The sequence below is a fragment of the Anopheles bellator genome, chromosome 2, assembly GCF_943735745.2.
Source record: "Anopheles bellator chromosome 2, idAnoBellAS_SP24_06.2, whole genome shotgun sequence".
NCBI lineage: Eukaryota > Metazoa > Arthropoda > Insecta > Diptera > Culicidae > Anopheles > Anopheles bellator.
In genome coordinates, this window is record NC_071286.1 from 38,503,630 (window position 1) to 38,614,993 (window position 111,364).

The window sequence follows — 111,364 nt, forward strand, 5'->3', positions numbered from 1 at the left end:
AGAAACCAAAAAAAAAAAAGATGGCTGGTGGCTATAAAAAGACCACAATGGATCATCGCACCACCGATCGACGACCGCTGGGCGTGCGCATATGGCAGCCGCCAAGTCTCCGAGGACTTCGAATTCGGACCCCCGATTTTCGTCGCTGCCAGGCCCTGCCAATCGTGTGCAGGATAGCGAGTAGCAGGGCGTGCGCCGCTTTTCGGTCGTGAATTGAATCCGATCGAGCTCAAGATCGTAACCGCATTCCTCCCGATCCGGCGCGCAGCGCATAACGACACAATGTCCTCAAGTAGCTCATTGCCATTGCGCGGGCGATGGTACTAGACACACACACCCATTCGCTCGATCATGCTCACCCCACACTCACCATGAACTGTACATTTGCCATCGGATCTCGATCCTCATGCCATGCCATGCTGCCGGTCACATTGTGATAGTACCGGGAACGGAACATGCTAGGGACACATCAACCTCACACCACCCCATCACGCCCGGAATTATCCCATCATTGGTCTCTGCTCCCCTTGAGGCGCGCTCGTTCAATGCGTAAGATGCGTAACTTCAATCTCTGCGGCCACCGTGTAAAGATCGTACCAACTTTCTTCTGTACCGAAAACACAACCATTGCCCACTCGGTTTCATCATCAGATCACCACACCCCATCGAGGGGGTAGCGTAACAGAAGGTGTCGAAAGAATCGAAAACGACCATTTTTAATCCTCAACTGTACAAATTGTATACGACATCCCACATCCACTGTCATTGCTTTCCGAGTACTTCACCGTCGTTCACTATGTACAAGTCTGTCTCTTTAGCCCTCGCCCCGATCGGCCGGCCACGTGTCGCGATCGCTCAGAAATATAGTGCACCTTACGACCTCTACCTCCAAGCTCTCTCATATACTCAACTCTCTCAGCCCCCGGCTCCGGTGGAGCACACCGGAAAGGCAGATTCAAAAAAACAAACGGAATAAAACGCAAAAACTCTACTCTCTTCGCCATTCAATTATCTCCACCTCGCCCCTCGCTCGCCTCACAGCCTGCCCGCCCGCCCGTGAGTCACGATCACATTATGACCCCTATAAACGTTTGTACTCTTCCAGGTAATCCCTACCTGCAATCGGCATACACGCCATTTCTGCAATGCGCATATCCCATGAGCTCGGTCGAAAGCGTAATCGATCATCACTTTTAAGAGACCGCCACCAACTACTACCACTACCACCACTACCACTCCTACTGGCTAGTACTGACCCACACCTGACCACCTGACACCCACTTGTGACTAGCACTTGCGAGAATGGATTGATGAGTCTTGCAAAACATGAACACTAATAAAAACAAAAAAATCATGTCTCGCGCACTTGACAGCTAGAGGATGCGATTAGAGCTTAGAGGAGCAAAAAACAGCATAGAACATTGCTATTAAGCATCGATCGGCCACCAGAATAGGCAGGCAGAGGCAGTACGCAGTGCTCTGCAGAGTTTTCTGTAGGGTTTTCCATTAAAATGAAATCAAGAGTAAATTTAATTTTTAAATTTAGTTTTCAACCGGCCGTTTTGATTGCCATTTCGATTGCCATTACCATTATGTACCACATTAATTGGTTTTATAATGTTTTTGTTGGTATTTTTCTGCGCTAGTTTGTTAATCTTGCTGAATCTTGGTGTTTGCCGTAATCTTGCTAAAATCGCCAGGTTAAAGAATAGCATAGCATAGAGAGACGGCCAAGTGTCGCCGCTGTTAGTACAAAATAGATGTGTAACGAAAAGAAAAGGGGCTGGTGAACTGCTGCTGCAGGGCTCCAAAAACACTCGAGACCGGACGGGGACAACGTACGGACTGCCTAGACGACGACCACCGTGATCCAAGTGATGCATCGATCGGCAGGTTTCCATGTGCCACTGCGCGCTCTGGCCCACGGGTACCGGCAACTTGCTGGAACCACTGGAGCACTAAAACAGTGGCAACGACGAAAGAAGTAGAGCAAATGACAGTGAAAATCCTGAGAAAGAGAGACACAGGGGGACACGGACAGAGAGAAGGTTAAAAATGGAAGAAAGCACAAGAGCGATGAGAAGTGAGAACGGGCGACGATCGAGACCGAATCTGGCCGCATTTTTTGATTCCTACGCCAAGTATATACCACTTTAATTTATTTTCTATTATCCTCGTACTATGTTTATGTAGAAATATTATGTTTCCTTTTACTTTCGTCTAAACAATGCAAAAAAAAACACTTCATCTAACTCAATCGCAACAATACCTACGCTACCTCTGCTTGCTATTAAAAAAAACCAACACCTCTATGTCGCTCACTCTGACTCTGTGTAGTAGTTTCCTTCGCGTCCGGTCGCGGGAAAACCCCATATCCCGGCGGAGCGCCCACAACACCACACCACAGCAGTGAAGCTGACCCATTTCCGAGTGTTTAATGTTTTGTTTTTCCCAACTTTTGTTGAACCAAACGAGCCCCTCTGGCGTAAAGCGCCGGCCGCGGCGAGTGCCCTTTCCCAGTGCCGGCGTGGTTACGTGTGGAAGATGTTGGACTTGTTCCGTTTTGTTTTGCATGTTCTACGGCATGAAATACACAACACCGCACACCAGCAGCACCCATCGGTTCGGTCACCAACTACTCTCACTACTCTGGCGGATCGGATTTTGGCCGCCTTTTTGGGCGGTGTTTGTTCAATAAAATAACTCTTCATCGATTGTGTTGCACATGTGGTGGCGGTAGCGAACGCGTATGAAATGTCCTGCGTTGCGGTTCTGTACAAACTCACCAAACTCTGCACTCTGCTCGGTACCCTTGTCTCCGTCCATGCAATCATTGAAGCGGTGCGCCGCTCTGGGTGGACACTAACCTCCTTCATTTACTCTTCGGTAGGACGCACATAACATTTAGTTGGGTTGGGGAAAAACTCCGTGACACGTTCCGCTTGTTTAGTTGTCCAAACTAAAATCGTTCATAAAAAATGTCCTCTGTGATGTCGTCTCTTGTCAATTACTCAATCGACGCTCCGTGGGTCAACTTCACTGTGGTTGGTGGGTCAAGCTTTTTCTCCTCTGGAACTCGACTATCCTATGCTCCATTAATGGAACTTGCTGTAGAGCGCTCTGTGCAGTACTAACCGGTGATGGGAAATGCTTCTATATAAGTCCGCACTATCCGTTTTGGCTATCCGTGCAACAGCTTGCCCACTGCGAGTGCATGGGGAAAGTGACCATTGGGCGCACGGCAGTCCAGCGCGCCCGCGCGCCTAGCGGCAGACGAATCCACGAACCCGCACACTAATCTCCCTCGTGTGTTTTGTTCTCTCACCCCACGCCAACGCAGGACCGGCCGGCCGTAGTTTGGTCGAAATTCAGCACATATCGGGCGCCAATATTCAGATCTCGAAAAAGGGCATCTTTGCGCCGGGCACGCGCAACCGGATCGTCACCATCACCGGCCAGCCGAATGCGATCAACGTGGCCCAGTATCTGATAGAGGAGCGCATCAGCCAGGAGGAGACGAAGCGGGCCTGCCAAACGGCGGCAGCGGCGAATGCGGCCTCCGCCAACAAAACATCGGCCGCCTCCGTGGCCACCGTAACGCAGTAGGGCTACGGGAAGATGCCGGCCACAGTGGCACAGTCCGACGATGCAGGTCCAGCAGCCGCCACCGTCGCTCTGACGGTGAGGAAAAGCCGCCCGCCGCAGTCAGCCATCGATGATTTGATGAAGGCCAACATTCATCTGTACGTAGCGCATCCGTTAATCTGAGGTGCGGGGTCGACCTCGGAAAGCGCAGTGTGATAACCGGAAAGGAAAAAACATCACATAGTAGGAAGCAGCCACACAGAAAGCTTCTCCCCGTGTTCGTTCGTTCGTTTGTTCGTTTATTAGGTTTTTGTTTGTCCACGTTATTTTTCCCACATTTTTCTGCACATCGGAACGAACTTGACCGAAGGAAGGAGAGGATAAGGTATGGAGGAGCGTATGCGTGTTTACGTCGTCGTAGTTCGTTTGTTGTCACACATCACAGGGTCGTTTCGAAAAGATTGTTATTCATTTTAACCGCGTGCCCCATCGGCGATGCGCGCCATTTTAGTTAGAAAAGCCGGGCACGGTCCCGCGACCGCGTGGTTTGCAGTGCAATTGCTAGGCGGAAGACCCTCTCGGAGAGGAAGATTGTAAAGGTTGAGTTTAAGGCAGTGCCACGGTTTAAAACTGAAGAACGTTGCGAATGAGAAAACACGGGACACAAAACTAGGAAGACACTAACCGAAGGAAATGTGCAATGATTTCGCGTTGTGATAGCGGAAACGGAAAACCCAAAATGGTGAAAAATAATTAAAAAAATTACCTTTCATGCGTGCCGTGCGCATGAATAAAAAAGAGGAGCATAAAACTAGTTATATCTAATGTTTGCATGGTTGACAAACGCAGAGACAAACACACAAACAAAAACAAACATAGTAAAGCAAATAATTGAAATGATCGTTAAGGAAAGGTGCAAAGTGATGAGTTAAGTATAGTGTAATCGTTATTTTACTAGACTAATCGACATCCGTGCAGCGATGGTGGACTGCTACATAAAGAAAAACACAAACGCCCCCCCCAGAGCACACATACACACAAACGCAGACGCAGCCATGCAATACACAACATACATACTTTTAACGATCAGCAAAAGGCCGATGAAAAACGGGGACATAATCAAACCTTTTAGTCGTAGAATTTTTGTACAGGAAGGAAAGATGTTCCCTCACGGAACCAGGGCTTAACGATCCACGAAGCCATGAGTTCAGTTTCGAAACGCAACCTAGGAGCTAGCAAATGTACGATTGGCATACGAGAGGAAGCACTTGGAAAATGGATGAATCCCATGCGTGAAAATCACACCGGCATTCCCATTCAAAGGTGTCAAAGACTCCCATCCTCTCATGCGTGTGAGGCCGAACCGGAGGGGCACTCAACCGGGCACGAAACCAGCACCACATCGAACGATAAGTGTTCCTTAAATTAGCAAACATCATTTCATTAGTACTACAGTGGGCAGAGCGCGTCATGCTTAGCCGAACAGGACACAAGGTCTTGGAAGTGACTGCTCCGAGGACACTCCGCTATGATTCCGTACACTTTCCCGCCATCCCCCAAGCGTGCACGGGTTATATTTTACACCCAGTTGTTCCAGGGGACCATTAGTCCCCATGCCAGTTACGAATACCAAAACTTAGCCAACCATCACATGCACACATACACACTACATTGACATCACTTTTCATATCGCTCTCCGGGTTGGGCAAACGAATTGCAAACATGTTTCGCAATCGGCAGGAGCAGTGATGCGGTGATGCGGTTAACGATTTTCCCGCCACAGATCACGATCGAAACAGATGCTAACCTTCACACAGAGTGTCTTATTTTATCGTAAACGTTATTGTTTCTTCAACCGCTCCAGAGCGTCGGGAATTGTGGAATAAATTGCGTAAAAAAGGTAGGGAAATCCAGAAGTGATGTTGGAACAGAAAGGGAATTTGAAAGCTGACACGCTGACGTTACATTAGTGCCGTAGGTAGCTCTAGTTTGTTTTACATTCTGTTGCCGGAAACGCTTTGTTGTTATTCTTACAGTCTTTCGGAAGCGAATGAAGCGTGCTCACCTCCGATGTTTTACGTTTAGTTTTTTTTTTGTTTTTTAATCCTCGGATGTTGCGTTCGCATGGGCCCGGAAATCCATCCCGGTGCGTTGTTTTATCCCCCCCCCCCCCTTTTTCCGTCTTCCACTTTCTCGAAAGCCCTAAGTGACATCGACGATGAAAGAACGCGAACACGGATTCAGGCCAGGCCTAAAGATTCATTTCTATCATTTAACACATTTACACCTTGTTTTAGTGTTCTAAGTGTAAACCAGCATCGCTGAAGAGTAGAGGCAAAACGAAAGATTTAAAATACTGTTAGCCACGTGCGCGGCACCGGCCGCCACTTCTTGTTAGTTTTCCATTCGGGTGTTTCACTAGGATAATGTACCATTGAGGAAAGTCCGTTAGTAGCTCATCATTAGCCTCTCTGTCGCAAGACTTCGGTTGGCTTCGGTTAATGTTAATGTTCTTGTGTAGGGTCAACTCAAGCAACTGACAAATGTTTTACTTCGTTCGTTTTGCTACCCCAATATATCGCGGTAAGGCTAAGTGAGGGCGATGGTTAACTTAGGTTAGGCATATAACTATGAGTCCGAGGGTGTGTATGTTAGCAGAAAAGTATAGATATCTTAACCAAAACCAAAAAGACGAATGCCCTGTCACGGGTACCACACTAGACAGAGCGCGATGACTACCGCACACATAGCTTACACTCGATGAGCTTCTCGACTCCCGGACGACGGCCAACAGCAATCAGGTGGAGATTCGCACTTCTCGTTTGTCCGGTCTCTGTAAGGAGGTCTCCTCGAAAAGACATGCTGATTTTTACGTGCCACCTACTGGAACACAAGCAGCAGCAGGGTAGGAAAACTGCCGCGGGGTCCTTTCTTCCAAGCGTGTGACCGCACACACCGATTGGTAGTGGCACGCACCAAGCGAAGTGATCGATAAATTGTTTTTCGTTTTTAGTTTTTGTTTTGTTCTTGTCTGCACTATTTAAAATCGCAAAGTACATTACCATTTCCACGCCGGCTCCGTTCGTAGGATGCTCTCGATCGAGCGGAGTGTGGCACCCCCCCAAAGGCAGGCTTCATCTCCATCGCGGCCGTCGCGCGCGTTACACGAGGCACCGGCAAGCGTATTGTCCGGCAACGGAAACGGAAACGGGTACAGCGGGTACAGATGGAGCGATCGAGCGTTGGTTCTTGTAAGCGCGTAAGCACATGGCTTCCCCACGGTGCGCACATCCATGCACCACAGGGCGGCACAGCGGAGCATAGGTTTAGAGGTGTTCTTCGTTCCCAGTTACCAAAACCGAGCGTACCCATCAAAACAACTATTGGTTTCGTTTTGTCTGAAAGATAAAATGATAGTTGGAAAATAGTATGTGGTGGAAGAAGTATAAATAAAGGACGGGTTATTCTTTGCACTTGGTTCGCGCGAGTGATCAACGCCAACGGACGGTGCCGGATGTTCGAAACATCCGATGACACCGTTTGTGTGGCATACAAAAAATACGCTAGTTCCAAATAACGTAGTCAATCAGCAGTCGCCGTCACCACCAGCACGGGATGGATGGCTAAACAAAACTCTTACCATTAAAGCTACACCTTCCCCATGTACGATACACATCACCATACACAAACACATGATACATAGATTACGCATGCATTCACTCGTAACATCTACCGTCAACTGTGTTATGTTTTATTCAAAGTTTATCTATATTTATAGGAAAATAATACAAACCATGCAGCATCGGAGATGGTAAACAAAAGCATCACACACTCCGATAGTTTTGATAGTTGAAAGGGAAAACGAGAAAAGGAGAGCGGGAAATGGTGAAGCGAATAACGTGTGCGAGTTCGAAAAGCAAAAAGAGAATCAAATCCTTCAAAACACAGGACACGCAAGAAAAAATCAATCGTTACCGTTTTATGACTGGAGTGGTACTAAGTTAGGAGAAAGTGGTAAGGCCTGACGGGACAGAGGGGCAAAGCAGATAGACGAAAGGGCTTTATAAGATCGAAATGTAGAGAAAATACAATGAATATAATGAGACAATTTATGGGCAGAGTTACCAACTATAAACTGATTTATCTTTTTACCTCTATTGGTCGTTGATGTGTTTTTTGTTTTCGCTTTTTCTGTTGTTATCATTTCCAAGTACTTTTGTTGCCTTGTTTCTTGTAGGTTTCTTGTTTAATTTCAGCATCGTTGTTTTGTAGTCACCTTTCCATCGTTTCACAGAGCGTCACGTGGGTTCGTGCTGCTTACGGGTCCTTTGTCGTTGGTTTGAATGCTTTTTGTTAACGTTTCCGTTCGTACTTTCATTGAAGTTTTTTTCTGATTCGTTGCTGTATTCTGGTGCGTTCTGGTTGCATATTGTCTTTCACAAAACTTCTCTCTATATTGTTCAGTTCAACAGTTGGCTTGCAGGATAGCTGGAAATGAAATGAATTAATTTAGAAATCGATAGTACAAACGTGTATCTGAGGTGAACCTGTTCGAGAAACACACCAGCACAACTCTTTGTCGGTGGCAAGTCGCTATCAGAAGAAGCGTATGAGAAGGAGCGCGGTATTCAACCTGATCCGAATGCCTACCGCACAAGTAAGTGTATAAATAATAGTATAGAAACAAATGTCTTTAAGCAAACGTCAGATGTAGTAGGAAATCGGGCATGTGTAACGTTGTGATGGTAGATGAATCTATTGTTGTTACTTGTTGCATGTATAAAAGAAAGCAAACACTACTAACAATATCGAGAAAGCGACTTCTTTGCTTCGGTTCTCCCTTCATCGTGCTGTATTTATTCAAATCCTATATTATTTACTAACCCGATAATTTACAGCAACCGATCCCCGTAATCATTCTCTTTATTTTCTAACTGATCAACTAAACGCGTTCCGTGTCCTACCATTAAAACCAATTCAAATGATCCTTCTGAAGGATCCTCTCCGAAGGGCAACGGGTACTAACGAAGACGGAGTTAAAGTATAAAAATTTTATATATTTGATCCATCAATTCTTAAACTAAAACGAGGCTCTACGAACTCGAAAAAATCAAGCTCTTTAACACACATTCTCAAAATCGCAACCATTACATCACGACACCTTCCATCAGTCCCCAGTCCAGTAAAGCAACATCAAAAGCAGTCGAAAGTCGAAAATCGTTCTCCTTGTTAGGTTTTTTTTCACTCTTTCTAGTCCTACCTTTGTTCTACGAAAGGTGTGGGTTTGGCGTACGATCTGGGTACAGTTGCTCTTTAACAGCAACAACAAAAAGCATAAATAAATAAACGAGTCTAGTATGAATGATAAAAATGAACAAAAAATCAAACTACAAAAGCAGACAGGTGAATATTTTCACAAAATAGCCAAACACAAGCGTCCGTTAAACTAAACAAAAAAAGTGAACAATTAAACGTTGCAAAGAATTGTATTTTTCTAACGTAAGAACATTATATAACTTCACGTGGCACTTACAGACACACACACATTTACGCGCAGTACACAATGTTCCGCCGGCGAAGTTGCGGGCATTGGTGTACCGTCGCATTCTTTCTATAACCTTTCTTGCTGTCGACATAAAACCATCTCAACATCTGTAAAATGGTGTTTCCTGTAGTGAAATCTATACTAGTAGACTGAACGGAAGACATTTGGGGATAATAAGCATAATGATAAGTAGAATGATAACCACAATGAAACAATGGGCCGGCAGGTCGTTGAGAGATGACTGCCATCAACGATTAAAAAATCATGTGATGAAATTCGAAAAAGACACTTCATTCATCCGTCACACACGTTGGGCAATGGTAACGCGGGAAGCAAGCAAAAGGTATTCACGTTTTCTCCTTCCTGTGAAAATTGTGCAAAACTGTGGCCAGAATCAGAACCAGAGCCAAAGTGGAAAACGGAATACATTGCTTGTGGTGAAACCATCCGGCAAAAGTAAGATGTCGCACTGTGCAGCAAATGAAAACAGACCGTTTGAATCCTAAAATATGTAAATCAAAACCATTTCTTCAGATAAAAAAAGATTTCTTAAAGTTTCTCTACAAAACCATAAACGTTATAAACTAACTACAAACAAACACACAAAACCACACAGAAACACAGCTTTGCACGTTCCTGTAAGTCCTTGGGAGCAGCATAGTAAACGGACATAAAAAGAGACAGGGCGTGAAATGTAGTGAACTCACTAATGATGGGGTTCATTTTCTCTTGCACAGTCACAGTCAAAGAACTCTTACCGCGTACCAATTAGTCGAAGGGAAGCAACAAAGAAGCCTTTCCAATTGGATACGCTGCGACGGAACGCATATTTGAGGGTGGCGAGTGGAGCTGAGAATCTTTTCATACCTCCTGTTAGTGGCACAAACTCTCTCACCTATTCGCGTTTCAAATACACTCTACATACTCTAACGGTTGAAGGACTAGTAGAATAACTGTCGTTGGTTTTGCGTAAAAGAAGAAATCCCATAACGGTTAAGTCAAATAGTTTGAGTCAGTTGTTCAGTTGTTCATAAAAGACTAGCTCCTCTACGTTCGTATAGTTGTACCGGTGATTTCTGTTATATACCCACACGTAACGTTTTCTTATATGCTTTAAGAATGTAAAAAACTGTTCACCTTACAGAACCGTTAGTTCTGAAATTCCTTTCGCGAACCATTCACGATCACCGTGTACCGTATGATTTGCGGACGTTACACAAGTTACGTGTGCACGACGGTTCAAACACTCATACTGGAAACTGCTTCATAAAAACAAATGATTTAAAAATGAAAAAAATTAAAAGGAAACTATTAAACAAAGAGAAATGTTATTTATCATTAAATTTAAAACACTCATGTAAAACCTAAGAAAATCTATGCTAGTAAAATGTAACAAACCATTACAATGATAGACAATATTTTCCACTAAGGTTTGATTGAAGATCATCCATCAAAAGAATGCAGGCTGGTGGCCAGGGGGTGGAACGGCGTTATAAGTACTTAAATCTTAAACCTTAACCGGAACTGAAAGTTCTACTAATCAGGACACCTGCTAGAGTTGTTAGCCTGTCCTTACCCGTTTTTAAACACCACTAGCATCGCAACAATCTATGGCACACTTAGAAGGGCCCCATTTCGCACTTTCCTACACACAGCAGCGGCTAGTCTTAATGTAACTGTTCTCGTTGTTACCCATCTTTTCATACGAAACCGAAACAAAGGAAAATGACAAACTAACAAACCAATATGCAGCCCATCCAACGGTAATTCAGAGGACGCATGTAAAATCAACAAAACTAAAACATAACTTAAACGCCTTCCATCGTTCGGTTCTGTTCTGGTTCCGTTTATCCTACTGTCCGGAATTGCGGAAGTAACTTTTTCTAGTAAACGTTAAACAAATTAATAGCAAACGGAAAGTACATTAAACTCATCCGTATAATGTTGCATGGTATTTCACTCGTTTTCTGCATTGAAATCACATCGAAAGAGCAGCGAGCATACGGCGGCACAGTGACGGGGCTGCCCAAGTTTAAAAGTGATTGATAAAAACCCATTAATCGACCACTGAGTTGTTGATTTATAAACCATAAACCATTCTTTCCCCTTAGTTGAACTATTTCTAGAAGGATGTTGATAATGTTGAAAAATAAAGAACAAAAAAAGGATGTAGAATAGGTGGCAAACATGTTAGAAAGCAAAAAAAGAAAGCATCAGCAAGGGGGGCAAAAGTGAAATTTAGTACGAAACAAACAAAAAAAAAGTATATTAGCAAATACAAAACATGAAAGTGAATAGATAGTGTCAAGAGAATTGTTTATAGACGAAAGGTGAATAATAAAAAGAATTAAGGAAATTTAAACAACGCGTATGGCCAAAGGATGACAAGAGGCACAAGCTCGTGTAAGCTAACGATCACAAGTGAATGGCACGGTGGCGAGTGAAGTGAATGTATCTGGTCGTTGGACGCGCAACGGACCCGGTGCAAGGTGTTTGAGAGCATTTATCAGTAAAATCGACGCCCCACTATCGGGTCTAGAGGAAGGTAGTACACACTTGCCGATGTGGTTGGATCGATCTCCGGCGAGAGCCCGCAAATGTTCCCTCGAAACGAGACTCTAGTGACTCCCCTTGAAGCGTGTACGATCTGTTTTGTGTTTCCTTTCTTTCGCGCTCGCATAACCTCGGTGTGGCCAACTTGCGTGGCTTCGAGAAACGGCACGGCGCTGGTAGCGGTCAAATTTTCTCAGGCCACCATTTCAAACGCCATCCCCCATTGCATGCAATCTGATCCTGATACCAATTCACTCTCGTATTTGGCTGTCCTTGTTTTAGTCGGACACACAATTCGGAGGGAGAACCCAACGCGTCTCTACGATACAGGGTGGATTGAAAAGGGTCTGACTGTAGAATTCCGAGTAAGAACACGAAAAGCAAACGCACCCGAGCGAGTAGAGAAGTAAACAAAACAAATGTGTTTCAGAGGCCCAAAGAGATTGAGAAAAAGTGCAAAACATGATTATTCTAACTACAGCAACTACATGCAGAAAACCTATCCGTCAACACGAAAAACAAAACAGCAATTCTCACATATTGTAGGTGTGCAGAAGTTATATATACCGCTGCGAACTGCGTTGGATAACACTTAAAGCATATTTGTAAAACATGAACGACAAAAGAGACAAAAGAAATCATAAAAAGCGCACACTTGGAAAACTTCATCTTTATTTATCAAGCTGCAGTTCAAAAAGGCAAAACTCTAGAGTAAACGAAAGTACATTCAAGCGGCAGCGGAGGGCAATGGCGCATCGAAACCAGTTTTTTCAAACGCGCATTCTTTTCAGAAAGAAAACTAAAAATCTAGTTAATAGTTACAAAAGAAAAGTAAATATATGATGAAAAACACAGATCGATGATGAGACAAAAACGGTCTAATGCTGGGTGAAGCTGTGCCGTGCGTGCCCCACGCCCGTGAAGAGCAAGGACGCAAGGATTATTTAGAGAGTGAGTGTTACATGACCGGAAGCTGTCAAATTAGTTCAATTATTATATAGGAAAGAGAAGGGAGTATAGCGCATGTGAAGGCGACAAAGGCGACGGTAACACAATAAAAGAGAATTTAAGACGCAAAATCATTTCAAATAAATTCAATTAGGTTAAAAACTATACTAAGTCACCAGTGTTTGTTGATAAGCTGCCTTATTTTTCACGGGTAAATTATTGTTCGTGTTCCAAAATGGCTCAGTTTTATTCCACAACAGGTGAGTAAGGTGATACTGTTGATATGGAGGAAGTTTGCTAGAAGATCATGGTGTCTTCGCTTTGGTCGCAGTGGTTCGCAAACAGGAATAACCACAATACAAGGGTTGTTCAAAATGTAATGATAATTTTGTTTTTTTTTCAAAAAGTCTTCGGTGCAAAAAAGCAAATCGATTGGACCAGCACCTTTCCAGTGTCCTGAGTGGTTTCCGTAACACCCTGCTATCGGTGGTAATTTTTTTAATTCTGAAAAATCGGCTCCAAAAATTCGTTAAAACTTCACCGTCCCGGCCAGAAGACCCAAAACAATCGGATTTCTGGAGGCGCTTTCGGGTTTCGAATTTGAATGGGGTATCGGATTTTTTCATTTTACATTTAAGGTTGGGGAAAAAGTAATCCTTTATTTTTGGGTGAAACTCAAAACTTTATTTAAGATGTTTCCGATGGTCCGATCAAATATGTTGAAAAATTTATTACCTTTTAAAATAGCTTTACAATGCCTCCCTTACAGCAGTCTTGGTTATCTATTTCACAATCTATTTTCACAAACCAAATTGTGCCCAATTGTCTCTTTGTTGTCTTCCATTGTTATTGCTTATTGTTGACTTCAAAACAAACTAAATAAAGCAAACAAAAAACAGTGAAAGCATTCAAGTGTAAAGTATCAGCTTTAAAACGAGCCTAACCTTCATACTGTACGATCGATACTTCACGAGATTTCTTTTTTTTATGCTGTTCAACTTCTGAGTTCGCGACTTTTGAATTTTTTTTCACAAAATGTTGGTTTATTCATGAATATCTATCGTTTATCTAATACCTATTTTGTGCCGCCCGTGCATTTTTCACACAACATTTGATGCAGATTCTTTGCCATCCAGTTTTTGGGATAGACAAAAGTCGATCGTGATGAGCCAAAACACGTGCAAGGAAAGCAGCTATCAAAAATTAAACGATTATTTACATGGCCGAACTTGTCGGCATACGTGAGAGACATGTGTAGCAACATAACGCCACCCAAAAAATCGAAAATCGAGTATACGTAACCCGCGGAAATACAAAATTTAAACATAGCACCTATACTTTATACCATAACTGCATTGCTTCATCGTTCAAAAACGAGTTGACGATCATTCGTCAAACAGCTCAGCTCTGCCTTTAGACGATAAACAACAAAAGCGCCGATCGGCCCACAATGGTGCCAAACTTGATTGCCAGTGTCCAACGACAATGATTCTTGCTCTTTTAAAACACCGCCACCAGGGTACCATGCTCCGATGGAGTTCGTTTCCAATCAATCGCTACGGTGCTGTGGGGCCGTCGTAGTCGTTATCTGAAGCGAGTTTCATCGTCCGGCAGCTGTCGGTGGCAGCATCCGGGTATCATGTCTTGCAGCAGGTGACCCATCGCGATAGCCGATGAATCAACGGGTGTGTTTGTTCAACTCAAAGTGGATTCAAATGCTTCCTACCAGTAGACATGTTAACCTAGGTTTTGCTTTGCACGGCAATCGGCGGGTTTGCAAATGTCGAATTGCTTTAAGTTTACAGCTGCGACTTTCAAGTGGCCAAATACTTACCCACACTCAAGACCGATTGAAGACAAGGCATCGGCAGCTTGTGTAGAGCCAAGGGTCGGAAATAAGAGTTCGAGAATTGGTTAATCGTCTTCAGTCGGTTTATTGTACCGGATACTTCGCTATAACATGCGTCATAAAATAAGTTTTATTTTTGTTAACATCGTATATCCGCAGTAGTACGTATTTAAAGTAACAACCCTCCAATCCTTCAACATTCGATCAAAAATCACTACATTGACACTGGCACATTCTACTTATGAATCGAGAGCATATCGATTTACACCTTACAGTAGACCGATACAGTGGAAACGTTTGTACAAACGAGGATTGGCCGCGCAGCTGCGAATTGCAACCAGTGCTAGGTTGCCACGTAGATTCATCGTACCACACGTGAGATTTATTTTTACACTTCCGGCGGTAAGCGCAAATGAGCGTTCTTGTTTTGAGAGCCACACACCGTGTCACTCGGGCTCCGGTGTACCGGAAGGTTGTTGTTGTTTGTTCTTTTGTTGAGCGATCTGAACCAACCGCTCCGACTCGGCCGGACCCGTCGCTAGGACCATGTCGCGGAAAATGCCGATCGGAAGTTGTAGCAACTCGTACGGTGTACCAAACTCGACCGCTTGCCCCGCATCCATCACCAGCACCCGGTCCGAGTCCATGATCGTGTTCAGCCGATGAGCGATCGTCAGTACCGTGCAGTCGGCAAACTTGTACCGTATCGTGTCCTGAATCAAACGGTCGGTTCTGGAAGTTCGTAAAGAAACGTTAAAGTTAGTGAACTTCATGCCTGTTAATACTGTTATTAAAAACTTACGTTGGATCAACGTTGGCCGTTGCTTCATCGAGAACCAGGACACGATTGTTGCGCAAGATGGCCCGGGCGAGACAGATCAGTTGCCGCTGACCGACACTAAAGTTGGAACCACCGGCCGCCACTGCCATCTGCAAGCCGGCCGGAGTGTTGGCCAGCTCCTTCAGCTCCACCTGTTCCAATGCACCCCACAGCTCAACGTCCGGGTAGTCCTCGAAGGGATCGAGATTGCGCCGGAGCGTCCCCGAAAACAGAACTGGATCTTGCGGGATGATCGACACCTTCGAGCGCAGCTGTTCGAGCATGATGAAGGCAGTGTCGATACCGTCGATAACAATCTCACCCTCAACCTGCGCCAACCGGAATAGGGCCCCAATGAGCGACGATTTGCCGGCACCCGTTCGTCCAACGATGCCAATCTTTTCCTTGGGTCGTATTGCAAACGAAAGATCCCGCAGAACGGCCGGCGCCCCGTCGAAGTATCGGTAAGTGACCCGCTTGAACTCGATCCGACCGGCCTCCGGCCAACTCGCTCCGGGTGTGACCGGTTTCGGGGGTTGCCGTTCCGACGCGAGATCACGGTACTCAAGAAGCCGCTCGACGGACATCATGAAATTGGCCACCTCAGCGCTCTGCCGGATGCCCCATTGCATCATGCCGGTGAGCGCCATCGCTTGCGTGATCGCCAAACCGACACGATCTCCGAGCATGTTCTGTTCGAGAAGCAGAAAACTAAAAACGACGATAAACACGAATATCAGGCAGAGCAGGTCGAGTGCGAAGCCAAACGCCGAACTGCAGGTAATGAACATGTAGAAGGACGCAGTATGAATGTCCTGGTGGGCGTCAAACTCGCGGATCAGTTCACTCTGGGCCCCGAACGCCCGGATCGTCGGGAGACCGGCCAGCGAGGCGGCCAGATGCGAAAACACGGGCGAGCGCGTGATGCCCTCGAGACGCTTGACATTTTTCGATGTTTTAAGAAAAATGCGTCGCACAAAGACGAAGATGATGCCGAGCACTGCTAGGGGTATGAGGAACATCGGATTCACGATCACAGTGACCACGATCGTACCGCACAGACTGAGTATGATCTGAGACGCATCGAGTGTCGCTTTTGGTAGCAGCTCATCGACAGAGCCCATGTCTTTGGAGAACCGGTTCAGGATGCGACCCGACGGGTTGGTATCGTAGAAACGCATCGGAGCTGATACGCAGCCGTTAAACATACTGTCGTGCAGGTTTTGTGACGCACGCACCGATGTTTGGTAGAAACTGATCGATCTGTAACGGGGTGAAAGGAAAACGGTTAACTTTGAGTAAAAATGAGAACCGAAGAATTATTCGTGCAATTGGCATCTTGCCAACCGATGTGTCACTAGTTGCAAAAGTTGCCATTTGTAATATTCAAATGGTTCCATTTGAAATTACACGAACCACGAACTAATAGTGGTGGTGGCGTGATGCGGTTAAATGTTTGGCAAATATCGATTGCAACGTCAAGGACGAAATTTTTCCAAGAACCAAAATCCTCTTTTAGGAACGACCAGCAACGGCACTCCCTGTGAGCTGCCGAATACCTACCTAGAAATGGCAAATAAAAAGATGCTTGTAACGAGCGCCCCGTGGATGGCCATGCAGAGATCGGTGCTGAGCAGTGTCGCTTGTTCTTCTCCGTATCCTTCACCAAAGCTGTCGGTTTCATTTCCACTAGTCGCGCCCATTTCCTGAAACTGTCTCTGTTCCTCTTGTGAAGTCCTAAAAAGATGAAAAAAGGAATTATTACCACAAACTCCACCAAAGACAAAACACAAGTTGGTTTACCAAAAGGCAACCCAATAATCCGCTCCACTGGCCGCGAGCTGGGTGGCGAGGAAAAGGATCAACAAGCCGACCACGATCAGAGGATTCGCTCCGCTGCGAACATAGTTTAACAATACCGAACCCTGCACTGTTCCACGCGACGTTCCCTCCATACCGTTTCCTTGCACCGGTGCATCCGCCTCTCCGTTTGGGTCATCTTCTGCTAAGCTCGCAGTGGAGCCTACCGACCGAGCCGAAGCTCGCGAATCTCTACGGCTGCGCTTGTCCACCGCACTGACCGACCCCGTGTCACCTCCTTCGGTACAACTTTCATCATCGGTCACCTTCTTCTCCACCAGCTCGACAAAATCGATGCCATTCTGCGCAAGCTCGTGAGGTGTTCCTTGAGCCTGCACTCGCCCATCGTTCATCACAACCACCCAGTCGGCATCCTTCAGAAAGTGCACTTGGTGGGTGACAAGGATGCGTGTCGTCTTGAGGGCACCAAGTCGCCCGTGTGGTCCCAGGCACAGATCGTACAGATGCTTACCGACGTGCGCGTCGACCGCACTGAGCGGATCATCGAGCAGAAACACATCGGCCCGCCGATAGACGGCACGAGCCAAACTGATGCGTGCCTTCTGACCACCCGACAGGGCAGCGCCCCGCTCACCAATCATCGTTCGATCGCCGTCGGGCAACTGTTCGAAGTCCGTCACAAGAGCACAGGCCCGCACAACCGATTCGTATCGGTCCTTCTCCATCGGCTGACCGAACAGAATGTTCTGTCGCACGGTGCCCGCAAATACCCACGGTTCCTGGCTGACGTAGCCGAACTTTCCCCGGCATACGATCGCTCCAGAGTCGAGCGGCAGCTCACGTAGGATCGCCTGAAGAAGCGATGACTTTCCCGCACCGACCGGACCGATCACTCCGATCAGTTTGCCCTTCCGGAAGTCGATGTTAACGTTCGCGAGAGTGGCCGGTGGCAAGTGTTCGGGTTCCGTGTCCTCAAGCTGACCATTTGGCTTTTTCGTGATATTGCCGTTGCTTTTCTGTTTCGCGCCCAGTTCCTGATTCCTGACCGCACCCCAGCGGGCTATTACGCTTCGCATCGAAACTGCAACATTGGCCGGTAACTGACTATCCGCTTCGATCAGCTTCTGCTTTTCGCCGACATCCCCGTTGGCCCCGAATTCGGACAGTAGCTTCTCCTTCGCATCCGGTAGCGCCTCTACCAGCTTCTCCTCGTACTCGAGGAATCTTTGCAATCGGCGCATCGCCACCATCGCCTCGGCGATCTCCGCAATGCCGCGCACAAACATGGCCGACATCGTGTTGGCCAGAATGCCGAAGTACATGGCCACGACGAATACACGGGCGGCCGTAAGCTGATTGCCGAGCAGAACCATCGCCATCATCGTGCAGAACAGGGCCATACGGGTGGTGAACAGCAGAAAGGTCATGTAGAGTCCCCGCACGTAGGCACTCTTTCGAACGATCTTCAGTTCGAGCCGGCGAGCGTGACTGATCAGCTTGGCGAACGGACGTTCCCAGGCGTACATTTTGATAACCTGTATGCCAGAGATGATTTCATCCATCAACCGGATGCGTTCGTCGGTGCGCAGGGCAGTCTGAAGACGGAATCGCGACGTCAACTTGCCGGTGTACGATTGGATCGGTGTAACGATCGCGATAACAATCATGCCGATCAGGCCGGCCACACCAACCTCGATGTACAACAGAACTCCAATGATAATTGCCAGGAGTGGCGCTGACCACATGGAGTGTAGAAACACGGACACGATGTCGAAGCGATTCACGTCGTTGGAGAGTAAGTTGACCACCTTGCCGGGCGCCGTATCGCCGAGGGCAGTGCGCGATAAACGCAACGCCTTCCGATAGATTACACTGCACATCGCAATCCGCACTTTCATACCATTCTGGAAGCTTCCCAGCACGTACTGGTTGATCGTCACAACGCTCAGCGCATTCAGTAGAACGATCGTGCCAGCATAGTAGAATGCACTTTCCCGGGTTACGTCCGTGTCTTTGCTGGAAAGAAGGTTCAGGAATGTGAATATCCTTCGTTGATAGGCGATGGGTCTTTTATCCATCGGTGCGCCGAGGGGCCTTACCGGAAGAACATGAGTAGCCAACCCAAAACGATTGGTTGCGCTAGTCGGATGAAAATGTCGTTGACGATGGTGATGAACCCGAGAACGCCATACTCGCGCCAAAAAGTCTTGAAGATCGCCTTCACCAGCGACGGCCGACCCGGTCCGGCTTGTTGTTCGAACCATTTCCTGTGAAAAAAATAATAAAATAATGGACCTCTTTGAGACGATTGAAGTATTCCAATTCAGGGTAATAGAAACTAAATATGTTTATTTTTATTGATCATAATAATAAATAAATAAGAAAGCATACTGCAATGTGTATTTTAGTGCCAAAAACGGTATAGAACGTAAAGCACGTCAAAAACCATGTACCACTCATTTTAAGTTTGCAAATTCTTTTCAGCCCTAATTGAAACAAAACCAGACTCAAAAAATACTCCGGCATGAAGCACCACAACGTGAAACAGTACGGAAGCGAAACCACAAAACAGATAAAAGACCGAACTGCACGTTAACTGTAAGAACAATTTTCATCTGTATCGTCATCATCATCCGTACTCACTTAAAAAAACTGTTGTCCAATACAACCTCACCGGAAATGACCACGTACCTCCCACTGGAAGTCATCATTATGACATTGATGGTATGTTGCGGCAAACGGTGAGGAGAGCCGCCATTGTTAGTTATTATGTCTCTTGCATAATCACCAATCGCTTCAAACTAACATTTAAATGTGCAATCGTGCGTGTTCTTTTTCAATGGAGCAAAGTAAACACGTGATACCGTGATTTGATGCCCAGTTTCGATAAAAAATTGTAATAAACCGCAATCAAAGTTCTGAATTATTATCAAAAACTGCTGTACAAGTATTTCGCCAGCTTGTGACACTCGAAACCATGATGATGTTTCCCTATCTCGATAGATAACCGCGGCGAACATCTTCTTATTTCAGGCGAAATCACCGGCCATTCAGTTCCGACCCACCACGTTACGCCAAGCCACGTGGAGCGCCATGACGAAGCAACTTTGCCTTCGGGGAAGGTTGGTCTCGCGGAACGGGTTAACCGCAAATACCTCACAACACAGCATACCCGCCTCATTAGTTGCGCTGGCCGTACGGTCAGGCAAACAATCAACATTTGCGTACATGACGTTAAATGATGCCGGTGTTGATGGTGCACACGATACAGACCATAAATCTCGTACAAAAAGGGTGCTGCACTAGAAAACTGTCGGTACCCATCCTTTGGAATAGCTTCTAAAGCAGATACCAATTAAGAAAATGATAGCTTTAATGCGAGAAATCATTATGTTCGTGATTAATAACGAGATAACAGGCGAGTAACGATAGCCACTGGCCTGAAAATTGTAAAATTCACTTTTGGAATTGGATTAAATTTACTCTTCGAACGTTCAGACTTAAAAATAGTGTTCGACATTTGGCCCACTCTGTGCGGCAAGGGACTTCCGATCTGTGCCCGGAAGGGTTAAAAATCGAAATGCTGCCGTTTTAGCGTCATAATTTTTTTAACATCACCAACACTGTTCACGTCTTCAAATGATACGCGTGACGCCAGCCAATTAGTTTCAATAAAGTTCAATTCATATCATCGTCAGAGCGGTCTTCGGACCTCTTTCAGCGCCTTGCAATATTGTATGTCGGGATCTGAAGCATCAACCGTTAACTGTTTCGCATGCCGCCGCCACGAGAAACTGCAATTGAGAGCGGACTCAGTTTCATTTACGGAGTGAGACCGGTTGGCCCTCGTGTATCGAGTTCGTAATCGGTTTACTCATCGGCATTACTGCGTGACGTACTTGCCCGGAGCATGGCATCTTGGCATCTTTTTGTTTCACGTAAGCTTCGTTTCGTTGTGTAATTCAATATGTAAATAATAACTTTCAAATCTGTTGACATTGAAACGACAAACAACATTGAACCATTGGCTCATTCGTTTTTTTTCGTGTATGTTATCAAACATACTTCATTCTGTAGTTAGCAACTACTGTCGTTTTGATAAGATCAATATTATGCTAAGAAATTTAAGCAAAAGCAATCGCAAACGTTGCGATCACCAAAAGCGTTGCCTTTCCTTCCCCACATAAATGAAAATGATCTTGCCCACAATGTTAGTTGTCGTGGTGTGATGATCGTCACTCATCGTAATGTGCGTTTTATCACCTATGATTCTGCCGAGTCACGGTGGTAGTTAACGACAATTCGAACCTTCCTCTTATTTCAAACATTGAGTTGTGGTGGTCGTAGTGTTGCTCCCGAAGACGTTCGCCAGCCAAATTACACTCCACGAATTCTTTTCAGCGAAAAGTGGATTAGAAAAAACCACAGCCACAACCCCGAAGAACCCTTCAACCGTGTCCACGGCGACTGGATGGTTCAGCTTCTCGATACATAGATCATGGTTTGGCGATCTTCTCGCGATGTAGGCACACTTCTCAGGCATCGAAACAGCGGCGACAAAGTGTTACTACTTACTTTTCTAACCGATCACCGAGCACATCCGATCGGTCCACATCCAGTGGCCGGAAAAGATCCTGCAGCTCCAACACCTTGCTGTATCCCTTCCGGAACAAATCGATCGTCCACCAGAATGTCAGCACCGAAACGAAGTTGGCGTTCTGCCGTGGGTTCGGTGACAGTTTTCGCGTAACTGCTTCCATTCTTCACTACAAGCTGCTTTACTCACTTCGGTTGGTTTTCGCCCAGTTCTGTTAGAAAATGTTTTCATATCCTTATTTGTTACACAACATCGGCCCGAAACCCGTCACGGTGCTTCGCTAATAAACCACTCTATCGTCGAAATAAGGAACAGTCTGGCTCTTAAGATATCTTTCGTTTGCACTGCACTTTACCGTACATTTACACAACCAGCGCGAAGACGCGATAACGAGAACACTAGAACAGGTACTTTTTTCTTTGACTATACCATTTGAACACTGAAACACAATTAAACTGGCATCAGGAGAGCTTTTGCACTCAATCACACAGCTCTTCCGGTACGTGCTGATAAAGAACACCCAATGTAAAACCGGTTATGTTGCTTTTTAAAACATGTCCATATTATGTTGTATCGATTATAGTTTGACCAACAGGTTGTAATTAGTCAACAAATACATTAACCGATGTAACCTAAAGAAGGATTTGTGATTCGCTCACAATTCGCGATAATAGCCCAACAGAAGATAAAGATTCTTTGATCTTTACTATAATTAATTTATGATCTAATTCATGAATTAACATGGAATTTCCCATGCATTTCAGATCACTAGTAGAAGACTCTAAAATAATCCACAATTAAATCACGAACTCTAAAACACATTAAACCAATCACCTACGGCTCGGTTCATACTTCACCATGTGACGGCTCACTCACGAATGCCACTGTGAACTTGTTATTCCGGGCTTACCATCTAAGACCTTCCGTGCGGCGTGTAGGAAGATATGCAGATATTCGCAAGCCGGAAATGAGCTGCTGTATTTGTACAATCTTTCAAACAGCACACTGGGAAGCTGAGTGTGGATGATTTTGCGTTAAGTGAATTACACGCGTCATCACTATCATCTTCGTACGCCCAGAGATCATCCTTATCTGTAAACCTGGCACAGCATTGGCTCTTTCTAGCCGGCGTGTGTGTTTCAGCGCAAATAAAACGAAATGATCCCCTTATTGCGGCCACCTAATGTTTGCTCCCAACGGACAGTGCAGAACAGTTCGGAGAAGACCGCCGACGCTAACGGATTGTGTGGTATGGACGACTGCTTTGTAGCTCACGACTAATTAACCTTCCGTACCGTACCAGTACTTGTGATGCACTGGTAGCGTCCGACGTTATTGCGTCTTGTTTCCCGGTGCCGCCTCACAGACGCTAGATCTGTGTCAATCGGAACGGGCTTGGCGGCTTCGAACGACAAGGGCATGTCACGATATTCGATAACGAACTCAATCAATCGACGCCATATGTTACGTGTCGGAGGACGTCGTATCAGTGATTAAAAAAAAGGCCGAGCGTGTGTCGTCCTGCTGGGTCGGAACGAAAATAAGTTTTTGAGTCATGCGCAAACAGACGATTGCTGCACTTCGTCACAAGTTGACCCTCTCAGTTCTGGCTGCCGTCTCACTGATAAGAAACGATACTTTACTGTACCATTCGTTGTACCATTGGACATGTTAGGGGATCCTACGCGTGTTAGGCGATCCTGCACGTGGAGTTACAAACTGGAGCCACTGTAGACCATGTAAAAAAAAAAAGTTCTGTCGCCCCGTTTGAGTGATTGGAAGTATTCTGCGAACACTCTCCGTGGGCGCTATCGTAGGCACTATCATTATGTACACCAACAACTGTATAGTCGGGGAAAAGGTGTGCCTCCGCGATGAACAAATGTTTACGATCACCAACCGATCCTTCCCGGAATGATCTACTTGCTGTAATCACAGCGTGACGAGGCACATTGCTATGGCAGTGGGCATTAATTTGCCTCCCGCTTCACAGCATATAACGGTCGAAGCCGGCGATCTCACCTAACATCATCTGTGACGGGTCCGTCGTACGTAGTTTTTTAACTCTCCCAAAAATCCCCCACACTGCGAGAGGCGAGGGCTTGCGCTGCTTCAACGAGAGGATCTTTCGCAGAATCTTTCGCTGATGGGCCGGTGAATTTGGCCTGTCGACGAGACTCTTCTGTTTCGGTAAGGCAAACAGGAAAACGCAGCATCATGGGCTCTGTCCTCTCGTTCGGAGGCATCGAGTTTCAAGTGCAACCTAAGCGTGGCGCAAAAAGCGGGACTCAAATCAGTGTGTGGCCGCGCGCCTACATTTTTTGTTTGATAGCAGGAGTGTACGTCAAGCGGCCGATAAGATAGCGCTGGGCGGGACGTCCACTGGAGTAACACCAATCGCTAGGCTTTTGGCTCCTGGCTACGCAACCGACTGTGCCACCAGTTGCTGGCGCCGATGACCGACGTAATATCAGTTAAAATCGTGGTTAACTGTTGAGGTTCCCAAAAATTGAGTAAATGACGCGGGCCTTTGACGCGCGATCGCACGGTGGTTGAGTAACATAGCCGGCAGCATAACTAAAACAAACAAACAGAATCCAAACAAAACGGGTAATCTGTCGAAAAAAAATCGCATCCCAAAATTGGAGGCACTCCGTCGCCGTAACGCACACACTCGTAAGCCGCCCAAAAGGGGGTCTTTGGCATCACGTTACACCACCTGTGGCGCTTCTTTTTATATCATAGGCGAACGGTACGACCAATGTCAAAGCGAACACCGTCTTAACCGCCAAAGGTTGTCCCGATGGTTCCGTTACGCGAACTACAATCTCAGCTGGCTGGGTGGCGTGCGTCTGTCAAAACACCAATGAACGGGTCCAAACAAATTAATGCACATGTTCTCTCTGCACCACCAGCGGCCATTCACACGTGGCACTCGGCAGTGCAGATCGGCCACAATTTCACCATTGGCCGCAACCGCACGATACGAAATCGGGACCGGGCATCTGTGCTACGTGAGCTCTTTACCGTCGCGAAAACGCACTTCAAACTTCACCGGACCGCGGGAGAAACACAATAAAGCGAATTCGCGCCGCGAGATTTCATACCATTCAACGCGCTCTTTTCGCGTTCGCATGTGTATGTGTTCCGTCGGCTGATTGAAGATCGATGAGAGAAACTTTGGCAGAGAGAGAGAGGGACTATGAGCGTGGGGAGCTTCCACTGTTGGTCAAAATGTTTGGCATATTTGGAAAATGGCAAAACATTCAAACGGGATATTTGGAGAGTGTGGCGAAATTTCAGCATAACTGACGTTTAATATCGACTTCATAACATACTGCGAAATTGAGCCATCGAAAGGATGACGAAGGGCGTACGGTACTTTCCATCCCGACCTCCTATCACGTACGGCAAAATGCACTTGATGTCTCACGGTGGGCTTTACTCGCTCGCGAATCGGCCTTAATATAACGGACCAGCGGCTTCCGCTCGCGGAGTAGTCTTCGTAGAATTTTCCACGCGCTCGGAGCGTCGGTGGTGCGCTCCTTATCAGCCACTGACGTAGGACGGCCACTGGTGTCCGACTTCCCCGTTCCTCCCCGTTGCTGTTTCGCTGACTCTCTCTCTCGTAGCTTTCCCTTCTCTGCTTTCCTCAACCGGCAACACGGCGACCGGCGTTTGCGTTGTCAAGAACAGCTGATTTGGGGTGAAAATAAACTCTGGCCGTGACGTTGGCGTGTGTGTATTGGTTTTCTGGCGTCCAGCCAAACACGCGAAACAAAGTGCCCCGAATTCCGTCACGCTCACGCAATCCGTCTGTTTGTGTGTGAACGTCCGATTCGCAGGACACGTTGCGACGTGTTCTAATGTTTGCTTGCTCTCGTACTGTTAAGCACCTTGCCACCGGCTTCCTATTACGAGGCGTGATAAATCATTACACAGCCGGGGGTGGCGGCGTACCCGGCCAGCCCTTGAGTTTTATCAGTTGTCTCTGTTGATTTTGAACGGCGCCCAACCAGCACACGGCGACATCACCAACGATCGTCAGAATCCGGAACGAAGACACGAAGGATCGTGTTTGTCCGTGAACGCCACCACCCGTACGTGCCAATGGAAGCGCCACGCGTGAAGCTCAGTCCGAATCCACGCCAACGGGCGAGCTTCCTTTCGGTGCTAACTTTCTGGTGGACCGTCGACATGTTTAAGAAAGGTTACAACAGCAAGTTTGAAATCAACGATCTGTACACGCCGCTCGACGAGCATCAAGCGGATGGTTTAGGTGATCGGCTGGAAAGGTGTGTGTCACAAAATGATGTTCATTGCAAGCGATCCTTGGCCTAAATCGATATCAATCCCCTTGCAGACGATGGAACGAGCAACTCGCTCGAAAGGATAAAAATTCACTCTATCGGCCGTCTTTGGTACGGGCTATATTTCGTACCTTCTGGAAGGAATGGCTTACGCTCTCCGCGTTGGCCCTGCTGGGCGAAGTTATTCTGCGGCTTTTACAACCCATCTTTTTCGGCCGACTCTTGCTGTACTTCAGGTGAGTTGCCCATCTAGCACGAAGTTAAGTTACGTACCCTTAACTATCGGTTTTTGGTAGAGCGCAAAGCAACACTTCCCACCAGGAGGCAGTGTATTACGCGATCGGTATGATCGCTACACGAGGCGTTATTGTGCTGTGCGACAATCAGTACGGGATTCTCACGTGCCTGACGGGTGTGCAAACGAAGATTGCCGTATGCAGTGTACTGTACCGGAAGGCGTTGCGTCTCTCACGAACCGCCCTCGGTGAAACATCCGCCGGGAAGGTGGTGAATCTACTGTCGAACGACGTGAATAGGTTCGACATTGCTTCTTACCTCGTGTGTTTCATGTGGACATCGCCCGTCGTTATGGTGCTGTCGGGCTTGCTGCTTTGGTACGAGATCGGTTGGTCTGGCGTGATAGGCATGGTAGCGATCGTCATCATTACGCCTATACAGTGTAAGTACTGTAGTCCTGTGGCCCACAAGTTTTAATATGAAAACAGCAGTCCACACTAAAATTAAAATTGATTGAGTTGTTAACAGTAGGTTGTTTTGCAAAAAAAGAACCAATTTAATTACGTACACTGAATTCGGCCGCTTCTCGCACTGCACTCCTTCTTCCAATCACAGCCTATACCGGCACTCTCACGTCACGCTATCGTCTACGGACGGCACTGAAGACGGACGAACGGATACGGTTGATGGACGAAATCATTGCTGGCATCGCAGTGATCAAGATGTACGCCTGGGAGCTACCATTCGCAAAGCTCATTTCGCAAGCACGCTATAAGGAACTTCGCGAGGTTTTGAAAAGCGGTTACCTTCGAGCCGTTTATATGACATTTCAGCTTTTCACGACCCGTGCCGCCGTTCTCGGTGTTATGCTGGCGTTCATCATGCTCGGGGAAGACATTACCGCGGCGAAGGTGTTTGTGGCAACGAGCTACCTTTCGAACGTGGCCTATACCATGGCCGGTCTTTTCGGGAGAGGCATAGCTGAGTTGGGCGAAGCGCGAGTTGCTGTCCGACGTCTGCAAGCATTTCTCGAGTACGACGAAGTGGAGCCCTCGAAAATATGTGCCAGTGATTCCCACGGTCCAGTGGAGAATGGTGACCAAGGGGAAACGAAACGTCTGCTTAATGAAGACGACCTTCCAGCAGATGGCGTAGCAATTACGATGCAAAATCTAACGGCACGGTGGAGCAGCGGGCCACAAGACTCGATTGACCGAGCCAACCCAACGCTGGACTGCATCGATATCGAATTTAAACGAGGACAGCTGATTGGCATCGTGGGGCCCGTTGGCGCCGGCAAAAGCTCCATATTGCAGGTGCTGCTGAGAGAACTCCCGATCGAACGAGGATCACTTCTGATGGGTCGCCCATCGTCTATTGCTTACGCCAGTCAGGAACCATGGTTGTTCAGCGGGAGTCTTAGACAGAACATTCTTTTCGGCGAGCCACTCGAACAACACCGCTACCGGCAGGTGCTGAAGGTATGCGCGCTGCAAACGGACTTGGCACAGTTTCCGGCTGGTGATATGACGCTCATCGGTGAGCGTGGCGTGTCACTGTCGGGAGGACAGAAGGCTCGCGTTTGGTAAGTACGCAGAAGAATTTGTGTTGATCGGTCGGTGACCTTTTTTGGAATAAGTATAAACTTTTCCTCAGCTTAGCTCGCGCAGTCTACCGAATGGCCGATATTTACCTTCTGGATGATCCACTCAGCGCCGTCGACGCACACGTTGCCAAGCATCTGTTTGACCTCTGCATTGCGAATGGAGGGTTGCTTACACGCCGCAATCCGGCGGCTACACGAATCCTGGTAACACATCAGATTCATTTTCTCCAGCAAGCGGATTGGATCGTCGTAGTGAAGGAGGTGAATATACTAAACGTACACTATATTGTAGACCATACATATCTCAAAAGCAGGTTATCACATTTTTTTCCATTTCGAAAGGGCAAAGTTGTAGCTCAAGGTACGCCACAGGATTTGCAGCAACGAGGCATCCAGCTGGAACACAACGACAACGAAGAGTCGGAGAGCACTACACAAAGTGGTCGAACGATATCGCATACCTCAACCAGCTCAACTGCCACATTCGACAGTGCGGCCTTGGAAGATCCGACCGAACAGAGCACTGACGGTGATCAAGCAGCCAAAGATAGGTTCGAAAAATCACCACGTGAAAAGCTCCCAGGATCCGCGGTTTTTCTGCAGTACGCCTCCAGTGCCGGCAGCTGGCTGATCTTCGTTTCGCTGATCGCTCTGTTCGCCATCACACAAATCGTTGTCAGTGTGGCCGATTGGTGGGTTTCATTCTGGACTGCACTCGAGGAACAACGGACGGTAGCCTCTTGGACAGTTAATGGCAACGCTGCCGCCACACCAGTCAATTCACCGGCCCTGGCACAGGACACTTGCGTGTACATCCATACGGCGCTTGTCGGAACCATTTTCATCGTCGCCATGACACGTGCCTTCGGGTTCTACAAGGCATGTGCCCGTGCGTCGCAATCGATTCACGATCGGGTCTTTGAGGGATTTATTGCGGCATCTGTGCGCTTCTTCGAAACGAACCCTTCCGGTGCCATTCTAAACCGCTTCTCGAAGGATATGGGATCAATGGATGAGATGCTGCCGAAATCGATCATGGATGCAACGCAAACGATACTCATGTTTGTTGGCGCCATGATGGTGGTGATGTTTGTTCAGCCATACTTTATGCTGCCTGTTCTATTGCTGCTTGGTGGACTGTTCTTTTCCCGCCGCATCTACTTGCGTACATCACGGAACACACGACGCTTGGAGGCAACAAGTAAGTACTAGGTATCGACATTTCGTCGCCAATTGCGCCGAATTACTGCAGTTCATGATGTTGTCTGAATGAGGAAAAAATGTAGTCATTTGAAAACTTTGTCACTTTGCAGCTCGGTCACCGATTTTCTCCCACATTGCGGCCACCCTCTCGGGGCTGCCAACGATTCGCTCCTACGGTGTGCAGAGGCTACTCGTACAAGAGTTCGATACGCACCAGAACGTCAACACCGGCGCGTGTTTCATGTTTCATGCGGGTCGCATAGCATTCGGCCTGTTTTTGGACACGATCTTTTTCCTTCTTCTTTCCTCGGTCACCCTAAGCTACCTGCTCATCGACAGCGATGCGATTGGGGCCAGCGTTGGATTGGCCATATCGCAGATAAACAGCATCGGCAGTCAGATGCAGTTCGGGATCCGGCAGAGTGCGGAAATGTTCAACCATCTGGTAGCGGTAGAGCGACTGTTGGAATATCGACAGCTACCTCCGGAGGAAAGCACCAATGACACCAAGAAGGCAGCTGTAACTACACCCCCGGTGCTTCCTGTTTCCATATCAGCCCAATGGCCCGAGCACGGTGAGATTGAGTTCCGTAACGTTTTCCTGCGCTATGCGGAACACGATGTGGCCGTCCTGCGCCAACTGTCATTTACCGTGGCGGCACGCGAAAAGGTTGGTATCGTCGGAAGGACGGGCGCCGGCAAATCGTCCATCATTGTGGCCCTCTTTCGGATGGCGCTCGTCGAAGGTGACATACTGATCGATGGACTAAACACGGCCGATATCACTCTGGAGCGGCTTCGGTCGCACATATCGATCATCCCGCAAGATCCGGTCCTGTTTTCGGGAACGCTTCGACGCAATCTCGATCCATTCGAGAACTATCCAGATGCGTTGTTATGGCGAGCGCTGGATTTGGTCGAGTTGCGCGAACTAGCCAGCGAATCATCGGCCGGCTTAGGTTTGCACTCGTTCGTTGCGGCCGGTGGACAGAACTTTAGCGTTGGTCAGCGACAGCTGCTGTGCTTGGCGCGAGCCATCCTTCGCGGTAATCGTATCCTGGTGCTGGACGAAGCAACGGCCAACGTCGATCCGGATACCGACCGATTGATTCAGCGTGCAATCCGGGAACAGTTTGCCGACTGCACAGTGCTTACGATCGCGCATCGCTTGAACACGATCATGGACTACGACCGGGTACTGGTGATGGACGCCGGGCAAGCGGTAGAGTTTGGATCGCCCATCGAGCTGCTGGAACGTCCCGGTGGCATGTTCCGAGATATTGTACTTGCAACCGGAGCGAACGAGGCGGAGAATCTTCTCAAAATTGCACAAACCAGACCCACCAAGACCGACCAGGAGAAAGCTAAGATCGCTTAGCACGTTTGGGCATCGCAGCGAACGGATTCGAAAAAATCTCAGAAAGTGTCTTGATTAGTTCGTACTTAACTCTACGGTAGACCGTAGCCGTAGCATCTTTTACGGAGCAAAGAATAAAGTCGATGAAAAAGGACAGTTTTTATTAACTACCTTGTCAACATATGCGTGTTATGCCAAAAAAATGGCAGGATAAGAAATGGAATTGGAGTATCCCTAGGTCACGGGGAGCTGTTTGACTGTTCCACTTGGCGTGCTGGTACGGGCACTAGCACTTACCATCGGCAAGTATGTTCTTTTTTGCCACTTTGGCTACTGTCATGCACTGCTATAAGGACGGCTAAGCAGTCACAAGTACAATTGATTTCTTCTACGAAAAGATCTTTACGTTTCTGCTGCATCCTAAGCGTTCAAACTAACCTCTATGGCAATTTTGGTGCATTTACACACACTCATGATTGCTCGAACAAACAACTGCAAGTACCAAGAATCCAATTAAAACCGAACGAGGATGGTTTCGTAATTTTGAATTACTTCCTGCAATCACGGTTAGTCAATGGCACGTTTAGCTATGCTTCTAAGACGGCACGTGTTAGGCACTCTGTTTAAAACACGTGAATCGTAATGTGCGGAAAGTGTTCGGGCCGATTGTTTACAAACAGGCTTACCTACTGTTGTGTTTGGAGGAGTTTGGAACAAATTGTAGCTTCTAGAGGTGACTTCACTAATCAGAGATAAGACTGCGCGTTCCTATCTCTCTTCACAACGTTCCATGGATGGAACTCCGTTTTAACCGTCTTCTATGGAGGGGAAGCTTTTCCTACCTTTGGTGTATTCTAAAAATATGACTTCCGTCCTCTTTCGCCTCGATCAATATCACAATAGTCGCTGCCTTCGTGAGAACCAGCTTGGTTCTCGGTCCGTGTCAATTTCTAGCTGATACGAGCTTTACGTGGCGACAGTATCATCGCCGGGTGCGATAGCATCGTGCGCCAGTGCAAGCCGCGGTTTCGTAGATTCTGCCTGATTTGTTTTCCACGACAAATACGTGTTCCAAAACACGGCCACCGATTGCACCAGCAGCACCTGATAGTTCAGTGGCACGAGATAGAAGTTGGCCAGCTGTACCCACGGCCAGACGTAATAGTTTGTCAGCAGAATGTCACCGTACTCGTGGTGAAGTTTGCGTTTTATCTCGCCTATGTTGTTCCCCTGCAACAATCCGATCGTACCGATGAGCGTTCCCAGAAAGATCGGTGCAAAGATGAGCTGGTCGAGGGCAACCTTCTTCAGCGTGGTGACCGCTTTGCTGCCTCCCCGTTGGCCAACGTGCCGGTCGAGCACACCGTACCACTTCCGCAGTCCAGGACCCTAGGCAGAAGAAAAAGAACAGTAAATAGTCGGCATTGCGGAGGTAATCGGTTCACCCGTAACACTTACTCCAACGCAAAATCCAATGCTGAAAAATTTGAAAGTTCGTAACCCATCGAACGATTTCCAGTCCTTCCGCTCGATAAATCCTTGGGCGATAACATCCCCGATCCCCATAAGCAAGCCTGATTGAACGGATTGCACCAGCACCGGGTAACGCACGAGCGCCCGCTTGTACAGACTCGAAAGAGACATATTTTCACTAGTTCTAAAATTTCGAAAATTACTAATTTTCTTTCAACTGGCTGCACGAAAATAAGAAAAACACTATCACTAGTCGCTGTAGGGCGACGAAGAAAGGGGGCACGCGAAGATCGATAGTTCCGCGGTTCCCTTTTGCCGACAACGCGCGTTGCCTTCTTCGTTATCTCCTCGACCAACACAGCTGATTTGTCAGCAACGTCAAACGATCACGCAGGGTTGTATTCGAACCTGGCGTGACGCAGAGCAAGAATTTAAATTGCTTCGAATAATTCAAACTGTCCGTTACAATGTCCAAGGCAACTTCGTGTTCGTGACTTTCCGCTCGCACGAGGAGCCAAATTGATAAGACTGTTCTAACATTCAAAACAATTGTTGTTTAACGCAAAATAATTAAGAACGCGTTCTCGTAAACTGTTTTTATTCTTCAATAATATATATGATCATTTTTCTTTTTAAATACGATGCTTAAAATGTACACAATCCGTCATAATTTTGTGTGTTTAGTGTGGTGTCAACGGAGTACGAATTCTTTTGTGCCTACACAAAAGATTTCCTCGATGTACCTTTCACTATTCATTGGCCAGTAAGCAATCGCCGAATTCATTGGAAAATCATGTTACCAACTAGTGTCAGTGAAGTGTAAAATAAAATTATTGTTCAAATTTGCTGTTTGGGTTTCTTCCGTTCGTACATCCTTCGTAACGTTTCATTCATTACAAATTCTTTTGTGTTGGTTTGCATCATGTTACTTTTCACTCGAACATCATTTACCGAAATAGTTGTCTAATTCTATATATTTTCTTTTAATCATTGTTTTCACTCAATAGATTTGGTTCCAAACAAACGTTACATCTAATCCTTATCGGTTTTATAAATTTAAATATTTTTCTTATCTTGCATTTGATTTTTCTTGCACAATTGACACATATTTAACAGTAAAGTTGGTATCCTCCTCGGCTTGGCTGTTATTATCTCACTCTCTAATCGCCTTTCATCGACACGAATTGTCTATTAAGACCAAGCCTCATTCGTAAAATGGTTGTTAACACCTCTAAGCTTCGCAAGCACGTTATTTTATCTGTCTTCACACACCGATCAACATTCAAAAAAGCGTTGACCGAAGAGCGTTTTATTTTTCGGTTAATCAAGTATGAGATGCACCAAACCACTGGAAATCACAAATCAAATTGAAAGCTTCACAAGACGAAGAACGATGGGCGCAGAATTACAGAGAGCGAATATTTTTGTACAGAATACGCTGTCGCTACGAAGTAGGCAAGCTTCGTTTTGTTATTCGTTCGATATTCGCGCTGTTGGTCTAACTATCACAAGAGAATACTCTTAGACTGGCTTTGTAATTCAACTTCGGTCTCTTTCATAATTGAACAAGCAATGTACGAAAGAGAGACTTTCTGTGCAGAGAGTCACTCTACCCTAAATGTTTAAGGGGAAAAATTAAAGCTCACAAAATGTTACACTTTGCTGACACAAGCTGCTCTCTCGATAATGTGTATTTGAGTTATTATTCTTAAATATTAGCTAGAGAGAGGGTGAAAGAGAGCTTACACGCGGCTTTACCATAACCGAGTGAAAGCCGAAAGTCACAGCAATGACTTACTTTTTCAAGTAATCCGTTCTTTTCTGCGGACCGTCCCACGTTCAGTGTCACAGCGCACACTATGCAAACCGGACAATTTCGTTGTTTATTGTTAGAAACTTAGGAACATAAACATTGATACCAGCTAGGTGAATATCCTTTTTTTTTCGTTCACTCATCCACCCTCCTCCGGCCTTTGAAGATTATAGCCTGTGAGACAGTACGAGACTTTAAATACAAGAAGCCTTGCCTACCGCTACACTAACGTTATTCTAAACTATTTCACGAAGCTTACAGTTTCTTTCCCTGTATTATGATGTCAGAAACAATCTAAATAAAGTATAGCTATCAAATTCTGTTGTGCGCCATGGCCCATAGGCTTTTAAAAGCTAAACAGCAGTGCCAAAAGCGAGAAAATGAGAATAAAGGAACCATGTTTCATATCCAAAGGATGGTTTGTCAGAAAAAAAACATTTACTCCTGTGCACTAGCAGTATTTTAGTTTGGCATATTAGAATGAGTCTCTTTTTTTATTTTGAAGCAAATAATCCATCTTGCCAATGCCGTTGTGGCACTACTACCGCTAGAAAGAAAATATACTGATTCGGTTGACTTTTTGCTCTCGAATGTGCCTTTTACACGAAAGCGCTAATAATGTCACTTCCGGTTAAGGTTGGAGTTTTGTTAGATTCCGTGGAAAGTGCATTATTCCGAAGAAGTGGCGGCTGCCGAGTGGAAGAAATTCGCAGTCTCGATGCTCGAGCGTGTTCGCAGGTTTGTGAATTAAAATATAAATAAATCTACGCTTTCCGTGGCGCAGGGAATACTTGTAAAGGAACATCTGTGTGCAGTTTAGTACTATTAACGATAACATTTACCTGCGTCAGTTCACGTACCACTAAATAAGAAAAAAGCTCCATTATCACGCTCAGGATTGCGCTGCCTGTTTCGTGCGTTTGGGTGAAGACAGCGTTTCACCAATTCCACCCAACCATGTGTCTGTTCGTGGCATTCACCACATCACAACATAATAAGCATTGTTGGTTGACAACATAATCGACTCGTCGGAGTACGGAGAACGCAAGAATGACGCTTCGCACCCTTATTTACACCATGTTCTTATTGGGACCATCATGCCGGTACGTAGTCGCACACCCGTCCCCTTCGGCGTGAACCCGTTTCTTAATCGAAACCCGAATCTACTTGCGCCACCCAGTGAGTCCCCTCTGAGCCCACAATTCTGTTTCTGGCCTAACTTCCGTAAGATTCTCAGCTGTCTAACTACACACCGAGCGGTAAGAATATGTATACCACGGGAGCAAGCGGTATGCTGTTCCTACCTAGCGTGAACGGAAATACTCTCTACGAAAATATCTTTGGCTTGAACAGTATACAGGAGAATCTTCGATAAGTGTTAGTGGCTGGTGATTCTGGGTCGTGGTGAGCGAGACATCGTCTTGTGATCGCGGCTTTTGATAGTTTTTGATAGTGACCGTTTGATAGCTTCTCCTTTGATAATGCTTGAAAGTAATCTTCAACTGATGCATACATCCCGAAAGCGCGTAGTGCCGGGTAGAGTAGAGTGCAAACCCTGAACGGCTTATGCTATGTTGCTGCTGCCCAGCACGCCGCGACCAAGGTTCCATTATGGATCAGTTTTCTTAGCCGTGAAAAATAATTGTGGAAACTCCTAAGCGGGAACTGTGACCGAGAGTGTCCGATGGTGAACCGATGAGGCGTGCATTGTGGTCCGTTTGCTAGCTACACTCGAATGGTACTTTTTGCAGGTGGTGTCGGATGCCGGTCCTAATTTGGTTGCCTACCTTACGTAGCCGTCGTGGTCGGTGGTTGTCCGCCATTCGGTGGTGCTATGCTACTACTAAGTCCACTTCCTTCGGGCGATTTACCGGCACATTCTGGGGACAGCGATAATTATAGTAAACATTAGCTGTTTAATTTTCTTTTCATCCGATTTCTAATAGTGACGCGTTATAAATTATAGTTAAGAGATCCATTTAATACATTATTTACAATAACGAATGGTAACACTACTGAGTTTATACAATTTAAGTGACAAAATTACGGTTAATACTAAATTAAGCAACAATCGCGAAATATTTCGGAACGTTGCGAAAAGCATAGTAGTAGATAAATCGCATTCAACTTTAACGAAACTATTTCATGAATCAGTATTTAGACGAGCGGTTGAACCGAAACATAATCAGTGACAATTATTAGCAAAAGTCTTTTATAGCACATGTTTTGTGCAAATTAGTTTCACTATGTGGCAATATGTGTAGGAATCATGTTGGTTTGACACTCACCTGAGGTAGAGAGGGCTCCCAGTTGCGTCGACAGGTCGGCGGTCGTCGTGGTGCAGTGTGTACCCAGGATATCTGGCAGCGCGTTACGACGTCCTATCCGACCAGTGTTATAAAACTGATGGTGGAACTCGTCCGACGCCCTGTCTCCTTCCACACGCGTACCGGGACCACCTCCACCATCTACGTCACTTCCTACTGGTTGCTGGGTGTTACTACCGGTCCGGTTGTCTGCTTCATTCGCTTCGCCACGTAGTTTGTCCATGGTAGCTAATTTGATAATTCTTAGCACTGTTGCACATTGCGTGGCCAGTAAGTGAGGAGGAGCCATGGGATGCGCATCACCCGTACACCGGAAGAATTGGAGGCAAAGTTGCGGAACGGTCCAGTTTTTTTGCGATGAAACATTCGTGCATGCAAGCGGACATGAAAGAAAGGAAAAGAAATAGATCGAAAATAAATATCAGAACCCACGACAGCACACCATGGGACCGCAACTAGCAATCCGTCTACTGCGAAAGAAATTAATCAAGCAGCAATGGACACGACGACCTGAACGTATTTTGCAATCCTTTTCTTCTCCGATTTAGTCAATTAAACTCGTTCTGGTCGGAAGGTTGGTACAGAGCGTTGAAAAGGTTGTCACGCTTATTTTTTGCCATAGTGACACGAAGACGAAGCTCATATAAAGGAGTTGTTTTTGATAGGGCAACTTAGATTGAATCAAGATGTTGTCAATGTGGTCAATTGGTATGAAAAGAGTGCACTTGACGTACCTCTGCTAAACAGATTGATGTGCGAAAAAGATTAGGCAATGAAATGTTAAAACATAGAAGAGAATCATAGACAACTGATGAACACCTAAAATAGCTACGATGAACGTATTGGATACAGCTTTAAACGAAGGACAAATTTTGTAAACAGCTCACGAGTTTACGAAACAAGGTGGCGTAGAGTAAAAAGTTGTAATCTAAAGAAACCAGTAATGGGACAGAAAATGAAATAGACCACAAATAGCAAATAGCTTTATTATGTTCATTTGCAAAATATATTCGAAATAACAAAAAACAGTATTTCAAAATGATTTTGAATTACGGTGCAAATAAAATTACACGACTATTGGTGCAAATAGTGGCATGTTGCTGCTTAGCTTCAGGTCCATTGTTGTCTATGCTATAAAGCCGTACAAAGCCTCACATTTCATCGTAATAGACGGAGAGAAAAAGGAAAGTCAGAACAATCCAGAGTAGAAATTTTATGATGGTGACTGTGTATAGAACACAAACACGCAAACCAACCACTAAGTCTTGTTATGGGCCCATCAAGCACGGCCGACGTCCATGCTGACTTCAAGCTGCACTTCGTGGTAATGATGGTGGTTTTAGAACATCGTTGTACACTTGTTACAAAATGTAATGACTTCCTTGCGCTCAGCTTTGTAATGAGATGGCCTCAAGCCAGACGACCATGGTTCAGTGCTTTCTAGTAAATTGTCACTATTACCGACGGCGGCAACAACAAACCGAAGTAGGAATTGTGCTAAACAAATGAAACCAAAAGAACACCAATAGCTTTGAGTAAAATAGGTGATGTTTTAAAACATAATATTTGCTTTAGCTCATTGGCAAAATCAAACCACATGAAAGCATAAATACAACAAAAACTATGTTTACCTCTTTTTTTTTAATTATAGAGGCGTTTGGCAGTAATAGCCGATATTTGCCTCTAATATGTTTACCTTAAAATATACAAGTGTTTAATAAGCCGAGCCTATCGTCAGCACACACACTGCCGAGCACAACATTCTGCAGTTCATTGTTCCATCATAACTGGAGGGCAGTTAGAGATAAAATTGGATGGTTTACGTGAAACAAAAATCAACACACGAAGCCTCTTTGGGTCTTGACGTCAGACGAAAAGTGACGCAGTTCGGAGTGCCCCTTCTATCGGTCGTGTGCGTCGCCTTGATAAGGCCTCGTTTTTGATAATTCCATTTTTGTTTCTTCTCTTGGCGCGATAAACGGTTGTCAACAGGCAATTACGCGATGCAGCCCTATTGTTTTTTTGGATGTATACACGATTTAATTCGAAATTTTGACGTGCGACACGAGGAGGCGAGACTAAAATTAAAGGGTTTTGCATAGTCCAGAGCGCTCACACAGCATCGCCGACGATAGGAATTTTTCCTTGAGTCAGTCGATCAACATTCCCAAAACATTCTCTTGCGAATTCAAGGACATATCACCTTGGCAGAACCGTCTTCCATCCATTTTGCAAAGAAAGCCAAGCAAAAAACGACTCACCTTTCACTTATTATTTGATTACCTTTGGCAACAACAACCTGCCTCAGACACGAAACGTTGCTCATAAGATAGTGAATGCATGCTCGTGGTTATGTTTAACAATGTAAAACCCAGCGTTTTTATCACACCAGTGCATACCAAACATAACACCGATCGAGTGTCGTACAACTCTACGGGTAGCAGCAGCAAAGATAACCCGGGAGCCGCGTTAATTAATTCTCCATCAGGTGACTGCGGTAGCTCCATGCCACCGGTTAGGTATGTCCCGTTGACACGATGATGATACCGACTGCCATCAGCGTAACTGGGCTTTTAATTGGTGGACGCGAAAAGTTAGCGCAACTCCCACTGGCAACTGTAAGCAAGCTACTATCCTGTGTCGTTCATATGCCGTCTGTAGGCTGTGAGATTTCTAAATATGCGAACTCTTCGGAGAGGTGGTGTCACGCTACTCCAGCTAGGCGAGCGTTGGTTTAGGGAGTCGTCCCACCTACTGCTGCACCGCTCCACGACGCTCGAAAGCTACATAAGCAGTAATCATTCATAACACCCACCAAAAACGCAAGCCGTTGGGCATCGTTCCGCGGTACCACCTAGCACCATGGTCTGTAGACAGCGTTCACGCCGGTTCCGTGCGTGACACACGAGCGCCTTTATCCTGCGTCAACCAAGCGCACAAATCGTACGTGCGTCAATTCGTTGCAAGCTCGAGGAACATAGAAAATTGATCAGCGGCCAAGTGACATCAATAGAGCGCACCCTCCCGTGAGCCAAGATGGGTTGGTTTGCGTTTCAATCACTGCGACACCTAATTGAATCGGACATGTTTCACAACGGACGCTGGCAATTCAATTAAACATTATTGAAATCAACAAGTTTTACAATCCAGCAAGGCAGGAGCACCGAGTTGGATGCGTTGGTGTGTTGAACATGTGTGCGGAAGATAAACAATATTGCAGCGGCGAAGTCCTGCATGGATGCTACATAAATTTGGCGTGTCTTCAATCTTCAAGCAATAATTCATGTTAATGTGAACGACTTAACGAAAGGACATTGTGGACTAGCTACAAAGATCAATCAAACACCGGTTTTTGTTAGTCACAAAAGCACTGCGGGTTTATGGCTGTGATCCGGGCATGTCGTGTGGAACGGCATTATTCTAACTGCTGGTAAACGAGTGTGAGCAACAATTAAAAAAGCATGATACAATCTTAGCGTGTTGAGCCGCTTGGATTAGCAGTTCAACGGCAACGCCAGCCATCCCAGGAGCGATGCTGGCCGATCGGGTGTGGCGCACTACAACGAACCATTACAAGGAGAGAGAGCAACATAAAAGTGTACCTTGAAAGCGCGTGAACGGCGTCACTAGTTTGGGTTTCGTGACGGTATGGAGCACCCGTCTCTGTTGCTCTTGTTGCTGCCGCTGATACCGCTGTTGTTGCTGATACGCCGGCCGCCTGCTGCCACCGTTGCCACCACCATCTTCTTCCTGCCGGCGACTGTCTATACCGCCGTCCAGTATGCAATTTCGATTACTCTGGTGGCCACCTCCCATTGTTTCTGACGATAATTGTGCGGGCCGCATGCCGTTTGCTTTCATTATTAGCACAACAACTATCGGCCGAATGGCCAACAGATTTTAATTACGGACCCAGATTAGTCGTGGGCCAAAAAGGTGCTTCCAGCCTGTTATCGTGCCGTTATAGCCAAAGAAGAACTGGTTAAACTTTCACTGGAGCAAGCATTTTCATCCTTTGCTTAACTCACAACAACTACCGATGCAGTGTTTTGCGCACTAAAAAGCCCGAGGTTTTCAGTGGCAGCGACAAAAATATTTACAATTCAAGAAAATAAATATATTTTCACTGGACACATTCGAAACGCAATTTCGCAAGCAAAGTTTCGGAAAAAGAGTACGGAAGGAAAAAAAGGAGAAAAGAGAAACAAAAAGAAAGTATAGAAATAACAGTAAAAGAATTAGAATGATTCGTCTAAAGTTGTAAGGGTGATGAAAGCGTTATATACCGCGAAAACGAAGGTGAAAAACATCAATAGTATTTGAAGCGCTCTTAGAGTAAGCATAATACAGCTGTTGAATGTTCTCAAAGGCAAAAATGAGATAGAAAGGAAAAAATAAATACAACGAGCAGGTGATCAGGGAGAGAGAAAGAAAGAGAGACATGAACAACATTATGGTCACAATTGTTGAATGATAGAAATTAAACGCTGTCTCGTTTTCGTTCTTTTTCAACGTATTACGAGATTGATTCAGAAAGTGGTGGCCCTTTAATGATACGTCGTCTGGCTGGAAAAAAAACGAACCTTCGAGCGTGTCGGATGCCGTCTGTAGGGATTGCCAAAGGCGAACTTGATTGTGGGCTGCGAACACACCCGACAGAGCGAACAGCAGGAAGTGATGTCACACTTGAAATCCGTTTTGCTAGCCAGCATAGCATTCCATCGGGTTGGCGGCTGCTGTCGGAAGAGAGAAAAGTGAGACAACGTGTGTAAAAAAGGTGATAAGACACTTGACACCATAGCGTCAGGCCCTGCGAAGCCCTGCAAAGTACTGCGTTGCCATTCGGTAAAAGGAAAACAATCGCTCGACACATAGAGATCTCGTCGAGCGAATGAGCAAGAATAACGGTGTCACGGATCCAGACGGCACAGGGTGGGGAACCTTCCCCGGATACCAGACCCAGTTGAACAATCGCGACCCGGGCCGGTGTGGTGTTGCCCACAACTAGTAAAGCAATGGTGGCTCTCTTCCTACGCTTTTCTCGGTTGTTGAGTTTGCCTTAGAAACGGTTTGCGGTTGTGACCGCTTTTCAACCACCGCCAGTCGGAAACTTGGTCTACCGGTAGCCAATGGATTCCGGTGATTGTGCTCCACCATCACCCATCACCCGTTCCTGCTTGTTCTGGGTACTGTTTCCTTCTACGCCCGTCACCAAGACGATGATGATTTTGCGGTGTTCCTGCGATTGCTGCTGACGGCTTTCTCCATTACACTGCCGCGTAAGGAACCACGGAAGTTATTCAGTCATCAATCATAAGGACATCATATGTGAATGTAAAGGTCACATTACATTAAACCAACGCCACCCCGATTGTGGAGTGCGCACAGGAGCACCTCCATCTTCGAGTGCGCTGTCCAACTTTCCCAGTGAACTGTCGGCCAGCGAAATCAATTAAGGGCACAAACAAGAAATCGAACCGGGCGAAAGAAAATGTTTATAACATAATGATTTGCACAAAAATCGATTCAATCAGGATATATGTCAATAGGCGCCATTAAAATGATTTCATTGATTTTGGTTGAACATGTAACTGACGTTTCATTGCTGGCTTCCTACAGGGAGATTACATTCAAGTTTCCCGTTTAAAAGTTTACCAATGTGGCTGATTCATTCTTCCAATCGATGAAAGAGGAATATCAACTTATAGTTTGAAATTTCCAACGATTAGTGTCACTACATAACAGGGTCTTCGAACGCACCTGAAAAGAGCAGCACAATGATCTCATCACCACCCGTCGCAATATTAAGGAAGCCCCTGGAAACCCGGACTTTGGTTAGCTTGGGTTAGTTACGGGTGCGATAGTCGGGTTGCGTTTGTTCGACTACCATTCGAACCAGACAATAATCAGTCTGTACCTTGTGGAAAATGGAAAATGACGACCGTGTTTCGCTTACGAGCACGACAGAGTAGCAAATCACGGCTTCGGCTAATTCGAAGCGCAGCCCTTGCCTATGACCTTCAGTCTTAGCCCCCGAGTGTGTATTGTGCTGTGAGCTACCATGACTACCTGACGCGCCAGGAAGGTGGGAGTGTCAAACCGCGAACTGGAACGACTGCTGTCCTTGGAGTTCGTAAAACAGACCTGTTGTGCACCCGGCCACGGCACCATTACGTTCCGTAAGCCACCGGCGAAGTTCAACACCATCGTCAGGGGCCACATCTTCCACCATGTCACTCCCGGGGGAAACTCAAATTGAAGTTTTAACCGCTTCATCACCCGCCAAAGAATGAGTGTTCCAGCAGTAGAAGGGAACGTTTCGATTACGGACACGAACCAGCACGGGAGGTATGCGCTGCACGTTCGTCCGCACCATCCCGCGACCCAACCACGCACCACCAACGAACGATTTATATTAATGGGTCACTAGCCTTCCGATCGATTGGTGCTCGGTCGGATGGGTCGGCGCCACGGTTAGCCTTCCGATCTCGGCGCTAGTGGTGACGCTTTAATCAACGTGAAATCCCGCCAATCAAAACGAGGCCAATTGGTCAGAGGAAACATGATAGGAGATGGGAGAACGAATGGCTGACGGTCGCCACTGCCAATGATGAAATCGATCTTTCATTAGTGACAATCTAAGCTGCCGGAGTGCTTCCGATAACCGCAATAATGTTCACGCGGTAAATTCTACCCAGTTGTTTGGCGGGCTTCACACCAGAACCAAATTTCTGAAGCAACCAGCAATGCTGCGGGTCCAACGTCAGACATCGACCAACGTCAGCTATTACCACACATCTACCACAGCTGAAGAATCACTGCCACCAGCAAGTAACGGACAGCAGTGAACACCAACCACCCAAACCTAAACAGTCGGAGTGCGTCCGTCATGGGACGCTACGATATTTATTGGACTAATTAATTGATAGCATAATTGACGAACGAGTCAAATTGCGTATCAGGGATGGAATGGAATGAACAAATTAAGACACTTAACACTTTGGGGTGAATTGTTGAAGATTGTTGTGCCACGCAAATTTGGTGTAGAAATTACGATATTGGAACGTTTAATCGCTGAAGGTTGCTGCTAATTTTCTTTTCACCCCGCATCAACTATGACATCTGCTCGGTGAACCCATCTGCTCGGTACAAGTCGAAATATTATTCTGCAGTGTGAATACATTCATTACATGTATAACCGATAACCAAATCAGCATTAACGCCACGATTCTGCTTTCATGCAACGGGTGCTCATTATTTTCGGGTGAGGACGATAACATGGCCATTTCACAGTTCTTGCACCGCATAACCTTGGGCAGGTCGTTTCCCTACCCTATGGAATGGCACAAATGTTTTAAACGGCCATGAAAACGAACCATAGCCAGACGGTTAATTGACCTCGTTGCCTTCTATTCAACAACAAATGTTGGTTTCATAATAAAGATCGTGGGTTATAGAATCACCTTACAAGGTTGCAGTGTACCATTGTTTATTCATTCGGACTTGTGTACTGATCACAAGTATTAATGTTTTAATGATAATCTCTTAATAATAATAGATAAAAGGTTGATTTGTTCCAACTTTCTATTAATTGTTTATTGACTAACATTTTTAAATAACTTATTACGTTTATTTTTGATTAAAATAAACATTGTTGTAGTGGATGTGGTACAGATTTCACCACAGACCGAATTGCAGCAGTGTTACAAGTTTTCTGCCTTTTCGGAATGCTTTCCTTCAAACCAACACGACCAGATCAACGAAGCGTAGGAATCATTCGCTGGATGCTCTCTGAAGCGAAAAGTAACGTCCGAACGGATTATTCGTTATTTACCTTTTTGCGTCACGTCCGATAAACGTTCTCTTAGTTTTCCTCATTTAAACTAGTGCACCAACTACTGAGCCAGGGACCTGCGACATCCCCACTCACCCCGATCGATCCCACAAATTGATATAATTGTTAAATTAGGGAAAGCTGCTGGTTCAAATTGCCGGCCCAAATAAAAAATGGAAGCTTGCACAATAATTCCCCGGACGTATTCTGCTGGGCGTGAAAACAACCTCCCTCGCCTAGCGGGATTCAATCAATCGTTTCCGAAAACAGATGCTCCTGTAACGAATGCTCTCGAATGGCGCACAATCGACATTCGTTATAAACGCTAGAACTAGTGTGTTGCATTTTTTCCTTTCCCATGTTTCGTAACGGTGATGCGGTATCCATTTTAAGCTCGGGTTTGCTTTGTTTACTTCAATGCCACCGCTTCACCAAGGAGTCTGATAAACATAATCAACATAAACATTATTATTATTGAACCAACTTAAGTTTTGGGAAAAGCGTTGTCGGGTGAACAATGTAAGTAATCTAAAGAGATAAGATTTTCTTTTCGTCCGATCACATATTAGGTGACTAACTATATCTGTATGAACACTGACAAACAAAGTAGTAGTCGTTTTTGGCGATTCTCACCTTTATTTGGGGAATTAGTATTTGGTCCTTTCGTGGCTGTCAATCAACAATACTCTTCATCGCAGCAGCCATTGGGCAGCACACCATCGTAGACACATCCACGCAAAACTACACAACCGGCTCGAACAAGCACTGAAGCGGATAACGTAACGTTGCTGATCGAACGGACAACCTGCTTGGCTCGATGAACGCGAAAAAGAAGACCACCCCCAACGGTGCAGCGTTGGCCTTCTTTCTCTCGGACTTAGCGCTCTTCTCAGCAACGGTCGGGTTCACGGTCAAGAGACTTTTCCGTCACGTCGGCGGTAACGGGTGCGGATTCACAATGCTAACTACCATCACGCGCGCGCACGCACTCACTCACGCACGGAACCACCAGCAGCGCGGCGTTCGCCGATAACGCGGATCGCCGGAGCGGGATGCTGTGCACCACGCCACGAAACTACGCACTTCGCACGCACGTAACAGTGTACCTTTTCGACGGTATGCGTTAGTGGAGCGGTGGTTCTTTTTTCCCGCTCGCTCACGCGCCAGCCCAGCGTACTGAAACCAAGGCCATCCAAAGTCGCAGCAGCGTATGCGAAAACATTAGTGTTTTGGCAAAAAATTGTTTCCGTGACGTCACGACTGAAATGAATCCGTCGAACGGTGTTAAGAACCGATTATTCCATCGATTACGATCCAACGACGAAGGAGCGCTGCTGCTGCTGATAATGAAAAGTATATAACACAAATGATAACCGTACGCTCAGATATTCAATGCACATGCAACGAATGTGTCGTCACGGGCACGCGATACACACATAAACACATACACAACCAATCGAATGGAGGCAAACTTCAAAGCGGTAAACAGCGATACAGCCACATCATTTATCTCACGATGAGAGGAAACTGGTGGTCACCGTGGAACGAATCAGTCGCAAGCGCGCACAAGAAACAAATGCACAAAAGGGCGAAGGGATCGCTTTCTCGCACAGATGTCCGGCGTCTCGCCGGCCTGCCAAACACTTTGCTGCTGATTGTTCGAGCGACTGTAGCGAGAAACTAAGAATGTCCGAATCCCAGAATCTCGCTGGCGCTTTGGAACTGTCAAACGGGGATCTCTGGCTGCGTGCGTCCAACGCGGTTTCTAGATACCCACTTACTCAAGGTGGGCACAACGCACATCTTCCGGCGATAATAGGCAAAAATGCTCCATATTTGGCGCCGAGATAAGCAACATAATACATAATGTTTGCAAACAAACATTTACATTTACCGTGAAACAATTTGATTTATATTTTAATTGATTTTTGTGTTTTTACTGATCACCAACGATTGTTCTAATGGCCAAATGTATCAAGTTCATTTAAAAAAAACTATTCATGTTTTGCTACTGGGTAACGATTTTGGCATTGAATTTCTTAAGTTCGGTAGATGTTGAATGTCTAAAAAATGTGAAAAATAGCAGATTTTTTTGTAAGTTCACAACGCTGTGTTAAGCTAAGAAATATTTGTTTCGCTAAAAGAAATCAATTATTTTCTCAGTAGACGCCTTTAGTGATTGATATTTCGTGAAGTATAGAACATACAGTTTCAAGTTTAGACTCGTTTTTAATTAATCGAATACTTTACACTTAAAAAAAATGCTTTCACTATTTTTGTTTGTTCCATTCGTTTGTGAGTTACAGGATGTTAACAAAGAAAATCAACAAAGAGAAAATTCCGTACAGTTTACAGTTTTTCTTTGATAAACTGCGTGCTTCTTCGAAAATGCAACCTTCACCAATGAAGTTGTGAATGGAGTTTATTGTGCCGATCTTCCAATAGCTAGTTACGTGCAATTTTTGTTTAGACGACCCGTTTCAGTTTTTTTGTGTTAAAGATACTCAAAATATGTCGATAACATCACAAAAATAATCAAACTTGATCTGTAATCAGAACCAGGAGCTAAATAAGACTTGTACCACCACACGAGATTAAGTGACAACTATTTATAGTGTTCAAGAGTTCTGTTCTCTTCCTCTTGGACATCAAAAGCGATTTGATGCCCCCACAATGCCACCAGTGATGGTAAACAATTTCCTCCATATCGAGTAGTTCTCTTTGGGTTTGATCTATAAATAATAATAAGTAAGTGAATGAAATTCAGTGAAGTGAAATTCAATATAGGAATTATAGGACTGTACTCACTCATGGTTTGTATGCTGTTCGTGTTGAAGTGTGATATGGGCGTTGGAGATAAACGAAAAAGAGGAGGAACAGGAGAGAATACAGGGAAGCTAACAGGGAACCGCAATTCATCATGCACATCAAAAGACCCTGCCGAATGGTGGCTTTCAGGACGGAGGATCTGGGTTTGATGTTATAGGAGTTCGAGTTCCGCGGTGGGTCAGCATGGGCTTGAGGAGGTTGCAGCAGTGCGTTCGCAACAACTTTTGGTGCGGTTTTCCTCTATATCTTAGGGAGCACTTAATCGATCGCGAACGCACTTTAACCACATTTTCTGGCATATTTCAAGCGATAGGCACACGTCTGCTGCCACGACCTCCCAGGTTTTTTTTCGGAATGGGACATCTCTACAGGAGAAATACAGTATAGGATTGGTTTGTACGGATTGTGCCAATTTTAATTCCTCATTGGTTGCCTGAGACACATAGTTACGTAGCCACACAAACACCAGACACAACCAATCGAAGGCAAACACTTCAAAGCGATAAACAGCGATACAACAATATTATTTATTTCGTGACGAAAGGAAACTGGCGGTCACCGTGGAACGAATGAGTCGCAAGCGCGCACAAGAAAGCGTTTGTTGTAGCGAGGAATATCACTGTATCGGCTGTCGGCGTGTTCAGGGGCCGTTTGGGGTTTTGAGTGTTGATTTTAAATTTCCTTTATCCTTCTGAATTTAAATGTGATGTATCACGGGCGTCAAATATCGAGCATTTTCGCCTATAATCGCAGGAAAATGTGCGTTGTAGGCACCTTGAAGAACATCTAGAAACCGCGACGGACGCACGCAGCCAGAGCTCTCCGTTTGACAGCGCGAGTGCACAACGGCAAATCGTAGAACAAAAACGAGTCAGTATCGAGCTCTGTCGTCGTCGTCGCGTTCGTTTCATCGTAGCACGCTTGTGAGGATTGGGCGAAAGAACAATTTGAGGACGTTTTGTCTGCCTGGCTCGCCACGGCCATTACGGTGCACGAACATTCGGCGACTTCAGCGAGCGGTGCGGCGAAAGGCTGGATTACGGACTGTTTCTAACACATCCGAGTGCCAACGTAAGCTCGTCAAGAATCTTGAGCAAAAAGTAGGTGAGGTCGACAGAATATCGGCAAGCGATAATGGTCCTTCTCCTGGTACGGCGTAACCGGAGTGTGGCGGTGGGGCATACGGGAAGGTTTGCACAGCAGGAAGTCGTGCTACGGGAAGGTGCGGTTTAATTGGCAGGTGGGGCAGGGAAAGCCAAGCGGAAGGCGCTAGAACGGAAACGAACACCGGTCACTTACTCGTGGGAAGACAGTGAACGCGATTGGCACACGTTTGAGGGGTTAGGAAGGGACCGAATTCGCACATCAGCGGTCGCGCTCGGTGTCTCTCTTTTTCTTGCTCTCGGCTAACCTAAGCCTGGTGCCAGCCGCCGCAGCCGACACACGGTTGGTAGTGGTGTTGCACGCGCCACCATCGAATGGCAGCGATGATTATGATGGCGGCAGCGAATCGGGAAGAAACCATGCCGTGCTGCTGATCAGGCTCGGCACGAACGGCATTCCTCACACATCGCACCCAGTTTGTACCGTCCAGTGATCCTAAGCTCAATGGAACAGGTAATAGAATAATCATTAGTCGGGCCAGTGGTCCACCAGCTACGCAAGACTGGCGAATCAGCCTGGTGTCCGAGTAAGTTTTCTCAGTTGGCGTTGGCTTTCGCTGGAACACCTTCAACCATTGTGGGGAATTCGGATGAGCATCTTGCCAGCTTTTCAGGGCGCGTAAGCATACAAAGGTAGAGGGAAAGAGATGAGACGAGAAAGAGCAGTTTAGGAAACAAGGCCAAGAAAGGCTGCTGCATGCAGAGGTGTGGAGCGTGTGAATGAAAAAGAACGGCGAAGAATCAATCGCCGTACTTTTTGGTCATCGTCATCGTCGTCGTATTGTCATAGCCTTATTCTTCTCCGCGACTTGCTGTGCTTGCTGGTGTGTGTATCCGCCCGGGAATCCATGCGGACGGAAGATCATCGAGAAAACCGAGTGCAACCTACGTTGTTACTGGTCCGTCAAAGTGTTTAATTTCTTTTTTCTCTCCATGGTGCTTTTTTACTACTGTGCGTTTTTGGTGAATGTGCCTGTGTGCGTGAATACGGAATCGAACAGAAGGGTTCTACATACGTGCACTCGTGCGTGTGTATGTGTGTGTTAATGATTGTACGTACCTTGTGTCACTGACATGCATCAACGGCGGCGGTGTGCCAATAGTAGCAGCACACGGAAAGAATCATCTGCAATATAATTGTGGAAAGAACAGCGGCGCATCCCAAACTTCTGGAGGCAGGAGCCAAAACCGACAAATACACACTTATCTACCTAGCGGTCGCCGAAGGGGTACGTCGTAACACGCCTGTTTCGCCGATGAAGCTATCAAGCGAACCGTCTAGACGACCGGACTTGCTTTTTGTGACTGCTAGTGGAAGCAAGCCACAAACCCTAACCTAAAATAAATAGCAATAGTCGAACGTCGGCTTGCTTCAAAACCGGCGCACCAAGATGTCGACGTTACATTTTGTGGTTCATCCGCTTCCGGGAACAGAGGATCAGCTGAATGACAGGTGAGCAGTAATATCTGTAGGACACGAGTCGCCAATTGTTCGTCAATTGAGTTTCGCAAAGAGGCTTTAAAGACGAGATGGAAATTGCGATGGATATCTGTCCGATGGCAACACGCAAAACTATTTGCTTTACTGATTCAAATAAGTCATGTTTGCTTCGATCAAATACTGCATTGTACGTTGCGCCGTGTCGAGATATGGTATTGGCTTTCATTCGAAATCTGAAGACAGTGAAAAAGAGCATTCATGATAGTTTCTACACTTTGTTGCTCTGTCTGTGATGCCCAAAGTCTTGTGCTTCCTGAGGACTTAGTTATCGACCTCTTTTTTCGTTGCAGAATACGGGAAGTGGCGGACAAAATCAACAAGTTCGGCGTACAAACACTGCCCGGATTGCAGTCACTGAAAGTGCCGGTTAAGCAAATCGTAATTGGCCCCGCCCATCTCGGCCTACTGTTGGAGGATGGTCGCGCATTTCGTGTTGCCTTTTCCATCATACCAGAGCGGCTAGATTTGAGCAAACAAGATGCTTCAAAGGCTGGCAGTGGCGCCGGCGGTGTGGCTGCCGGCGGTACTGGAGGCGGTGGTGGCGGTGGAGGTGGTGGTGGAGGCGGCGGGAGTGGTGGTGGAGCAGGAAATAGTGGTGGAGGAGGCGGCGGGAGCGGCGGAGGAAATCCTTCTGGACAGGCGAATAATAATTCGAAAAGCACTCCCACCTCTCGCCAATGTCGGTCGCGAGCGAGAATTATGCGAACGAGCAGCTCGGTGCGCGCTGGAAGTGGTTCACAAGGATCGGGATCCCGCAGCACTGGCGTTATTATGGGCGGAGGATCGTCCGGAAGTCGGTCTATAGTGTCCGTACCAGCACCATTCGTACCGGAAGAACTGATTGCCCAGGCGCAGGTGGTTCTGCAAGGCAAAAGCCGCAATCTGATCATCCGTGAGCTGCAGCGCACCAATTTGGATGTGAACCTGGCCGTGAACAATCTGTTGTCGCGCGACGACGAAGGCGGCGACGATGCGGAGGAGGGTAGCGATAACTATGTGGCAGAAGATTTGATATCTTTGTTGGACGGTGGCTTTCATCCAGACAACAGTGTTATCATCGACGCCGAAGCTATGTTCTCCGAAGATGTGTTCGGATTTTCCAATATTAGAAAGTGAGTATCAAGAATTTGGCATCAAAAGTATATTTAACCAACATTCGATTGCTACTGTCCATTTCATGTCCCAACCTGTCATGCTCGCAACGCTAGTTTGATGCTCTACAGTCGCGCTCGTAGCGAAAGAAACCAAAACAGTTCCACGTCTGCCGGTGGTGGAGCTGGCGGTAGTGGTGGGGGTGGTTCCGGTGGTTCCGGTGGCAACGGAAATGATGGAGTTCCCAGCATAAGCCGTTCCGGTAGTAGCGGTGGCGCCGTCGGAAGCAGCTCCTCGGCCGTTATTTCCGGAAGCGGCCAATCAGGAGGCCCTTCGGGTAGTGGAGCGGGAGGAAGCGGTAGTGGCAGTGCCGGGGGACCCTCCGCCAGCGGCGCCGGACTCATTAATCCGGAACGTGAAGGATTCGGTCGCTGGCGGGATCGACAATACTTCGGACCACGCCGCTGGCTGCAGAGTGGGGGCCGCGACGATATATGGGAAAAGGATGTGGGTGACTCCAAAAAGAAGGACTACGCCTCTGGCTACCCACTGTGGGTATCGGAAGAGTTGGAAGCGTGGCCAGAGAAGGATCAACCCGTCCGCTTCACGGAGATTGCATCGCTCTATTCGGAGTTTATTGGAGTGACAGCACGTGGCGAGCTACATCAGTGGCGCTGGGCTGATCAGGAACCATACCGCGGCTGCAACAGCAGCAGCGACTCCTCATCAACGTCCACTTCCAACGCGACGGTAGTGCATCATCCCAAAACTGTGGCCCTCAACCTGCAGTATGAGAAAGTAACGCACATTTCCGCTGCGCTAATTCGGTGCTCGGTAGCAACTGAAGGAGGCCGAATTGCCACTTGGATGGACGAACTGCTTGGTTACGCTGGCAACAAGTTGGAACACGTCGCTACCAACTATCCTGAGTTTGCGCTCGATCGTATCATCTCGCTGCACACTTGCACGCTGTACACAGTAGCACGCACCGAGAGTGGCGAGCTTTTCTGGTGGGGTGTGCTGCCATTCGGGCAGCGGAAGCGCCTCTGGGATCGGTACAAGGCGAAGGCGAAAAAACCGGTACGCCCGAGCGTAAACACCCCAGAGGTAACAGTTGGAGCGCAGGTGTGCATGAAGAGTTGCCCAATGTATCAGCACGGGGCGATCGGGTTTATGATCTCGAATGGGGTGCCCAAGGTAGGGCAGCTCATGAACGCAGCCTGGGACCTCACAAACGTGTGCCGCTTCAAACTGCTCTCGATGTCAACACTTTCGCAACAGTTGGCAGCTAGCACCGGCGCTGGTGCAGGTGGTCTCGGAATTGACAGGCTTACTGCTGTTTCGGGAGGGGGAATAGGATCTTCCGGTGCTGGGTCGAATATTTCTGGAACACTGGGCCTGAGCAGCGCTTCCGGTGGAGGAGTAGCAGGTGGAGCCGGTGCAGGAAGTACCATCAGCGGTGGTATGCTGCTGGAGAAAGACACCAAGGCAGGAATAGGTTCCACGTCGTCGGGAGCTAGCGGCAGCAATTCCAGCGCAGGAGTCAGCGGTGTTTCCGGTACGGCTGCGCCATCCTCGAAACAGTCCGCCGGTGCTGGAAACAAAGAATCCGCCGATAGGCTCGATATGCCGCCACCGCCTTCGCCTGCTTCTAGCACATGTAGTGACACGGGTAGTGTCACGAACTCACACAAACGCCCTAAGCGGATGACAATGAAAGAAGAACCGGACCCAAAGAAGGACGAAGAACAGTGGTTGCTGAAGTAAGTAAACAGAATATTTTCTGCCATTTCATCAGTTTTCGGTTTGTAATCATCTTAAGCAAGCCTTCCACTTAATTGGACAAAATTGAAACTGATTAATGATTTAATGCTTATTCGTATCCTCCAATCCTTTGTATTCACGAAATAATTCACGACAATATGTTGAAAACTGATACCATGTTTATATTCTCTCCCTCAGGGAAGTGATTTTCGTGGAAGATGTTCGCTCCGTTCCGATCGGCCGCGTCTTGAAGGTGGATGGAGATTTTGCTGCCGTAAAATTTCCCCCACCTCCGGGCACAGTACCATCGTCCGCGGCGTCCTCGAGTAATGGAGGCAGCAACAGTAAGGACAAGTTTGATGACAGCATCGAAGCGTGGCAAGATTGTCGACTGCTCCGAAAGGACGACTTACAGGTTATAAAATCTGCTACGACTCCGAGAGTACCAGACTGTTTCCAGAAGATCCCGCGACGTATCGTCCTTAATCCGACACCTGCGCCCAGCGGTGCTGATGGCACCGGCGGTGGTGGTGTCGGTGGCGGTGGCAGCGGAAGCAACGTAACCTCACAAATGTTAACAATCGCCGTCGATTCGAAGGGCATTCACGCAATAATGAAAACCGGTAACCGAGTGCATTATTCACTGTTTAATTTGAACACGGGTCGTCAGGAGCAGGACAGCGCCTTCCCAACCGATATCGGTTCCTTCCTTGGGGCCTCACCAACCGATGTCTCGCTAACCTGCGCTGGTGATTGCTCCGATTCGGTTTTATTACTTCGCGATGGCAACAACACGCTGTACCCGATGGCGAAGGATTGTGTCGATGCGATTCGTGACCCGAGTTGGCTCGATCTGCCACCGATTAAGTGCATTGCGGCAGCCTCGCTCACGCTTCCGTCGGTCGGTGTCAATCTGAAATCACAGGTTGCGCTCGTCGTTCTGGCACCGGAGCAGCAGCATCTGATGTCGAAGATTTTGCGCTGCGATGTTGAAGGCATTCGGCAGTTATTGGCCTACCTGACGGCAGATGGTGAGTTGAGAGGAGGTCAACTGGCGTCCATACTCGAAGAGCGCACCGATGGAAACCGTAACATCCTACACGCCTGCATCAGCATGTGCTCTCCAACCTCGAATCGTGAGCATGATTTGCAGGCGGGAAGCAGTTCTTCGGCGGGTGCCAACACTGGCACTGGTGGTAGTGTAGGAACTCCCAATGGAGGACCAGTTTCTGGATTGGAAACGATCAACGTTATAACGAATACGATAATGGGCAATCGGCCAGTGAGTATTCGAGAGATAATGCGACGCAACGTGGCAAACCGGGAGTTAGACGGTGGTTCAATCGGAGGAAACTCTGGTAGTGTATCTGTTGCGGGAGGAGGACAGAGTAGTTCCTCGGCACCGCTAGCTGTCCAAGAGGATGCTTCGGGCGCTGGAAACTCGATGCCCTTAGTATATTGGCCACAGGAATATGACCTTACCATCGGTGACGAAGACAGTCTTGGAGGGTTGAACAATGCAATGTCGGGAGGCAACTCGTCTTCGTCGCTGTCTCAGCATGGATCTCACTGTCAGCAGCAGCAGCAGAACGCGCATCAACCGGGTGCGGGACACCACGCGGCAGCAACAGTATCCATGTCTCCGCACATGAACACCTCGGTGGCCACAAAACCGTCGGTGTTATCCATCGCCGAAACGTACGTGGCCGATGCCAACGAACGGCGCACCAACGCGCAGGTGATCGTACACCTACTTTGCGAAACGCCCGTACTTCAACCGCACCTACGGACGCTGCTGAGCGAAAAGGATGCACAAGGCCAAACGCCTTTCATGCTGGCCGTAACTTGTCGTGCCTATCAGGCCGGCATTAGCATCTTTGGGGCTATTCAACGTCTTGCCAATGGGGACGCAGAAGTGCGCGATTCGATGATCTTTCCTTCCGGATCAGCACCCGATCAGTCGCCGCTCGGCATTTTGTGCTGCAACGACACCTGCTCGTTCACGTGGACTGGGGCCGATCACATCAATCAAGACATTTTCGAATGTCGCACGTGTGGTCTCACCGGATCACTTTGCTGTTGTACGGAGTGTGCGAAGGTGTGCCACAAGGGCCATGACTGCAAGCTAAAGCGTACGTCCCCAACGGCGTACTGTGACTGTTGGGAAAAGTGCAAGTGCAAAGCTTTGATCGCTGGTAATCAGTCGAAACGGTACGAGTTGCTATGCAAGATGGCAAACGAGACCGATCTAGTGACGCGATTCAATTCGCGCGGAGAATCCATTCTTCTGTTTCTCATTCAAACCGTTGGCCGTCAGATGGTCGAACAACGCCAGTATCGGGCCACATCACGCGTTCGTTCGTCGTCAGGAAACGCGCGCAAAACGCCCAATCTCGAGTCGGATAATGAGATGCCGGAGCACAACTTAGAACCGCCCAGATTCGCTCGTAAAGCGCTCGATCGGTTGCTGAACGATTGGCCTGCTGTCAGGGCAATGATACTGACCGGTGCCGAACAAGAGAAGCCTATCGTTCCGAATGCCAACAACCAACCATTCTATGACGACGACAATCAGCAGGTGTATCTGCAGTCACAGAGCGGCACGACATTGCTGGACAAGTTTACGCACAGCTTGATCGTGCGCTGCAGCAGCGACCCGTTGGAAAAACTGTTGTCCACGTTGGTGAGCGAACTTCAAAACGAAACTGTTCCGGGACGTACGGAAGAAGCACAAAAAGTAGCGCGCCGATTCGTGCGGTCGGTGGCACGCGTGTTCGTGATCTTTAGTATCGAGCGGTTCCATTATCCGGAGAAGCAGAAAAATTCGACCACGCAGGCCAAGCATCTTCTGGCGTATCGGCGCGTGTTTACGACGCTGTTTCGGTTTGCTATCGAAGAGCTGGTGGAAATCTCCGATGCCCTAATCACACCGGTTCGACTAGGTGTTGTGAAACCGATCGCGCCATTTAGCCTTTCGCTAAGTAATGTAGATGTAAGTAACGGATAGAATGAATGATGGGACACTTCCGTTCCTTTTTATAATATCTGAAATAGTTTGCTGAAATACTTTTAACTTCGCTCGTTAGTTGTATATTTATTTTTAATAATGAGGATTATCCATCCGTGTCCTCGATGGCATCGGTTCTTTTAACGTAGAGTCGACAGACTACTTCGTCATACTTTTGCACTTGGATTGATCCAGATTCTCAATTACTCAATTACTATTTCGGTATCTTTTCCTTTCTCCGCTTATTGTTACCGTCGTTTAGAGTACGGACGATCTCTTTTCGGTGGAACCGCTAGCGCCACCATCGAACCGTGCAGGGAGCACCAGCATGGTCCAGATCGCAAATGCAACGGCCAATGTACATCTGGGCGTCGAAGCGATGGACAGCGAGCGTTCATCGTCTGGTTTTATTTCGCGCATCAATATTCGGATGCGAGACATCGACGACAACAATGACGCGGACGCGCTTGTGCAAGACGATGGTGAAACTTCTGAGCAAGAAGAATTAACCGTCGAACAGCCACCGCCCCGACGCTCATCCTCACTGCGCCCAGTGACTAGTGCCGTGTCACTCAATGCCGAGGAGGAATCACAGGATCCGCTCCGAAACGAAGAAAACGCTCAGGGTGAGAGCGACAACGAATTCAACTTTCATGAGGCCGAAACCGAATCTGACTCCGACGACAACCAGAGCACACAAGATGCGCAGCGAAGCGTACAGACTGGTGCTACGGCCGGTTCGGATACAGGTGATGATTTAACTTTACGCCGGACCTTGGCCCGATTGTTCGGGCTGGTTCCCCAACGGTGGCGGAGTGTTAAATGGGTACCACAACTTACAGGTCTCAACTCGCTCCTCTTTGACAATGAAGACGATTCGGGCGACTCTACACAACCGGATGACGAGGGTTCAGAGGATGGCGAGAGTGATGGCCACTCGACGGTTGACTTCAACCTGAACGACGAGCAACTCGAGCGTCGTCAGACTCCTGGAGGAAATCAGCGTAACAATCTCGCCCCACAGTCGATGCAGTGGGCGATCAGAAGTCGCGACACGATTGCTCCCGAGCGGGTGAGGTTAGCTACCGGCAGCTCGAACCTTGTGTTTATCGACCCAAGCACATTGCGTCGCTCGACTGCCGCCGTAACCGCTGCCCAGCAACAGGATCCTCCGACGATGACTACCACGGCCAGTGCTCTGGCACGGGCTTTTGGCATCATTTTACGTCAGATTTCGGATCTACTCGGTATGCTACCGACGCCCACGAGCCTGACCGGAGCGCTTGATGTGACGCATCAAGAAGCCGTTCAGCTTCAGGTATATAGCCGTTCATCACCATCTCCTCCGCATCGGAACGGATCTCGAGGGCGATGATCCTTGAGCATCACTCGTTACTCATTCGCTATCTCCCACGCTGTCTTTCTATTGCAGATGTTCGTCGAAAGGCGTCTGAAACCGACCTGGGACTGGATACTGACGGTAATGGAAGCCACAGAGTCGCAGCTGCGATTCGGCGCTTCCCTTACCGACTCTACCGATCCATCACATCCGTTGCATCCACTTAACATACCGACGGCCGGTTCTAGTAGTAGTGAAGGGGTTTCCACACCTGCCGCAATGATCGGAGTACCGGGTAAGTTTGAGTGGGAAATTTTATTTTGAAGTGTGGTTTATGAGTAGTATTTCAGAATTTTCACTATGAAGGTATGAAATATGAAATCATAAAAATACTTTTGAGTAAAACAACATTCTGTTCCAACATAATTGGATTGGCGGTGATGAAAATATTGCCATGTTACCACTAGCCCAATGAGCGTCATGCTCAAATTTGAATGGTTTTATTTCGTGCTTGTTTTTGCTTTGAAAGCTAGTTTTGTTTTATTCTTGAAGAAAAATCCAGCTCTCTAAGCAATTGCTAGCTTGTGTTTTACGTTTACAGCTGGTCTTAGTTGTTTTCGGCTTTCTTTCGACGTTGTACAATGGATGTTCTCTTTTTATGTAATTTCAGCAGGCAGTAGAAGCAGAGCGACAATCAGTACGCTCGGTGCAGCGTCCACTGCACGTAGTCTAGGATTTGCCGATAACGAACGCAGCGGGCGCGATGGTATGTTGTGGTGCAGAAATGCAAGATAAAATGATAAAAAATGGATTGGATATGTTTTCTTATTTCATTCATTTCGAGACAAATTAAGTTAACTCGAAAGTTACTGTTATGAAGCTCCCGATAATACTATTACTATGTACTCTGTTTCTTCGGCCATTGAAAAATTATGTGGAAGAATAGAGTATTTTTTATTGACACTTTCCAAATCCTTCGAATAAGAATTCAAATTTGTCTTTTCATTTAAATGAAAAAAAAAAACAATAATAATCGCCAACGAGTCTCGCCAAAATGTTTCATACATTTATCGTGCCGATCGAAATCATCTCTGTTCCGCAGCTTCTTTCAATAAGTCGTTTTCCAAAGCTATAACTTATCCCGAGTATGCTTTTGCTTAGAGGCAGCAATGTTCATGATATTGTACCAGGAATCCCGTGCACATGATTCAGTGCAGTAATTGTATTTTATATTGTATTTTTACAACTACTTTCTCACCATTCTCTACACAAAAAAGTTGCACAAACGAATAACGGATAAGTGTATTTAATAATTCCTTGCCTTTTCCGCTTATAGGTGGTTCATCTTCAACAGCTGATTCCGAGTCGAGCCGGCGTGATTTCCTCACGTACTGCCTGTCGCTGATGCGTGGTCACAACTCGGAGCACCGCGATTCGCTCCCGGTGCTGGACGTGACGGCACTACGTCACGTGGCCTACGTGTTGGACGCGATTCTCTTCTACATGCGTGCTTCTAACGAATTCGACGTCGATCGTGCGGCTGCTGCTTCTGGTGCCTGGGACGATCAGGATGAAAATGACAACGAAGAAGCCGAAGAGGAAGTGACTCCGATCGTGATGGATACCGATTCAGTGGAAGACGACGTCCTAACGCGTCCGTCGCTCGGTCGGCGCCATTCGTTTTTCCAGCGTTCGGATTCGACATTGTGTCTCGGCTGTCCGGCACCTGACCCGTTCAACATTTCGCTCGCAGAAGCGCTTCCTCTAGCTGATCAGCCCCATCGGTTGCAGCCGAACGCGAAGCGCGAAGATCTTTTCGGCATGCCAAAACGGCCGATAACGCTGCCCCCGAACGGTGGTGATCAATCGTCGATGGCGGGCAAGACACTAACATGCGAAGGCGAAGGTAGCGGCATTTCCGGTGCCAATCTTGAACTTCCTCCGGTCCGCCTAAGCCTCTCTGCTTCGATACGTAGCGAAGTGAGTGCTTCCAGTACCACCGCGGGCGCGATGGACTCTACCGATGGGATCCCATCGTACGACGTGGAGGGACAGGACGGTAGAATGCCAGCATCTCCTGCACCACCTCCACCGCCAGCCTCAGACTCTTCCAGGGTGCGGGTTGAAATTTCCCTCCCCGTAGGAATTTATCAAGCCACAGAGGCTGCGGCTGCTGCTGCAGCATCCTCGTCCAGCAGTAAGTCCTCCGTCGAAACGGAGGCAGCCAGTGGCAGCAGCGGTAATGCATCAAAGCCGCCTGGTGGTGTTGACATGCAACAATCGCCAAAACCACCGCCACCACCACCTCCGCCGACTTCCTCCGTAGCGACGATGATTACGGCCGGTACTAGTGGTAGTAGTAGCGGTGGTGGTAGCAACGGTGGGAGCAACAGCGGCAGCTCGTCCTCGTTTACCGAGATGTACTACAAGAAGAATCGCCTCTACTACGTGAAGAACAAGTACAGCGAAGAGTCCGACGTCGATGAAGTGAGTATCAGCTCCGAGGAGCCGCAGGACTTGTCGCAATCGTCGATTAAAATCGATGTCGATACGGATCAGGATCACGACGAGCTGTCGGAATCGGACTCGGAAGACTCGCGCCTCAATCAGACGCCCATCAAGCGCCCGAAGCTGGAAGAGACTACGCACGCGGCTGGAGATGAGCACCCATCGGGTAGCAGCAGCAGCAGCAGTGTGCAGGGCGGAGGTGCACAAATCCTAGGCGGAGAAGTTGCTGGAGGACAACAGCAGCCACTACAGGAGCCCCTGTCCGCAATCAGACCACCGATCATAGTCACCCGTCGGAAGGCAGCTGTAGCGGCTGCTGCAGCCGGTGACCCGCTAGGTTAGTACTAGTACTTTAGATGATCCGCTAGGTGAACGATTGTGCGATACCTTTGTTTATATTTTTAGGCACATCCGATGGCGTGTTAATGGTAAATTCGGTACCAGAACACGTTGCTGGTGGCAGCGGTGGTACATCGGCCTCGGGTTCTGGCCACTCGGTGTCTTTCGCTAACCCGCTTGTGACCGTCGTGGCGACAGGAGGCAACTCGGGAGCCCCAGGATCATCGCCTGGCAAGAGTGTGATCGTTCGTGCAGGATCTTCCGCTCCGTCTACGGCGGTGAGTATAACAACAACGATGCACGATTGTTTTGTGTTGAGTGTGTATACAGACGAAGGAAGCGTTTATCAGCCTTTGCTATCCTTTCACTTGCCGCTCGCAGAATACACTACCGCGGCACCACCTTTCGGGGTCTGGGGCGCGTGTGTGACACTCTCTGATGACCACCATCATGTAAGAGACTGTTCGTTGGAGGACAGATACGGAGTGGACATTACATTATTCGCTTTTTTTGCTTTTTGGTCTTTGAAAACAAAACCTATTTATAAACACAAGATGCTCTACTTACAACTTCAGTATTCTTTCCGTTACTTTTATTGTTTCCGTGGTTCCCTTTATTGCTTTATTTTTATTGTTAATTTATTTCTTCAAATTTGTCTTTTTCTGTAGGTATTTGCTGCAAACAGCGCCATTGGCAGTGGCGGTACGTCTGTTAGTGCGGGCGAACTACTGCAGTCGGGCGAAGCTATGGACATTCAGGAGATATCGGCGCACGTCACCGTCGAAACCACGCCGACCATGGTGCCCGTTTCGGTGCAACCCGAACTACCACCTCGCGGGCTCTACCTTCGAGGAGCATCCACCCAACACACGCCCATCTTTTCCGACATTTTGCTGGGTCGCTGGCGCCTGTCTTTGATTTTGTTCGGTCGTGTCTTCCTAGAGGATGTGGGGGTCGAGCCGGGCAGTGTGATCTACGAACTGAATGGTTTTCCGGTGAAAGAGGCCAAATTTCGTCGTTACATGGAGAAGTTACGGCACGCCCAACAGAAGGACCTCGCCCTACTGAAGATGGAACGTAACCGGGCTGCACTGCTGACGCAAACGTTTAAGGAGCTAAACACGTTGTACAACAATCGACGCGTCCAGCAGCCGCTCGCGTTCAGTAGAGTGAAGGTGACATTCAAGGACGAACCAGGCGAGGGATCGGGTGTGGCACGAAGCTTCTACACCGCCATTGCTGAAGCGTTGCTGGCGAACGAGAAGCTTCCGCCTCTGGATGCGGCCCAAACCGGACCGACAAAGTATGGTGCTGGTCCGTTCAATAGTATGCTACAGAAGCATCGGGGCAGTGGCGGCGGAACTAGTGGAGCCATCGGAGTAAGCAATTCTGCCGGCAGTGGCAGTGGCGGCGCCAATGCTGGAAGTAGCAGTGGTAGTAGTTCGCGACGAGGACTTTCTAGCAAGCAACCGCTCTGGCGGCCAAACCGCGAACCTCGCAAAACGCTAAACTACGACGCTCGGCCTTTCCGACCGTCAATTGAGTTAAACGCTGCAGTAGCATCGGCTGGTGGTGTAGGAGGATCCGGTGGCAGCTCGTCTGCTGTCGGGGGAAACAGTAGTCCACCGTTTTTGCATGTCTCCGATGGCTTGTCGGTACAGCAGCAGCAACTAGGAGAACGACTTTACCCGAAGGTGCAACAGCAGCATCCAGCGAATGCTGCCAAAATCACAGGCATGCTCCTGGAGTTGCCTCCCACTCAGGTGCTTCTACTGCTCGCGTCCGACGAAAGTTTGCGCCAAAAGATTAGTGAAGCGCTCGAGATCATTGTGCAACGGCAACGACTGGAAATGGAGGGAGCTCTCCCGAACGGTAACGGGGCTGGCCAAACGACTTCCTCCACGGGTGGCGCTTCCAGTGGATCTTCGCTTGTTAGCATGGCGCCCGCTGGCAGCAGCAGTAGTGCCAACGCCGGTCCTGCGGGTCCATCATCGATTGGCGGCAACTCGATCAGTAGTGATTCAAGTGCGGCTGGTGTCGGTGGGCCGACCGGTTCACTGCTATCGAAAAAGAGCACCGGTAACACTTCGATGCTGATTCTCGACGACTGCCAATTGGACGCTCCTCTGTTCTACACCCCCGGGAAACGAGGATTCTACAGTCCCCGTCAGGGCTATCCATCGAGCGAGCGTATCAATGCATTCCGCAACGTCGGAAGGTAGGTTTGGCTAAACGGTAGCCGCCGAATCCATCTTATTGATTATCGATTGCATTTTTCAACGCATTCTCGGCTATTTTTATTCATTGTTGTTCTCTCGTTCTCTTCTTATCTCTCTCTCTCTAGATTGATCGGATTGTGCTTGTTGCAAAACGAACTGTTTCCTCTGTTCCTTCAACGCCACGTACTGAAGTTCATCCTGCGGCGACAGATCCGCTTCCATGATCTGGCGTTCTTTGATCCGGTTCTATATGAATCACTTCGTCAACTCATCAAGGACTCCCAAACCAGGACTGGGAGTAGCACACTGCAGAGTCTGGAGATTAACTTTGTGTACGTATGCATACCGATAGAGGTTTTGTTAATGATCTTAAGGAAGGCGAAGATCTTAGATCGTTGCGAGACATTCGATTTACATGTTTGGGTCGTTTTTTTTCGTTGATATTGTTAATAGGATTGATCTGATGCCAGAGGAAGGGTCTGGCACGGTGGAGCTCGTCCCAGGCGGGCGCGATATGCAAGTAAACGAAACCAACGTCTTCGACTATGTACGCAAGTACGCCGATTATCGTATGATCACCACGCAAAAGAAAGCACTGGAGGTAGTTATTACAATTGTGAAGCATTACCATAATAAAATTCCGGTTACTTAGGAATGTTTTTCACATTTTTTTTGACTCATCCAACCCAATACAAACAATAGGCCATCCGTTCCGGTGTGTTCGATGTGCTGCCCGACACTGCGCTCGATCAGCTGACTGCGGAAGATTTGCGGCTGCTGCTGAATGGCGTTGGTGACATTCACGTTGGCACTCTAATCTCCTACACGTCGTTCAACGATGAATCGAACGAGAACAGCGATAAGTTGATCAAATTCAAACGCTGGCTCTGGAGCGTCGTGGAAAAGATGAGCAACTTGGAGCGCCAGGATCTGGTGAGTGAGCCGTGAGCCATGTGCCATGTGCCGTGTTTCCCCCAGCCACACGAGCGTTAACACGGCTTTTCATACTGTTGCTACACAGGTATACTTCTGGACCGGATCACCCGCACTACCAGCGTCCGAGGAAGGCTTCCAACCGATGCCATCAGTGACGATTCGACCGGCCGACGATGCCCATCTGCCTACGGCCAACACCTGTATCTCCCGGCTGTACATACCGCTGTACTCGAGTAAGGCGGTTCTACGGCATAAGCTGCTGCTGGCGATCAAAACGAAAAACTTCGGGTTCGTTTAAAACGCACGCGTTTTCCTCTTTCCTTTTCTTCGATTATCCGATTTGTTCTTTATGGAATGTAGTCCGTAATTGTTTACGAATTCTTTTTGTTTTCATGTTATGTTCTATGCTTTGATTCTTTTTGCTTCACATTACTACGGCACATGTTCTGGGCCGGTTTTAGATGTATGTAAAACAAAACTATTCTTTCGGATTAGTCGTAAGAAAGATGAAACAAAAGAAGCCTAGCGGTAGAGAGTGTATATTTAGGTGATACTAGTATAAATATTCAATGCCGGCGAATTGGCAAGAGTGGCGAGCAGATTACACCTGTAGGGTGCCACAACTGTCTCAGATGCATGAAGGACGGTGCGTTGCATAATAGGCGATATTTTCAGTTTTGGGGACAGAAAACCTTCCGATGGAATTGATAGGAAGAGAACATCAGTAATGCTATAACAGACGCCTGGCATAAACTCTCTCTTATGGAAGATCATAATTCAATTGTTGGCAAGAAGAGAAGTTGTTTGGATTATTTGTTCTTTTTTATTTTGCTCAGTCATGTTTTGTCAATTGGACTATAGAGGTATGGTTTGTTTACTAAAAATGGATTAAACGCGAGGTAAGAGTAAAGAAATAATAGCGAAGTTTAGGAAAACGCTGCCACCATGTCCGAAAAGAGCGTTATGGTGAATGATGATAAACAGTGAACTATACGAAGTAGGCGCGGACTAGAGAAGAAAGGAAATAAAACACATAGCTATGAAGCGAAAAATAATAAATTACTATTACACTACTCCTAGGGAATAAATAGCATGCAAATATCATAACAAAACGATATCTATAAATATATACATATATTTATGATCCATAAATGGCGTTATATTGCGTTTTTATTCTTCGTTGCCATCGATATCACCAAACGCCAAATGCGATGCGCCAAAACAGTTCAAATTTTATGTTCTGGGAAGTTTGAAAATTGGGCCCGCTCCGGAAAAGATGTCTAAAAAACCGTAAACAACTGTTTCCGTTCTCGGCCACGAACGGCACAGTTTCGATAAATCTCACAGGCTAGCAGAAGGGCATCGTACGTGAGCACTTCGGAACTCTTCGAGCAACGCCAACGCAATCTTCCAGATGTAGGGGAAAAAACAAATTGCCGTGACAAACTGACCGATTCCTTGTGAAATAAAAAACAGTGCCCTTTCACATTACATTCAGTTCACATTCAGTAATTTTCAGTAAACTTCGGATAGTTTTCAAGCAATTTGAGCCAAGTTCAGCTGATGTGAGTTTTGACATGTATCCAAGGGGTAGCGAGAAGGGAAGCCGATCGAATGCGTCACCGGGAAGCCCGATCGTTTGGAGCGGAGGAGCAACGGGAAGCGAGAATAAATCCTTCATAACTCGTACCAAACACCAGTTCAGAGCACGAGCAGTATGAGTTATTTACTTTTTACTCTTACTTTGATGAATGGACAAGCTTACAGTTTTTTGTAGAGCAGAGCCAATAAATTCGAATAAAGCTCAGACTTAAAAAGTTTCGTTTCAGGTTTCAATTCAGCTTTGTACAGTTGACAGACAAACGCAATTCGATTGTGATCTCCTACTCACCTACTACTTCATCGGTTACTCTTTACCTGCTGGAATAGTAATTTGGTGATTAGCGTAACCTATGTTAGACTCACGTTTTTGCAATATTGCGTCATCAACAAGGGAAATCATAAAGTAGAGACACATTGTAAAAGGTTCGAATTTTACATTTCCTTTTTTTCTTACGCATTCCTTTCGCGGGACTCCAAACTGACGGAGGACTTGTGCACTGGAGTAGTTCATACCGCGGAGGAGGGTCGCCGAGCTGCAACACCACGAATGGGAGAAACGATCTTAAAGCGTTAAACAACGGAGGAAATATGGTCGGCGTTGAGCAATCACGAGCATTCCCGTTCGATCCGATCGCGCACACAGTAACCCGTTTGTCGTAGTTTTTCGTTTGCTTTCGTTCCTACTGGAATTCCTTGGCGCAACGTGGCCGCATACAGATACAGTTTATCTGTGGTTCATTTACATGCATGTTTCATTGGATAAATTCATACTTGCGTACATCGTTCACACTACACCGGTCGCCGCCGTGTGCATCTACAGGCGTATGTGTATTTTATCAAGGACTTGCGCACGTTATAAAGGGGTTTACAGTGACTTAAAAAGATGCATTGTGGAATCGTTTCACAGTACCCTGCTTTCGCGCCGATAGATAAGTAGCCGTCTGGCGTCTGTATGTGTGTATATTGTATTAATATAGTAATAATAATAATAATCATAATAAGGATAGCATTTAAACGTACTGCTCGGTTGCTTAGAGCTACAACAGTACACGGGACAGCAAGGGCCACTGCCTACTAGGTTGTGCTTCTCCATATTTTTGTTGCTTCTACAGCATACGACTAGCATTCACATTCACGCGCAGTTGAGATGAGAGTTTGAAAAAAAAATACAACAGAACCAATTAGTTCATACATCCCAATTTGTTAACTGATTCGGTTTATGCCTAGTGACCGCCGCATTGCGCTCCTGCGATACACGCATGCCACTCCATCTTGACGATGATCTACTATATTGTAAACGATTATTACGCCGTTAGTCACCAGCGTTAGCAGCAATGGTGTATCGGTAGTAACCATAGTATTCAGTAATGTTGGAAGCCTTACAATATTGGTAAATAGGGATGTGCCAGTACCGGTAATTCTTTTTAAGACTTCGATGCACAAACGAGACAAGCAATAAATGGTACGGGCGAAACTTCCTCTTGCGGCAGCCCACACCAAACATCGTTTTTGTCGCTAGTTGAGCTGCGTGTTTGTTTAATGAGTACTTTGGAATAGTGGAGTGAACAAACGACGCACGAAATTCAATTAATTATCAGCGCCAACCGACGGACCTTACAGCAATACCGTTTAACCATGTAAATTCTTATTGTCTTATCGTTTGTTGCGTTTGGCCATTGAAAAAAAGGTTTGAAAAAAGGTTTAAACAGTTCTGTTTCGCAACAAACGTGAGCGTTTTTGGCGCGATCGCCACAAACCAAAATTGAAAACAAAGACAAGTCCAGCTTGCCCGTAAATCGGTGCGGCCAAATCATTCACCTTGCCGGGTGTACCTTTCCGCTGCACCGCGTATGCGGAAAAAAGTCAATCAAAATACATTTTTCAACGGACACAGACAAACCTGAAGGCTAACTAATGCCGGATAGCGTGAAACACTTCTTCCGGTAATCAAATTCTTCTTACACTTTCCACAGCAACAAATGGTTGGTGCTATCCTCACGCCCGGCGACATCGCTCATTGTGTTGTTGCCGGTGCTGCGGAAATCCTCGTAACCATCGCCACCGGATATGACGAGTAAATCCTGACTGCTTGTCAGGCTACCCTTTGTCTTGCCAACGGAAGCGATCATTGCGCTCGTTGCAGATCCGTCACGCAATGCCAGTGATTCTTCGCCCGCAATACCGTCCGGAGACTCGACATAGGTCAGGAATCGTACGTGGCCGGTGTGACCGTGTGGAATACCTGCGGGGAAACGGAAAAATAGTACAGGCCTCGTTCGATTGTGTTGAGCTTTCCATTAGCTTACCCGTGACGACAGGCAGTGAGGAACCTTTGGCCACGTTGTGCGCCGCAATCGTAAGCAGCACGCCAGCACTGGTCCCAACCCAGATGAGCTCCTTGCAGGCCAGCAACGAAGTTACCCGTAGGCAGGCAGCCTTGTGCTGCCGGATGATGTCATCACAGTTCGAAAGCATCTTGTTGACCGACGGTGCCAGGTTAACTTCAAATATAACCTCAAAGCTTTAAGAAATAAAGGAAACCGTCCGCAGATCGTTAGCATGAGCAAAGATATTCACTTATACGCTGGTTATCGTTGTTTTAAGCTCACCTTTCATGGTGGCAGCACTTGATGTGTGCCGAGTTCTGCACCGAAATCCACACGTAATCGTTTAATACTGTCATATTTGTGATTGGTTTTGAGTCGTTTGAGATTTGAATTTGATTATCAATCTGCGGAAGAAAGCAAACGGTGGGGCACGCACGTGCCACAGGAGGTCGGTCAATATTACCAATGGCAAAACTAGCGAATGTGTTACCTGTAAACTTTTAGTGTTTAATACTTTAATGGTGCCCTGTATTGCACACCAAAGTTTTCCGTGTACGTTCAAGAGCTTTATTACCGGATTTGTCACCGTACCGACCGTGACCGTCAAGGGGGAAGAAACGTTCCAACCAGCTGCAAAGAGATGACATATTAGTACGGTACCGCCGCGGGCCGCAGCAGTGTTGCCGTTGCCGAAGAAGTGTGTTCGTTTTATCTGTTTCATCCTTAGACTTTACTCACTTCGGTCGCGAGAGTAAACACACACATCACCATTGGCCAGTGAAACGAAGACTCGGTTGTCGAGATAGAGTATTGAGTACACCGCACTGACGTGTGGTATTTTAATCTTGTTCTTTTTGATACGTATGTTGTCCGTGCAGTTGTACACGTGAATACAGCCGTCCTCCGTTCCGAGCCACATGGTCGATTGCTGAGTTTCCGGCTCTACATCGGCAGCCGTCATCGAGCAAGCCGTAGTCGCCGTTGGGTCCTGCTGCCGGTGGTTTGGTGTCAGCGAGACGCACGACTGGCTAGTATTGCAAGCCCGCTCCGGTTGACTTTCGGGCTCGGAATCTTCACTTGAGCTGCCCGAATCCAGCTGAATGTCGGACTCGTTGCTGGCCGTCCGACTACTCGTGTGGTCGCAGGTGTGCTTGAACGATCCTTTCCGTTCCGTGCTTTTAGCCGGCGAACTTACAGCCGAGTTTGCCGCTGACTTGCTGACTACGTTACTGTTGCAGGTGGCATCGACTATGGATATATTCACATTCATCAACGCTGAGCTAGCCCTAAAACAAAGACCGGTGTCACAAGTGATAGTAATCGAATGAGTTACGGAAAACGCAGACTTTGGGTAGTCTTTGCTGCAACGTACCGCTCTTCGCTAGCGGGCACCGATGCAACGCACAGAATCCTCGCATTGCACACACCGTTGCAACTCGTTACAGATGGCTCCGGCACGAGACTGAGCACACAGACCTGCCCTACGTAGCCGTCACTATTGCACACCCAAACATCCTTCTGCGTACCCAGTGTCGGTGAGGCACAAGTAAATTGGAGTCCAGCCCGGGTTTTACGGATCGGCACGGACACGAAGAATTCGGGAACTTGACTGCGCTCAACACTGTTCGCTAGCTTTTGCTTGGCCTCCGTGAACGTTTCTTCCCACTCCGTGCGTTTGTCCGGTTTCGAGAAGACCACCGTCATGTTCTGAATGCCATTGCTGAAATTGAGCCACCAACGAAAAATGTTATCCATTTCAGAAAGCCCTGGCCATCGCGGCCACGGAGACAACAAACTTACGAGGTGTTCAGCGTAAGCTCTAGCACGTTCAACTGAGCATCGTTCGTTTGCCGTTCGGCCAGTTGTCGTTGAATTTCGCGCTGAAGATCGCGGATCGCTTCCTCGAGCGGTCCATGGGAACACCGGAGACTGGCGGTAAGGTCCGATATTTGCACCAGCTTCCCACTGTCGTCCGTTAGATGTTCGATCTCTTTCATGATTCGCCTCACATTCTCGTCTTTAGCTGCAAATGTAAAAACAATGACTTGGCTATCACGTCCCCTAATAAGGACCCAATGGATCGCAGCCCTGTGTGAATTCAAAATGTCGTCCCTAGTTGATAAATCCTACATCATGCATCGGAGCGTATTTGAACGACAATTGGGAACCATAAATTATAGGCCGACAGAATAGCCTTGTATTGAACTGCTTGTGCGATAAGTTCTCTGCCAGCGTGCCGTCAATACCCTGTGCGTCAATTCGCACTCGTGCCCTCCCAAGTCTTCTGATGCCACGCGGGATTACGACACATACCTAAAATTGCTTCCCTTTTTCGTAGACCGCAGGGACACTCGAGACGTGACTTGAAGCGAAAAAGAAACGAAGCCGTGCTGTTGAACGTACTTTCTCACAGGTGCATTCGTACAAATACAGATACGCAATTCTCATACACTTATCGCTCTGCTTGATGTAATTGTGCTCTGTGGGCGATTTCACTCTTCAAGGGCCCTATCCAAGCCATCGTCGATAATAGATTGTTGGCAGCATTGTCGCCTGCCAATGGATTCAGTGTTTTGGCGAACCTTTCAGTCGGTTCACAACGTTCCGGTGATCCAGTTCGCCTCAACCTATCATCCTTGCTTGGAAGGAGCATTAGTTGCATTTCGCTCGCACGACAATGCCTAAAACGCAGGAAACGAAGTTCATCAACTCGCTGTTTTTGACTAACCTCATCCAGTCGCAGTATGGTGAGTCGGAGGTGAAGATCAAGGTGTACGATGTCGAACCGGCCACCGCCGATATCAACGATCCGTACGCGAGATCGTCGATGAACCGCATCCTGGTGAAGTATGTGGCTCGCACAGCAACCAGAGCGTTACGTGCATGTAATACCGAGTTTCGATTTTCCCGCAAAATGTAGGTACACCTCGAAGGTGAACCCGAACGATGCGGCGATTACGTTCGTGGCTAAAATCAAGCCTTGCGAGGGTCACCTAGTGCAGCAGTTTCAGAAAACGGACGTGTTTGAAAAGGAAATTTATATGTACAAGGTCGTACTGCCCACGATGGTCAACATGATCGCGAAACTGGGCAGCGTTATCCAACTGGCGCCACAGTGAGTACTTTTTTCCGCTTTCCCTTTCAAACTTCGCTTCGAACCGAAGTGGAGGAAGTCAGCTGATGCCCCTGGCGCACAGCGACGTGTTATATAATGAAAGTATTGAAGTGAAGTGCGATTAGCAAGATAGGATACCGTCGCGTGCACCTTCTTCGACGAGGAATCGATTCAACGCCAGCGCCACCCCAATAAACGCCACCGTATCGTATCGTGGCGTCGTCAGACGCCGATCGTTCTCGGGTCCCCCTTTCATCCATCGCTTGGTATCGTTATCTTCCGTCCGATAGCCACCAATTTGACGTACGTGAGTGTGGCCTATCAACGAAATGAAGCGGCACGTACGGTTGGAAGCATCCGTAAGATGATGCCCCGTGGGGCTCGTGATCGATGAGTAATAGTGACTAGCGGGACCCGCACGTTTCAAGGGCCTAACCCTGCTCGATGTCAGCATAATGTTGCGATACGATACGTGCCTAGCGTTATCAGTGTGGCGTAGACAAAAACATGCGTCCGGCAAGCTAATTATCCACATTTCATTTGATGTCTTCCATCATCATACAGATCCCTACCGAGAATGCCTAGTAACTAATGTTAAAAAATTGCACATCATTTTGCCAGTCTAATCTACTCATCAGAGGTCCCCTCGGATCTGGTCGTGCTGGAGGATCTTACTGTGCGTGGATTCAGCGTGGAAAACCAAACGCTCGGTATAACGCTAGAGCAAAGCCGCATGGCCCTAGAGAAGCTGGCCTTCTTCCACGCGGCCAGCGCTTGCATGCTGGCAGAAAACGCGCAAGTGTTTGCCAAGTTCGGCAAAGGAACGTTCCACAACGAGTACAAGGACAAGTTGAAATATTTCCCGGATGTGCTGAGCACCGTGTACGAGCTCGCCGCCGAACTCGGGCTCGGCGCGGAGACAGCGGCGAAGCTTAAACAACTGCCACCCAAAACGATTCAGAAGGCGGTCGAGGCTTACGAGAGTGACTTCAAGGGATTCAAGGTGCTCAACCATGGAGACTTCTGGACCAACAACATACTGTTCCAGTATCAGTCGAACGAGTTGGCAGATTCACTTTTCGTAAGTTCGGAATAATCCCGGCGAGTCGAGTGGCCGAAAACTAAACGAGCCGTTGTTTCGCATTAGGTTGATTTCCAGAACTGTGTCGTGGGTTCGCCGATCATCGATCTGGTGTACTTTTTGGCCACCTCGCCTGCCTACGACGTCCTGCAGAAGCACAAGGACGAGCTGGTGTTTGTTTACCACGAAACGCTAGTGCTGCTGCTGCAGAAACTAAGTTACACCAAAACGATTCCAAAGCTGATGGATTTACAGGTGGAGCTGTTGAAGCACGGTTCACTGCAAGTGATCTACTCGCTGGCCGTTTCGCCGTTCCTGCGCACCAAAGATGCTCAAAATACGCCGCCCATGCAACCGACACTGCACAATCCTAACCAGCACGCCGACGTGAAGCAGATCCTGCGAGCGCACGCACCGAACATTGTGGCTCAGCTCCGAGCATTCGAAGTGATCGGGCTGCTGGACTGGGGTGCAACGGAGAGCAAAATCAAGGGCCTAATGTCCCGGTTCCAGCGCTAGGCGTTCGTTCGTAGCTGACTGGCTCTCGAGCCTTTAATAGTTCCGTTTTCCGTTCTGTTTGTGTTGAACTGAAAATATATGCAGAAAGTTGTCCACACACACTTACATTTCACAATCTCCAAATCGTCCAGAGAGATCTTGGTAAGGTATTTGTATTTGTTCGTGTCGAGTGTTGAAGCCACACTTCCTGGGCAAGTCCTGAAAGAACGGAGATCGCCCGTTAGGCGCAGTGCGTTATTCAGTGCGTTGCCCACACTGTGCGTTGCCACTTACATGTTCGTTTTTCGAATCGTACCGCTTCGTCGCTTTATGCTCGTTATCACTAGCAGATCGTTGAAGAGGAAAAAGCCCCGCTCCTTGAGCGTTACCTGGCCCGACGACATCGACACGAGGTCGCGCCGGAGGAAGGCCCGCTCGGGTGTCACCAGATCGTTCATACCCTCGATCACACCCTCGAGCTCGCGCAGGGCCGTCTCGCGTTGCCCGTTCTCGAGGGCTTCCTTTTCCTTGCAGTTGAGAAACATCAGAATATCGTGCACCAGTTTTAAAGCTTCCTGCAAGGGCTTCTGGTCCGGGTGTGCCACATCCGTGTGCTTAATCAGTCTTGTAAAAATGAGTTCATAGCTGAAAAGGCGGGCGAAACCGGTGAGGTTAGCAGTGCAGTGGTTAGCTTCTCCCATACGGCGCCTGTCGAGCGGTCAGGGTAGGCCCCGTCGTCTTACTTGGGAAACTTTTGTACGGGCTTGATCAGCAGGTTGTCGAGCGAAAGTTTTCCCTTGTGCTCGCGGGCCATCGCCTCCAGAAACCTCGCAAACGCCGGGCACTTCTGTCTCGCACTGCGTATCGCATCCTTCGCCCGGTTCCAGTTGTTAACGAACGCCGTGTACGTATCGAGTATGACTGGGCGAGAAAACTGCAACGGAAGAGCGAGCGACCCCGGTAAGTGGCCTTCCGAGAACCAGCAGCTGACCCACTTACCACATCGACGAACGCGTCCCCTATCATTTGCATTTTGTCCCAGGAGTCCAGCCGGCGGCGCAGCTCCTCCAAGAAGCGCTCGTGTATGTTGAGTATCGCCGGGACCATGAAGAAAATCTCGTCCACCGTTTGTGCATCGACCAAGGCCGAGTTTTCGGACGACTTCAGTTGATTCAAGTATTTCTAATTCGAACGAAACGAGATGCGTTATTGCCAAGTGCGCCGATCACGGGTTGCCGCGTGTTTGCCCTTGCCTTACCAGCACTATTGTTTGCAGCGATTCCACGTACGACTTTTCCGTGTTGAACAGCTCGACCACCACGTGTGTTCGTGTATCCTGTGCCGGGGAAGAGAAACAAGTGAAGAGAGAGTGGTTAGTTTCGTTTCCTCCGCATGTAACCGTGTATCGTGAGCGGGGAGATAGCGTTCCCTCCAACTGCCAACCAGCGCGTTCCGGGAACGTGATGCACGAAACGGTAAAACCTGTAACCGAATTAAAATCTCATTCCTGTTAAAAGCTTTTCATGGTGCCGTAATTGAATTTCCTTCAGCATAACTCACTGTCGCGTTCACGTATCCACAACGCTCCGCCGGAGAGCGACAAAGTACCCAACGTCGGGCATGGCGCTGAACGGGTGTTGCGGTGGAAGAAATATTGATGGCTACAAACCATTATGCGCTGCCCTGCGCGAATGTTGGACACTGCTGACCCGTGTGTACTGGTTTATTTAGCGCACTTGCGACAGGAGAGCCGTCACAACCCCCACAAACCGGATGCATGCCTCAGTTCCACAGTCAATTCCGGATAGTTCGGAGAAGGACTAAAAATTAGATTAACGCAGACTATCCATCTCCTGCGGATCATGCTAACTATGCGCCAAGCGTCAACGTCGATGTTCCTTTCATAAACGCAGTGAATCAATGCAAACAAAAACCAACAAACATGTCTGGCGGGGGGGGCGAACAAGGCCACCCATCGAATACAAACTCGGCCAAAAGGGTGCACCCCGTCCGAAGGGTCGCTTGCACACACTTGTTGCACACGGGAGCCAAACGCAAAACACATGTCAGGGGGAAACTATCGCCGATCGATGATGACGACGGGTGACATGACGCGTCAGCCACCCAGCACCGAGCCGATGTCCTTCGGCTGGTTGGGGCGGTATAAATAAAACATCATATGCTGCACCACCGAGCGCCCTTTACCTGTCTGTCCTGGACCCGGAAATGGGCTTGGAGCGAATCACCATCCCGTGCATTGGACTTACATTGTAGCAACTGATCACGTTATGCCACATGGTGGTTTCGGACACCGATTTCGGCGTACGCTCCGGATCGTCCTCCGAGTCCGAGCAGAAGTTGAGCGGCATCATGGCGGACAATGGCGGGTCTGCTGTTGCTGCAACGCTGGTGCGACCGTCTACGGCCGTGGGTGGTGGTGTGAAAACACACGAATGCAGCACTGCCGGGTGGTTGGCGTGAACGTGACCGACCATAGGACCGTGCAGGGGGGGAGCCGTGGCACGTTTCACCAGCTGGCGGAATTCACTTTTCCACTCGCCTATTATTGATGGTCACACACTCTCTTTACGTTTGTTTTTGATGCGTATCCTTTGCCCCCTCTCTCTCTCTTTCTCTCTGCGGCCGTAACAGAACAGATGGGCACCTATTGCTCAGCACCTTTGCACGGTGACCCTGCTCCTATTGCGTCGAACACAGTGCGAAGCATGGGACGGTCACAGGCTACAGGTGTGTTCCATCTCGCGTCGTTCAGGCCAACGGGTCGTAAGGGTTTCGGCTCACGGACACGGTGCATCATTCCGGTTTCACCTGAGACGGGACACACTACCGTGACTAGAGTTACAAACACGCACGCACACAGACACCAACGCGTGTGAGTTCGAGTGGGAAATCCGTTTTACCCGTCGGCAGGCAAAACTAGCCGAACGGGCCACCAACTTAATAATCGAATGCGGCACAAACAGTCAAGCAAGTGTCCCGTATGTCAACACCGTCTGTCTGGCTGCTCTGGTAGTAAACTACGGCCCGCTGTCATCGTGCCGAAGACACGGCGAAAATAATATTGCAGAGGACCCGGAACCGTGCACTGTCTCTCCTTCCAATACGCGCCCCTTCCGGGGCCCTTCGGACGCGATTGGGAAAACAAACGCACACGCTTGCGGCTCGAGCAACACGGAAAAACTGGCCACCACGGGAATTGCTCACTAGCTGTTCCGTCCACTCGAATCGCTCTCCGGCTCTTCAAACCTGACCCTCTCCCTTTTGCTCACGATGCTCTCTACGGCGTTACGCTCTCATCGATTGTTGGTTTGGAGCACAGCTCGCCACTCTCGGCAATAGTTTTCCCGCAATGAAGTGGAGGAATTTTTCCACCGCCTCATAATCGATCCCATCGATCACTCCTGGCAGGGCTTGTTTTGCTTGTCGACTAAAGTGGGACCCAATTGGCCATCGCCGGAGCACGCGAGAGAAATTTTCCGTATCTCACCTTCTCATGTCTCACCAGGAGCACCCCCCCACTCAAGAGGCAGAGACGCTCATTTCGGTCAATTTACTTCGCATACGCTGCAATTAAAAGCAAAAATAAAGAATGGCGGGAATCGTTACACGTCCGAAAAAAATCTCACCCATAATGTTGGCCAACTTTCAGGACGGGTAATCGGGCGCACACGTCACTCAGCGAGTGTGTCTGTGCGTGAATGGAATTTGGGAAGTTTACAAAATACTAAAAACCGAACCAACGCACGCGGCCCACGCGTTGTCGGGCATTCAATTCATCTTCGGAGTAACGCCGCCCGCCAAGCAGCTGGAAGCGCAGGTGAATGGAACCGCCAAAGGTGCAAAAGGCGCGATAAGCCATGTACTTGTTGCTTGCACCACAATGCCGCCCCAAATCCGTCCTCCCCGCAGGCAATCGGAAAACATTGCGTTTGCGCAGGACGCTTCACCAACAACACTGGTGCTCGCAACGGCTTGAACTCACCACGGTCACTACCACCGGCCACGATGAATGTGTGTGGTGAGATTTGAAACGGCTACGGCTAGAAAGTGGAGCGTAGAATGAAAAACGAAACCCAACGCACGGTATTGGTTTACACATGTACTGGCCGGGCCAGGCCGCTCTGAAATATTAACTCCTCCTCGCAGTTGGGAGATGTGAATGGCATAATTGCTCCGTTTACTTTCGCTACGAGCGACCAAGCGCCTCCACCGGACCGTTGCAACGGGGTGGGTGCGCAATGTGCTGGTGAGATGTGATTAAACACCAGGCTGGAGCTGCCCACACTACTCACGGTTTGCTGGTGCTGATAGTTTTGTAGCAAAGCAAGCTGGGTAGTGTTTAAAAAATCTGTTTATCCCGGTTGCATTCGAAGCATTGGAGGAATTGAACGTGGAACGAATATTAAAATTCCGTCGAAGTGAAACCAGTGAAAACACTTCGATCGGTGGAGGCGCCTGGTGGTCTAGGTTGGGGCAGTTAATTTACGCGATTCTCGCAGTAATTCGGGAAAATGAGCATAACGCTCGGAACGGAACAGGTTCTATCATAACTGGCTGACAGGGGTGTTTGACGTGTGTTTTGTGCAAAAAAACTTTGGCAATAATAACTTCTTGGTATGAATGTGAAATCCAAATCCTGATACAGTAACTGTGACCGTTAAAAATATCATGTTCGTGTTGGGAGCTACTAAGGGATGGACATAACAAAAATCAGTCTCCATAAATTGAATGAAGTTGCTCGGAATGAAGTTGCTGAAGAACTCGAAAATAACTGAGAATTATTCGCTCGACTGTAAGCAGGACCATGTACAAAAATCAGCTGCTCTATTTCATTCCAAAGCACACACGCAATATGTGTTGTTAGAACCTGTCCTAGTTACTTTCCATCATGGAAAGGTATTAAGTGTTTGAATTAATTAGTTCGGTTATAAAAAATTACGCATCTAACGCAGTATAGATTGTTTGGTCAAAGTGTAAACAACACCTGTTTCGAGCATTTGAACATGTCAAGTTTTGTTGCTGGTAAAGCGTTTTTGCGGGGAGTACTTTTTTATTGCTGCTTGCACGGCAGAAAAAGGGTATTCTTGTACCGTATCGTCACTGGTGATGAAAAGGGGAGTTATTACAAGAATTCTAAACCCCAAAAGGCCTGGATTCAGCCGGGTGAACCAAGTCCACCGCAAAAAAGGGAAATATTCATTGCGCAACGGTTATGCTGTGCTAATGGTGGGATGTGAAAGGTGTGGTGTACTTTGAGCTTTCCAAACCTAATGAAATTATTGATGGACAATCCCATCGACAACAATTAATGCATTTGAAGCAAAGCCGTGGCCATAAAACGACGAGAATGGGATAAAAGACAGATAAGCTGAATTTTCATCATGACAACGCTCAATCACACATCTCAAAATCGGTCAAAATCTATCTCGAAAATGTCGGATGGGAACTGTTAACCGTCCTGTTGTATTCTCCAGGCGTTGCTCTTTCGGACTAGTATTTGTTCCGTTGAGTAACGATTTGGCAACACACGACACGGAATCGAGGAATTAAAACCTAAAAGATGGCAGAAAGTAGTAGCAATCGACTTACAATACTTTCATTAAGTCACGTTTTGTTGTTGTAGTTAACCCACAAATGTCGAATAAAAACCGAACTAATTAATTCAAACACGTAATGCTTCAGGCGAGTGGTATGCAGAAACTAGCATCAAAAACGGCCATCGTGAGGCAAAACATTAGAAACCCGATAAGAAACGCGTATGACGAGAAAGTACTCGGTAAAAAGTGTCCGAGGCAACTTCTACATCAGTGTCCGGAAAACCCGGAAAATTTAGTTGCAAGACTTGGGGAATGTTTCACGCAGCAAAACTATCGTTTGAACGAATCAATTATTCGTGTTTTCAACACCTCGGAATTTCTGCTGCGAGTATTTCATTGGCTAAGCATCGCTGTGTCCATCGCTTACTGTAGAAAGGGTCCCACTACTACTTGGTTCTTAGGTGAGACCTTCTGATGCATGAAGCACACTGTTACAGATCGATCGATCATTCAGCTGGCTAACTTACCAAACAGTTCAGCACAGCCGATGGCAGGGCGGTGCTCGGATTGCCATTGTTGCCCGGTGCACTGCCCGTCGTCAGCTGCTCGGTAATGAGCTTCTCGCTCGAACCCTTGAGCAGCTCGGCCAGCAGCTCCGGCGATGCCGCCATGCCTTTCGGTGTCCCCGCCGCATCCGGCACCAGCGTGATACTTCTCTCCGATGGCGTGCGGCTGGTCTGTGACAGTCGGACCTCGTCCAGGCTGCGTTTCGGTTGCTTGTCGCTCGCACTCGACCCACTGCGCTTGCTGCTGGGCTTCTCGCGCACGATCCCTCCGCCTTCGGATGCCCGCTTGGACAGCTTCTCGCCGTGGTGGCTGTCCAGCGAGAACTTCTTGCCACCACCGCCAGTCGACTTCTCCGACCGGTCCGAGTCCGTGCTGCGCTGTTCGATGTTGCTGAGGTGACGTTTCGCTGCGCTTTGGGTAGCAACCGTGGCGGCCCACGCATTCGACGACGAGGAATCGGACAGCTTGGACGGGCTGGAAGCGGTCCGGACGTGCGTGGGGACCGGCAGATTGGCACTCGCTTTCCGTGGCTTCCCCGAAGCCTTGCCACCGCCGTGCCGATCGTTCGTTTCGTCCATCGACTGACTTCCGGCGCTGGTGCGATTCCGTGTAACGCTCGTGAGCGAACCATGGCTAGAATAACCGAAGAAGATTAATTTAAAAAAGGCGCTTTCTACTGCCTCCCACGCCCAGGTATCGTACCTTTCGTTGCGCGTCAGCTCCTCCAGGATTTCATTGTACTGCACCTTCGTGGTGGGCTTCTTCATTTCGGCCTCCAGCATCTGACCGTAGGGACCACGCAGCGGTCGCTTCGAGTAGCGCCTCAGGTCCGGATCGCCACCACCGGGGGCGGGCGAGGCGCTCGTGCGATCCCGCGACGACGCCCGGTCACTCTCGTTGTCCGACACCGAGTCCGACCGCAGGAACAGGGTTTTCAGCGAGCGTACGGCCAACGTGGGCGCCGTTGGAAGCGTATCGTCCTTTTCGTCCGAACTCTGGTAGGTGAGGCTCTGGCGCCGATTGCTGCCGCCCTTGCTGCCCGGCCAAACCGGCCCCGCCTTGCCCGGGTCCGATTCGGGCGTGGTCGGATCCAACCGATACCGGGCTCCGTCCGGTGAACAGTTTCCGGACCGTTCGACCGGATCGGCCCCCAAACTGTCGCCCGCTTCGTCGCGCACACTCAGATCGGTAAAGCTTTCGCCGCTCAGCTCCAGGCTCGAGTCCTTTTCGTGACCCCGCCCCAGGCCGCACTCAGCACTCCAGCCCACACCGGTGACCTCGTTGGTGACCGCCGGGTCGGAGAGCCCACTTTCGCCCAGTTCCGGTTCCAGCTCGCTGTGGCCATCGATGGCGGGCCACTGGATGTAGATACCCTTGCGGCGCGATTTGCGCGACTCCAGCCGTCGCTTTTCGTCCCCTTCGTTCGAATGGCGACAGTTGGGTGTGTCGCCACCGCCACCGGTGTCCTCCTGGTTGCTGTGGCGCTTCCGCACCTCTACCACTTCCACCACCTCGCTGCCATCGTCCAGCATGACCGACACCTTGTGCATGCCGCCACCTGCGCCGCCACCGTCGACGATCGTCGTGAACTCGGTGCTTTCCGGTTCGGTGAAAATGATCGACACCGGCGGGGTGCACAGCAACGGTTCGCTCGGATCCTCCGAGGAACCGTTTTCGCCTTCGGCCGCCTCCGACGTACCGTCCTCGGAGAGCTCTACGCTCGTCTGTGGTTCGATGACCTGCGGGGGCCCTTCGACGGTAATCTTCTCCCCGGGAAAGTCATCTTCGTCCGCGGGCGTCTGGGGCGGGTCACTGAGCACGCTCTCGTTGACCTCCTTGATGCTGTCGAGACAGTCGGAAAACTTGGCGTACTCCGTCATCGACGCGTCAATCCACTGCTCCGAGGGCCGCGCCGTGCTCCACTCGCTGACCACACAGTCGTACACGGGCACCGGGATGAGGCAGGTCGTGGCCTGCTGCAAACACTCGTCGTCCTTCGACAGCGCGCTCGGTGTGATCGGAATGCCTTCCTCCACCAACGGTTCCACCAGTACCATCTCGGACGCTTGCATCACGCTGATGCTGCCGGTCGTCGGGTCGCCGGCCTCGCCCGTCCCGTTTTCCACGCTTTCGACATGCTCCGCCACCGGATCTTCGACAATCGTTTCAATGTCCGAGTTGCGGTTCGACGAGACGAGGTCCTTGCCGTCGCCGAGTCGCTGCTTCAGCCGCTCGTCGTGCGATGGCCGCCCGTAGTCGTACTCGAGCGGTGCCAGATTTATGCTTAGCTCTGTCTTTTTAATCGTCAACTTGGCCACATCCGTGTCGTCCGGTGCGCAACCAGCGGCCAGCGTATCGCCTGGGTCGCCGGGATGAAAACGAAACAGTTCCACCGGACTACCGCTACCGGTGGTGCTATCCTTGTCGTCCACACTGGGTGCCGCTGCCGCCGCCGCCGCCAGTGAGTCTTTGCCCTTCTGCAGCAGGCTGCTCTTGAGCGCCCCGAGCGCCGACCGGATGTACTTGCCGGAGGAGTAGTCGACCTGCGAGAAGGATGCACTGCGGAACGGGATCGTTTTCTGCGTGTACGAGCCAACGATCGTGCGTGACTCCGGGCGGGACAGTTTCGCGAACAGCTCCTCGTCGTCCAGCTTGAGGGCCGTCTCCGATTTGCACTCCTCGCCCACGGACGGCTTCGGCGGGGCCCGGCGGCTCTCGTGCAGCGCCTCCAGGTTCGAGGTGCTCACGTTCGCCCGCAGGCTCATCGGTTTGTGCTCCGTTTGCGGCGAGCTCGGCGTCGACATGCGTTGGCTGTCGGCGGCAAAGCGGTACGGCAGGTCGACCGAGCGCGATCCTTTACCCTGCCGCAGCAGCAGGTCCGATTCGGTCGACGCCGTGTCGGGAGCGCAGCGCAGCCCATCAATGTTGAGTAGACTAGAAGCGGACGAGGCTGTCGGACGCTCGAACGAGCTGCGATCGATGCTTTGGGTGTGCTTGGCACGCCGAGGAGGCGGTACCGGTGGTGGAGCTCTACCGCTGCCCTTCAGCAGATCGGTTAACTCGCGCAATCGCTCCGTTTTGCCGCCGCTCGAACTGACTGGACAGCCCGTGCCACTGCTGCTGTTCTTTTCATTCAGTCCCGAGGTGCTTTTCTTCACCAACCGCTGCAGACGGTCGAGGGTATTACTGCTACGCTTCTCCATTATCTGCAAGACACAAAAATGATCAGTTCGAATTAGACCATCACTTGACAACTGATCGCTGCAGGTCGTCACGGTCAACGGTCACCTACAGGATGCGACAGGATACAACTGTTACACAGCACAATCATACATGGTTGCTTTGATCGGGCTGACGAGCCTTGGGCTCGGGACAAGACTGTCTCAACTTTACAACAACTCGAACTTTAAATCATGGATGTTTGCCATTTTCAAAATGCTCTTCTGACCTGGTGCATTGTTCCATTTTTAGCGAATGCGATACCCATTTTGCAAACAGGTTTCAGGAACCCAAAACTTCAGTCAAAATATTTGTTGTACTGCTCAATGAGATATCCGTTTTCTGGAGCGGTGTCCGTTTTTGGATGTTTTTGACGTAGATCGTCTTGAAGGCTAGTACGACCACGTTTAAACTCAGATATCCCTCTTTTAATATAGTAATTGAAGGCGAAGAGTCCTTATAAAGTCCTTATAAAAATTATAAAAATTCAAGCACCATGATACTTAATTAATTTCCGTTGTAAAAAATACTGTAACACGTCGATACTGAATGGCTTGTAAAAAAAATAGCTGACCGATTGAAACAAAACTTCACATACGTTCATATGAAGAGTGTACAAACATAACACACAAAAAATTAGCCTTGAAGCAGCACTCTCTTTTATCGACGCTACGACCTTATTGAACACACTAGTATTTATTCGGACAGCGTCGCTAATCGGGCTGGAAGTGGATGAAAATCCTCGACATAGCTCCCTGGTCCAAAAACGTGTGAAACTTGAAAGAACAAAAAAGTTGTGGCGCTTTCGTAAGATTTTATGATCGTGTGTATGCGCAATATATGCAAATTTAAGCTATCGACTAGATATTATTTTTAAGCTATCGACTAGATACGATGCTGCCAATCGTTTTGGTCGAGACTGGCGTCGTAGTAAATGCAATCTATGGCCAGGAAAACGTTTTGGAAGCTGCCTTGGAGCCAACAACATCTCGGTAGCAGCATCGGTCTCGGTCAAGAAACCACGTGCCACACTTTATTTCAGCCATACAATGGCTCTCCAATTCCCAAGACGCTGGATCGCTGGAGCAACAGGAATGATTTTTTTTGTCTAGAACTGGTTTCAACAACTCCGAACAGCTTTAGCTTGGTCCTGCCGGACGTTGCCTTTTTGGCTGCAGCTATGCCGTAGTTCCGTAACGCACTCGCTTTGCTCGATCTGTTTTCTACCTATAATTACCACCGCGTGGCCTTGATGGACCGCCGCCACCGCGACACTACGCGACGCGTGTTTTCTCTGCTCGACCGCTTCTTGGTTTCTTCTTTCTTATATAATTTTAATTTGTTCACTCATCCCTCGCGGCGCAAAGGGAATCGAACCTCAGAGAAGCCGAGGGCCGTCGCGTGGGCGATACCAACTAATCTGTCAGCATCTCCCGAGCGATTCAATCGACGGCGCACCCTTCCACACTTTGTCCGTTCCACTCCGCGACTCGGCACACCACACAGAACAGATGTTAAGCAAATCAGCAGGCTGGCTGGCTGGCTGGCTGGCCACTTCACAGGCGCCGTCACAACAACTTACCGTTTTGTCCCCGGCCGCATGGAAGTGTGAGGAAGCGGTTCTTCCGAAGCAGTTCAGCCCACCGTGCGACGCAGAGGACGAAACGGGGCTGCCAGCACCACCGTTCACCGTGGCGCGGCTATTCTTAGCCGCCGGAGTGGTGGTGAACTTGTGCTCGTCGTCGTCGTCGTTGTTTTGGTGGTGGTTGTTGTTGTTGTTCGTGTCACTGGTCCGTTCGGGAACAACCACTAGCCTACTACTGCTGCTACTGCCACTGCCACTGCTATGGTCATCACTGTTGCAGCCATAGGCTACTAGGATGCCACTGGCGCAGGAAACTATACCCGTCGGTGGTAAGGCGCTTTCGGAGTACTGATCAACGGTGGTTGCGTTACTGGCGTTACGCGCGGAATGAGACGCCTGGTACGGGCGAACGTCCACCTCGTCGGCCCTGCTCGGCACGGTGCTGCCACTACTACAGGCGCGCGCTAGCTGCTCGAACCCACTGCACACACTGCTCAGCTCGTCCGAGGACGAGTCGATGTAATTGTTTCTGTGATCGTCACTAACACTCGGTGAGGTTACTGGCAAAGTGCCACCGTCGACGCCGCCGCTCACGATGGCGGCCGCGATCCGGACCGTGCTGTGGGTGATGATCGACGAATGTTGTTGTTGTTGCTGGTGGTAACGGGGGTGCGGGCCCGCCCGTCGGTGCTTGCTGGCGGCGACGGTCAGACTGTGCCCGTTGTGACGGTCATCCCCGATCCCCGGCGACGGATCCGATGAGTCAATGTAACCGATCTCCTCCTCCAGATCGTCGACGGTTCGTGGCACTGGCCCACGGCGAAACTCGCCGCCCGGCTGCTCGGGGACCACCTGCCGGGTTGCGCCGGCCAGCAGCAGCTGGTTGCAGTACTTGCTGAGCGATTGCAGCCGGATCTCGTTGATCGCATCACTGCACGGGTGCTTCCGGTGGGACCGAGGCGTCAGGATACACTCCGGCTGGCAGGTGGACTTGTCGAACGGATAGCACTCATCGACCGATCCCCGGCCACCCGCCGTCTGGCCCGTCTGCCCGCTGCCCGGTGGCTGCGAAGGCAGCGAAGATTTGCGCGTTACGCTCACCCGGTACGGAACTAGCGACGACGGCACGCCGTCGCTCGTGTGCCTCGCTACGGCTACTGCGCCATCGATCGGACCATCTCGGACAGCCGCCTGGGGCCGGGCCAATCGTCTCGCGTTGTTTGCGTTACGAAACGATTTATTTCGGCCGACGAACGAATCGAAAAGCGGCGACTCGAACAGCTGACCAGCGCCGGGCGATCCGGAGCGATCCCGATGAAAGCTGTACGACTTCACCACCGGCAGCGAGGACGGCGGTTGAAGGACTCGGCGTCGCTGTCCAACGACACTATCGGATGACGGGGCACCCCACACTCCGGGACTGGGCGGATCGGGATCCTGAATCGGGTACCCCGTGGATGGTGGCGAGCAGGACGACGCAGGTGGTGATGCAGCCGAAACCACGCTCAGACCAGCTTCGCCAGCGAGCAATCGGACCGTGCCTTTCCCGATCGATCCAAAGCAGCCCTCCTCCGGTTCGGACGAAATTCTCTTTTTCTCGAAATTATTTATGTTCGCATCTTTTCTGCGCCAACGCGCCTGTTGCTGCAGCTGCTGGTGTTGTGGTGCGTTTCTCGGATTTAAATTTAAATTGCCACCGCCATCGGGCCGATACAAGCTGCCACTTGATATGCCGACGCCGCCGCCACAGTCGGGACCGCCGGCGGTACTTCCACCTTCATCGTCGCACTCACCGCTGCTCCTCACCAGGCGCGGCTCGCGCCGATCGGACGCCGTTCCACTCCACGCCCGTTCATCGATCGCTGACCGATCGTGCCGATCGTGAGGATGCTGGTGCGGGTGCGGGTGGTGTTGAAGAGTGAAGTCAGCTCCGTCCGCCACTGGAGAGCGTTTCTGTCTCTTGCACTTGGCACTTCCGGTCGTAGTGCCGTAACAGCAGACAACTGCCGAGCAGCGAGGTGAGTTGTCGCCCACCGGGTACTGCTGCGGATCGTCAGCGTTACGCCCTCCGTTAACGCTGCTGGTACTGCTGCTGCCACCGGTGGGACTGATGCTGTGATAACCGTTGTTGTTGCTGTTGTGACCGTTACTGTAGCCACCAGGCAAGGATAGCGTGTCGCCGCTTCCGTGACCGTACGGGTGCGCCGACGGACTGAGAGCGACGTGGCCGTTGCTCCGACCAGTGGGTGCCAGTGGAAGCGGCCTCAACGCTCGCTGTTGCTGGTCCAGAAACGAGGCCCGGTCGGTTGATGCTGCTACTGGCGAACCACCCACCGTCGCCGCCGCCGCCGCCGTCGATGCTGTCGATGCTGAGGGAGATGATTTTCTATTCTTAGCTGGAACGAGCGTCGAGACAGAGAGTGAGAGAGAGAGAGTGAGAGATGGGATGGGAGAGAAACGACTTGCCAGAGATTCATATAATTTAACATTTTTGATGTTCTTCCCGGGGTTTGTGTACCCTCAAAGCTGAAACCTTGTCGGTACTGCTTCGGACTCCCGTGCCGAGTCGGGAGATGTCGGCAAGCTAGACACTATGCCAACGACTATTGGCACTGGCCAACGGTGTGGCATGATTCAGCTGCTCCTCACAAGCTGCGGTCGACGTGGTTTGACATGTGCATCTGTATGACAAAGTAGCGATCGGACTCTTCTCCCCACCACCCGGGCACAATGGGCAATTGGCACAACCATCGTTACGACACGACGGGACCGATGGTACCTCCGATCCGAACAGTTTCAGAGCGCTCTCGGCAGCAACGTTACCCATATGGTCGATCGTACCTGATTTGCGATGACGCACCCACCTTGGGGGTGCAAGGATGCAAATAGTGATCCGACTAACTCCGGCCGCACAACTAACGTACCGCACACTGACCGCGCCGTGCCAGCGGGTCGAGATGGCGTGAAAAATGATTTTCATCGATTCTACACAGGAGCCCCCGTTACCCGACCCCAGGGTGGCGCAGCGCGGTAGAAAAGAAAAACAAGTCCCACCCCCCGAAAAGCGCCCCTTAAACTCATTCACACACGTACACAAACACACGGGCAGGGGGCCAAAGGGGGGTCGTATGGTATTACAATATTTTGAGCGACCAGTAAATTCACCAACACCACCCGTGTTCCGCTCCGGAGTAGATAAACAACTGCGTGCACACACACCACCCGGCGACGGGCTGAAGCGTCGTAAAATTTAATTTTAGTTTTCCTCCCATTTCCCACGCACGCACACACACACACATGCGGGGATGAACGGCACGGATTTACTGGTGCTGCTGTTCCGGATCGGTGCTAGGAGGTAGCTGCGCTTCGGCCGCAGCTGTGCGGTGTTTGCCCGCCAAAACCTCGCCATCGGGTGTGTTATGGTAGATCCTTTTCGCTTCTTTTCGACCCTCGGCCACCGACTCCCGAGAATGCCCCCGGCTTACCGGCGCCTCCACTCGGAATGGGTAGTTTGGTGCGAGCATAAGTGTTCGTCCACGGCAGCTCCACGCCACTCGATCCGATACAACAGCAATGGGGCTTTTCTCCTCCTCCGCCGCCACCGCCACTGCTGCTACTAACGCTGCCGCCCGGACTGTGGACACTTTCGCCGCCACGGCCACCATCACCGTTCGTTGCGAGTTCGTAAGAAGTGATCGATCCACGGGAGTCACTGCCCGGCACATCATCCATCGGCTGGTGCTGGTGAGTGGATTTGCCTCCGCCATCCAGTAGGCCCGTGTTCGATAGGCGCACACCGTACCGGAGGGTACCGAGCTGGATGTAGTCATTTTCCGGGATTGCTCTGCCAGGAAATGGAACAGAAAAACACACAAAAAAACACGTTAATCGATTACTCGCGCTCTCGTAAACGCCCGCTGGGTATGCAATCCCGCAGAGCACGGAACGGGCCTCCGCGATCAGTCCGGCGATCGGGCTGGGGTCGTCTCGCTCGCACACCGACACTCACCTGTTCCACGACTGCTGGATGCCGTCGGCCAGTTTTTGGCAGCTCGCGGGCAGCGCTTTCATGTTCCGTCCCAATTTGTCTGGTTCCGGTTTGCTGGTCATATTTCAAACTCATGTTGCATTTTGTGTCACTACCTCGGCATTGCTACGGAGTTCCTTGTTGGTACGCGTTCGGTGCTGCAGGAATAAGAAGCAGAAACATAAATGTAGCTCCAGCAGAGGAGGGCCAGTCACTCAGTGGGACGATTTAATTTATAGCCACGCGTAGGCCGTATCAATTATCCGGGATAAATAAATTGTCCCCGCCGAAAGGATGGCAAAGGCTGCAATGCCGCCGTCGGTACCAAGTCGGCTCGGTACCACCCATCGCTATCTCATTGCGCTTGGATACTTTTCTGCTGCAAAAGACATCTGCAATCACCAACAGAGTTTTCAAACGAAAAAAAAGGCATCGAAATTGGGAGAAATCGAAGTGAGATAATTAATAAAACGGAAGAAACGGAGAAAAAACGGATAAGGGTTGATTTTTTCAACCCCTATCCATTGGATTAGTGCCATTATTTCCACATATCTTATCAGTAGGCAATAAACTCGTCAATAGTATAGTTACGCAGAACGAATGTTATTAACGGAAACGCTGAATTGTGACTGCGCAGCAGAAATTATGCCTGCCCAGGTTCATCGTGTTGCAAACTGTGCAAAAGCAACCTTACGCTACTACACGCGGTCGGAACTGCGCGGTCAGCTAACCATACAGCATACACCACACAGTATGTGGACATCACACAGAGCCAACCCAGCCAATCCACCCGAGGATCGGCTTACCCGTGGCCCCGACCCTCAAAGCGGCCTACCAGCCAGTTGTGACGCAAAAACATGGGGACGAATTATCATTCTTGTAAATCAAATTTCAAGACACTACTAGCGTGACGGAAATTGAGCACCGTTTTCTAATGCCGTGTAGTTCTACAATTGCCATAAAGCGAGCGGACCTGGCCCTCGTTTGCTTCACTGCTCCAATGGGCCAGTCAAAACGTAGTCTTCCGCTAACAGCGTGGTGGAGCATTAGAACGTGAACTGCTTTCGGTAATAAAGATAGTTCCTCGTTTCGGAAAAAATGCCATCGTAGGTCTGGAACTAAGCTTGTCGAAGATGTTGCCACTTTTTTTTTGAAAAAGAGTGAAAGTCTCTGGCGATATCTACTTATGGAATCGCTCTTGTTGAATGTTAGTTGAAGGCTATTTGCGCAAAAGACACCTTGATTCTTGGTTAAAAACATGCAATATTGTAAATAAACCGCTGAAGAATGGCAAATTGTCTTAAATATAAGTTTTAATGTTTCAAATAACAAGGCTTTTGTAAACTATTGGACAAAAACAGGGCCAAATAATAAGAGGTGATGAAAATAAAGGTGACGTACATTGTACTAAAGCTGATGAATGGAATTAGTTAAGAACGAAACGAATTGATAAATGAATAGTCAACATCCCATGAAACTGGTCTGGAAATTTCCATGAAACTGGTCGTATTAACTCGAAAGCTTACCAAAATTTGATGAAAGTTAAAATCAAGAGCGATATAGTACCTCGAGGATGTTTTTAAAAAACAGCGCAACGGTATTTTGTTCTAAATATTTGTATAATTACCCAATGTTGTCCTAAACAAGCAGATCCAATATTTAACCGACTTAACTGATGTTTTGACTGAATTGACTAATTTAAACGTTTGAACATTGTATTTCATAAAATATTGTGCTTCGTCGAACTTTATGCTTTTTTATGTTTCAATGCTTTTGCTGCTTTTATGTTTCAATTAATGTTTCCATGATGTGCCCCTCTTGCCCTCATATCGTCTTAAATCAATCCCGTACTTCGGATCGAGTCTTTTCATGCAAACATCGTGGCATAATTTGATCCAATTCTCGCTTATTCCAAGTGCAAGACTCTACTTTCTCGTTTGAGAAAGGATGGAAAGACAGATTTTCCAATTCCAACGGGTAAGCCCGTTCTAAATCCTGTGCGCCGTGCACCATCTACCTGTTACAAGTTAGTTGGAGGATGCAGATAAAACTGCAGACGTACACTGGAGCACTGGGAAACGCTCCAGAAACGCATTCCAGCGCCGCACAACGGGGCCAATCAACAGCTGTGGTGGTGGAAAAACGGAAAACGACAGGGAGCGAAAGGTAAGAAACTGATGTCCGCCTGTCATGTTAATAATCACGGCCCAGCCGCGCGCGCGCACCCATAATAAAGGATGCAAATTTTATGAATTATTGCCTTCGCCTATTGCTGGCACGTCATGCTGGCGCTCGGCATGCCGGCCACGCCGTCCGCGGCGTTCGTTTGGCGCAGGACTGCCCGCCGCAAGAGGCGCAAGCAACGGGGGACACCGACCGACCGGGCTCGCTCGGCACAGATCAGCAAATATTGAATGTTTGATTTAATTGAAATTAATGGTCGCCACTAAGCGCCCCTGCGCGCGTATGATGGAATGGTGTTGACTGCTCAATAAAACGAAATGGACCATTCGCGGACGGGCGGGGGCGCGATCGCATCCGGGCCCCCGCCCTACTGCCAGGAAATAATCGGTTCATTATGGTGATTTTCCCGTCCGATTTTCTCCGTCCGAGGAGCGCCTTGGAGCGCGAATAGAATAATGTTGATGATCCATTAAAATGCGTCCGCTGGAGGCGGCGGCGGCGGCACCGTCGGACGCTCCTGTCGAAACCCGCTCAAAACCGTCCGTGAATCCGCCTAATCGAATCGCATTACCCCGTCGGGTTGCCCCGTTTCTGCCGCTTCGCACGAGGTAATGGAACCGATTCCCCTGGGCGGCCGATCAAATGGCCCATTAACGGCCAATCGGGGTTGGGCTTTCTGGGCGCGCAAATGAAGTACGGCTCAGGTGTGCGGGGGTCTCGATCATATTTTAGTTTCGGTGGCCTTCGGTGGGTGGGGAACCATCCCTTTCCTGGTGGAACCACGGCCATGGGGTTGCATTCTTCGCTGATTGAAACGGTGCCAATAATCTGATTGAAGCTGGATTTATGCTGCCATCCACCAAGTGGCCATTTTCGCCCGTTTTTTGTCGAATGGGAATTGTGCAAAATGGCACAATGGTGTACGAAATGACCTTTCTCTTCGGTGGTGGTAACCGTAAACGGGTTACCCTATTTGTCACCCATCGCTTGTACGCATTTTACACGCTCGGAGTGCGTGGCACCCGAAATAATGCCGTGTGGCGTGCCATGCCATGCTCCGGGAGGAATGGCCCATTATTCGCGCCAACAATGGCCGTTACATGACTAAGACACTTCATCACACGGCCGGCCGCCGGATTGTTGCGCAAGCCGGATTAAGTAACAATGTAGTGAACATTTGGCACTAAACCATCGATGAAATTAATCAACCTTGCCCATAAACGATAAATCACTGCTCGCTGTAAACGCCACTTGCTGGACGGAGGCCTGGCCTGAACCCGGTTCCTAGCCCCCTACGCCGTGGGCCGACTTCATCTTCGCCGCCGGGTCGCGTCGCGCACATAATCCTGCGGAACCTGGCCATGGTTTGACCAGCTTCGCGCGATGCTTTGCCTTATTTTTCTCATGTTCCAACGTCACTAAGCTGCCACACGGACTGGCTACCACGCGGACTTAACCTTTCGGGTGAGTTTGGGTTTTCTTTCCCTTTTTTTTTGCTTTGGATTTCGTCGAACTTTTCCTCGGTCGGTCCAACGACGCCAGACGCCGGAGGGTGGGCCGGTGGTGGCGATCCGGCAGGTCTGCGCCTGCGGACCGCGTTTTATGTGCACCGAACGAATTTTGTTCAGGCGAACGTTTACATGTTGTTCGCAATGTTTTATGCTGCCCTCTCTCCTCACGAACCCGGTCGGTCCATTCTTTGGTGAGGCTTGTTTTTTATTCGATTGGATTCTTTTTTTTTCCTCCTTTCCTGCATCGTTTGCGCCTACATGGGCGCGTTACAAGAGTGACGGTTACAGGAGTCGGCCACCGGCGGGCTTTGGCAGCTTCTTGTGCGCCCTGCTATTTGCAGCTGCTATTTTGCTTTGTGGCATTGTTTTTCTTTCGACAGCTAGTCCCAGAATGCGTTCCACATTCAGTGGCCGCCCGGTGTTCTAAATGCCAACGGGTAATGCCTGCCTTCATAACGCTGGACGTTGCATCATTCGGGCGCAGGAAAAATGGACCACAGCCATGGAATGTAGAACAGCTAGGAGCGACGACAAACTATGCTATCTTTCTGATACGTTCGTTCAAAATGCTATCGTAAATAATGCGAATTAAAATATTAGTCAATCACTTTTAGATACAACACCCTCCAGTTATTTTAATAAACTAACTCCAGACTTTTAATAGTAGATCAGTAGAGAATACATTTTATGAATTTAATATTGTAAAGGAAATTTATAGCACGTCCAGTCAAAATGTCTGGGGCATGTTTCTATGAAGAAACGTTAATCAAAAAGCGAGAATGTTGATCAGAATGTGATCTGTTCAATTTTGCGTCGTTGGTTGGGCACTGCACATCGTTGGTGCCCATTCACTTTCTTTCGTGCCTTCATCTTATTCGATTTAGCCGCGATCGTTACCATTACAACTGCCGTTTTCACCATTCAGACATGCCAACTGGTCTACAGAACTATTCAGGAATCGATTTGAATTTCCACGAACAGCACAAGGCAAAGATAACAAACCCGTTATCAACCTGGCACTTCATAAAGCAGCGACACTCATCTGTTCGTCTCGTGCTTTCTTCAGTCAATTTCTTACCCTTTCTACGTAACAATTTTTCCAATGTAAAAATAAGTAGTGAACGGCTTTCCGTATTAAGGAAAAGACGAGGAACGACAAGCATCAGCTCTCTTAAGCAAATTTGTCGTAATGAAACTTCTTGAACCATAAACTGATAATGGTTTGACAAGTATTTCTTTGCCGTTAAGATTAAGATCTAAAAATACTTCGTCAATGATCAAAGCACAAGAAAATATATGGTAATGTCAGGTGACCACTTCGGGTGTTTTGCAATGTTTTAGATTTAGCAGGGATAAATAGCTGGACATTGGGGACAAACAGCTGAAAAGACTTTCAGAGAACGTTTTCCAGAGTTTCAGACTTCAACGCAAAAACCACACGAAGCTGATATACCAACTACAAGTGATACGATTTCTGTCTGAGAGAACAAATATTAATTAATAGGTTAAAATACAAGTAAATTTACAATACTCTGCGCTTGAAAGAATTGAAGCATTAGTCTGGAGTTTTCGCAGTAAAGTACTTCCCATCTCGTGATTGTTAACTGCTGGTACAAATATTAATCGAACGACTTTCCTTTCGTGAACATTGTTACATGTTTTGTTGGCCAACACACAGCGAGAGCAAAAGATGCGTCGGCACTGTCAGTAAGTAGACCCGCAGAAGGTGAAAACATTGTTGCCAGCAATCTTGGCAACTGCCACGGAGATACCTTCTTCTTGACCGCGGTTCGTACGTAGAGAAACCAGAACGAGTGTCCCTCGAAAGTGAGGCATTGCATAGGACGGCTACGAATGAAATGTCCCGCCCGCAAACGTAAAGACTAGGCCCGCGGATGATGATCTGGAAACATCTGTCACGAATGTGTGCCGGAGCAATTGTTGCAGTTCAAATCGGCCGCAGCAATATTACGCCGGAGAAGGGTTGCCGCCCGGGGGCGCAACCATGCAACTAAGTTGTTGCCCAGCGTTTTCGTCTGCCCGTTTCGCCATTAGGAAAGGTGCGAAGGTTGCCAAAGTTGCAGCTTATTATTTCGCATCACACACTCCGACGCCACGTGACGGCTCAACCGGAGACGTTCCGTCGTTGGCGTTCACTGCGCAAAAAACGACTATGCTCTGCTCGTCAACGTTTTCGTCAGCGGGTTGTTTTGAGAGGACGGTCCAAGGCAATGGCCAGTGTCGTATTACTGGCCAGGCTGCCCGCACCAATATACCTTTTACGTGCGATGCTCGAGCTACGTTTACGAAACGTCAGTTAAAAAAAGGGTTATGAAAAAATGATCCCTTTGTCTACGGTTTTAGTTACTAAATAAGCATGTTGATGTTTACATGCTGTAATTTTAGCAGATCTGATGATCGCGACCCGGTTGTCTACGATCGGCTAGCGAACGGGATACTGTAATACAACTCCTCTGTGAGCTGGAAGCTGCGTTAACGATGATAGAGTATTAGGCGGTGATCTAAGGCGGCCGTGAGTATAGCAATAAAGGCACACTCGACTGGGATCGTGTTTCACGGTCGTGTGCTCCCACAGCCAGCGGCACTGGTCTTTGCGCATGAAAGCAAACGGTGACGGATGAGATTCACAGAACCCCGGCCGGCCGCGGCCGCGAGCAGAAACGCGAAATGTTCACCCGACCCGCGAGTTGTAGAGAGCATTGGGCCGGAAGCTGTTGCCTTAAAACCCTTTCGCCCGGACGGTCGGTGACGAATGTTTTGGCCGAGACCGCGGTTTATTCAGTTAGCTGTCGCCCCAGAAAACTCCGCGGGTTGTGGGATGATAAGAATTGGAGAAGCCAAAGTGGCGTGGCTCATTAGCCGTGGAAATGGGGTCCCGGCTGGTCGGTCCCATTCCCGTTGGTCACGATCACGGGAAAACGTTCCATTTCGCTCAACCTTCAAAAGGGTGCTGATGAGCTTTAATGAGCCGTTTACGAAATGAGAGCCGGCTGCAACTGTTGCACCAATGCAAACTGTGACCGGAGGGGAAAAATTAACAGAAGGAATTATACCAACGCAGTGAAACGGGGCGTTTGCAGTCTAGATATTGAAGGTATTTTTAATCGTATTAAGCAAATCACGCAATGACCTCTTTATCCATCACTTTCGGAGCTGCACTTCAGCTGTAATCGACGCGGTTCTCGAACACGGAACACTCGGGCACAAAACCTCTTGTCAATAACACTTCACTGAGCCGGATTGGCATTGAACTAGAGAAAAGCACATTAAACACGCTGGTCTAAGTGGTGTTAATATAGGAAGCATTCACAAATCAACTAGTTCGTTCAAGTGTTCCCAGTGTTCGAGTGTGCAAGTCGGAGTGATGTAACGGAACGTATCAATAACCTCCGCGGAAGGTTGCCGGGAACCGCAAAATCAGTGTAACTCATGGACTTGTCATTTAAGGACTTGTTAAACATTTATAAACACCACTTTTGTTTGGTCACTAGTGATTGCAACTCATACACACTGATCGTGCCGGTGAGACTGGACTTGTTTATAGCTATAAATATAGCTATATGTATACAGGGTGGGCAAATCAGCGTTTACTTTTTCATTTGGTTATAAATAAACGGCTGAATATTTTTCGATGATTGAACTTTTATTTGAAAGGTTAATTCCTAAAATGTATGTATAAAATACAATTTCGGTTGCAGAAAATTAGGAAAAATTATCAAAAAATTATTTCCAAAGGTGTAGGTCGACACATTTCATTGCAGCTCATTTCCACCTCGGTGGCTATATCAATAAGCAGAATTGTTGTTTTTGGGGTTTAAAAAACCCACACGTCGTGCAAGAGAAGCCAATACACCCACAAAGAGTGATTTTTTTGGTTTTCAACAAGACAACAGGAATCAACCTATCAAATAAAAGTTTAAGCATTGAAAAATATTAAGCCATTTTCGCTTTAAAACCAAATGACAAATTACACGCTAATTTGCCCACCCTGTAGTTCTTCGTCGTCCTTAGTTAAATGTAGATAGGTGTAGATGTAGATGTTGTCTGTTAAAATTGGTTCAAAAACTTTGGTGGCTAGTTTACTAGTTTACGTGATAAAAATTAAAAAGACCACTCCCAATGGCCACTTGACATAGGCACTGTCCCGAAATCCACCGGACCGTTACACCGCTCCAGTGGGGTGCGTAATTCGCTAAACCGGAAAAGCTTTTACAGGAGAAGCTTTACTGCGCCCTGAATCTTCTCTTCCTCTCCCTCTTCTCTCCCTCTCTCGCTTTCCCAGCCTGCTCTCGTTCTCTTTGTGGCACTGTTTCTTTCTCGTGTCGGTTCCTATTTTTGCTGCTTCCTCAATAGCCCGTCGCGCTTATGCTGCGCCGGCATCTCGACCGACCGGCGGCGACCAGTTTGTCTCTTCTGTTTTAGTGACCATAAAAGTGAGTGAGGCAAACAGGTGAGGTGGTCCGGGTCCAGGTCCGCACGGTCCAGGGGCGCGGTGGAGAAGCTGTGGCGGAGTAAATAAGCAATCCACCGACGAGAAGTCGTTAAAAATTTGCCAAATGAGTTATGTCGAACATCTATATAGGGATATTAATTTTTGCCCCGCTTCGGCTTCCTCGACCCCTTCTCGCCCCCGATCCGCCCGGTATTATTTATGCTGCCTGCCCGGGAGTGACGCACCGCTGACGGGTGAAGTTGTTTCCGAGGGCGGCCCCTGTCCGTGGCCGGGGGCCGAGTAACGAGCAATGTCGACAGCCGGGACACAAACCCTTTCGATCCGATTCGATCCGCAATCCGTCATCGTGCCTCTCATCGCGCTACCAAAGCGCTCCACCACCACCACCGTCCCGTAGCCCTTCTTCTGTGCCCAGCCACACCGCGTACATCGGTCTCAACCCGGCGAACCACGGCCCGTTATTGATTGCACTCGAGGAGCGCAAACAAACTGCACGATTTGCCTTTTTGCGATTTCACTCACCGCACTCGTGAAAGGGCCGGTGAGCCGACGGGGGCCTCGGCTGCGGGTTCGAGGAGGATCGAATTGGTTGGGAGTGTTTCTTGTTTTTTTTATTATCATTTCTTATATCTTACTGCCATCCTCCCGATGGGGCGAGACCCGGGCTTGTTTGCTTGTTCGCCGGACGATTTTATTATCATAACTGACCACTCTTCCTGTTCCTGTACGGTTGTGGCGCAGCCCTCGGATGGGTTGTGCTTTTTCTGAAGGTGAAACACCTTGATACCAACACGTTCGAGGAGTTACCAGTGCGAACGCGAGCGGGAAGTGTGTAATGAACTACGTTTTCGGAACAATTCGTATCACATCACGGAATTTTTACGTAGCTGAAAAGTTTTTCAGACTCCTTGTGCAAGGATGACGGATTGGCTGACCTTCTATCCAATAGCTAGGCAGTAATATTTCTATATTAGATGGCGTTACTGACGGATGTTACTGCTGAACGAATTATTTTAGATCAAAATTCATTGGAGGTCCGGTACCTATTTACACCATTTTAGAAGCCAAAATGCATCATCTTAAACGCTTAAGACCAGCGCCTGGCGGCTTACCGACCGCAAGGAATCGTTAGTGAACTGATGGTTGACGACCGGAGCACCACAGATAAATGACCATCCGTCAACCAACCATCTACCTTATGACCGTAATAAAGATGTTCGGCCGATTGGGCCACTGAGGTTAAATCAAACTTTCCGACTGCGAGTTGCACGAGCTGGACCATCTCCTTCAAGGCTTACGGAACATAAAACTATAGACCAAAACACGAACCCCTGCTCGAACTCGCGATCGTAAAGCGTAGCGCGCCGATCACGTCGCGCCGATCGGCAAATTGTTTAACGACTTTCTTCCGCTGGCTATTTGTTACTCAGAAGCGTCCTGGAAACATCGATCTTCATCGGCGCGCCGGATTATGTGGGTCGGAGCGTGGGGCGGCGTGTGCCCTAATGCTTGTCTGCTTTTTATCAACACTCAACATTGAGAGCCCAGGACGCGCCGATCGGTCCCGATGGTACGTGATTGATCGTATTAAAATTCATATTGAGCCATTAAACGTCAGGCCATCGGCCGCCGGGGCGACCGATAGTTAAGCGGCTGCGATCAAACGAACGTGGATCCGAAACCCCGAAAACCCATTAAACGGGAAATTTTGCGATGCTTATGGGCATGGGCCCTCTCCACCAGGAGTGGCCCCGAACACCTTCCCGAAGGTGGTCCCAAATGTAACGGATTGAATCCCACTGTCGAGATGCTGGTAAATCGTTTACACTTTCTAGTTCGCTAGTGTGGTTTACTTTCCTCTCTCTTCTTCTTTCTCTTGCTTTCGGCTTTTCGATAAATGTTTGAAAACATTTTAAAAACTCATTCTGTGCGACGGAATCCCTTCCTTGTGGGCCTAGACCTTTTGAATGGAGTATTAAAAAATTGGTCGCCTGATCGGAACCACAAAATGCTGGTTCGCTACGAACGAAATGTGGAGGAATCGGTGATCGGTGAATTAATGAATCGCTCAATCGTAAATCAAACTTCGACACAAGAAATCCCAATCGGTTCCCAGGGCAGTGCTGTTTCGGGTTTGTGATTGAAACGAAGTAAAAGTTTCATACTTTGACGCTTAATACTTGGACCACCGCCAATCAAAATAACTAGCCAGTGCGAAATAGCGCCAGATGGTTCTTCTCGAACGTCTCGCGCGCGCAGAACATACTTTCAGCAGCTCCCGAAAGTGATCACTTCATCGCAATCGCGTTCGCACTTTTCCAGCGTCCAGGGGCCCCAATGAATACACATTGTGTAAAATCTGCGTCACTAATTCTACGTTTGTCGAGCAGCACCGTATGCTGCTGGGGTGCGTTCGGGGCGTTTTTGGACCGCACCTTTTGGGCACGGAGGGAAATAATAAATCGTTCCACTCCAGCCAACATTACCGCCAACCCAAAGATACCAATCCGAGTGGCTGGGGGCTGAAATGGCAGAAACGCGCAAAAAAAACGGGGTGCCAAACATAAGCGAGAAAGTGAACCATCATCATGACGGACACGCGGTCCACGGTAGCACGTTGGCGTATTTATGCGGCCCTGACAGTGCCATGGTCGGCGGACAGCGAAGAAGAAAACAGAAGCGGGGACCACCACCGAAAAACATGAGGCCACCTTCGGGCAAGGCTGTCCTCACGCCGCCACGCCATGGGTCCTAATAACAACGCACGTATCTCTCATTCGCAGGCCGTAAGTAGGCGTAAAAATCGGGCACTCCAGCGATCCGTTAAATGATCGGTTCCCGATGTTCCCGTTCGGTAGCGCTCGCCGGGGTGGCCTACGATCGCCTCTGTCGATTTCGCTCAAATAGACACGGCAAGAAGCGATGGCAGAACCTCTCCAAAAACGGCCACCCAAGACCGTACGAACCCTTGCGATGTCCCGCGGTGAGTACTTTGGCACATTATCATCATCAGCGGCTACATCATCATCAGCCAACCGGAGCGTAATTGTTGCGGAGAGATTGGAAGTCGCTCCCGCCCGAAAACTTTGGCCCAATTCATTCCGCAATTTATTCTGGCTTCGATCCGCCTCGGTTGTGGTCGCCCAAAAGGAAACCACAAAAAATCGAATCGTTCGCGAATGTCTTGCGGGAGCGAGAAAAATTTGCACCACAATTGTCATCGTCGGTCAATTTTGCTGGACCATTGTGGACCACCACGTTTCATCGGGCGTCCCATCGGTAGCACCCGGTTCCATGTGTTGGGAACCTTTGAATTGGGTTTCTGTGGGTTGTCGGGCGCGAAAGTAGTCATCGGGAACTAGCTCACGCAAACGATAACGTGCGTGTCGCTGAACGGAAGCCACGGGAACTGGCAGGGAAACCGAACCACAGTTGGTCCAGTGAGAGGCCACAATGCAGAATGGTGTTTGGCGCTAATCGTAACTTATCCTAACGATGGGGGTCCCGGGAGCAACGGCGCAAAGGATCGGCCAATATGTGCGCTCCTTCTAAGGGATGGCCAACAAAAGGCCAACAAAAGGCCGACACCATACCAACCGCCGCCTGGACTGGCCTGGCTCGGTTCGCACAATGAAAATCACAATGAATTTATTGTACTGCTTCATTTACGGCATCGTCGCAACCGGGGCCACACGCCGACGGCCGGCTCTCTCGACACGCCGGAATTTGCATTTGAGGCCGCTACCCATTTAGCGTCGCGAGCCGTAATCAAACAAGCATAAAACATAAACCTCGATACGTGGAAGTCCCGCTTTTCGGGCCTTCTTCCGTGCGCGCCGGCCGCGTCCGTCCACAGTCCGTGCCCCACAGGACACACCGCGGACGACGAATGCATATTTTATGCATTTATAACGATTAAATGCGCGCTCGACTTATTCAGCAGTCCACGCGGCAATCGCGACCACAATTTACGGGTCCGCCATTCGTTTCAAATCGGCGTGTGCGGGGAAAGGGTGTGCGGGTCCCGGAGAAGCTTTACGAGCTGGGTCGGGCGAACTCGGGGGCAGCAAACATAAAACACCACCAGCACCACCCGTGGATAGCCAAAATTATGTAGGGCTTGTGGCGGGGCGAGTATTAATATGTTTCGCCATTCGCCCCGGCAACATCGGATTCGCGCACGGCCGGGACCTTGGCCAGCCAACGGCGAAATCATCATTAATGGGTTGGGAGGGGACTGGGCTGGAGGAGGTTGAAATTGTAGCTCGTTCGGTGCCATTTTGGGCGCAATAATTCACCGAAAGTGCGCCACGAGCGCGGCCGCACCTAAGCCTGCCGGGTCCGGCTCGGCCCAGGTTTACATTGACGTTGGCCCACGGGACGTTGCTGTGCCGTGGTTGCTGCTGCAAGGCCGGAAAAAGTTGCTCGGCCATCCGTCCACGGCCGAGGGAATCGTTCCGCGGCGCAAGGACATAAATTATCGTGCAACCCGAAAACGTCTCACTTGGAGCTTTGGGGTTCGCCTGCCGAAATCGCAAAACGCGAGACGCATTTCTTGTTTTTCGGTGGGACGTTCAACTTTCTTCGTTGCATCCCTGGGAGAAGGAGGGATGAGGGGGATCGGTCGGTCGGGAGCTTTTCGGTCCCCCTTGGCAAGGTTTCGTTTTTCGGTTTTCTGGGTCATTACTCTCGTTGGGGTCCGCCGGTGCTTGACCGGTTCGCCGTGTTTTTGCCATAAACTCTGTCAACTTCTGGTGGATATCTGGCACCCTTTATGTCCTTTCGTAATGAGCTCCGCTCGGTGGTGGACAATGGGGCGTATTGTTCCATTTGTTGGACCCAAAAGCTAAGAAAAATCCGTAAAAATTGTTATTGCAGCTGTGGACCAGTTAAGGATCTGCTTGTTTTAATTATTTTGAAAAGTAAAGAGGATTTGCACAAAGTTCAACATTCGCTTCTCGGTGACAGTTTCCAATTCATTACACATCTATGGCAATTTATTGCTTATTTCAAAGGACGGTCAGTGTTTTTGGTATTCTACTCGATCGATTAGTAATAGTATTGCTATTTGGTACTAGTCCAAAATGAAATTTGATGTTTCAATCGGTCAAGTTGGTCAAGTAAACGATAGTTTAAAATCCAAACACATTATGGATCACACTATTTTCAATTTATTGGCTTCTATGATGGTCGTAATTAACTTTTTATGGTAGGCCGAGTACCGTTACAAAATTTTTATATTTCTCAAAGGAATAATCATCGTTCCAATCTTCAACTTCAAAATGTCTTCCTGATAAGTCAAGCGTGTTAAGAAATTCTGTTGGATAATTTACTGTTTATCACAGGATTTAAATTCCATTTAGAGTGCTGCAGTTAATCCTACGTTTGGGAAAATTTTGTATTTAATTTTTTGGAGGTTTAGCAAAGCAAAGCAAAGCAAATTTATGAACAAATGTTGATTCTCGGTTGAATGTTGACTTTCTCGGTGACAATTGGAGCGTTTTCGAAATGGTAAAGTTGACTTTGTGTTTCGACTCATCACTATGCATGAGACTTGGGTCTATCATCATAATCCTGGATCAAAACAAGATGCTAAAGAGTAGTCTGAACCTAGTTCGTCGGTTCCTGAACGAGTTCGTGTCCAAAAATCGACCAAGAAGGTGTTAATATCAGTTTTTGTTGTGTATGCGAAAGGAATTTTGTTTGTGCAAACTGGTAAAATAATAAATTCTAAATATTATTGTAAGCTTTTAGCTGAAACTGAAATCAGCCGAAGGAAAAATATTGCTCCCGATGTTCAGTAAGACTACACTGAATAATAAGGCCTTTTTTACACCGATGGGCCGGTGCAGCGCAGAAGGGTAAACTACGGATGAGACACAGTCGATTGGTAGTTATTCACCGGAAATCACTGTATTGCATGAGCAGGAGGACCAGATATCATTGTCCATGGTGAACATAGATAGTTGTGTTATGTTTAGACCTTCTTTAGGACAACAAATAATATAATTAAATTTAATGTTTCGCCTTTCATGGCTGTGCACTTGTGCGGAAAAGAGAGAGGCTGCCAATGTGTATGTGCGGAAAAGAGAGAGGCTGCCAATGTGTAAAAGGGAGAGAAGAGCAGGCTCTTTTCAGTAAAGGATCAAAGTTGCGCGCGATTGAGAGAATAAGCTCAGTTAGTTACAAACATCCGCTGGTGATAGTCTGAAAAGAGGGAAGGAGCCATTTGATTTTAAAGTTTGTCACGAAAACGGTGCTTCCTTCCTTTTCAGAATCGCTACGAAGGGATTCGTTTTCGTGACACACTTATTCGGTCACAAACGGAAAGTAGCTTAAGTTGTTGGATCTTCTTTTGTCAGGATCTTTTTACAAGTATGTTTTAGCTCCCGGGTTCTGGGTAGTCAGCCCGAATCATGAAAATGATCAGAATGTTGTCCAAAATGTTGAAAACTCTTATCAAACCCAATTCAGCACACGCTCTCCTCGTAACGGGATGCCCCTGGGAGAACAACACAGGACTTGACATTGTAAGGGTACACATTTCGCGCCAGTAACGGTACCCATACGTCCGTTCCACAGTATCTGTGTTTTTACAAAACTAATCACAACATACTTTCATCGCCACCACACACACGCCGTCCCGCAGCTGGCTCGATGGTGGGGATGAAAATGTGCTTTTCCCACCGGCACATGATCACAATGCAAATAATGTTTAGTATTTAGTATCGCCGAGCGCCGAGCATGAGAAAGCACAATCCGCGAAGCAACGCTTCTTCACGCGAACCCCCATCCCGAGAGAGTGAGACCCGACCCAATCGTTGCGTTCTTCCCCCTTTCGATCGCTCGGCGCCGATATGGGCGCTGCGAGGAGCGTCTTATGCTCACCACCACCACCGATGATCACACGGCGGGCGTTGGTCCGCTGGCTGGAAGGCGAAGGAAGGCGTTGCTGGCAACTAATAGGTTTATGAATGTTTACACTAAGCCACCTTGCCACCCCCAAAGCCCTACCCCTCTTCGAGCCACCCCCGGAAGGAGGAGGTGAAGGATTGCGGATCGAGAAAAGGGAACGCCGTCATATATACGACGACGAAGCCGGCGTCGATCGCGATCACGACGCGAAAACGATTTGCGCGCACAATGTTCGAGCGCAGCCTTGAAACATGCCCGCTCCCGCCACCCCCACCGTCCACACGTGCTTGCCGGACGGGGTGAGAGTGCGCTAAGGAGGCGCGTCCCGCGAAGGGATTGGCCGTGGCCAAAGTGCGAAACCTGTAATAAAGTGAAATAAAATAAATTAACACAATCGATTTGGGGGCTGCGTGTGAGAAGGAAGACGCGGAAGACGCACATACACAGGAAAAAAAAACACCGACGGACGATCCGATCACGATGGCGGTGCAGCATAAATTCGTTACGGGCGTTGCGTGGCCTCGTGGCTGTTTCGCCGTGTTTTTTTTTGGGAAGGCGAAAAGTGCAAAGAGAGAACAAGGATCATCGGGAAACGTCGTCCATGCCGGCGGGGCCAGCGTGTACTGGCGCCATTTTCCTGCGCACGACGACGCATTTTCCCGTCGAGACGCATCATAAATTATTCGACATTTTTCCCACCCCACGGAAAACCGATCGCCACCACCGAACTGTTGCCATTGTCGCCCGGTCACCGTGTCAGCCGTGGCAGGTTCAGCGGGCGCCCCAAACTCATAACTCAATACCCGCCACCCCCTGGCGGAAGGTGACATGCGTCTGTCCCCAGTGCCTAACGGCCCTGTTGGGGGGGTGGCGGCGGGCGACGCAGGTGGAGCGCATAACGAGCATAGCATTAGAATAATCAATTACTCCACTCTCCCCGTACCCGGAGACCCTTCCGGAGCCAAACGAGACACGAAAAGTGTTGGGCCGAAGGCTCGCCTTCGAGCCAGCGATCGCGCCGGGGTCGTGGCTGCTGCAGGAGCATCTCCCGGCCGAGTCACCTGTCCTACGAGTCCAGTCGCCATCGCCGCCGGCCCACCGGGGGATCTCGCTCGCCGGGGGATGTGTAATAAAATGCAAATTTCATCCCCACACAATCGCCGGCAGGAGATGAGATCCGTCTAGCTGGTCCCGGCCCGGCGGGTACTCCGGCGGGGGGAGACTGTTCCTGGCCAAGAGTAAATCCATCGTCACCACACGCTGGGCCCCGATACTGCTGCTGACCGCGGGCCGTGCGATAAAATCGAACCCCAGTTTTTTTTGCTGCGTAGCGAAGTAGTTAAACGGTGTGCCGGGTGTGCGGCACAGTGGGAGACACCGGACACGATGGCCAGGTTGTGGGCCGGCGTCCGGCACTGGTCCCACCGTTCGTCCGTCGCCCGATGACGAGCCGCTTTTCATTCCAAAAAGGTTCATTCATCACGCCAGACCGCTACTGGTCGGTGTGATGCTCGCTCGCCAACCATCCCGCGTTCGCATTAGCCAATTGGTCAAAGAAATCTTTAAGAGGTTTTACAGCTGCTATCAGACGTATCAGCAACTCTGTCCGGAAACGACTTTGAAACCGGAAGCGAACTCCTGAAAAATCTGAAAACTCCTAGTACTTACTGTCTCAGATCACTCTAATCAAGCGCTGGCTGGCTTGGACCAATGCCAAGAACTGCCCCGAGATGTAAACGCATCCGTGGCTGTGAAAATTTTGATCCTCGTGGTTTGGAGTAGATTGAAATGATTATTATCGAATAGAATAATGATTATGTTCCATCAGAGAAAAGCCATAACTCGAGGAGATAGATTCAACCTACACGCATAACAGCCTTTTTCCAACTAACGCTAACGGCGTTGGTGAAGATGGAATTCTTTCCCAGATATCCCAAATTTCTTGGTATTTTGCTAACGAACCTGGTCCAATCCTGCCAGCTCTTGTTGTAACCTATATTAGAGTGATATTATTACTCTCCATGTATTCTATGTATCTTTAAAATGTTTAATTATCGGCGCAGATCTCCGTCAGTTTTCGGTCGATCGTTGTGAATTATTCAACGGACAGCGTCCGCCATTAGCAAAGCAAAGAGTCTGGCAACATTGCCTAACTAAGTAAACAAGTTTTGCGCCAAGCTCACAGGTAGACTTAATTGATCGTAAAATCGGTAGATAAGAAAGTGAAACCGACTAATTTGAGACGGTCATGGTGAGTTTCAAGAACTGCTTCGAGATGTAAACAAATGCTTCCGCCATCACCAACATTAGCTCATGGCCTCATGGTCAACTCAACTCCACATATAAAAATTTAGTTCACCCAATCCGTAAATAGTGTTTTTGACACATTCACATTGTTTTTGACATTCAGACGGTAACGTCATCTGCTCGAGGCTTTACATCAATTAGGACAAACAATCTTATGTTATGATTCAACCGATCAGGGTTGCCCCCATTGATAGTGCAGTCGGTAACGCTCGTCGTTGTCACACAACTGGTCATTCGATTCTCGATAGCGGCGTAACATGGGGGTTGGCGTGGGGCCATCAGCTCCATCCGTAAAAACACACTGTGGCAGAAAACAACAGAGATTTACATTGTCTCTGGTGCAGGCCAAGACCGTTTGGCAGTTGTAACTGAATAAGAAGAATCTGGTCCCAGTTCTCTTGGCTGGCCAATAGTAAATAAGAGTAGTGATCATCGTGTGAATGTCTAAAAAGGCAGCGCCCTCTATTTATCATCTTTTCAACTTTTTATACGGTTCGTTAGTAGACAAGTAAAATCAAATAAAAGCAAATTAAATATATTGCGCAACATACTCCGATATTTAACTCCGATATTTAACACGTTAGTGACCTCCGCTAGTGGATGCTGGTGCCCACAGTGCGGTGCTTCGAAGCTAAGACCCTGACACGAACGTTCTTTCGAACCTCATCCCGAGAAGCGCAGCCACTAGGCGGGAGTCGATGGCAATGCTCGAACGGAAGCCCTTGAACGATGGGCACACACAGGCCAGCGTAAAAGGCTCCACGCCATGTCCTAGGAAGGTCTCGTTCCACGCCGGGTGCCGGCGGGCGCACATAATGTTGTCGGATGTCAGTTTTATTCATGTTTTCCTTTATTTTGCTCCCGTGTTTTTTTCCACCGCCACCACGCCGCGGCCGCCACCACCCGATGCCAACGCGCCAGTGTACCTATTATTGCTCCCTTCGCGCAGGTCCCAACGGATTGACCGGCCTCGACCGGGGGGAAGCCTATCCCCAAGCCCTATTCCGATCGGTGGAGGATGTTTATTTTATTTGGCAGCATATTATTGCCAGCCTATATTTATTTGTATTTTATTCTGAGTACCCTCTCGTTCCCTGTAGGCATCCTGGAGCCAGGCATCGTTACAAACTGCAATGTGCAAGACAAATCGAAGAAAGGGATTTGTGTGGCGTCTTCGGCTTGGCATCGAGACCATCCCGATATCCCGGTGACTCGGACGGAAGCTCCATTTTGGGAGGTACTCGCACCAGACAGACCCCACGAGGTTGTCATTGGGTCTTCGGCGGGTCGATCGTGCGATCGATAACGCTCACCACAATCGATCAATCAATCTGCACAGCAAGATCTTATCGCAATCTCAGCGCAGCTTCAAACGACTGACGCCAAAAACGGATGTTGGCTACTGCGTGCGCTGATCGCTTCCAGGGCCGGGTTTGACCATTCCCACCGACTGCTGATCAGACCGGTTGTTATGGGCCCGATTTGAGTAGTAATAAAATTTCAACACCAACCTCCTCACCGACGCGCACCGGGACGTAAGGAAGTTGAGAAATCTCTAAATTAAGATGTCCACTGAGAGGAGCCGCCACGCTGAGCTGCGGTACCGCGTGGTAAATCGATAAATTTTCGATGCCGATTGGGGCGAGTGTTAAGTATTTATGTTGCGTTTCCTATCGTTTCTTTGCCTTTTTTTCTCGTTTTCGGACGATCCCCATTAAGCAAGATACAAGATAAGAGAAGCGGTGTGAAGAAGCGTAAAATTTATGTGAATAACCTCTGAGAGTGCGCACGCCACGTCAGGTGCCGGCTTCGTGGCTCGTGGCTCGCAACACGCGGACGACGCTTGAATAAATTTCTTGATACGTTCGCCGGGACTACCAAGGCAGCGCCAAGACACACTCCGGTCGCGCTAACGCACCATCGTGGTAGCGCCGGGCTTCGCAAGTCTCACGGGCTCACGGACTCCGCGCTCCGTTGGGCTCTAATTGGATAGGCTTAAATAATTTCCTTTTTTATGGTGTGTTTAAAACGATCACCTCCGATCGTTGCCCACAGCCCGTGTGGTGCTGCCGCTGAAGCTGAAGAGGATGGTTCCGTAGTTTTGTTTTTTTTTCCTCTGTTGCTTACTCGAACCAAAGCATAAGCGTTGCACATGTTCGTCAACACGGAAATTGGACTGTGGCTCGAAATGTGTGCAATTAATTGCCTTAGAGTTACACTTACGTTGGAATCACGTTTACGGGCAGGAACTCGTCGCGGAATTCTCGCGGCACTTGCACGATACTTTGGTCTGCAATGAAACAAAAAAAGTGATTATTTTTATTAACCAGATTCTACTTGAAGGCCTTTGCGTCGTACTTTAGCAGGGGGTTTAAAATGAAGAACCGTTAAATTGGTTTTTATTTCGTCGAGCGGCTCTGTACTAACATCTGGAACGTGTAGCTGAACCCACGAAGAAGCACGATCGTGGTACAAATTCCGTTTCCACGTCAACACGTCTGCTAGTGGTTTATCGAAGAACACAAATGGAAACAATTGCTTAAGCCAGACGCTGCGTTGTTCGATAAGTTTTGTGATTCAATAATAAAGAGCGCTGCTACGAGCCCAAATTTGTTTTGTTATGTTGGATAACTCTTCATATGAACGTTTGTGAAGTTTCATTTCAATTTGTCAATTCACTCTTTGTTTACAAACCATTTCGTATCGATGGATGTAGTAGTTTTTAGAATGGGAAAAATCAAGTATCGGCCAGTGAATCTTTATTTTTGAAAAGTTTAAAACCAAAGAAAAATTAATGAACCAATGTGGAAAGCTTGAATCAAAGCCAAAATTAGTAGCAACACCTGAAATCGCAGGAAAAGTACAGGATATCACTTTGGAAAATCGTCGAATCACTGAAAGAGATTTAGTATAAGGCCTAGTCATCGCATTGGGCGGTAAAAGCAATATTTTAACTGAAGTATTGGGTTTCAGAAAGCTGTGTGCACAATACAATGGGTACCGCATTCGCTAAAGGATCAAAAACGCAATCGAATGCAACTTTCTCGGCAACATTTGGAGCTTTTTTGATAGGCCAAAGTTGATTTTTGCTTCAACTCATCACTATCGTACTCTCGTAGATCACCATAATCTTGAATCAAAACAAGAGGCTAAAGAGTGGTCTGAACCTGGTTCTTTTGCCCCGAAACGAGTTCGTGTCCAGAAATCGCCGAAGCATCAGTGTTGTGGGATGCGAATGGAGTTTTGTTAGCGGATTATTTGCAAACTAGTAAAACAATAAATTTCGATTGTTGTTGTAACCTTTTAGACCAACTGAAAGAGAAAATTCGTGAAATAGACCCAGTCTGCAGAAGAAAAACATCCTCTTTCATCAGGGCAATGCACTCTGTCACAAGGGCATTTTGAAAATGGCAAAAATCCATGAATTGTTGAAGTATCCACCGTATTCACCAGATTTAGCTCCTAGCGACTTCCATCTGTTTCAGACCTAAAATAATTCATGTGTGGAAAGCGTTTTTCATCAAATGATGAGGTCATAACAGCTGTGGAAATTCAGGTTCTTGCTTCAGGGATGAAATGAAGTCAATCAAATTTGGCACCCAAGTCTTGCTGTCCCAAATTACTTGACCCTCGTTAATCCGCCATCTGAGAAGAGTACGACATCACGACATGTGAAACGACGTTGTTTATGACATTGAAAACATACCATACGCGTCAGGATTGTTCAGCTGTTGTTGTCCCTATCACTGGTTCAGTATGGGTCACGGAGCTGAAGTTGGGACACTCTGCGATGCGAAGCATTCCAAAAGCTTTCAGTTCGATGCGTTTCTGCGTTACGCCATCGCACTCCCAACGTACCGGAGTCAACATTCACTTACGCTAAGGAGGTTCGATACCGAACCACTGTCCGAACGTGCTCTACATTAAACAAATCTCGTGCCAACACCATAAGTCACCACCCACTAGCATCAAACACCCGCCCCAAGGAACCGGTACCCGCCCGCCCGGGCTCCCGGGTGGTCGGCCGAGCAGCGCAGCGAGACAAATGAAACTTGGCCAGCATCATAATGGATTGTCAAAGCCCGTGGCAAATGCGATTTCACTTTCCGGCCTCGGCTTCGATGCTTGATTAAGGTTCGTTTGAGCGGCCACCCACCCCTGCGACGGGATTCGTGTCACCCGTCGTACCGGCGCACCTAATCAACCTTCGCTGCACCTACTCCTACGCCACCCGCGACCAAGGTGGCCCTTTGGCCGCGCATTTGCCACTTTATGCAAATACTGGCTCGGACCGGCCAGGCCAACGCGCGGAGCCCTACGCCAGCTCTGGTCGTGGCTAATTATTATTAATTCAGTGACAATTATTTAGATCACTGTCGATGGAAATAGAAAGTCTGCGCGCGTGTTCGTCCGATCGATCGATGAGTCCCCGGGTCCGAGCAGCGGCCCTGAGAAGGACCCTGTGGCATGCGTCGCGAGAGCTCAAAGCAATGCTTCTTGCGCGCCTTTCAGTGCGATCACCTAGAAAGTTATGCCCCCGATGAGCACCGCAGGCACCGCCGTATGTCCAGGGAGCCCCGGGAGGACCCCACTGCCTTAATCCCGCGTCCCGGCTGAGGCTGGCCAATCGATTGGCGGTGGAACAACGGTGGAATGGCCAGCAGTGCGAGATGAGCAGGAAATGGCACGGAAAGTGCATGTCACAATGCGTAGCGTGTAACCGCAGCGAAGGCATGTTTTATTTTATTTCAGATATTGATTTTATTTATTTATTGTTACAACGTGAGCTCCCGCTAGGCGCGGGCGACACGCCGGAGTCGCAAAGTACAGGCGCAGCAACTGCATTTGCGTTGTCGAAGAAAATCACGCAACAAATGGATGGGCGCGCAGTACGTGACGCGGCGACGGCCAAGCCATGCTGGGCCATGTCCGTGTCCCGCGGTCGGTTCGGTGTCGTCGTTGATGTCGTCGACGACAGCGCGATGCGATGCTCCCCTCTCGGTCCCGGTACCGCGGATCGGATTATACTTTCATAAATTACGCCCCGCTCTACGAGGATGATCTTGTACAGCGAACGAGCGGGGCCTCACCTCACCTAGGTCGGGAGGAGTAGGGTGCAATTATAAACAATCGGATCAACCTGACGCGCTAGCTGAAATCCGACCCCTATTCCCGATCCAAACGAAGTACTGCTGTGCAGCATCTCGCTGCTGTTGAGTCGGTTGGAGAGCATACGTCACAGCCGTCCGTGCGGCCAGGTATAGGTTTTTGCGGCTAAACTACCGATGGGTCGGGATGGCACGGTGTAAACAGGGATCGGGGAGGAATTTCCGAGCGAATACCGTTCGGATGGAGGTATTTGCGGCTTCTACTGGCGCGTGTGACTCCAGCGTGCCGTGTGGCATGTTTGAGGTGGAACGACCACATGACTAGCATTCTTTACAGTTAAATCCACTGAAGCGATACCTAGTAGACGTACCGAGTTACTGCGTGAAATTACAGTGGATATGGGAAAGTAGTTTAGATATTAAATATTTGAATAATATGCGAAAAAATGAATATCCGGATCGGATCGGATATCGGAATCTTCTTTTGGAGTCGCTCGTTTGAGATGTTAAATGTTAGTTTGAGTTTCTGACAGTAAAATTATGACGATTAAATGACATTTTGATTTAATCTCATAGACTGGTACGACCAACGTTTAGTTGAAATTGGCAGTTTGAAGTTTTCAGTTTTTCACATCAATTGCGTTCGTTAAGCTCGGTAACTAGACTAGCAACTAAAGTTGATTTAGTTGTTTATAAGTAATAACAACTTGACCTTTTGCATATTCTTCTACGGGAGCAACTGCTGAGCGGTCTTATCCTGCAACAGAGACAATGTTAGTCTCTGATGCTTTCTATAACGGTTTGTTTTTACCGGCAGCATTGTTGGTCCCGCGCCAACCCCCCCTCTGTCACGCCGGTATCGGGATTCGAACCAAGGCCAACTTCGTGACAGCGAAGAGCGTTACCGACTGCTCTGTCAGCGGTCTTTAACATGTTTTTATATTTAAAATGCAAAATGAATGCTGAGAAACGCACAGAGAAGAACATTATGATGTTTCATAGCTTGTACGATGGCAAAAACCTCCAAATAAATTGTAATCTAACCGATAAAGATCGTCGAATGGTCATTAATAAGAGTTTTAGTGGTGAAACAATCAATGATGTTGCAAAAATATTCAACTAATGTGAGACACCAATCAGTTAAATAATCAAGCGTTATGAAAACGAAGGTGGTACTCTTCTGTTAGGAAACAGAATCAACACGAAAACGAGCTGATAAACGTGTAGTGAATATCTCCTCCACAAACCCTTTGAGGAATTGAAATTTGCTGCTATATCTTGCGTAGGATAATTTGTTTTAGGTAATTTGTAAGGATAAACGGCATTATTGTCTAGGGATGCATTATTTGAAGACTACAAGTAGGTGGCCTGGTCATGATGACTCGAAACGTGGGCAAAAACTTGATGAAAGTAAAGTGGATGATGATATCAAGGTTTTAGACTATTAACGTAATTGTTCAGACCATTCATGAACCAAAATAATAGCTATAGCTATAAAAGCTATAGCTATAGATTATTGTCTGGGCCTTTTATGAATGGTTAAAATTTTCCTTTGCATCAATGATCCCTAAATACAGTAAAATTCTATAAGATACCCTAAATACCATTCTATAAGACGTGTAGATGATAGTACACGTCTTATAGAATGGTTTTGATTCATTGTTGATGGACTAAAGTAAATTTTTCATCCTCGCATTTCGTAAAATCATTTGTGTTCTTGAACTCAATTTCTTTTCGCTTACACTGTATGTAGCAACTTGCAATAACAATGAATTGGTTAAACTGAATGAAGTAAAAATTGGGTTGTGTAAAATTTAAGAACAGTCATCTTTCATGTTTGTTTCTTCCTTAATTTTCACACAGTCGAACATTGTATCACACAGCATAGCAATGCTTTCCTTCTTAATGATACGATCCTGCGCTTTAAGCCTGACTGAATACAAATTATATTCGGCTGATTTCCTCAGTTTTTAGATATAAAATTGGGATATTCCTTCTGCATCCTTTGAGGAATGTTTTGTTAATTCTTCTTGCGTAAAATCGTTTATCTACTTCCCTGCTGAATTCTCGGACAACTTGTAAGAACCGATTGTTGTAGCGGCGGGTGTTTTTAACCCGCTCGGCTTCACGAACACGAACATCGGAAACCACGACTCCTTTTGGGTGGGTTGCCGAAGAAGAAAAGTATAACGGGCCGACCATTAACCTTGCACCGCACTGTGACTGCGCTGTGACAGGTGCACTTAAGCAATCAATTTTCCGACGGCAAACCCTATCCGGAACCGACCGACAACCGACACCCGGTCGGTGTCGGCGGACCCGAGGGCCGATGCTACTCTAATCTGGGGGCACCGGGCCGCTGGTCTCTGCTTTTGTGGCTTCTTGCTGGCGCACCCTCCGTTCCGCCATTCGCATTCGATCCGGACCGACTACTTAGCGGCAAAGCGTTCCGCGGGGAAATAAATTTCCTCCCGCTTGTCCCGGATATCCACGCCACCACCCCCGGGGGAGGTGTGGAACTACCGATCAGCACTAGTCACAGCCACAGGGAACTGGCAAGAAATGTGAGCTCACCAAGGCTGAGAGCCAAGGGCCAGGTCGCCTGGCCGGGCCGAAGCCGTCATCTGCCAACGAAGCTCGGAGTGCAAGTGGCCATAACGAATCGTGTGTGTGTGTGTGTGTGTGTGTGTGTGTGTGTGTGTGTGTGTGTG

The 111,364-nt window shown here is 48.4% G+C and overlaps 8 protein-coding genes across 8 annotated transcripts in view; 4 read left to right on the forward strand and 4 right to left on the reverse strand.

Annotated features, from left to right (window-relative positions):
- The window catches only part of LOC131212642 (RNA-binding protein Pasilla), a 69,168-nt gene extending 63,504 nt beyond the window's left edge, over positions 1 to 5,664 (forward strand). Inside the window, exon 5 of the mRNA XM_058206577.1 lies at positions 3,341 to 5,664. Within this exon, the coding sequence (XP_058062560.1) occupies positions 3,341 to 3,606 (266 nt within the window). The 3' untranslated portion in view covers positions 3,607 to 5,664. The remainder of the gene's footprint in view (positions 1 to 3,340) is intronic.
- Positions 5,665 to 14,551: 8,887 nt separating this feature from the next.
- Positions 14,552 to 22,048, reverse strand: LOC131211630 (ATP-binding cassette sub-family C member 4-like). The gene is made up of 6 exons (XM_058205189.1): positions 21,697 to 22,048; positions 19,221 to 19,388; positions 17,104 to 19,137; positions 16,864 to 17,037; positions 15,283 to 16,563; positions 14,552 to 15,212 (listed from the first exon to the last, which is right to left on the reverse strand). Exons 1-6 carry the CDS (start codon positions 21,879 to 21,881, stop codon positions 14,927 to 14,929), a joined length of 4,128 nt encoding a protein of 1,375 aa, XP_058061172.1. The 5' UTR covers positions 21,882 to 22,048; the 3' UTR covers positions 14,552 to 14,926.
- A 3,780-nt stretch (positions 22,049 to 25,828) lies between these two features.
- On the forward strand, positions 25,829 to 30,589 carry LOC131209170 (ATP-binding cassette sub-family C member 4-like). The gene is made up of 7 exons (XM_058202168.1): positions 25,829 to 26,013; positions 26,082 to 26,264; positions 26,325 to 26,707; positions 26,881 to 27,850; positions 27,922 to 28,132; positions 28,214 to 29,072; positions 29,185 to 30,589. The coding sequence occupies exons 1-7, from the start codon at positions 25,829 to 25,831 to the stop codon at positions 30,450 to 30,452; spliced, it is 4,059 nt and encodes a 1,352-aa protein (XP_058058151.1). The 3' UTR covers positions 30,453 to 30,589.
- On the reverse strand, positions 30,567 to 32,203 carry LOC131209171 (protein Mpv17). Its single transcript, XM_058202169.1, has 2 exons — positions 31,890 to 32,203; positions 30,567 to 31,820 (listed from the first exon to the last, which is right to left on the reverse strand). Exons 1-2 carry the CDS (start codon positions 32,073 to 32,075, stop codon positions 31,398 to 31,400), a joined length of 609 nt encoding a protein of 202 aa, XP_058058152.1. The 5' UTR covers positions 32,076 to 32,203; the 3' UTR covers positions 30,567 to 31,397.
- A 334-nt stretch (positions 32,204 to 32,537) lies between these two features.
- On the reverse strand, positions 32,538 to 40,021 carry LOC131212976 (uncharacterized). Its single transcript, XM_058207079.1, has 3 exons — positions 39,647 to 40,021; positions 36,006 to 36,293; positions 32,538 to 35,597 (listed from the first exon to the last, which is right to left on the reverse strand). The coding sequence occupies exons 1-3, from the start codon at positions 39,903 to 39,905 to the stop codon at positions 35,506 to 35,508; spliced, it is 639 nt and encodes a 212-aa protein (XP_058063062.1). The 5' UTR covers positions 39,906 to 40,021; the 3' UTR covers positions 32,538 to 35,505.
- A 9,240-nt stretch (positions 40,022 to 49,261) lies between these two features.
- LOC131212477 (E3 ubiquitin-protein ligase hyd) lies at positions 49,262 to 63,711 on the forward strand. Its single transcript, XM_058206356.1, has 15 exons — positions 49,262 to 49,323; positions 49,662 to 50,483; positions 50,580 to 52,226; positions 52,426 to 55,219; positions 55,497 to 55,983; positions 56,077 to 56,552; positions 56,667 to 56,868; positions 57,247 to 57,339; positions 57,910 to 59,418; positions 59,487 to 59,695; positions 60,089 to 61,638; positions 61,765 to 61,971; positions 62,093 to 62,240; positions 62,342 to 62,572; positions 62,661 to 63,711. The coding sequence occupies exons 1-15, from the start codon at positions 49,262 to 49,264 to the stop codon at positions 62,871 to 62,873; spliced, it is 10,650 nt and encodes a 3,549-aa protein (XP_058062339.1). The 3' UTR covers positions 62,874 to 63,711.
- A 925-nt stretch (positions 63,712 to 64,636) lies between these two features.
- LOC131207502 (uncharacterized) lies at positions 64,637 to 86,237 on the reverse strand. The gene is made up of 18 exons (XM_058200118.1): positions 86,137 to 86,237; positions 85,613 to 85,971; positions 82,357 to 84,523; positions 82,125 to 82,242; positions 78,026 to 80,529; positions 77,284 to 77,956; positions 72,457 to 72,534; positions 72,198 to 72,380; positions 71,942 to 72,132; positions 71,493 to 71,843; positions 71,326 to 71,417; positions 68,305 to 68,527; positions 67,877 to 68,224; positions 67,243 to 67,790; positions 66,995 to 67,134; positions 66,787 to 66,908; positions 66,484 to 66,698; positions 64,637 to 66,419 (listed from the first exon to the last, which is right to left on the reverse strand). The coding sequence occupies exons 1-18, from the start codon at positions 86,235 to 86,237 to the stop codon at positions 66,136 to 66,138; spliced, it is 8,697 nt and encodes a 2,898-aa protein (XP_058056101.1). The 3' UTR covers positions 64,637 to 66,135.
- Positions 69,118 to 71,219, forward strand: LOC131211027 (uncharacterized). Its single transcript, XM_058204365.1, has 4 exons — positions 69,118 to 69,351; positions 69,425 to 69,619; positions 70,241 to 70,700; positions 70,767 to 71,219. The coding sequence occupies exons 1-4, from the start codon at positions 69,182 to 69,184 to the stop codon at positions 71,217 to 71,219; spliced, it is 1,278 nt and encodes a 425-aa protein (XP_058060348.1). The 5' UTR covers positions 69,118 to 69,181.
- Positions 86,238 to 111,364: the final 25,127 nt, after the last annotated feature.

Bases quoted from the DNA above. Each gene is read 5' to 3' on its own strand.
- LOC131211630 (XM_058205189.1), bottom strand. From the start codon at position 21,881: ATGGAAGCAGTTACGCGAAAACTGTCACCGAACCCACGGCAGAACGCC. The intron at 17,038-17,103 runs GTAAACCAACTT...TCATCTTTTTAG, and splicing joins GATTATTGGGTTGCCTTTTG to GACTTCACAAGAGGAACAGA. The intron at 16,564-16,863 runs GTAGGTATTCGG...ACCCCGTTACAG, and splicing joins TTTTTATTTGCCATTTCTAG to ATCGATCAGTTTCTACCAAA.
- LOC131212976 (XM_058207079.1), bottom strand. From the start codon at position 39,905: ATGAAAGCAAACGGCATGCGGCCCGCACAATTATCGTCAGAAACAATG. The intron at 36,294-39,646 runs GTACACTTTTAT...AATGTGCAACAG, and splicing joins GCCGTTCACGCGCTTTCAAG to TGCTAAGAATTATCAAATTA. The intron at 35,598-36,005 runs GTGAGTGTCAAA...CGCTGTCCCCAG, and splicing joins GGGAGCCCTCTCTACCTCAG to AATGTGCCGGTAAATCGCCC.
- LOC131209170 (XM_058202168.1), top strand. From the start codon at position 25,829: ATGGAAGCGCCACGCGTGAAGCTCAGTCCGAATCCACGCCAACGGGCG. The intron at 26,265-26,324 runs GTGAGTTGCCCA...GGTTTTTGGTAG, and splicing joins CGACTCTTGCTGTACTTCAG to AGCGCAAAGCAACACTTCCC. The intron at 28,133-28,213 runs GTGAATATACTA...CCATTTCGAAAG, and splicing joins GGATCGTCGTAGTGAAGGAG to GGCAAAGTTGTAGCTCAAGG.
- LOC131209171 (XM_058202169.1), bottom strand. From the start codon at position 32,075: ATGTCTCTTTCGAGTCTGTACAAGCGGGCGCTCGTGCGTTACCCGGTG. The intron at 31,821-31,889 runs GTAAGTGTTACG...TCTTCTGCCTAG, and splicing joins GCATTGGATTTTGCGTTGGA to GGTCCTGGACTGCGGAAGTG.
- LOC131211027 (XM_058204365.1), top strand. From the start codon at position 69,182: ATGCCTAAAACGCAGGAAACGAAGTTCATCAACTCGCTGTTTTTGACT. The intron at 69,352-69,424 runs GTATGTGGCTCG...CGCAAAATGTAG, and splicing joins ATGAACCGCATCCTGGTGAA to GTACACCTCGAAGGTGAACC. The intron at 70,701-70,766 runs GTAAGTTCGGAA...GTTTCGCATTAG, and splicing joins AGTTGGCAGATTCACTTTTC to GTTGATTTCCAGAACTGTGT.
- LOC131207502 (XM_058200118.1), bottom strand. From the start codon at position 86,237: ATGACCAGCAAACCGGAACCAGACAAATTGGGACGGAACATGAAAGCG. The intron at 66,909-66,994 runs GTAACACATTCG...TTTCTTCCGCAG, and splicing joins TAAACACTAAAAGTTTACAG to ATTGATAATCAAATTCAAAT. The intron at 66,420-66,483 runs GTAAGCTAATGG...GTTTCCCCGCAG, and splicing joins CTCACTGCCTGTCGTCACGG to GTATTCCACACGGTCACACC.
- LOC131212477 (XM_058206356.1), top strand. From the start codon at position 49,262: ATGTCGACGTTACATTTTGTGGTTCATCCGCTTCCGGGAACAGAGGAT. The intron at 55,984-56,076 runs GTGATGATTTAA...CACAACTTACAG, and splicing joins TACGGCCGGTTCGGATACAG to GTCTCAACTCGCTCCTCTTT. The intron at 59,419-59,486 runs GTTAGTACTAGT...TTATATTTTTAG, and splicing joins TGCAGCCGGTGACCCGCTAG to GCACATCCGATGGCGTGTTA.